The following is a 110,137-nucleotide window of genomic DNA, read 5'->3' on the forward strand; positions in this document are numbered from 1 at the left end:
TTACATAAATGGGATCACATGATATGCGACCTTTTGTGTCTGGTTTCATTTGGCATCATGCTTTCAAGTTTCCACCATGTGGCCACATATATCAATCCTTTTCATGGCTGAATAATAGTCCAGACCAAGTTTTCCACCATCTAGAATTGGTTGACTGCATCCCTGCGGTGTCTTTTAACATGCTCCACTATCCTCTATGTTTCTCATAAACTGGTAATTAGATGTAGATTCTAAAAACTGAAAGCTTGATTTTTTTTCATTAATTAATTTTTATTTATTTATTCATTTGTTTTTGGCCATATAGCATGTGGGATCTTAATTCCCCAACCAGGGATTGAACCCAGGCCCCCTGTATCAGAAGGCAGAGTCTTAACCACCGGACCACCAAGGAAGTCCCTTGAGGCTTGATTTGATTTGGATTCAATGATCCTCTCAAGAATGTTTCATGGATGGTGTTGTATCCCTCCAAGTGTATCAGAGAAGGAGCCACAGGCTGGGGTGTTCCACCATTTAGCAATGCTAAGGTTGATCAGTGGCTTTAGGAGTCATTAATCTCAGCCTTCTGTTTTAGAGTTCCCCATCAAACTTTTACCCAGTGATTTTAGCATCCATTGAAGACCATGAATTCAGTCTGCTAGTTCATGCTACAGTTTATAGATAAAGAAGAGAGGAGAAGTGGTATGCCCAGATCACAGGGTTAGTGATAACCAATAGCTCCCACATGTTAGACCCTTACTATATGCCTGGCGCTGTGCTGAGCACTTTACATGAACTGACCCATTGAATCCTCTCAGTAATCCTTTGTTGGCTTTATATTCTGATCTTCCTTTTCAAATCAGGAAACTAAGGCCCAAAACTGTGCCCTTGGTAAAATTTGGTACTTCATCTCAGGAGATACTAAAAGACAGAGAAATGGGAAAAAAACAGTGTTGCACTTCCCTGATGGTCCAGCGGTTAGGACTTCGTGCTTCCACCTCAGGGAACAAGGGTTTGATCCCTGCTCTGGGAACTAAGATCCCATATGCCATATGGCACATGCTCCCCCTCAAAAAAATTCAACATAAATAAATACATAAAAATTTTAAAAAGCACTGTTTTTTCTTGCTCTGGTAAATATAGGCATAGACAAAGTGATCAGAACTATAGAGAAAATTTTTTTTTTAATTTTAAAGATGGGACTTCTCTGGCGGTCCAGTGGTTAAGACTCAGTGCTTTCACTGCTGTGGGCCTGGGTTCGATTCTGGTTCAGGGACCTGAGATCCCACAGCTGTGCAGTCGCAGCACAACAAAGCAAAAAGACCCATAGAGTCATGGAGTCTCCCCAGAGGAAGCATCACTAAGCTGGGCCTTTAAGCATGTGTCGGAGTTTGTTGTGGGGAGTAAAGGCAGAGGAATGAGCCCACCATTATGAGTAAGGCCTGAGGTGTGATTTGGGCTGTGGCCTACGACTCCATTCCTCACTGTGGACGTGTGATCACAAACGTCTGCCCTGGGCAAGAGGGAATAGAGGGAGGGTGTGGCTTGGCCCGGCACGTCCTGAGAGTATGCAGACGTTATTACGCAGTGAACAGTGCAAAGAGCACTGGACCAGGAGTCTGATGATGAGTGTTCAGGGGACCATGAAGCCTGACTGCTGTCCCCAGGTAGCGTCCCCTGCCATCAAAGGCCTAAGGAAGCCTGCTGAAACTTGACCTGGGGGTCATTAGCTTCTATCCCAGAAAGGAGAAAGTCTAAGCTCATCCTCAGCTCCAGCTCCAAGGTTCTGACTGGAGGGATCCCACCCCCAGCTCAGACCCCTGGGCCACTGAGTGAAAAGAACCTCCAGCAAATTCTAGTTCAAAATGTTCATTGTAATATATATGTCTTTGCTTCTATGTGCATAGACTCTGGAAGTTTCCAGAAGAAAAATGTTTACGGATCACCCTTTCTTTAAAATATGAAGAACACGTAGAAATCAGTAAGGAAAAAACCCAAACAATAGAACATAAAAATGACTAAGAAAAAGGAAAGACTGTTCACAGAAAAGGAAATGCAAAGATTTCAGAAACTTAGAAAAGATGGCGGCCTCATTCAAACTAAGAAAAATGCAAATTAAAGCTACACAGAGATTCCACTCTCACCCATCAGGTTGGGAAAGATACAGAATTTTGTTAACACACTGCTGACCAGGCTCTGGGGTAACAAACCGCTTCATCCCTAGGAGAGTAGACAAGTACAGTCCCAGAGGAGAGCAATGATGACTCTCATCAAAATGATGACTGCGCATTTCCTTTGCCCTCAGAATTCCAAATCCAGGCATTTACCTTTCTATTGTCACACAGGAGGGAATTAGCTTATGTAAAGGGTTGTTTGGGGACTTTCCTGGTGGTCCAATGGTTAAAACTTCACCTTCCAGAGCAGGAGGTGTGGGTTCCATCCTTGATTGGTGAGCTACATGCTTGGAGGCCAAAAAAATCAAAACCTAAAACAGAAGCAATATTGTAACAAATTCAATTGTAATTGTTGTTGTTCAGTCCTTAAGTCAAACCTCACTCTTTGTGACCCCTTACACTGCAGTACACCAGGCTCCCCTGTCCTTCACTATCTCCCAGAGTTTACTCAGATTCATGTCCCTTGAGTCAGTGACGCCATCTAACCATCTGATCCTCTGCCACCTCCTTCTGCTTTTGCCTTCAGTCTTTCCCAGCATCAGGGTCTTTTCCAATGAGTCCGTTCTTTGCATCAAGGGGCCAAAGTATTGGAGCTTCAACTTTGCATCAGTCCTTCCAAAAAATTCAATAAAGACTTTTTAAAAAATGGTCTATGTGAAAAAAAAAAGAGGGGTTTGTTTATATCTGTGAATGTGTGTGTGTTGGAAATTTATGTCCATCAGTAAGGAGCTGAGCCTGGCAGGCTGCAGTCCATGGGGTCGAAAGAGAGTCGGTCATGACTTAGCAACTCTAACAACAAAATGGATCATAGAACATTCATCCAGTGGACCATAATGAGGTCATATAAATGAATGAGGAAGTATTTTTATGCACAAATGGGGAAAGATCTATTAATACATGAAGTATTGTTCAGCAGGGGAAAAAAAAACAAGTTTCCGAGAAGAGTATGTAGTTTGTTATTATGTAAAAAGACAGCGAGGAGAAAGAACGTGCATTTGTCTTTTTCTATCTATCTATCCATCATCCTTTTTTAACCATGATTTGAGATGTGTGGGGTCTTAGTTCCTTGACCAGGGATCGAACCCATGCCCCCGTGCAGTGGGAGCACAGGGTCTTAACCACTGGACCGTCAGGGAAGTCCCTTTTTGTATATTATATGAGTATCTCTGGCTGGCAATATTTGAGGCTGATGCTGTTGGGGGCTTCTCCAGGAGAAGAAATGGTGGCTGTAGGAAAAGGCATGGGAGGGAGGCTTTTACTGTATCCTCCTTGGTAACTTTGAAATTTTGATTCATGTGAAAATATTTTCCATTCCAAAAACTATATTAAATTAAAAATTTAAGAAGCCATTTCACAGTAAGGGAAACTCCATGGATCAACAGAGTTTGCAGGTTCCTCTCCTACAATGTCCCTGGTGAAGAAGGGAATGAGGGGAAAAGGGTGCTCTCGCCTTGGTTCCCTGTTTTAATCTTCACAGCTACCTCCCCATTTTTCAGATGTGAATACTGAGGTTTAGAGCTGGAGAAAGACTCCCTGAGGGCACAAGGCTGGCGTGCATGGGGCAGCCAACATCCTGCTCATATCTATGGCTCCTGCCCTCCCACTGACCGTCCCAACACCATGTCACCCCAGCTGGCCAGTAGGCGTGACGAATTTCTCATTTAACTGGTGCCGGCCATCTTCATCCTGAACTTTCTGGTGGTTTGACCAAAGTGGACTATTGTTTGCCTGAATTACACTTTATTTTAAAAAAAGAAAAGGATAAGCTGTTTGCATGAGCAGTCATAGGACTGGAATGACTCCGGGCTAGATTTATCAGGGATTTGACTGGACTGGCCTGTTTATTAAATTATCTTGGAGTTTACTTTAAATTTAGCAGCATTTGGATTCACTGACTTTTTGAATAGGCCTGCATTTGGAAAGAAATTCAATTAAGTGGTTCTCTGACTCAATTAATGGGATTCTTCTTCTGATTGAATTATGGCAGTTTCTTTCAAGACTTGATTTGCCTCCTCTCTGAGGCTTTTTGAGACCTTACCAGGGAGTTCTGGGGGAGATGGAGACTCTGACCACTTCAGGTTCACTCTGGGCAGCGCTGCGTACTCTGGGACCCCCTCTGGGACCCCCCTACATCCCCCTCCCACTTGACAGCATTCACGCCTCCTTGTTTGGCTCCCTGGTTCACACTGGTGATGGGGAAGGGTTTCCAGAACTGTTAGCCCCTCAGGCTCTCAGCTCTTTGGGGACAGAGCCTGTGGATTCACCTGGTCCCAGTACTTGGCACCAGTCTTGGCCCAAAGCAGGGCCTCAGGCCAATCAGGAATAGATGATTCAACAGAAGGGACCCCAGGTATTCTGACTCTAAGGCCACAGGACACAAGCCTCCCTCCCACTTAGGTCTTCTGAGAGAAGGCGGGGGCTTTCTAACCCAACCTACGATGGGGTTATATCCCAAAGCCGCCCACCGCTCCAATCCCATTCCAGCCAGCACCTAATGTCCACTAACACAGATCTCTAAAGTGCGCCACCCTTTCCAGTTTACAAAGAGCTCCCCATCCCCTCTTTTCAATCTCATAGGAATGCACTGAGATGAGGGTTCTTCTCCCTTTAGACCTGACATCCCTGGGGCTCAGTGAGGGGCAGGGCCTTGCCTAAGATCACACAGCCAGCAGGAAGGGGATGTCAGGACTCCAGGCTCCTGGAGGGCAGGGCTGAGGTCGGAAGGTGTGCAGGGCAGAGGAGAGACTGTAGGGACAGTTTGAAGGGTGGAGGGAGGAGGGCTGGGTAGGTCTGCAGAGCCCAAGGCCTGAGCTGTGAGATGAGGCAGCAGAAGGTCAGGGAAGATTCCACAAAGTCCTGGGAGGTGAGGAGGTGACTGGCAGTTGCGGGAGGAGGAAATGGATGTGGACTCACCCATTCTAATATCAGTAGACCTGCCAGGGCTAGCCCTGGGCTGGGCCTGGGAGGTGGGCAGGAGCCTGGCAGGACACTGCCACCTGCCAGTCTCAGGAGGGGCACGGGCTGCCATGAGGAGGCGCAGGGGGATAAGTGTCCCTCAGCTTGGAGGATGAAAAAAGCTCCCAAGGAGGGAGAGGGCAGCTTGGCCTGGGAGGGTAGTCGGCGAGGAAGAGGAAGAGGAGTTTGCCTGGCAGGGAAATGTTAATCCTGCTGGCCAAGGCTTATCGGTGCCTGGCCATGTGCCTGGCTCGGCTCTGATCTATGGGCTTTCCATAGGCTGACCCGGCCCTCATGCCAACCTGGAAGCAGGTGCTATTAGCATCCCCAGTTAATGGCTGGAGAACTCTGATGTTGAGGGCAGTGACTTGCTCAAGGGCACATGGTTGGAAAGAGCCAGAGCTGGCTTTGAACCTGGGCAGGAAGGCTCCTGAGCCTGGTTCCTAACACACTGCATGGCCTCACAGCACATGGGATCACCGGGCCGGGGGATGACCAGACTGAAGCTGAGAAGACTAGAGTTTGAGCACCCCCACCCCTGTGCACTCACATCTGTGCAACCTTGACCTCTCTGAGCCGCCACTTCAGATGGGGGAAGAATTCTGCCCTGAAGCTTAAGGAGCTAGAGCCCTGTCCGAGCACACACCAGATCCTCCGTAAAGTGGGGTCCCCTCCCTCCCTCTCACCCCTGAGGAGGTTGGGGACAAAGACTCACAGGGGCTTCCCTCCAGCCCCTCCCAGGGTCTAAAAAGGTCTTCTTGTCCAGCCCACTGTGTGTACAGAGAGCAGGCTTGTCTCCAGCCAGAGATGGGCCCTCCAGAGAAGGAAATTCTTTCAACTTCTTGATGATGACAGGGATGATGGTGGTGATGAAGATGATGGTAGTGATGAAGAGCATGATGGCGGCAGTGATGGAGCTCTGGCCCCTCCCTGGCATTCTAACAGCCCAGGGCGGGTTCAGCTAAGTGCTGGGCATAGCTTGGGGTGGTATGTGTGTGTGTGTGTGTGTGTGTGAGCACCTAGAAAACTCCACCATGGGGATGATGGCCTTGGCCCTGTCAATAAGGTCATGGCCCTTGATGATTCTGCCTGCCCCGCCCTTATGGCTCTCAGACAGAGCAAGCTCCATGGAACTGACTTCCCAGGAGGCCACATTTCCTAGAAGGCTGTAACCAATATCCAGAGAGGAGAGACACTTGCCTGGAGGTCACAAAGCAAATCTCAGGGCAGGAACCCAGGGCTCCTGACACTTAACTCTCCACCAGTCCCACTTGCTCCCACTGAGTTAAGAGGGTGGACAGGAGAGCTGCTTTAAACCAATCCTTCAGCACATTCCACCTGAGCCCCTTCTGTGCACTGGCTCCAGGAAGGGCCTGGAGTTGGTGGACACTCAGCCCTGCCCTGCGGGTCTCCAGGGAAGCTTCCCCAGTGAGCTAGACAGGAGGCACTCAGAAGAGGAAACCAGGTCATCCCTGGAGGATGGAGGAGGGTGCTCCCGGGGGAGGAGTGCGAGGGCACAGGATGAGGGAGGGAGCAGGACTTCCAGAAGCAGAGGCTCCTATGGGGCCACTCTGGGAGGTGTGCACTGGGTACAGGATCTGGTGCAGCCCCCAGAGGAGTGATGGCAGACGTCTCCTGGGGCCGGAAGCCTTGAGTGCCAGACCAAAGCTTCCGGATAGTATCTTCCAGACTGTGGGGGTCCCAGGAGGTTTTTAGAAGGGGACCAACCTGAGGGTCTTCTCAGAGGGCATAGCTGTGTGTGATAGCTGAGGCAGGAGGTCCATAAGATGCTAGGATTCCCTGAATTCAGTTACATTGTTTTTTTTTAATGAAAATTGAAAGAAAAAAAAAAAAACGCTGTTCCCCTTGGTGATTTCTCGGGTCACATGGGGAAGCAGCTTGCAGGGTCCCTGTAGGAGACAGGTCAGACCCTAGCCTCCGTGCTAGGGGTGGGAGCCAAGCTGACCTAGCTTCAAGCCCCAGCCTGTGCTCCCTCCTGGTGGCCAGGGCTCAGGGCTCATGTCTAAGCCCGGAGGTGCTATGGCGCCACTTCTCAGAGCAGCTGGAACATCCAGTGAGGCAAGGTCCGGGCCAGGCTCCCGGCAGAGTTGCAGCAGATATCCCCTCTGCCCTCCTTTCCTGTTCTGAGGTGGGCAGGGGACAGCTCAGAGGTATAACCAGCCTGGAGAGAGGGAGGTTCAAGTCCTGGCCCCACCTCTGACCCATGAACATAAGTATCTTCTTCAGCCTGTCCGGGCTGCTATCTGTGCTCATGAGAAGGGCCATGCTCAGGGGCTGCGGAGGCCACCCCTGGCTTCCTCCTCCCTCTTGAGGGAGATGGAAGGACCTGGGTGAGGTTGGCCCCGAGATGACATTTCGAAGAGGGTCAAGTGGAAACAAGTCCTGGCAGCCAGGTCAGGCTCCTGGTGCAGACCCTCAGGAGGCAGTGAATGGGGGCTGTTCTCTGAGTCCAGAAACTTCCACGGTGCCTGTGGAGCCTCCCCTTTCTCTGGCTATACACACAGAGTGAGCTGCCAATTCTTGTTCTGTTTAACTTTAATTTTTTTCAAGTCAAGGTGAGGGGTAGGAGTGGGGCCGCTAGGTTCTTAAACCTCCAGGGAGTCAGTGGAGGGAGCGCTGGGCAGAGAGGGAGGCTCAGCTGCCCTGTCCTGGCGACACAGCAGGCAGATCCCCTCCCCTTTGGGGACGAGTTGCATATGGGGATCTCCAAAGGCAGGGCACTGCGCTTGGAGTCAGGAGTGACCTCAGGGCCCTCGCCTCCCTCTCCTGGCTCCTTTTCCCCACCTGGGCCTGAGAGGTTTCAGTCAGGCCAAGACAAGACTCTGCTCTGTGAGCAGGGACACCAGGCACAAAAGGCACTCTCCATTTGTTACTGAATCTTGCTCAGGAATTGAAAGTTGCTCAATCGTGTCTGACTCTGCAACCCCACGGACTATACAGTCCATGGAATTCTCCAGGCCAGAATACTGGAGTGGGTAGCCTTTCCCTTGTCCAGGGGATCTTCCCAACCCAGGGATCCAACCCATGTCTACCACATTGATCCAACCCAGGTCTACCGCATCTCGGGCAGATTCTTTACCAGCTGAGCCACAAGGGAAGCCCAAGAATACTGGAGTGGGTAGCCTATCCCTTCTCCAACGGATCTTCCCGATCCAGGAGTCGAACAGGGTCTCCGGCATTGCAGGCGGATTATTTACCAACTGAGCTACCAGGGAAGCCCTGAGTCAGGGATTACCAGGGTCAAAAACACCCTTGCAGGGACTTCCTTGGTGGCACAATGGGTAAGATTCTGCTCCCAGTACAAGGGGTCTGGGTCCGATCCCTGTTCGGGGAACTAGATCCTGAATGAAAACCAAATAAGAAGACTTCATGCCACAACTAAGACCCAGGGCAGTCAAATAAGTAAATAAATAGACAATTTATATTCACTTTTTTTTTTAAGGCCCTTGCAGATGGCATAGTCCATTTGCTTGATGGGAAAAGTGAGGCTCCGTAGATCGCCTGGGTCCGCGGGGGGAGTCAGGGCCAAGCCAGACCCAGGTCCAAGTCCCCTCCACCCCGCGACCCGCCTTTCCCCTCGCCCACCCCCGGAAGCTTCCCCCCCCCCCCCACCCCGCCTCATTCCAGGCTGCCTCCCCGCGCTAGAACTCGGGCGGCGGGCAGGAGCGCGGCACAGAGGGCGCTCACCTGCTGCCCCCAAGTGGCCGCCGCGGGCGCTGCAGGCGGGTCGCGGTGGTGTTGCTCGGTCTGGGTCAGGCGGAGAGCAGGTGCTTGTTCGGGCCAAGCCTAGGGCAACGCGAGGGCCATGAGCAGAGAGAAAACAGGCCCTGACCGCCCCAAAACTCCCTGACTGAGACTGCGACCCCGAGAAGTGCCCTGAACGCGTTCACGTACAGCTGGGAAATTAGGGACACTTCTGGGAGGCGATGTCATTTGAACCGGTGGCCCTAAGGGCCGGTGACCCATCTCTCTGCCTTGGAGGGGTCCATCAAGAATCTGCCTGAATGGTGTGTTAGCCCGAAAATCATAAGGCTTTGCAACCAGGGGGTGTTCCCAGAACTCAGTGGCTCAAACTACGGCTCTGACTGGGGCTCACTCTTGAAGAGCTTGCAACTTTGTGAGAGTGGAAGCCACACGAGCTCTTTGCTGGGAGAAGCTATAAAACTTAGTGACTGTATTCGAGGGCAAGGAAGGGGCAACGTCCAGGGGCAGCTCAGGATTCTGGTCCAGGAGATGGGGGTTGTGGGGCTGGGTGCCTGAGAGAAGGCCAGATGGGGGCACTGAGCTGTTGGGGCCTTCTGAGCTGGAGGAGTTGGGGAAGCCAGGGGGAGGAGCCCAGGATGGACTGTAATCACAGACATCCTCCCTGTGACAGTTGAGGTAATCTACCCACTTGACAGATGAGATCACTGAGGCCTAGAGTGAGGAGAGAGGTCAGATCAGCCAGGATTGCTGGGTGCTGAGTGTCTGAGCTACAGGAACTCAGCTACCCCAGCCCCTGGATAGGCCCTGAATCTTTACTTTCGGAAGACTCAGGATCTTGGGGAAGAGTCCCAAGGAGAGGACAGGGGAGGCTCAGAGCCCCTATGGAGACAAATAGTCGGCCGCTGACTCCCTGTGTAGCCTTGAGTATATCTCTTCACCTCCCCAAGTCTCAGCTGTATGTGTACTCAGTCATTCAGTAATGTCCGACTCTGTGCAACCCCGTGGACTGTGGCCTGCCAGGCTTCTCTGTCCATGGGACTCTCCAGGTAAGAATACTGGAGTGGGTTGCCATGCCCTCCTCCAGGGAATCTTCCTTACCCAGGGATCAAACCTGTGTCTCATACTTCTCCTGCATTTGCAGATGGGCAGGGCTTCCCTCATAGCTCAGTTGGTAAAGAATCCGTCTGCAATGCAGGCGATCCCGGTTTGATACCTTGGTCGGGAAGATCCACTGGAGAAGGGATAGGCTACCCACTCCAGTATTCTTGGGCTTCCCTTGTGGCTCAGCTGGTAAAGAATCTGACTGTAATGCGGGAGACCTGCATTCGATCCCTGGGTTGGGAAGATCCCCTGGAGAAGGGAAGGGCTACCCACTCCAGTATTCTGGCCTGGAGAATTCCATGGACTGTATAGTCTGTGGGGTCGCAAAGAGTCGGACACGACTGAGCAACTTTCACTTTCACTTCTTTACCACTAGCACCACCTGGGAAGGCCATCTCAGCTGCTCACTTGTGAAATGATATGAAATAGCTTCCTCTAGGAGGTTGGGAAGATTTAGACTTTAAGAGGTATGAAGGTGCCAGACCAAGCGGCAGGTGGCTTGTAAGCCTGGCAGGAAATGAGCACCCCTCCCTTTCCCCTTCTGATTGGAACAGCCTGGAGGAGGCATGCCTTGAAGGTAAGGACGGATTCAGAGAGATCCAGAGTGAATTGCTTGGCTCCCCTACCACCAGGGGCCCCTGAGCACTAGACCAAAAGATGCTGTACTCACAGCTGCTCTCTCAGGCCCCAGAGCACCCCAAACCCTAGCCTGGCGAGATCTCTGCCTGAGACAGAAGAGAGATAACAAAGCCCCCTTCCCACCCTCAATTCCTTCCTGTCGGCCCGGAGCCCAGCCTGTCTATGCTGGAAAAGTCTCCCTGTTGCCGTTGTGTCTGCTTCCGGCAAGGACTTGTCTTCTGGAAGGAAATGAGCATTTATTAAAGAGGCTGCTCTGTCCCCATCATTACTCCTTTTTTTCCCCTTTTTAAATCTTTTGGCCACACCACATGGCACATGGAATCCTATTACCCCGACCAGGGATCGAACCCACACCCCCTGCATTGGAAGCGTGGGGTCTTAACGACTGGACCACCAGGCAAGTCCCTCCCATCATTACTCTTGACACACAGCATCACTGCCCTGAGTACCAGGTACCGTTACTGTCTGACACAGTTGGGGATGTGGAGGCTCAGGGAGGGAGGGTCTTGTTGAAACGAGCATCTTGACTACTGAGGGGGGGAGCTAACCATTGGACAATGCTGCCTTGGCAAATGGCTCCCCATCTTGTTTGAGCTCCTAGGGGCAGGGTGGTACCTGGCATGGGCCCTGCAGGCTCTTAGTGAAGTTTGAGTGGGTGAACAAAGACACAAGTGAGTGACAGTTTGGTCTGTGAATGACCCAGAGACATCACCTTACGACTCCCAAGATGCTGTGGATCTGAAAGGTCAGAGGGACTCACCTGAGCATGTGTGGGCTAGCTTCCGGAAGGACACGGAGGAACTGGTGCTGGTGCTTACCTCTGGGCATGGGGGTGGAGGATGAGGAGAGAAAGAGGTTTACTTTTCTGTTTGAATGTTTATCTTCTCTATTATAATGTGCATATATAATAATGTGTTATAATTATAATGCACTATGCACATGTTTAATACATGAGTTCAGAAGTAAATAATCACCAGGGGAGCCCCTTAAACATGTTAGACGCCTGGGCTGCAACTCCAAAGGATGGAAGTGGTGGGTCTAGGTGGCAGGGGACTAGGATAAGTTCCCCAGGTGATTCTGTTACAGGTGGCCCTGGGCCACACTATAGGAACAAAATCACCAGCTGGGTCGTCTTCCACTGGCCACCAGCCGGGCTAATTTGCATGGTCTTTTGCATATATTTGCATGATGTCTCTGGTTCCAAATGAAACCTGTGTTAGCTCTCATTCTGAGGGAAGCCTTTTCCCTCCCCACCTCGTTCCCTCTTCGCTGCCCCCATCCTCAGACCTGGCCAGCCTGGGCAGGCACCTTCCTCTTCATCCCCTATTCACCAAACATGTCATTCTTTTACCCCATCCCCACATTCTCCCCGTCCCCCAGGGCGTGGCACACACACATTCCCCAGAAGCCTTCCCTATCCCCAGCTGAGTCTGTTTCCAGTCCCACACTCTCTATCTCCCTCCTCTGAAATCCAAAATACTTGTTCCCTCTCTTATGTGTGTTTCTGCGTACCGAACATCCATGGTGGGCCCAGGCCTGAGTCACGCCCTTCACCCGTCTCATCCACACCCAGTCCTCCTGAGATCCTGCGAGACCAGACCCCATGAGGCCCTCTTACAGATGAGGAAACCAAGCCTTAGGGAAATCGAATGACTCACCAGAAAGTGACCGCTCCTCCCATTCCATGGACCTGCCTCCTGAAATGCCCTTGTGTGGTGGCATGGCAACCCACTCGAGTATTCTAGCCTGGAGAAACCCCATGGACAGAGGAGCTTGGGCGGCTACAATCCATGGGGTTGCCAAGAGGCGGACACAACTGAGCGACTAAGCACACGTGTTAACTGTATTTGGGTATTGTCTTGTTTCCGTTGCTTTTCATTGGGTCTTTGATATCAGCTAGGTCATACACACTGTAAAACCATGCAAACAACCAAGAAATATTTGAATAAAATATGAATCCGTCCCCACCCCCACCTCAGCATGACACTGAGTTGCTGTGAACAGTCTGGTATGTCCTTCCAACTTTCGTGTATTTACGTACAGATGTGATCTAGGCAAATATATAGGGATAGCATTTTTATTGTAACATATGCTTGTGAAAGATATACAATTAAAGAAAATGCAGGCACCCATTGTGAAAGTGAAAGTCGCTCAGTCGTGTCTGTCTCTTTGAGATCCCATGGACTGTACAGTCTATGGAATAAATCTTCCCAACCCAGGGATACAACCCAGGTCTCCCACATTGTAGGCGGATTCTTTACCAGCTGAGCCACAAGGGAAGCCCAAGAATACTGGAGTGGGTCGCCTATCCCTTCTCCAGAGGATCTTCCCAACCTGGGAATTGAACCGGGGTCTCCTGAATTGCAGGCAGATTCTTTACCAAGTGAGCTATGAAGGAAGCCCAGACACATATGTACTCACCACCCATAAAAATTGCCGGCACCTTGGAAACACACCTTTGTGCTCCTTGGAAGGTATACATGCCTTCCTCTTCTGAGTTTCCTTACAGGTTGGTCACATATATATGTTCTCTTATATAACAAAATTAGGATGAGAACTGTTCACCTATTGTGTGTGCAACATGTTCAACTTAATCAGGCAAGGCTAAACTATTTTCTGAGGAGACTAAACCAATTTTTACTCCCACCCAAAGGGAAAGAGAGTCCCCACTGAGCCATATCCTTGCCAAATGTGGAACTGTTCAACTTTGTAATTTTTGCCAAGCTAGTGGGAGTAAAATTCCAACTTGTATGGCTTTAATTTAATACCCCTGCTTGCTAATGATGTTTAATACCTTCTTAGATGTCTTCCATATCCTTAGTGTTTCTTTTATCTTCTTGATATATCAGCCATTGAAAGAGTTGTGATAAAAAGTCTCTAATTTTGATAATGGATTTGTTTAATTCTCTTTGCCTTGTTTTATACGTTTTGAGGTTGTGTTATGAGGTACATAAGAATTTAGAATCGTTACATCTTCTTGGAGTTAAATATTCCTTGTTTCTAATAATGCTTTCATCTTAACTGTCTAAATAATAATCAATCTTTTGATTTTGGTCTTTTTACAGGTAAAGAAGGACTATTAACTTCCCTTTTTCTTCTTATCTGGGCCAGATCACTTCCAAACTACCTCTCTCTTCTTAGTGAGAGGTGATTTGACTTCTTATTTTGAAAATATTTGTATTATGGAAACTTTTTGACATATATAAAAGTACAGAATTTATAAAATGATCTTTCATGTAACCATCAATCAATTTAGATATGTACCAAATCAACATAAATATTTATCCCCACCAGCTCTGCCATCCCATATTATTTTTAAGCAAGTCTCATATGTCATATAAATTAATGCTTAAATATTTGTATATATATCTTTAAAAGAAAAGGACTTTAAAAAACCCAAGTCTCATTATGATCCTGTAACAATAATTTCCTAACATCATCAAATATAATTTTTTAGTTTGTTTGAGTTAAGACCTAAATAAGGACCGTGAAAGCGTGTCATTGGTCAATGTCTCCTGACTCTCATTCAATTTATAGGTTCCCACTGTCTTTTATTTTTCTTGCAACTTGTTTGTTGAAGAAATCAGGCCACTTATCCTTTATATAAAAATATTTCATTTGATGGGGTTACATAGGTAATGTTCTTTAGCAATATATATATTGGACATATTTTTTCTCAGAACATGTAAGTCAATTTTGGGTTTTTAACTGATATTCAAAACTCCATAGTTACTGTTTTCTGAGAATGTCTGATCTCCTCTACTTACCTGCTGTATGTACTGGATGAGATAATGCACGGGACAGACACTTTATGAGCACCTGCTGCCTGGGAACACCAGACCCCCTGGCCTGCCTCCTGAGAAACCTGTGTGCAGGTCAGGAAGCAACAGTGAGAAGTGGACGCGGAACAGCAGACTGGTTCCAAGTCAGGAAAGGAGTATGTCAAGGCTGTATATTGTCACTCTGCTTATTTAACTTATATGCAGAGGACATTATGAGAAATACCGGGCTGAATGAAGCAGAAGCTGGAATCAAGATTGCCGGGAGAAATATCAATAGCCTCAGATACGCAGGTGACACCACCCTTATGGAAGAAAGTGAAGAAGTAAAGAGCCTCTTGATGAAAGTGAAAGAGGAGAGTGAAAAAGTTGGCTTAAAGCCCAATATTCAGAAAACTAAGATCATGGCATCTGGTCCCATCAACGCATGGCAAATAGATGGGGAAACAATGGAAACAGTGATAAACTTTATTTTTTGGTGCTCCAAAATCACTGCAGATGGTGACTACAGCCATGAAATTAAAAGACACTTGCTCCTTGGAAGAGAAGCTATGACCAACCTAGACAGCATATCAAAACGCAGAGACGTTACTTGCCAACAAAGGTCCATCTAATCAAAGCTATGGTTTTTCCAGTAGTCATGTATCGATGTGAGAGTTGGACTATAAAGAAAGCTGAGCACTGAAGAACTGATGCTTTGGAACTGTGGTGTTGGAGAAGACTCTTGAGAGTCCCTTGGACTGCAAGGAGATCAAATCAGTCCATCCTAAAGGAAATCAGTCCTGAATATTCATTGGAAGGACTGATGCTGAAGCTGAAACTCCAATACTTTTGGCCACCTGATGCAAATAACTGACTTATTGGAAAAGACCCTGATGCTGGGAAAGATTGAAGGCAGGAGGAGAAGGGGACGGCAGGATGAGATGGTTGGATGGCATCACTGACTCAATGGACATGAGTTTGAGCAAGCTCTGAGAGTTGGTGATGGACAGGGAGGCCTGGTGTGCTGCAGTCCACGGGGTCACAAAGAGTGGGACACGACTGAGCAACTAAACTGAACTGAACTCTGTGTCATGCCCTATGCCAGATTCTGAGAAATATAACCACGAACAAGCCAGAAGCTAAGCCTGGAGCTTAAACTAAAACTTTGGTGGTCTGCAGAACCCCTGAAGAGACTTTGTTAACATGCAGGTCCCCGGGTCCCATCCCAGACAGGGTGTCAGGGGTCTAATGTGGGCACTTTTCATCAAGTACTGTCCGATGGAAATAAGTGAAAGTATTCGTTGCTCAGTCCTGTCCAACTCTTTGTGACCCCATGGACTGCAGCACGCCAGGCTTCCCTGTCCATGGAACTCTCCAGGCAAGAATACTGGAGTGGGTATATGGGAGCCACAAATACAAGCCAATTTGTCAATTTAAATTTTCTAGTACTAATCATATAATAAGGTGAAAAGAAACAGGTGAACTGTTCTTTACAGAAAATTTTAATTATTTTAATACATAAAATATATTTAATATAGAAATAAAATACTTTAATTACATATTTTATCTAACCCAATATACCTCAAGTATAATTCTTAACATGTAACCAATCATAAAAAATTACAAATCAGATATTTTGTTTTCTTTTTTTAGGTACTAAGTCCTCGAAATCGGGTGTGTGTTTCACATTCACTGCGCTTCTCAACTCCAAGTGTCAAGGACACTGTGGGTCGTGGCTATTACACGGGACAGCGCAGTCGTGACCTAGGCTGGATGCCCGGGGCCACAGGGGGTGCAGCGCTGGACTGGATAATGACTGCGAAGAGCACTTAGCAGGTCTGGTGCCCCAAACAAAATATGCGCACGAAGACACCTGAGCTCAGATCTCGCCTCCAGCCTTCCGCCCCTTCCTCGCTGCTTGACCTTGACACTGGAAGCTTCACCTCCAGGGCGTAGACCTCTGAGCCTAGAATGCGCGAATAGTGGTGGTGGGGGAGGGTGTACTGAGCCGGTGTGCGGCGCCCTCTCAGTGTTGGTGAAAGCGAGGCGTCAAGGATGTGGACAGGTTTGGAGATGGCGACAGGGCGGAGCAGGACTCCAGGGAGAGACCCGGGGAGCGATGGACGGGGACTCCCCCACCGTGGCGACTGGAGTGAGGGTTCAAGTTCGCCGGGTGCACTCAGACTGCAGTCCCTGAGGCCACCACGGGGCGGCGCTGTGGGACAGGGACCCTGGGGATGGTGCAGGGACCCCTGGGGCTGGCATGGGGCCCGCCAAAGAGGAGGCGAGAACTGCGTATGAGTAATCACTTCCCCGGGGAGGGGAGGATGGGATCGTTCTGGTTCCCTCTGCAGCAGGAGGGGAAACTGAGGCGAGGACCAGTTCCTTCCCTCACATTTTGAAAGTCAACCAGCAGCTGCTGTGATGGAAGGAACTCGGGCTTAAGAGTATCGGTGACGTCCCGGCTCTTACCCAACGAGGAACCTTGAATCGCAGGCTGTTCAAGCTGCCAGGGCTGTTTTAACACCTGTAAGACAGTATAGGTGTGATGCCAGTACCTCCCAGCGGAGGAGCAGGACCATTGCCAGTGATGGCTAGAAAGGGGCTTTGCCAACTATCTGATAGGGATCCAGGGTCAACACCTGCACAGGGATTAAAAGATGAACTTCAAAGGATGAGGGTAAAAAGAATTGCCATGAGCTAAGTACTTAATCTCCTTCCTTTCCAAAACAGCCCATGAGGTCGGTACCACTATAGCACCCATGTTACAGATGAGAAAGCTGAGTCTCAGAGACGTGGTGTGGTTTGTCTGGGGTTACACAGCCAGCAGAGCCTGTCCCCTGACTCCCGGGTTCTGTGCTCACATCTGACCAGACATTAGCTGAGGCTGGAGAGGGGGGCCCTCTTCCTGCCCAGCTGTTGTCCTTCATCTCTGGTTCCTGGCTTCCTTCCTCTCTTCTCAGCCTCTCTGGCCTCGCCTTCCCCCTCCCCCGCCCCAGGTTGCCAGTCCCGTGACTAAAACAAGGAGCCTCTCTGTGTCCACAACTCATGTCCACCAGTCAGAGGGGTCCATGCCCCTGGCCGCAGTGGTGGGCTCAGAGGTGGGCATGTGTCTCAAGCCTGGCCAGTGAGGCTGGATTCTGGGAGGACTGGAACTATTGGAAGAGGGACTCTGCTTTGCCTGCTGGGCAGTTGTGAGCCTGGGCTTCTGGAAAGGTTGCTTGAGCCTCTGATGTTACTTTTAACCCAGAGGAGCTGACTGACCCGTGGCCTTGTGTACTGGGATGCAGCTGAACCATCTCTAGCCTTCTGCCTGCCCCACCCTGCCCCCACGTCCCACCTATCTCCACCACCTCCCCACCATCCACTCACCAGACCTGGGATCTGAGATGTGGGTCCCCCAAGCCCCTACCTCCACAGGGAAAGTTCTCAGCGCCACACTGACAGGCGAGGCAGGTGAGCTGAGCAAGACATGTGAAGATGCACAGCTGGTGAGCAGTGAGAGGGGCCACTGGCCGGAATCGCATCAAGGCTTTCATCCTCTTCCCATCTAGCAAACCTCTTGAGCCTCTGCCCAGAGGCTAGTTAAGAGGGTTCAGGGTGTGACACTGGAGACAGACCCCCACACACCCCTGCACCCCAGGCTCAGATTCCAGCTTCCTCACTCAAAAGTGATCTTGAGCAAATTATTTCACTTCTTTGTGCCTGTTGTCTGCAAAACAAGGGAAACAGTGAAGTTCCCTCGTGTCTCCAGAAACCCTAAACATCCTGCCCATTGGCCACAGTCCCCTCTTTCATGAGACCATGCTTTGCTCCTGCCATCCCTCTGCTTAGATCTCCTTCCAGAGTGACCATGGTGGGGCTAAAAGCGTGGCCTCTGAGCACAGGCCATCTGTCACCCAGTCGCACCTGCTGATGAAGGAGAAGGGCACTCTGGTCAGGGGAACTGCAGATGCAAAGGCCCTGAGGCAGGAAGCTGCATAGCCCCACGGGGTCTGTGGGGCTGATTGAGTAAGCTGTGCGTCTGCACTGCTCACTCAGCATCCCATCTCCCTCGTTTGCCCCCCATGAGAACTTCTGCTCCCCCTAAGATAGGACTGTGGACACAGGGACCAGACTGAAGGCCCCGGGGGGGCCTCATTTGAAAAATACAACGAAGAACAGGGAGGTCCTGATTCTCATGATGCACCTCTGGAAGAAATGGCATCCACGCAGCACCGAGACCCTCAATTAAAGCTGGAATAATTGGAACCGAGCCAGAAGGAGCAGGCAGCCCAGCCACAGTGGAGGGCCTTGGGTGCCCGGGACAGGGGGAGGTTAGTAGGAGGCAGGAGGGGCCCAAGGGCACAGCTTGGCCGTGCCTGGCAGGATGGGGGGCGGGGAGGGAGGTTGGTGCATGCCCTCGGCAGCCAAACACCCTCGCATGGCGCTCTGGGCCTCTCCACGGAGGAGCTGGAAGCTAAAATAGGACTCTATTTTGGGGGCCCGAGGCGAGCTGGAATCACTTCCCTGCCAGACAGGAGAGGTTGCCGCAGTCTCTCCGAGGCCAGGCTCTCTGCCCAGCAGGAGTGGGTAGGTGTGGGCCTTGGCAGTGGGGTGTGAGGTGGTGGGGGGCTCAGGCTGAGAAGAGGGGAAGACAGTGCTGCTCTGGGGCCTGAGGCATTCGTCTTCTCTCTGTCCTCCTGGTTGCCCTGGGAGAGGGAGCTGGGATGCTCCCCATTTCTCTGAAGAACAGACTGAGGTTCAGAGAGGCCACATAGCTTGTGCCATGCCACTCAGAGGCAGCGCCAGGGGCCCGGATGACGCCTGAGGCTGTGTGCTAACCTCAGTGGTGTACCCAAGCATGACCTCAACACGCAGAAGGCGAAGCCGTGTCCTGAGCACCGACTGCGAGTCCACTCCTCTCCCACACTAGCTCGGTGACCCCCTGAGCTGCCCCCGGGGACGGAAGCCCCTGTGACCCCCCATTTCACAGGTAGATCTGAGGAGCAGGCTCAGGCCTGGGCTGCCCTGAGTGACTGCGCGACACAGCACAACACGGGCAAGTCCCTTCTCTCCTGGCCTGTCTCCCCATCTGCTCATTTGAAGAGACGGGCTCAAGGTCCGTGTCTCCCAGGGAGGCTGACAGGGAGCCTGGCGGGGCGCTGGAGGGGCTTTTCCAAGCCTAGCCTCTGCTAGCCTCTGCCACTTCCTGTAAACCCATTTCTGGCCCTTCAGGTCAGGCCCACCTGTCTCCAAGGAGAGAGGAATGGGCAGAATGGTTATTATCAGGTCGCTTTTACAGATGAAGCCCAGGGAGGGCAAGCAGGTGGGCCAGGACAACCCAGAGAGGAAGGGGCGCCGCTGGCCCCTCGCCAAGCCTGCCGGATCCCATCCCTGCCCTCTCTGCTGCTCCTTCCTGATGCCACCGAGAGCCAGGGCCTTCCTGAGCCAAAGGCTGTGCCCCCGCTTGCCCCCAGCCAGGGTTCTTGGTTGCTGGGAAGAGGGGTGGCAGCAAGGCCATTGCGGGCCCTTTCTCACCCCCATCTCCCCTGCAGAGACCTGGCCAGAAATAGTCCTGTCCATCCTCACCGCGGGTTCCCACCTTGGCCGCTTGCCGTGCTCAGCTGTGCATGTCCTCTCCCGGCTCATCTGTCGGGGACAGGACTGGAGCCACGCATGCCATGCCTCCCATTTTCCCGTCAGTCACCTGTCCTGCCATCCCCCACCCCCATCCCTTGCTGAGGCTCCTCTGGCAGCGCCTGGGGTTCCTGCCCATCTCGTTGCTGAGCCCAGAAAGCTGCCCCATCGGGTCCCATTGTCCTGGCCAGCTTCCTTCGGAGGCCCCAGCAGCAGCTCACAGGCTGTACTGAGACCGGGTCCCCTCAGGGCTGCCGCCCTGCCCGCCCGGGTCTGCGGTGCCTTCTCCCTGCCCGCTTCCCACTCGGGCCCACTGGCGGCCATGTTCAGCCTCCAAAGGCCTCTCCCACCTCTCACTCCTCTGCTGCTAGACCACCCAGGTCTCCCCACGACCTGCAGGGAGAGACCCCTTCATCTGCTTATCTCTCCTCCTCTCCTGGCGCAGCCCCACCTACTCCTCAAAGTAGCTGACTCCCCCCACATCCACGCCCCCGCCCCATCTCGCTCTCCTCTAAGCCGGTGTCCACTGTGTTTGGCTCAGGGCCTGAAACACCATCCACCGCGAGGCCAGAAAGCCTGGGTGGAGCCCCGAGCTGCTGCGTGACCATGGGTAAGACACGGGGCCTCCCTGAGCCTCTTCATCTGTGGAATGGGGATAATAACAGCATTGCCTTTCCAGGGCTGATGGGGGGGGGGTGTGTCAGTCAAATGAGAAATCAGAGGTTAAGAGGCTCTGTAACCTGTAAAGCACGGGCATTTCATTGTGAGGGGTTGCTGAGATTAACTTCAAGTTGTAAAGGGGGTGTGTGCACTGGGTGTGAGGGGCAGATTCACGGCTGGGGCTGGAACAGAGTTGCCACGACCCCACCTACAGGCTTCAGGGACCAGCATCCATGTTCCCCGTCTTGATGGTCAGGGAAGAGGCTGGGGTCACACAGCTGCTAAGCGAGGGTTGACACCAGGCCTGTCCCCAGCACTGGTGTCCCGGAAGCAGCTGGGAGTGGGTTTCTTTGTCCCCTCTGGCCTTCTGGTCATTTCCAGCTTGGGTTTTAGTGGCCTCATAGTCCAGCCCCTGTAGGGCCTCAGCAGGGAGTCCAGCCATACAGGGGACCCCAAACTGCCCCCTCACTGGTACACAGGCTCTTCATCAGCTGCTTTGTTGGTCAGGCTGCTTCGGCCTTTTCCACGGAGCTGCCCCTCCGAGGCTTCTCCTTGAGAACGCCCCTCGGGGAGGGGCTCTCTGCTGGCCTCTCTGCCTCGCTGGATGCAGGCCTGGGGTTTGTCCATCTTGGGGCCCCAGAGCATCCAGCTCCTTCCCCATAGACCCACCAGGCCTCATGTGTGGGGCAGGCCACCATCTGCACCCCCAACACATCCCTGCCCTCCACTCTGACTGAGTGAGGGTCTCCCTGCCGAGCTGGCGCCTCCCTGCCTCCCTTGCTCTGGGCGGCTCTCCGCTTGGCTGTCTGAGTTGCCCTCTGCCTCCCTCTGGCTTGCTCAGAACCTCCGTTCTCCCGCTGGCCACCTCCCTCGCCCACCATCCCCATGTTTCTCCGTCTCTGCCTCTGTCACTGGCTCTCTGTCTGTGTCTCTCCACCTCCCCCACCGCTGTCACAGCTGCTCCTGCATGGCTGTAAAATATGCCCTCCAAACTGTCCACACTCCCTGAACCCTCTCCCACGTTCCTGGATCCCTCCTTCGGTCCCTTGGCCCAGGTATTGGCAGGGAGGTCCAGGAGGAGGAGAGGAAGGAGAGGCTTAGACAGCCTGGAAAGAGTTGAGGAAGGGAGATAGCCAGCTGAATCTCTGCTCTGCCAGGCAAGGAAGGTCCCGGAAGCACGAGACACAGGTGCTGGCCTCCAGACCCTCATTCCAGGGACGCCACATCCCAGGAGGAGGTAATCCTAGTGACAGGTGGGGGGTCAGGGGTCTGATTCTGGATTTGGGGCTCTGCACCTGCTTCTCTGTATGGCATCTCAACCCCCCTCCCTGGGCCTGTCTCCCCCCGTCCATGGGGACCAGGGGTCCCTCTTGGCTTCCTTCCCACAGCAGGCACTGTTAGAGCTGAAGCCAGTTCTCAGCCAGCAGGGGCTCTGGCCTACCTGCCCTGTTGCTATGGTACCTGCCGTGCAATGGACAGCTACGGCGACTGTAACCAAGGTTCCCTGGCTGGTGTCCCAAGCTTGAGCATGGAGTGTCGGGAATTGCCCAAGGTCCCGTTTGGCATTGGTGGCAGGGCCAAGGCCAGAGGCCTCAGGACTCCCAGCCCAGAACTCTCTTCCAGTGCCACAGCCCAAGACTGAAAGGGGCCAGGCCCCAGCTCCATCTTTCCTGTTTGGTTCAGTGCTAAATCCTTTCTCCGAGACCAGGCTCTTCCTTGCTCGCAGCAGGTGCTCAACAAATGTTTGTTCCACGAAGAAACGGATGAGTGACACAGAACCTCTGAAATCTGCAGCGGCTGGGGCTGATGGCCAGGACCTGGGCAAACGCCTCTGGCTGGGATCCCAAAGGGCTTATGTGGGGATCTTATAACAGATTTGAGGCAATGAGTGGAGTGAGTTTGGGGGCGGGGGTGCTGGAGGCTACCAGTAATTGGAGGAGGGGGCCAAACTAGACTTGGGTGTCCTCCCAGTTTTGCCAAGTGTCAGTTCTGCCCTTCCCCACCATGTCCCCAAGACCTCCAGCTGCCCTGAAGGATGTCGGAACAGAGCACTAGGTTGTCAGATGTGTCAGGGCCCTGGAGGTCATTAAGTCCAGCGTCTTAACTGTGAAGATGAGGGGAGTGAGCTTCAGAAAATGGAAGAGATTAGCCAGGATCATATGGTAAGTCAGAACCCAAGCTCCTTCTCTAGCCTCCCAGTCCTCACACACTGAGAGCTAAATGAGCTATCAGGCTTCCCTTTAGTCATGGCCGCCAGGAAGCTCAGAGGTCAGTTTTGCAAACTGTGTCTCGTGTGGTCAGCTCATCAAAATCCTGCCTGGAAAGCAGTTCACATGATTTGGATCCAATAATATGCCCAAGACCACTCGGGGCCTGGTCACATATGAAAGTGAAAAGAAAGTGAAAGTGAAGTCGCTCAGTCCTGTCCGACTCTTTGCGACCCCGTGGACTGTAGCCCACCAGGCTCCTCCGTCCATGGGATTCTCCAGGCAAGAATACTGGAGTGGGATGCCATTTCCTTCTCCAGGGGATCTTCCCAACCAAGGGAGCACACCCAGGTCTCCCGTGTTGCAGGCAGACACTAACCTCTGAGCCACCAGGTCACATATGAGATCTCATTTAATCCAAACAGCAAAGCATGTGACATAGATACGAATGGCCTTTTTTAACAGATGAGGAAACAGGTTCAGAGACATAAATCAACTTGCCCAAAGTCACACAGCTGGTAACTGGTAGAGACAGAATTCAAAGCTAGGACCCCCTAGTTCTCATACTCACGATCTTTATAAATATTGACATCAATGCCAGAGCTCTCGGCTCCATGCCCCAGTGCCAGCGCTGAGTGCATTGCCAGTCAGTCTTCCACATCTACTCTCACCCCGTCCACAGGGAGCTCCTTGAGGAGCTTGTGGAGGTGGGGCTTGGTTTTGAAACTCCTCCCCTTTCCAATCCTGGGAGCCCCAGCCCTACACTGTCCTTGTGGAAAGATTCAGGTGCTGGGGGTTTGCATTTTTAGAAAGTCTGGCAAACACAGTCCAGAATTCTGTTAGTGCTTAGCCTAAGCAAACAGCCACAAGAAGGAAAAAAAAGTTAAAAAACAAACGAAAAAAAGGCACAAAGATGTTGATCACAGCGTTGTGTATCTTGGAGAAATACTGGAATTCATCCACTTACAGGAGGGAAAGGGAGCCTTGGAAGAAAAGCTGTGACAACCTAGACAGAGTATTAAAAAGCAGAGACATCACTTTGCCAACAAAGGTCCATATAGTTAAAGCTGGTTTTTCCGGTAGTCCTGTATGAATGTGAGGGTTGGACCATAATGAAGGCTGAGCACCAAAGAATTGATGCTTTTGAACTGTAGTGTTGGAGAAGACTCTTGAGAGTCCCATGGACTGCAAGGAGATCAAACCAGTCAACCCTAAAGGAAATCAACCCTGTATATATACTGGAAGGACTGATGCTGAAACTGAAGCTCCAATACTTTGACCACCTGATGCGAAGAACTGACTCATTGGAAAAGACCCTGAGACTGGGAAAGATTGAGGACAGAAGATGGGGACAGAGGATGAGATGGTTGGATGGCATCACCGACTCGATGGCCACGAGTTTGAGCAAGCTCCAGGAGCTGGTGATGAACAGGGAGGCCTGGCGTGGTGCAGTCCATGGGGTCACCAAGAGTCAGACATGACTGAGCGACTGAACAACAACACCACCCTGTGGTTAGGATTCTGCACTTTCGCTGCTGAGGCCCAATGTTCAATCCCTGGTCAGGGAACCAAGATCCTGTAGACTGCGCATCGCAGTCAAAATAATAAATAAACAGATAAATAAAACCACCAGTATCATCAGCTACACCCTCACCCTGCTAGGGGTTTTCTCAGCAGTGCTGGGCCACAAGGACTCTGTATTAAAAAAAAAAAGAAGAAGGAAAATGTGTAGAATCCACCAATACCAATAAACACCAGAAAAAGCTACAGTGAGAAAAGCCAGATCCAGGAAGAAGCGGCCAGGGTCACAGCCACGGGAGCTAACTAAGGCCTGACACAGATAGGGCGAGGATTTGACGGGGTCAAACAGCTGAGTTGAATGCCTTCTAGATTCTTTTCTATTTCTCTTTAAGCAGTGTGAGTTCATAAGGAAAATGAGTTGTTTTTTTTTTTTTTTTTTGGAAGCTGGCAGGAAGGAAGCAAGCAAAGATGAACCTACAAGAATTAGGCCCCAGTGGTGGGGCTTTTATTTGGGATGCGGGCGGCTGTCAGCTGCGTGAGTGGCACCCTCTTACGCCTTGGCCCCCACCTTGGTTCCTCTTTCTCCCAGGGCTGTGACTGAAGGAGGGTAGACAGGGGAGAGGCAGGGTCCCCACTCTCTGGCTCCACAGGAGAGAGAGAGGGGCAGGAGCTAAGGAAGGGCTTGACGGCGCCTCCAAGGCCCCTTCTGTGACTACAAGCTTGTGATAGCTAATGTTCTTACACCCCCAGATTCAGCGATCTCCCCCCACCCCCATTTCAGGGCCGCCAGGAGCTGGGAGTGAAGGAGTGAAGCGAGAGATCAGAGGAGCTGCTTGCTGGGGAGCAGGGGAGGGGAAGGCAGGTGGGAGGGCTGTGAAGGGAGCAGGTGGGAGAGCCAAGGTGAGTCAGCACCGATGGAGCAGCAGGCTTGCAGCCTTGGAGCCTCCCTGCAGCTGTGTGCTCGCCTCTGAGCTCTGGGCTGGCTCCGCTGCGCGCCCCGCCCCCCCCCCCCCGAGTCCCTATGCTCCCCACCCCATGTCCTCCACTTTGATACCCCCGAAAGTCCTTGCTGCGGGCTCTCGTCAAAACTTGCCTACCCTGTATCACATGCACATCTCAACAGCTACAGGGGCCTTTCTTAAGGAGCCGCTGTCACGAGCGTCTGAGCGAAGTGGCCAACCAGTGACGAGGAGGGTGTTTAGGAGGGATCTTGAAGTGCCCCCTATCGCTCTGGATGGGAGGCCCGCTTAGGGTGGACTGCACACTCTGTCCCCCTGGTCCTTATGGGAGCAGGGCCGGACGACCTCTACCCTGTGTTCCAGGTGGAAGGTACCCGAGTCTGAGGTCCTCTTTAGCTACTGCTGGCTGCCCTGGGTGCCAGAGCATCATTGAAATGAAGCAGGCAGGAGGGGATGAGGTCAGTGAGTCCTCCCCCGGGCCTGCAGGGCTGGATGGAGGGATGTCGCTGGGGTCAGGGAGCGAGACCCTGGGGTGCGCCCACCTAAGGGCCCTTCTGAGAACATGGGCAGGCGAGCAGCCGCACTTGTGTCTGGCTGAGTGGTCCCTGTAGGCCCCTTCAAGGCCCCCAAAGGTCATGGGTGCACTCTGGGAAATCTGGATAGGGACAAAGGAGAAAGAGAGGAAGCCCCTTCCACCCTCTCTTAGCCCGGACCTCAGGAAGAATGGGAGTGAAGGGGAAGCTGGCCCCTGGGCCTCTGACAGGTCTCACCTTGGTTCAGAGCAGCCCCTTAGTTCTCTGGGCCTCCATTTCCTCTCTGAGACCAAATCCTTGCCCCACCTACCTCGAAAGGTGTTATGCAGGTAATAAGAGACATTGTGACGAGCTCTGGGCGCTTGGCCCCCTTTTCTAGGAAAGAGGCCCCAGGGTGTTTTCTTAAACTGTTAAAGCACGTGGAATGCACCACGATTTACCCAAACGGCCAACATGAAATGTGGCCCTTCACAAAGCAGCCAACCGCCCTTGACAGCAGCTGAGCCTGCCTCCGGTTCCCTGTGTTTCCTGAGAGGATGGGCATCTGTGTAGCAGATTCCTGGGAACAAGGAGGGTGCCCTCTGCTTCCTTGTACCCCGAATGTTGGGCACACAGTTGGCACATACAACTCAAAGATTCTGGGATAGACTAGCAGGGATGGTCACAGGTCCACCTGGTGTGTATGCCTTTTGCCAAGGGACTTGACCGTGCTCCCAGAGGACGGAGTCAACTTCCTACCCTTTGAATCGTGACCTGGATTAGCGAATAAAATGCCATGGAAGTGACGTTATACAAGTTCAAGATTAGACTCAAGAGACCTTGCAGCTGCTGCCTTCACCCTCTTCGACTGCTGCCCCAAGACTCCGTGAAGTGATCTGGTGTAGCCTGTTGAAGGAGGAGAGGCCAATGGAGGAGAACCGAGGCCCCCAGGCCGGCAGTGAGACCTACTGCCCGACATGCGAGTGAGTGAGGACCTTGTGGCCTGGCTGACCTCCATGCTAAGCAAGGCTGCTGGAGTGAGCCCACAGAAACAGGAGAGGAGCTCCCACCAGCCCACCCACACAACCTTAGAAAGAATAAACCAGTGTTGTTTATGTTTAGGGTGGCCTGTTACACAGCACAAGCTAACCGAAGCCTGAAGAAGGGAAGAGGCCCATCCAAGGCCCCACAGTGAGGAGAGACCAAGCCCAACTATGACCACGCTTCCCAGCTGCCCCCAGCGCCCTTCTGGCCACAGTGTCCCGCAGTCAAGCTCGTCAGCCCGGCACCATGTGTGTGTGTATTTCGAGGGTGTAAACCAAGTAGGTCCTTGCCAATTTCCCCTGAGTTACAAAGGGCTGGCTGGCATCCACACAGGATGCCCATCGTCCCTTGAAAGGACGGCTCATTCCATTCTACGGAGAGTGAAACTGAGGCCAGGAGTTGGTGGGCAACTTGCTGACAGCCACACAGCTTGTTAATAGCAAAGGTCTGACTCAAGCCCACTCAGGCCTTCTATGCCCATTTAGGATCCTTTCCACCGGCTCCCAGAAAGGAGACCAGCAGGTGACAAAGTTCTCTCCAAGGGTCAGTCTCTCAGAAAAGGGCACACACATATACAACTATACAATACACACATACATACCACACACACACACACATACACACCATACACACATACACAACACACATACCACACACATACATATAACACACGCAGACATACACACCATACACACATATACAACACACATACATATAACACACACATACATACATACCATACACACATACATATAACACACACACACACACACCATACACACATACATACCACACATATATAATACACACATACATACCACACATGCATACATACCACACATATATAATACAATACCACACACACATACATACACACCATACACACATACATACGACACATATACAACACATACAACACACACATACATATAACACACACATACATACACACCGTACACACATACATACCACACATATATAATACACAGATACATACACACCATACACAAATACATATCACACATACACACCACACACACATACATACCACACATATACAATACAATACCACACACACATACATATACACACACACCATACACACACACATGCATACCACACTTACATATACTTCATACACAGAGACATGACACACACACACACCCCATACGCACACACATACCACACAGAGACACACATCATGCTGATCTCTCTCTGCCCCTCTTTCTCTCTGTCTCTTCTTCCCAACCCTCCGTTTTCAACCAGCCCACCCCTAATGGACCATATACTTTATTAAAAATATATAGTTACAAACTCCATTGTCGATCTGGGCTGGGCCTATGGGCCCAGAGGGACCGCAGGGAGGGACGGCCCTTATCCTGCTCCTTGGGGTCCCACTTCTGCACCCAAACCCAACACTATCCAGGGGCCAAGGCAGCTGGCTCTAAGGGCCTCGAGGGACCAGCCAGCTGGGCGGGGAGGGGGCAGGGTGCCCAGAGAGGGCCTGCACCGCCTAGTCCTGCGGGTACACATGGCAGAAGGTGGATTCGGTGCCTCCATCTTTCCATTTATAGATATTTACAAAAGAAAGTCATGAGCAACAGACCACAGTCATGCAGAAGAAACGCACCCCCCTCCCACCCTCCCAAACTAGCCAGTGGCCCACCCCAGAACCCCAAGATGCCCACCCCCCAACAGTCCAGACGCCTTCCCCAAGGTTCTGAGAGCAAAGGGGGAATGTCCTTGAAGGGTCGGTGGGGAAAGGGTCAGGGGTCTGGGGTTCCTGAGCTCGCCAGTGGGTAGGTGCTGGGGAATCGGGCCGACCAGACCAAGGGTGTCCTGGCCCTTTCCCAGGCCTGGGTTCTGGAGTTAGTAGGAAGGGCTCTCCCAGTCTTTGAAGCCCCCAGGTCCCTCCAGAAGGTCCGGAGCCAGGGTGAGTTCTGTCCTGAGTGTGGAGAGGGTGTCCTGGCAGCCCACCCCCCAGCGAGGCTCCTGCGGGAAGCAAGAGGGCGGGCTCAGAGGTCAGATGGCGGACTCCCTGCGGTAGGAGATGTTGTCCAGCGGGAGGGTGGCTTGCATGCGCTCCAGATCCAGGTGGCTGCCAAACTCCAGCATCCGGATGATGCCCGCCTCCTCCTTGGAGCCCGCCTCCAGGCCCAGGCCCGCAGCCACGGCGGCAGCGGCCGCAGCCTCCTCCTCCATCTCCTCTTCCTCCTGGCTCATGAGGGCCAGCTCGTTCTCGTAGCAGAAGGCACTGGGCGGGGGCGGCGGGGCGGGCAGCACGGTGATCTTGCTCTCCTGCAGCTCCCGGGCTGAGCAGCAGGGCGTGCCAGCCACCTCGTAGGTCTTGTGGAAGCGCGAGTAGTCCACTTTGTAGTGGCTCTTCTCCTCGAAGACCACTGGCTCGAAGCGGTGGCCCCACAGGATCTCGCTGGCCAGGTAGGAGCTGCGGGCCTGGGTGGTCATGGCCGTGGCCTCCACCATACCCTCCAGGATGACCACAATCTCGAAGTCCTCTGACTCCAGCTCCTCCTTGCCCATGCCATACAGCGGGCTGTCCTCGTCGATCTCGTGGACAATGATGATGGGCGAGACCAGGAAGATACGGTCCAGGCCGATGTCGTAGCCCACGTTGAGGTCCCGCTGATCCAGCGGCAGGTACTCGCCCTCCTGGGTCATGTAGGGCTTGATGAGCTGGGCCCTCACGTGGGCCTCCACGATGTGGCTCTTTCGTAGGTTGCCCACGCGCCACATGAGGCAGAGCTTGCCATCGCGCACCGAGATGACGGCGTGGTGGCTGAACAGCAACGTCTGCGCCCGCTTCTTGGGCCGGGCCATCTTGGCCATGATGGTGCCAATCATGAAGGAGTCGATGACACAGCCCACGATGGACTGGACCACCACGGCGATGACCGCCAGCGGGCACTCCTCTGTCACACACCGGAACCCGTAGCCAATGGTCGTCTGCGTCTCCACCGAGAAGAGAAAGGCGCCCAGGAAGCCATTCACATGCATGATGCAGGGCTTAGGGGCCACGGGTGCGGCTCCACTGCCTCCCGCTGGGGCCCCCGCCGCGGCCCCTGCCGGGCCGGCCTCCAGGTCACCGTGGAAGAAGGCGATGCACCAGAAGAGGAGGCCGAAAAAGAGCCAGGAGACGAGGAAGGCCGCGGAGAAGATCATGAGCATGTAGCGCCAGCGCGTGTCCACGCACGTGGTGAAGATGTCCGCCATGTAGCGCTGCGACTTGTTGCTCAGGTTGGCGAAGTAGACGTTGCATTGGCCGTTCTTTTTGACGAAGCGGTTCCGGCGTTTCCGCCGGGGCACGTGGGCCTGCCCGTTGCGGCTGTGCCCGTGCATGTCCTGAAGCCGGCGTGGTCACCTGGGAAGACGCGGGGCCTGCAGGGGAGAAGCCAGACACGTGAGGTGCCAGGGAGCGAGTGGGTACTGTGGGGGACGGCTCTCCAAATGCCCCCAGGGACCCAGGTTCCAGGGTGGCAAGGAACCTGCCCAAAGATGCCCAGGAGGGGAAAAGCCTGGACTAGGACCCAAAGTTTCCTTTACCACTCGGGCAGAATGTTAAGATGGTTCTGACGACAGCGAGAAAGTGCCTCTGTGGCCAGCCCAGCTCCAGGGTTGGGGCCTGCTGGACCAGTAGCTGAGGCCACTGGGATTCTGGTCCGAGTCCCAGCCCTTCCTGCTGCACCCTCTGCCCGTCATCCCCCTGCCAGAACCTCCTTTGATTGCTCTTCCTTTTCTTTCCAGGAGCTTCTGGATGCCCATCTCAGCACCACCCCCCACCGATCATCCCACTGGCCCTGAACAGAGGCTGTTGTGAATGCTCTGGGTCCCGCTCCCCTCCCTGTGTTCAGCCTCTGCCTTTGGGTCTCTCAAGGGCTGGACATTCCCTTGTCCTGTCCAGTTCAGCAGCCATTGGCCACCTGTGCCTCTTACATTCAGTTAAAATTAAATAAAATGTCAGCATCAGTTGCCCAGTTGCACTAGCCACATTTCAAGGGCTCAGTAGCCATGTGTGGCTACTGGCTACCATGCCGGACAGAGCAGGTTCAGGACAGTCCCTTCAATGCAGAAGTTTCTTCTGGGTAGCACTGGGACCCACAGCCCCACCTCAGTTCCTATCCTGTCCCCAGACTTGTCGGGAGCTGCGGTGGATGAAGACTCCAAAGTGGTGGTCAAGATGGAAGGAAGGGGAGCTCTGAGTTTTGACCCCCGGGTAGGCATCCCTATTTCATATCACAGGTGAGGGAATGGGGGCTTAGAGAGGAAAAGTGATCTATCCAAGGCCACACAGCAGGTAAGTGGGTCCAGATCCAGGAGGGTCTAACTCTTCAGCCCCCAGGTGCTGTCATTATCACTGAGTTTACTGTGTGGAGACCTGGGGTAGGGTGCGGGGGAGGAGGGAGGCATCAAACTACTACCACCTAGCTATGTATATAACTGCAGACAACTCATTTCTACTCTCTGAGCCTCAGTTTCCTCATCTGTAAAATGGGGATGAAAACTCTGCCTCACAGGAACCCAAGGAGACTAGGTGCTCTGTGAAAGCCAGTGCCTCCTGCCTTCCTTCCCGCTTCCCAGGGAGCAGGAGGAAGCTGGTGAGAGGTAGGATTTGCCTGTCAGCATCCCCAGCTGTTTCAGTGGAGGCGGCCTCTCACCCTGCTGGGTGGTGGGTGTACCAGCTGGCCCATGGAGGGCAGACCCCCACCCCCCGCCATCACCTCTGCCTTCCATGGGGCCCCAAGAGAGAGATGGTGTTGTCCAGGGCCCCAGCTGGCTGGCAGGGCTGGGGCTGGGCCCAGGCCCGGGTTCCTAGTAACGTTTTGGCCCAGAATTATATAAGGCTGGAAGTTTCTATTTTCTGTTCTATTCTTCTTCCTGATCTAATTGTGCATCTGTGGCAATGTTTATACACTTCCCCGGTTCAGGACAACTCGGTTGCCGCAGCAACCGGTGCGCGCCAACGCTGTAATTTAGAGATCAACGGCTTCAGCGCCTGCCTCTTCCCAGGAGAAACTCCCTCTCTCAGCCCAGGGAGAGCGAGCCCTGCCCCCCCCCCCATCCCCACGGTCACCCCACCATGACTCTGGGTTCATCTCTCTTCCCCCCCTTAAAATGAGCTCCCTGGACCCCCCCAGTCCTGGAAGTCCCAGATCCACCATGTAACTTGGGCAAGTTACTTGACAGCTCTGAACCTCAGTTTCTTCATCTGGAAAATGGGACCAGTGAGACCCATGGGTCTGAAGATCTCACAGGTAATGAATGGGGGTGGGCAATGCCAGTCCTTAAGAGGTCCTGGTTTTAGTTGAGAGTCAGCCCCTCTCTGCTACCCCCCTAGCATCCCAATGGCCAGGGCTCCAGGTGGTAGTTCTAAAGGGATTGGGGGCCAGATGTACCTCCTAGGCTATAAATGGCTTTCAGGGAAGTCTTCCTTCACTAAATATGTCCCTTTTCACTTTCTCTCATTGTTGCCAATGCCTCCATGAGCACCACAGAAAGAACCAGAGCCCAAAGTAAGGGTTTCCAGATGAGTGATTTCAAGACCCTCATTTTGGGGTTTCCCTGGTGGCTCAGTGGTAAAGAATCCACCTACCAGTGTAGGAAACTCAGGTTCGATCCTTGGTCCAGGAAGATCCCACATGCCTCGGAGCAACTAAGCTCCTGCACCACAACTACTGAGCCTGTGCTCTAGAGCCCAGAAACCGCAACTACTGAGCCCTCCGCCACAACTACTGAAGCCCATGCACCCTGGAGCCCATGCTCTGCAACAAGAGAAGCCACTGCAATGAGAAGCTGAGCCCTGCAACTAGAAGTAGCCCCTGCTCATCACAACTAGAGAAAAGCTGGGCAGCGGGCAGCAATGAAGACTTAGCACAGCAACCCCCCCCGCCAAAAAAAAACCAACAAAACCCTCATTTTACATCTGAGGCAAGGAAGCTCAGAGCTGGGATGAACTTGCTAAGGGTCCCAGAGCAGCTGGGCCAGCTGTGGGCGATCACCTCAATCCCACTCCTGGAAGGTCAAGGTGCTCCTGGAAAGAGGAGCTTCCTCCCTGGAGGGGGTTGGGGTAGGGTGTGGGGTGTGGGAAGAGAGGGCCCCAGTCCAGCCAGGCAGGCCCTGGACCCAGTGGCCGCGGCCTTGCAGAATAGAGCTAGAGGGAACAGAGAGCAGTGATCTGAGCTTTGTTGGCTGAGGATGGTGGGGCCCAGAGACAGTGAGAGTCCTGCCCGAGGCCACAACAGGGCCCGCGGAGCTGCGGGCCTTGTCTGCTGCCCAAAGGGACTGGCCCTGACCTTGGGGATTCCTCTGGTCCTGCAGGAGAGGGCGCTCCCCGCTCCAGCTCCAGCGATGCCCGCTGTTTCCCATCCCTGAGTGGAAGTGACAGGAGTCTCAGTCAAGCCCCAGGAAGAGGCTCCGCATGTCCGTGCCCCCATGCTCCCCACCCTCTACACTCACATCCTCCACTTCAACGCAGCCCCAGCCCCGCCCTCTAATCAGCCCCGCTTCGTCGGCCCCCACCCTCTTATCAGCCCCTCCCTCCCATCAGCCCCGCCCTCTCATAGGCCCCGCCCTCTTATCAGCCCCGCCCTCCCATCAGCTCCACTCTCCCATCAGCCTGGTCCTCCAGCCCCAGCCCCACACGGTAGCCCGGTGGGGACTCTCATCTCCAGGCCCCGCGCCTCCTCTCTCGGTCACAGCACCCCATTTCCCGAGCCCCTGCCCTAGGCTAGACCCTGGGCCACCCCCGCCGGGTGCATCAGCTCGGGATCAGAAACGTCCACTCCTGGGGGGCTGGGAAAGCAGACACCGAGAGCAGGTGCTGCCCCCAGGCCCATCACCCTCCACCTCCGGGAGCCGGTGTGTGGCGTGTGCCCCTGAAGACCCTGGGCTGGTGAGAGGCCCAGCCCCTCGTCTGCAGTGACCCGTCCAGATACACCGCTGCCCCGTCACCGCAGCCCCTGCAGGAGCCCGGGTGGGAGCTGGGGGCGGGTTGCGCTGTGTTGCCGGCACCAGGATCACCGCAAAGCGACGAGTCCGACACTTGGAGAGTGCCCGCGGATCACTGAGGCCAGAAGATGGCCAGCTTTTCTGTCCCTCACTTGTCACACGGGTCTTCCTAGCGAAGGCACAAGGGCCAGAGGGAAAAAGTATGAAAGAGAAAGGGCCACAGATCATGGGAGAGAGGCGACGGTCATTGACAATTGGGTACCACCCCCCTCCGAATATAGATACTTGATTAAAAGAGAGAGAAAGAGAACCCTGGCTGTTCAGGTGCCTGCACCATGGCTACAGTTAAGTGTACTTTTCTGGAAGGCAGGGAGCTGGTCTTACCCACTTGCACCGAATGTAGCTCATGAGCACGCTCTGGAGAACAGAATTTCCAGAATGGGGGCCCTAAGGGCTGGCCCCCTGGCTGCCTCCCTGGGTGATCTGGGACAAGCCCATCCCCTCCCCACTGGGTGCTTCCTGCCTTTCCTGTCCTTTATTCTAAGAGTGCAGCCTGCAACATCTTTCGTGGTGAATGTTCTTGCTTTTGGGGAAATGATGGAGATGGGAAATGCTGGTTGCTTTTTTTTTTAATGTAATGTCCTTTCTTGGCAAAGTGGAGCATCGACAATGCTGTGCAAGTTACTTTTTTGGTGGGTCGGTTAAGTTCGCTATGGGGTGAACATCTGGATCCTAGACAACTAGGGAAACTGAGGCTGAGAGCAGGGCTGCAGCACGCGAGTTGGCAGCTGGCAGACACTTGAGCCTCTGGGAGGGAGTGAAGGTGACCAGCAGGGTTGTCAGCTTGCTCTCCTGCCCCTTCCTAGGGAGTTAAGGAGGGCTGGACCCTGCCTGCCAGGGGGTCCGGAGAGGCAGGAGGACCACCCGGCCCCTGTGTCCTCTTAGGCTTTCCTTATGATTTTACGACACTGAATGCTCCCTCCTTGCCCACAACTCCTTTTGCAAAAAAAAGAGAAGCTGCTAAAGTGGCAGCAGCTCCTGCAGGCTCCAGCAGCCCAGGCAGGCTGTGGGGTGAGTCTCCCCACGAGCACCCTGCCCCTCGTGGGAGTCACAGTGGTGTCTGCAGGCAGATCATGCAGGCCCTCCGGCCCCAGACAGCAGCAGCAGTGGGTCCTGAGACCCAGGGCAGGCGGGTGCACTCAGCCCCAAGATGTGGGAGGGAGGTGGGGGGGCAGAAGCCTGGATATAGGGAGCCCTTAGCCCAACGGCCCTGGAGAAGAAAATGGCAACCCACTCCAGTATTCTTGCTTGGAGAATTTCATGGACAGAGGAGACTGGTGGACTACAGTCCATGGGGTCACAAAGAGTCAAACATGACTGAGCGACTCACACTAGCCCAACGGCAGGACTTTGGGCATCCCTTTGGTGTCAGTGGGACAACAGGGAGGTGAAGGCACCGGCCCGCGGTCACACAGCTCAGCATGGGCCCTGCTGAACCTGCCATCCTTCTTGGTGGCCACCCTCAGAGAAGGAACACTCTGGAAGTGCCAGCTCTATGCCAGGCGCTGCCTGGTCTCTCTCACTGAAGCATCACTGCAACTCTTTGTTAATTTAACAAGTATTTATTAAGCACCTACCACAGCAACAAGCAGGGCAATTATTTCTCTTCCCAGCTGAAGAATCACAGGCTGGGGGTGGGGTGGGGATGGGGGAGTAGAGATGGGGGTCACACAGCAGATGAGGCAAAACCAGGATTCTGACTCAAGCCCGCTGGCTCCAGGCCCTGGCTCACCCTGATTCCCAGCCTCTGGCCTTCCAATCACCTCTCACGATGCCCTATGCAACCCAGACCCCCTCGTGCCTCTCCCCAGCCCTCCAGGCTCAGCCCGAGCCCCCCTGTTCTCTGAAGTCTTCTGAGGCTGCACTGCCAGCTGCCAGCCCTGCTTCCTTGCAGCCCCTTGGCCGTCACTCAACTTCTCTTCAACTGTATGAAAACATGGGCTGGTTAAAGCCTCACATTTGGGGCTTTAACCAGCATGTTAGGCTCTTGGACTCAGTTCTGTCAGCCTTCTAGCATGTCCTCTGTGAACCTCAGTTTGCTTATATGCAAAATGAACAAGATGCTAACAATGCCTACCTCACGTATATAATAAAAACATTGGCTGAGGGGTCAACAGGGCATTCCGGGTAAAACGCAAAGAATGAGATGAGATGAAAATGATGATGACGAGGATGAGGTAAGAACTCTGGCCTGGAAGACCAGAAACCCAGCTTCAAGACCCGGCTCCACCACTAACTATTCCAGCCAGGGGCTCCTTCTCTCCATTCGTAAGATGGGGGACCGTAATAGCTCTGCGGCCGGGGAGTGGGGAAGAAGGAAGCGGAATGAGAGAAGGACCCAGCACAGTGTCTGTAATTAGGCAGGCGATGGGGCGGGTGCTTCTGAGTCGAAGCAGCCTCCCCCTGCCACGAGCCCTTCTTGGACCTGGAGGGGAGACTGACTCTTCTCCAGAGGGCGAACCCACAGGGCAATGCGGGTGGTGCAGGGCTGGGGTGGGAGGTATAATTTCCCTGGGCGAGGTGGGAGGAATTAACACCACTGTCCCATTTCCCAGCCCTCTGAGGGGCACAGGGCCTCCCTCTACCCCAGCTCTGACTGAGGCCTCTCAGGCCTGGACTATCTGGTTGAGGGATTGGGGGATTGTCCTTTAATCATATACACCCAGAGATTTGGAGGAGGGAAAAGACTTAATGCAGGCAGCTGAGCTCAGTGCCTCCAAGAGTAAGAGGCACTGAGGGCGTAGGAGAGTGTCCCGTCCTGCCCACGGCCCTCTGCAGGCCCCTGTCCTGCTCTGCAGGCCCCCAAGAGGTTGAACTATCTTCTCTTGACGAGTCTTGAGATCCCACACCTTCCCCTTCCCAGGGCAGTGACTCTGACTCTGGAGTCTCTGTGCCATTTTCCGACGGTGTGACCTTGGGAAAGTTACTTAACCTCTCTGGTCCCTGCGAGCCACATCCTTAATGGGACGAATAGTATGCCTCACTGAGGAGTAAATGGGATCATGCACAGGTGCCCAGCACAGAGTAAGAGGTTGATAAGTGATACAAACAGTCCTTTTCTGAAACTCCATCCCTGGATTTCAGACATCCTGCCCTGCAGCCCACCCGGCACCATCACGTGGCCCCATCCAACTTTTCTTCCACCAGCTCGAGGGAGCAGGTGAATAAGAGCAGTGGCCTCAGACTCTCACAGAGCTGGGCGGGAAGCAGGCTCAGTCCTGTCTGGCACCAGCAGGATCCTTGACCTCTAAGCTTCAGTGTCTTCATTTGCAAAGGAACGTAGGAACGCCTACCTTGCAGGGTGGTGTCCTGAGGGCCAGAAGCAGATTGTCAACTGTCATAAAAGTGCAGGCCACACTGTGGGGACTCAAGAAATGCTCTTCCTCCCCCACACCTTCTTTGGTACCCCGAAATCCCACTGCACGCGCAGTCCCTCCCCCACTGGGCACGGTGTGACGGAGCAAAATCCACACAGAGCAGTTAGTACGCACTTGCTCTGGGCGGGCACTGTTCTGAGTGCTTTACGCTGATCAATTCCTGCCGTCCTCACCGTGACCTCAGAGGAAGTTTCCATTTTCAGCCCTACTTTATTTATTTTTTTAATTTTTTTTTGGCCACACCTCGTGGCTTGCGGGCTCTTAGTTCCCCAAGTAGGAATCAAATCTGTGTCCCCTGCAGTGAAAGCGTGAGTCCTAACCACTGGGCCGCCGGGAAATTCCCTGTCCCTGCTTTAGAAGTAAGAAAACCAAGGCACAGAAAGGTTCCACAAATTGCCGAAAGTCACACAGCTCACAAGTGGTAGAGCCAGGATTTGGACCCGAGAAGTCGATGCCAGTGCACATCCGTTAGACAGTCTGTTCTCCTGGCCTTGGAATAACGCTGTCACATCAAAAGTCTCTTCCACTTAGTAAGCATTTATCCCTCCTGCCCTTCTTCGTGCCGAGTTCTGTCCAGTTCAGTCTTGTCGGGAAAGGGGAAACTGGGTCAGAGGGCAAGCTGGAGCCAAGATCTGGGTCCCTGACTTCAAGCCTGGCCAGGTCTGAGCAGTGTGGGGCGAACTGGCTCATTCCTCCAGCTCTGCACCCCGCCTCTCCCTCCAACCATTCAGCCATCCGGTGAGCAAGTTTGGAAAGCGAATTCCCCAGAATGTCCAGATGGGCCTTCCAGTCATGGCCAAGTGGCAGGAGGATCCAAGGGCCCAGCTCTAACATGCAGGGATGCCCTCTGCTGAACTGCCGAGGCCTGGCCCCTTCCATGACTGATGGGCGGCTCCCTACCCCCAAAGGAACCCCTTCTGTTGGCCAGACAGTCCCACCAAAGAGGCCCCTTAAACACTTTTGTCCTCTTCCTTATAGGAATTTGAAGGCGGATCCCCAAAGGCTTCTCTTTCCCAGAACAACCTCAGCTCCCTCACTAGTGGGGGAGCCAAGGCCTTGCTGTGGCTTCTAGGGACTCTCTCTGCTGCCTGCTCATCCCTCAAGGGCACTCACTCCTACTGCACACTTGCCTCGGGTCAGGCACCGCGTGGACTCATCCAGCTTCTGCGTAACCCATAACAAGCATTTGCCTAGGCGGCAGCCATGGATTATAGCGAGATGATTGAAGGAAAAGTATGGGGCGATGTGAGAAAGAAGACAACGGGGCCCTGCTTTGATGGGGGTCCCTGAAGGCCTCGTTGAGAAAATGACATTTAAAACTGAGACCTGAGGAGTAGGTGGGAGCCAAGACAATCCAGAGAGTTGTGTGTCTGTGTGAAAGGTAGGTGTAGAACATTCCAGAAAGAGAATCTGCAGCAAGACCAGAGAGCAGGAGTGAAGTGAGCCAGAGGAAGGAGAGCTGCCCCAGAGGAGGCCCCGGGGAGAGGGGTGCAGGGCTGTGGAACTCACCCTCATGGTTATGGGAAACAGCAGGCGGTCAGGTTCTGCCTGGTTTGATCCTTTAAACTTTCACATGACATCTTTAAGACAACTAGGGATAAGCAGTCATTATAATAGACCCTTGTGTACCCACCACTGGGCTTCAGAAAAAAAAACCCTCAATATGGCCCCAGTGGCACCCTGCCCTTATCTGGCCTCAGAGGCCACCGCTGCCCCAGTGTGCCCACATACTGGGGGATGAGATGTGCCAGGATGCTGTGGGGGGCACAGTGGAAGCTGGAGGTCGGCAACAGGGCTACTGCTGCTGCCCAGGTGGGCGATGATGGGCGGCTTGGAGCTGCGAGGGTGGTGGCAGTATTGCTCGAGAGAAGTAAACAGACCAGGTCACATTCTGGACAAAGAGCCCCCAGGCTGTGGGGGTGGGCTACGTGGAGGGTAGGGAAGAGGGGTGTCAGGAATAGGTGATGGTGAGATGCTGAAAGAGGACCAGGTCTAAGGAGCAACAGTTCCCAGTGTGCAGTGGCCTTGGAATGGCCACATGGGGAAGTCCAGGAGACTCATCTGACGGGCACACCTCGGGGAGGTTGTAAGGTGTGAGAGTGGATGAGATCTCCTGGGCAGGAATGCTGGATGAGAAGAGAGGGGGGCTTGAGACCCAGCCCCAAGCATCTCCTGCACGTCAACGAGAACCTGGCTAAGCAGATGGAGGCCAAGAGGCAGAGGGAGGGGAATGTGAGGATAGTGGGGCCCTTGAAGCCGGGAGAAGGAGGGAGGTGAACAGAGTTGACCAGTTGACCAGACCAGCCCAGCCCACCAAAGCCAGTGGCCCCACTTGCCTTCCCCATTGGGACACATTCTCTCTTCCCAGCCAAAAACAGGTGAAGACTCCTCACTGGCAGAGGAGAAGGCAAGGTGCTGGGCAGAGCTGAGGGAGGAGGGGAAGGCAGGGGGCAGGAGCAGAGGTGACTTTAGGACAGCCCACGACTGCCCTCCCCACCCCAGCTCCCCAGCCAGGGTAGGGGTGGAGATCCTGGCCAGCCCCTCCCCCATTGTCCCCATGACCAGCCCCTTCTGCATTGTCCCATCCTTGGCTGCTCAGCAAACACATCTCCAGGAGCTGGGGCTGGGCAGGTAGGTCTCTCAGACTTGTGGGAGTCAGGGCTGATGCCCTTGGCTCACACAGGATTCTCTGGATTCTCCACGGGGCTCACAGGCCAAACCTGAGAAGAGGTGTGTGTAGCGGGGGTGGGTAAGGGGATCAGAGTTGAGTGCCAGGGGTAATTCGGCAGAGGCCACCCCGGGTGGCTTCGGAGAGCCACAGGACTGCCGGTGACACTTGTGTGGGCTCCTGGGACCAGGGCCTGCAGTCAGTCAGGCACTCGAGGAGCCAGGTGCCGGGTGTGCCCGGCCCAGACTGGAAGCTGCCCAAACAGGATGGCGTGCCACGTAGCCAGGAAAAAAGGAGGGGGAGGCCGGTCAGGAGCCGTGTGGGTCTCTAAGATGTGTTTTTAAGTGAAAAAAAAGGCGACCATGGGGAACACTGAGTATAGTATCTACCATTTGTACAAAAAAGGAGAGGGAAGAAATTTATAGATACACATATTTACTCGTCTGGGCTTGTCTGTGGATGGAGACCCAGGTGACACGGGCTGCCTCCAGGGAGGGGAAGCAGGTAGCTGGGGAAGGGGTGGGAGGGAGAACTCTCACTGTATTCCTGTTTGTGTCTTTTTAATTTTAGAACCGTTTGAATGTATCACCTACAACAACAAAAAAAAAGACACATAGAAAACTTTCAAATTGGTATGTACATATGTGTAGAAGGGTCATAGCATTCATAAGGTCCTCGAAAGGGACTGTGATCCCGGAAGGGGAGAGAACAAACGCTTCACTTAGGTGCTGACTGGCCGTGGAAAAACGTCTTAACTTCTCTGAATTGCTTCCATAAAAAGGGGAGGGATAACGCCCACTTCATGGGCATGTTGCAAAGGTGAAAAATGACCTTGGAGGGTAAAGGGTTATCAGCTGTGCATAGACCCGTCTTGAAGGGGATGACTTGTCATCCAGCTCTCTCCACAGCCCCTCACAGCCCCTCCTGAGAGCCCATGGTCTTCCCAGTGGTTCTCACGGAGGCCACTGGCTCGCCCCTGCCGCCCTCCTCAAGTCTTCCAGGTCTGAGGGCCTCTCTCCGGGTCACCCCCTCCCAGCCTCTCTGTTCAGAACCCACTCAGTGTCCAGGCTCAGCCTCCACTTAAGATACCACCTGGCCCTGATCGCCCTCCCAAAACAAGCAGATTCCGCTCCTGCTCCAGGGTCAGGAGGCATCGCGAACCCAGCACAGCCAAGATGGGAGGATCGCCCCTCCCCTGCCTTCCCCATCTCAGTCTGTGACCTCCTGGGGGCCGCTCAGGCATCACACCTTCAACCCTCCCCAAACCCAAGCATCAGGATAACAGCACAATAACCAACATTTAGTGTTTACTCTCCCTGGAGAAGGAAACCACGGACAGAGGAGCCTGTGGCCTGCAGTCCCTGGAGTCGCAAAGAGTTGGACACGACTGAGCAATTAAAACAGTGTTTACTCTGGGCCAAGCCCTGGAGGCTCCTTTGACCCTCATGACATCCCAGAGTTGGGTGCTGCTATTTTCATTCCCCACCGTACCCGCGGGAGTTCAGGAGCTGCCCCAGCGGGTGAAGGGAGGGACTGAGGCCCAGACTCGGGCCCCACGCTGAGTCCATCCAGCCTGCAGCGCCCTCCCTGCAGCCAGCCACACCCCCGCGGGCAACCCCGTGGGGTCCTCTCTGAGCCTCCTGCCTCCACTCCCCATGCAATCCTGTCTCCGCACGGGCTGAGGACCCACGTCACTCCTCAGCGTGAAGCTCTGCTTCTTACCGAGCCCTCCTGCCCTCTGATCTCCCCTCTCCACTCCCACCCTGACCTCATGCCCGCGCGGGTCTTCCTTCTTGTCCCTTTGGGTCCGTACATTGGCTGCCCCTTCTGGATAAGATCCTCCGAGACTCCCCGCTCGTACCTTCCTACCATTCCAGTCTTGACTCAAAGGCTGCCTCCTCTGAGAGGTCCCCCAGGTGCTCTCCGTCTGCGTCCTGATCTTCCGCACAGCGTTTGTCTGATCCAAACCTATTTCACCCGCAGTCTCTGCAAGTGCTGAGGGACCTCCACCCTCCGCTTCACCCCGAACCCCAGTGCCTGGCACACGGGGACAATTTATAAACATCCGACGACTGCCAAAACCAAGATAATTTCAGCTTGTCATAATTCCCGTAAAGGACCTAAGGAGGGTGATGTGACAGAACGTGACCAGGAGGAGCTATTTTTGTCACCAGAGTCAGGGAGAACCTCTCAGTGGAGGTGGCCTCTGAGCGGGGACCAGAAGGAGACCTTCCGCGGTGCTGGAGCAGGGCAGGACGTCTGGGGCCTTGGCCTGCGCCTCATGCTCTCATGGAGCACTGGCTTCTTCGCAGGTGTCCCCAGGTGTCCTCCCAGCGGGGTGCCCAAGGTACTAGGCCCAGAAGAGAAGCTCCAAGAACAGGAGGGGGCAGTGGTGGTATGGGCCACAGGCAGGGCCAGCAGGAGAAAGTGGCAGACAGGTCTCGGAAGGGCCAGAGACAGCGGTAGGAACAGTCCTGCTCATCCACAGCCACGAGGGACTGTCGCTCTCAGAATGCCTACTATGTGCAGGCAAAGAGCTACAAGCTCACCCGTCAGACCGTCTGAGCTGGCTCCTGAGGCCAGACTTCAGACTCCATTTATTCATTCCTTCATCACCCTAAAAACATGCTGAGCTGGAATGGCAACCGCCCTCCTGCCTGATGCTAAAGCTGAAACTCCAATACTTTGGCCACCAGATATAAGAGCCAGCTCATTGGAAAAGACCTTGATGCTGGGAAAGATTTAAGGCAGGAGAAGGGGACAGCAGAGGATGAGATGGTTAGATGGCATCACCGACTCAATGTTCCTGAGTTTGAGCAAATTCTGGGAGATGGTGAAGGATGGGAAAGCCTGGCGTGCTGCAGTCCATGGGGTCAAAAAGAGTTGGACACGACTTAGTGACTCTACAACAACTCCTGCCTGGTGTGTGTCCAACACAGTCCAGTGCCTTCCCTCGGAGGGCACTCTGTAAATTATTGTGGAATGAATAAACATTTATTGAGCAACCTACTGTGTGCGGAGAGAAAAAAATGAATACAACAGCACTCTGCTTTGCTGAGTTCTGTGTACAAGTATCTGCAGACAGGAGGAGAGGGTCCTCACGGCCAGAGGGCTTAGAGAGAAGGTCCCCGGAAAGACATGGAGCAAAAGACATTCCCCAAAGGGGAACCAGGGCTGGGCTGGGCAGCAAGTGGGACATAGGCCTCAGGGTGGGATGATTAACCAGGAGGCTCAGGGGCCTGGAGCTAAGTGGGCTACTGGAAAAAGAGAGGTCTGAGGAGAGAAAAGCAGCAATTTTTGGCAAGTACATTCTCAGAAACCAAACATCCCAGAAAAAAAGAATCTGGACACTCAAGCCTTTCTCAGTGGCAATTCCAAGATTTCTACACAGAGGAGAAGCTTTCCAACTTTCTGATCAAGACCCAGAGTAAAAGCAAACATACTGTACTTGTTACACAATACGGTCCATATATTTTAAAAGCTGAAATAGGAGCCTCACCCTATTCGCTCAGTCGGTAGAGTCTGGCTGCAATGCAGGAGACCTAGGTTCAATCCCTGGGTCAGGATGATCCCCTGGAGAAGGATATGGCAACCCACTCTGGTATTCTTGCCTGGAGAATCCCATGGACCGAGAAGCCTGGCGGGCTACAGTCTATGGGGTCCCAAGAGTTGGACAAGACTGAGTGACTTGCACGCACAGGAGCATCACAAAGTAATATTTGCCCTCACTGCATATAAGTATTTGAAATCTTTTTATTTCATTAACAAAAAAATAAATAGTGGACCCACAAACTCAATTTCACAACCATTAACGGGTCAGGACCTGGACACAGGTTGAAAAGCACAGACCTTCGTGGTGCTTAGGAGCTGTGAATGGTTTGAGACGGGATCTAGAGCTTATCTTGAAGCTGTGAGTGACTTCTTGGATTGTGGGCTTTTTTGGGGGTGGGGGTGCACAACTGTGGGGTGAGTTGTTGGAGGCCAAGGGGGAATATTTGGACAAGACTGTCAGATCCTTACGGTCATAGGACCACTGTGCTGTGGCCCAGACAGGAGTGACTTCAGTTCTGGGTCCAATCCTTCAGTTCTGGGTCCAATCCCTTCCCCGGTTCTGGGTTAGAACCCACTGCTGTCCCCTACAACAGATGTCAGAGCAGTTGCTTGCCCACCTCCCATTATAGGGATCTCAGCCCCTTCTCAGCGGCTCCCTCGAGTGTGGGGAGTGAGGCTGTGCCAAGCTATTAAGGCAGCTGATGACTAGAAGTCCTTCCCAGGGCTGGCTGTCTGTTCTCGCTGTCCCCTGGCCTGTTATCTCAGGGATTTGGGCCAGCTTGAGCACGAGGCTATGGCCTGCTCTCTGCTCCACTCGGGTCCCTCTCCTCCCTGTGGCCCGGCTCCTGCCCTGTGTCTAGGGGGTGGCCCTGGGGCCCAGCCAGACAGAGGCTCTTTCCAAGGTCAGCTGGCCTCAGGATCTGCAGCTGCACAGCCCGGCGCTGGTGCTCAGCCAGCCCTGCACCCCCACCACCCAGCAGGTCTGGAGGGCTTAGCGGAGAGATCAGGTGCCGACACTCAACATGGCCAGAGCAGCAGAGCCTGAAGGTGATGGCTGAGGACCTGGAAGTCTGCCAAGAGTGGCCACTGAGTGGGCAGGACACACAGAAGCCCATGTCCACAACAGGCCAGGTTATACTCCCAGGCTCACGAGATCTCCCTGGTGACCCGCAGGTGCAGGGGCGCCAGCCCACCCAATGAGTCAGGGGATGGAGGCTCGGAGGGGTGGAAAGGCTGCTTAAGGCCACACAGCTGCTCAGGGGTGCGGTTGGACTTAAACCCAGATTTTCTGTCCCTCACCCACAAGGACCACGGAGGCCAAAGGAGTGCAGCCTCAGGGGGAGCAGGGGAGAGCTAGTCTGCCTCTGGGAGGGAAATAGGCTGGAGTCCTCGGGCCCCAGGGTCAGAGCCAAGGCGACAGGGCCAGGCAGGTAGCAATTAGCTGAACCTTCCAGACACAAGTGGGCTGCCCCAGAAGGTGGGGAGCTCCCCTTGAAAAGGGTGTGGGGGGCTCTGATGCCCATGCGTGAGTGACTGCAGCCGTGTCTGCCCCCTCCATGTCGCCCACAGCAGGGCCCCTGTAGCTCTGGGCCTGCCACCTCCCTTGCGTGGCCTCATGGAGTTCCCAAATTTCTGACCCCCATCCCATCTGTGCCCCAGGCTGAGTGACACCTTAGCTCTTCCAGGCTGGGGATGGAGGGCTAAACTTCTCAGGGCTGCAGTGGGAGAAGGGAGGCTCCAACAGGAATGTGGGGTGGGAGTTGGGGAGAAGTTGCCGGGTGGGGTGGGAAAGAGACTTCACTGGGGCATCCCAGACACCAGACGGTAAAACTTGGTGCCGATTCTGCTTCTGAGACAAGGTTGGGTGAACACCCCTCGGAAGGCCTCAATCTCCCCATCAGTAAAATGGAATCAGCCCCTTCTGGTGGACACAGCCCCTCCTCCTTGGCCTCGCTAAGGTCCTCTCCGATTCTAGTAGTCCAGGTGGGGCTGGGTGGGCACGAGAACAGATGGGCTAGCAAAAGGAAAAAGCCAGGGTCTCCCCCCACTCCACTCCATCACCAGAGGTTGTCCCTTTACACAGAAGAGCAAAGAGAGGTTCCCAGGGGACGTTGACCTGGTGAATGTCACTGGGAACAAGTAAGTGATCCAGTCCCAGGCCTACCTGACTTGGGCAAACTTCTTTGCTCAGCTGCACCCACTGTGACAAGGGGGGCTACTGCCCCTGCCCTTCTCTCCCACCTAGGGGTTTTCCCCAGGAGATCAGCTCATCCCCCGCGTAGATACAGGGAGCATCTCACGAGACAGGGGGTGTCGGCAGCCCTAGAAGGGGAGAGGCAAAGGAATCAGAAGGAGTCCTGGGCTCTGGTCCAGCCCCAACTCTTTCACCCTCGCTGTGTGACCTTGGGCAAATCACTGTGGTCTCTGGGCTCCCAGCAGAGTGCTAGAGAAAAAACAGACACAGGAGCAGGCCAAGGCTGCAGGGTAAAGGTGAAGAGTGGCCTCCATTGTCCAGGGGCTATTTCTGCCCAGCTGCACCCATACTCCACCACACCTTGCCCCTGCCCTTCTGAAGTCCCTCGGACCCCACACCAAGGCCCACCCAAGCAGGCCTAGACCCAAGCTGCTGGGTGATGGGTCACCATGGCAACACCGACTCCCCACACAGCTCCAGCTGGGGTCTGAACCACCAGGGCCCACCTTTCTTGATAGCCCTGCTCCTTGACCTGCCAGTGCCCCTCATGGGTGCCTCCCCCTGCTCATGGGCCAGATGTCCCAGCATCTGGAGTAGGGCTGGTCAATGACTGGCCAAGTAGCCACAGGCTCAGGGTGGGGAGGGGATGGGTGCAAGGAGAGGAAGGAGAGCCGTGGCCGGACAGGGTGCACTGTCCTTCCCTCGGGGGCCAAATGGAGGGGTGAAGGGTGCCTAGAACGGGCTGGGTGCATTCCCAGCAGGACAAACAACACACGGCTCTTTCCACCTGTTGGACCTGGAGCAGACTCTGCCTTCACCGAGCCTCAGTTTTCTCATCTGGGAAGTGGGAGTGATGGCCTTCACAGGGTGCTGCAGAGGATTAAGTGAGATCACAAACATAAAGTCCAGTGTAGAGCCTGGCACATCAGACCGTGTCCCGCTCCTGCAACTGGACCTCTGGGAAAACCTCTGTCACCCCAGCTGCCATCCATCAGAGCCGTTCACATGTATGAGTGTGTGAGTGAACGGATGTGAGTGTGTGCAAGCATGTGAGAGAAAGTGTGTGTGATAGTGGGCCAGAGAGCGCAGGAGTTAGAGGGGGTGTGTGTGTGTTGGGAGGGGATGAGACGGGGAAGCATTGGTGGGGGCCCTGGGGGCCGCACCCCAGCGCTCCTCCCACCGGTTTGCCTGGCCTGTGAGTCCTGAACAGAAGCAGTGGTCTGGGAGCCTGGCAAACCCCTTCGGTTTCAAACCGGAGTCTGGTCGCTTTCCGATTGTGTCCAGTCGGCCCCTCCCCCTCGCGGAGCCTTAGTTTCCCGGTCTGTGAACAGTCAGAATCATCGACGCCCAAGTCAGGTTCAACATGGGGACCAGACGGCGGGCTGCGGGGGCAGAACTGGCCCAGGCCCTTGGGAATGGGGCGGGGGCGGAGGGGCGAGACCCAGAGCTAGCTGGAGCGTGAGCTCTCCCGCCCCCTGGCTGCACCCCACCCACCACCCCGGCAGTCCCTTGTGTGCGCGCCTGCAGGAGCGCGCGCGTGTGCGCGCGCGCGTGTGTGACTCAAGGTCTATTCATAGCTGAGCTCCACCAGCTGCAGCGTCACAAGCAGAGGGGCCTCAGCCCATATTATTATTTCAATTACCATCTGAATTAAAAGTTTGAGCAGCGATCAGCCCACGTAGCGAGAAGAAGAGGGAGCAGGAGAAAAATAAAGATGAAAAAGAGAAGAAGGGCTGCGCTCCGAGATCCCCCCCACACTCCAAGGAGGACTGAGTCGCTGAGGAGGCTTAAAGGTTATGCCAATCCCCAGGATTCCTGCCTGCCCCTCGCCGGGGGGCCCAGGGTCCTCGTGGGAATGGGAGGAGCATTTCTAGAGGACAGCCCAATCACAGCTACTTTGTGGACACAGATCACCCAGTCCAGATTCTTGACCACCAAGCTCAGAGAGGGTGAGGAACTGATCTAAGGTCACACAGGGAGCCACACCCATGGCTCCTGGCTCCAAGACCCTCTCTCTCACCAGACAGGTCCCACCCACGGTTTCTCCAGACCTTGCATGTTGTATGACACTGACAGCTGTGGGCAGTCCCAGGTCAGGACCAGGGAGGACAGAGGTGGACCTGACGTCCCCATTGGTTTCTCTCCCTGCTCCCTTCTCCCTGTTCCCAAGGCTGGCTCCCCTAGCCCAGAACCACGCACGCAGCTCTCTGCCAAACCACCCACAGTCTGCACCCCCAGCCCCAGACCTCACTCCACCATCAGCCCAAAGACCCCCCCTTGCCACCAGTGCAGGGGATGGAGCCCTGGCCCAAATCTAACTGTTCAGTCACCTTTGGGCAGGCCATTTGCTGTCTCTGAGCCTCCGTCTTCCCCTTTGTAAAATGAGTTTTCTTCCTAGGCGCATGTCTATTTCTATGTCTTCAGAATGGAGCCCTCAGAGGATCTCTGAGGGGGTGTCATGTTGTGGAGGCGACACGCCATCTCTTGCCAAGCCCCAGCCCAGGGGAGGGACATTTTCCACTCTTCCTCAAGGAAGTCCCAGGGACAGCCCCAGAGAATCGGACTGGCCCGCACTCAAATCCAGGCTCCTCCACTTCCCTGCTGTGTGACCTTGGACAAATCACAGAGACTCTCTGAGCCGTGGCTCCCCCATCTGTAACACGGGGACCTCGGTTCGACATTGTGGGGTTGCTGGGAGGGTTAAATGAGAAGGCTTTTTATAAAGGCTCCTAGCTTGATGTCTGGTGCGACGCTGTTTCTTTCTGGAAGCCGGTAAGTGACGGGGCTGCTTCCCAGCCCCTCCTGGGGACAGCAGAGACCCTGGAGATCTTGGAAATGAGGATGTTATCAACCTTACCCAAAAAGCAGGAGTCACCAGCTCAGGCCCCTGGCAGGTACTCATCTGGTTCTGCCTGAATAGCTCCCGGAATGAAGAGCTCACTACTTCACAAAACATCCACAGAAGCACCTCCAGCTCTGGGAATCTTCTAGAAGGGGCCAGAATCTTCCATCTTAACCCCCAATCCAGCCTGTCTCTGACGGGAACTGCCTGAAACTGGCTTGAAAATTAGTCTGAAAGACAGCTTTTCAAATAGACTAAGCAAGGGATGGGATTAATGGTCAGAGAAGGTGGGGGTGGGACAGCCAAGAAGCAGGCAGGGAGGAGGGAGGGACCAAGGGTCTCTTGGAGCTCCTTAGAGCTCCTGGGTCCTGTCTGGGCTGGACTCAGCCTTCCACAGGAGGCGTGTGTGTGCCTGTCTGTCTCTCTGCTTGCAGCTGGGGCTGGAAGCCAGCAGCTCTGGGTTCAGGCCCCAGCTCTGCTTCTTCCAACCCCAAACCATCACTGTGACCTTGGTGGGGTTTACTTCCCTCTCTGGGCTTAAGTTTTCATTTTTGCAAAATAAATAAATAAGACTATCAGATCAATGATGTAAGTGCCAACCCTTCTGTCTGAATTGAAACCCTGTCTTGTCAGTGGCTGCTCAGCTTGCACCCTACCTCCAGGCTGGCGTACCAGGAGCCATGGGGTCTCCAAGTGTCTGGTTTCAAGCCAGAGACCTTGTCTCTTCCCTCATGTTCCTCTTTTGTGTCTATTACCTTTTTCACATCCAGTGCTTTTGAGGGCTCTACCCCAGCCAGCCCTATTTTACAGGTGAGGAGATGGAGGCCTAGGGAAGTGAAGTCACTTGCTCAAGGTCACAGAGAGCCAAAGTTCAAAACTCCTACTCTGTGACCAAGAGAGCAGCAGGACTCAAGGGCATCTGTTTTCAGGAGAGTCACCAAGATCTCAAATGGCCAACTGTTTTCTATCCAGATGTAGACTCTGCCCAGGGTGGTTGTGTCAGGGGGCTGCCCAAGGTCACACAGGCCAAGCAATGACAGATTGAGGTCCAGAACCCAGGCTCCCTGCCTCCCGGGCCTCACCCTGCCAGAGGGACAGCAACACGGTCTGACCTCCTGCCCTGTTCAGGGATCGCCATGATTAGACCCTCATCCTGCCTCAAGGCCCGGCTTGGCGGCTTCCAGAAGCCCTCAACACCTGAGACTGAGGGGGAAGAGTGAGCAGGAAGACAGGAAAGAAAGTTGAGGGTTGGCCGCTTGCCCCCAGCCCTCTGTCCCTCCCTCTCCTTCTCTCCTCGTGCAGGGGGAGCGGCGCTGATGTAATGCACTCAGCTTTGGTCCCGGTGCCAATCTCAGAAGAGAGACGACAGATTGCGTGAGCCAAATTTGGCATCCTAGGGGGAGAGGCATGAAAAGTGGAGATGTGGAGGAGAGGAGCGAGGAGCCTGGGAGGTGCGGGAGAAGGCCCCCTGCCCAGCAGACCCCCAAATGCCTCCCTCCTTCGACTCCAGCCCCCACCTCCTCCCTGGCTCAACCTGGGCTCAGGGCCTCCCCTCCTCACTCTGAGGGGCCAGCCTGGCTGCTCCCCGGACCCTCCAGGCCCAGTGCTGCCGGTCCTGCCTGCCCCCCCACCCCCCCACAACACACTGCTCCAGCTCCATTTCCCACCGCCGCTAGTCTCCTGGTTACCATGTTGCTGGTTGTCATGTCGCTTACATGTCCTCGTGACTCAGTGGTCCCCGCAGAGGGGCCCCCTCCTCCTCACACCCCCCACAGCACACGCCCCCGCCTCCCCCAGATCCACATTAAGAACCAGCCCGCCCTGTAAGCCTACACGGTTCCTCCTCCCCTTCCCTCTTAGATCCTAAGCTGAGAAATTTTTTCACAGCATCTCCTGAAGCGACTTCATTCTCAGCTCTGCAAATGTCTGTTAAGAACCTACTATGCTCTGGGCTTGTGTCCGCTGCTTCCCAACACCTGACATAGTCTATAAATCACTCAGCAACCCAGTGAAGGCAGTACCATCAGTACCACTCTCCAGTTGGAGAAACTGAGGCTCAGAGAGGTCAAGCAAGAGGCCCAAGGTCACCCAGCAGAAATTCAAGGCCAGCTCTGTCTGTTCCGAGTCACCCCCAAAACTTTTTATGGGAGAGAAGCTTCTCATTCAAGGGTAACCCAAAGGTTCCTGAGGACTAGCTCCCAAGCCCCAAGTCCCTCCTCTAATTCTGAACACTCCTCTTCTTGGTCAGCTCTATTTCAGGCCATATTCCCCTCTCCCCATTAGCTCTTCATCTTCCCGAAGGTAAAAGGAATCCTCACTCCCAACTGCTCAGTGCGTTCCCCAGCCTGTGAACAGCTCTCAGCTCATGTGAGCCAAGGCCCCCCCACCCCGACTTGGAGGTCAGTGGGACATGCAGTGGTGTCCTCATTCCACAGATATGGAGGCTGAGGGTCAGAGAGAAGAGGGACTTGTCCACCGTGCTGGCTCCTCAGCTAGCTGAGCTGATTTCTAGGAGCCTGAATGGAGGATATACAAGGCCCACTGCCCGGCATGGAAAACCCCAGAGAAAGCCCATCCTCTCAGTGGAGAACAGAGTAGAATGTTCTAGGTTCAGCCTTCTGATTTGGCTATGGGTCAGCTCAACAGCCAATAGCCTTGGCTCCTGCCATGTTGCACCTCAGCCCTTACCCCACTGCTCTCTTCTAAATTTTGTTCCCTCCATCTTTGTCCAAGCTGGGGCCACAGTTTGGCTCTCAGGCCCCCAAATACTGCTAAGGGCTCCCCCAAATCCCAAAGCCCTGGAGGTCACAAGACTGGATGTGGGGGAGAAGCAGAATAGACATTTTACACACACACATGCACACACTCAGCAGCCCAGCTCCTCTCTGAACCTTGCATGGATGGCTCTTGGGCCTCCCTCTCTTAGTTCCCCAATACCTCAACCTGCTTCTTGACACCCTACTGCTCTTGAGGCCCTCACCTGCCAACTTAGCCAGGCTACCCTCCACCTGTCTCTCCCCCACCCCCAACCCCTCCCCATGGTAGAGCCTGGGCTCTGGAGGCAGAAGTGTGATGGAGATGCTGGTGGGGGGAATGCTGGACACTGTCGCAGTTGCAGGGAAGTTTCCCTACTCCAGGGCTCATTCAAACCTCTCTTTCCTGGGGGTTCTCCGTCTGGGCAGGGAAAAGCAGTCTAGCCTCTCTCCACAGCCTGCCTCCCACACTGTGAAAGATGAACTGCCTTCTTCCCTGGATACCCGTCCACCCACCCTAGGGTCTTGGGGTCCAAAGTAGGTACTCGAAACACAAGTGGGATTTTGTTCAGGCAGGGCCCTTTGCCAACAGGCTGCAGCTGGGGAGATGGAAAGGAGACGGACCCTTCCCCCCTCCCCCCTTGCCACAAGTCACCTGCCTCGAAACTCCTCCAACCCAGTGTGACAACTGGAGGTGGGTGGAGGCAGGGAAAGGTCATGGCCGGGACAGGAGGTCAAGCGCCTTTCCCTCACCTCTACCCCCGTTTTCTGGCAGACGCCCAGACCTCGATGCTTCCGACGACGACGGATAGAGGACAAAACTCACCAGATCCCGGGGAATCGCCTGACCGCGCTGAACGCGCGCCTGGCAGCGGAAACCCGGGTTAGAGATCAGGTTCAGAGCGAGCGGGGCCCGAGCCGCCAGGTCCCGGGACACACAGACACGCACGAGGCCGGACAGACGGACGGACAACGCCAGCGGCGAGCGCGGGCCCGGCTTACCGCGGGGCGCAGGGTCCGACGAGTCTCCGGCAGGCAGCGAGCAGGCTCTACATCCCAGGCGCGATCGGGCGGGCGGCGTCCCGGGCGGGGAGAGGGGAGTCCCGGCGCCCCCTCCCCGCGAACTCGGCGGGCCGGCCCCGCCCCCCCCTCCCCGGCTGTCTGTGGGTCTGTCCGTCGGTCCCCGGGTCTCCCGGTCTCCCGGCTGTCCCGCGCCGCTCCCCGCGGGCTGCCCAACTTTTCAGCGCTGCCCTGTGCCGCGCCCTCGGCGCCGCCTCGGCTTCAGCATCGTCGGGCCCCGGGGCCGGGGCTCAGAGCGCAAGGGTCCGGGGACCCATGGCGCTGGCGTCCCCCGCGCCCCCGCCTCGGGCGCCTTCCCTTCGCCGCCCCCACCGTTCTCTCGCTGTCCCCTCCGCGCAGTCGCCCGCTTTGCGCTCCGATCCCTGCCCCGCGGCGCTGGCCTCCAGCCCCTAGACCCCCGCGGCCGGCCGACCCGGGCTCCGCCGCCACCTCCCCGCCGCGCGCTGGTCTCTGTCCCTCCCGATCTCTGCCGCCCCCTGGGTCTCTCTCCCCGCGGGTCCCGGTCTCCGTCTCCGTCGCCCTCCCAGTCTGCTCCCTGCCGTCCTCCACCCCTGCCCGGTCCCTCCCTTGCGTGTCTCTCTCTCTCTGTCTCGCTCGGGGTCTCTGTCTGTGTGTCTCTCTCCCTCCCACTCTTGCTGCGGCCCCCCGCGCTCTCGGACCCAGGCCCCCGTCACCTGCGCCCCGTCCCCGGCCCGCCCGCCCGGGAGCCCGAGCTCCCGCCGCCCGCGGCGCGCCGAGAACTCCCAACTCGCGGCACCCGCTCCGCTTTGCGAGACTTTCGCCCCTCCTCACACGTGACCCGCGCCCCACTGCGGAGGCCGCGCCCCCCACCCTCCCAGCCCCGGAGCCCAGGGCGGCCCGCGGGGCCCGGCCCTGCCCCTTTCCCCTCCGCCTAACCGGGCATCACACCCCGGTCCCAACCGCCCGCCGGCCGGGGCCGAGCCCGGGCTGGGGGCCGCGCGGTCCGCTCCTGCCCGAAATCCTGCCCGGGTTTTCCTCCTCGCTCCAGGAGCGCTCCTCCCGGAGCCCATTCCGAGAATCCGCTTCCGGGTTTTTTCGTCCCCCTCACCCCTCTATGGGCAGGTGGAGAGGGTTCCTCCGTGCAGTGAAGGGACTGTGGGTGGGAGAGGGTCGGTACCCGGCTCGGTGGCCCCGGGCCGCCCCTCTCTGCGGTCCCCTTACGCTCCTGAAGGACGGGCAGTTAAGGACCCTACACACCCCGCTCCCGTCGACAGAGGTGTGGCTCTGCTGGAACGACCCTCACAATCAGCTAGGTAGTACCGCCCCGTTTTACAGACAGGGAGACTGAGGACCAGAGAGGGTCACAAGCTTGCCCAAGGTCACCCAGAGGTGGACCAAACCCCAGGCTCTCTTTCTCTGCATCCCCATTACCCCAGAGTGTCTCTAGAAGGGAAGATCGCGCGTTCTCGCCCTGAGTAGCGCCAAGGTTTGGGCCCCACACTCGACGTGGGGCGAAGACCACAGCGCTTCGTAGTCTCTGGCTAGTCAGCCACTTCCATGGCCTTTCTGTCACCTCACTCCAACACTCTCAGGATGCAGGAGGTTGGAAGAGGCAGGGTAGGAGGATGAGAGAATGCCTGCAGTTAGACAGCCAGAAGGACTTCCCTGGGAGCCTGGACATCTCTGACTGGCCCCAGTTAAGAGAGAGAGACTGAGGCACCCCAAAGCCAGACTGAGAACTTATTGAATACGAAATCTCTGGCTCCTCCTTCAAGCCGATTCTCTGAAGTTGCGCCAGCCACGGGAACCAGAACACGTGGACCACCATGACGGTTTCCAATCCCCGCAGACCCTCCCCACCTGAAAGCATCCAGTCCCGACTCCTCCATGTGGTATACAGACAGGTCCCACCTTATCCCACACCCCAGATACCCACACATACACCCTGGTTCCTATGGATTCCAGAACACACCAGATGCCTCCACACCTCTCTGCCTTTGCACATGCTGTTCTTCCTGCCTGAAATGCCCTGAGAATTCCTGTAGTTGCCCAGTGCAGCCTCCACGCAGCCTCCCCTAGGAAGGCCTCCTGCTGCCCTCAGCAGAAGTCACCCATCACCTCTTCATTCTCTCATCCAGCACCGGGCACAGGTTTGGTTCTTGTTAAGTGGGCTTGGGAGTCAGGCCAACCTGGGCTTGAGCCCAGGTTGCAGCACCTAGGAGCTGCATGAGCTTGAGCAAATTTTTGTATTTAACCTGTCTGTAAACTGAGCACCGTCACCATTGTGAGGACCTCACAGGCACAGATCAAGTGAGGTGGATGCACTAGAAATGCACAGCTCATAGTAGGTGCTCAATAAACAGGACCATCCCTTCTCGGTCCTCCCTTCAGCCCCATGCAGAGCTCTGTAGCGCATGGCCCATCCCATGCCCCACATCCTCATTACCCTGCTGTGCCCTCCCAGGCAGGCAACTAGGACCCATGTCCCATGGGAATGAGTCTTTGATGTATGAATGGCTGGGGAACTCAGGCAGCCTGAATGCTGGGTCAGCAGCCATGTGTGCCTGGTAGCTATCATACCTTTTCATGAATTGAAAGTGGGAGATGGCGCAGGTGAGACAAATGGCCTGTGGTCTCTTCACCTGGCCAGAGGCTTAGCCTGGTGGCTGCCTTGGGAGTGAAGGGTTCAGGGGAAGGAAGAGGAGTGGGAAGGAGGGGGAGATGGGGACAAGGGTATCTTTAGACCTAGAGCGTCTGTTTTCCTGGGATCGAACCCAGTGCTAGGCCTCTGGGTGGCAGCTTAAGGAGAGAGTGGGGACTCAGGGGTAGTGACTTCAGCGAGAGGGGAGGAGGAGGCCTGGTGGCTGTGAGTCACGGGGGTTGAGAGGAAACCTCTGGTGATGGTCCACTTGCTAGGCCTGGGGCTGCAGTCTGTGGCCTCCACTGCTCATCTCCTGTAAGGAGCAGAGTCCTGTGGAGGCTTAGGGTGGGCTGAGGGGAAGTGCGGAGAGGCCGGAAGGGGACCTCCGGGCAGGGAGAGCTTTACAGACCCCATCGAAGAGTCTCTTCAGCATCACCCACTTCCGTGTGACTCTAAACAACTCACCTCACCTCTTTGGGCCTCAATGTCCTCACATGTAAAGCAGGGAGGATAATATCCACTTGAAGGGGCTATTCTGAGGATGATTAAAGACTAAAGAAGAATTTGCCCTTTTTGCATAGAGGGCCGGGGCAGGGGTGGGGAATTGGGGGGAGGCTTGAGAGACAGAGGCTGCAGGGGGTAGGCTTGGGTGTCAGAAGCTGGGTGACCCTGGGCAAGTTGCTTGTCCTCACTGGACCTCAGAGGCCTCAATCTGTCATGGAGCAATCCGGCCTGGGGTCCCAAAGGGTAAATAGGCTTTGTCATGATGCTGGGAAAGATTGAAGACAGGAGGAGAAGGGGACGACAGAGGATGAGATGGTTGGATGGCATCACTGACTTAGTGGACATGAGTTTGAACAAGCTCCGGCAGTTGGTGATGGACAGGGAACCCTGGCATGCTGCAGTCCATGGGGTCGCAAAGAGTCTGACACGACTGAGTGAACTGAACGCAGAAGCAAGCCTCCTTTGAGTGCCCGTCATCAGCCAGCACTGCTCTGGGCCTTCACGAGTGTTGTCTCATTTAACCTTTACAGGAGCTCTACAACACAGCACTTGTTACCACTGGGGAAACTGAGGCATGTGGCCTGGCCCTGGGTGGCCAGGAACTGCTCTCTGCAAGGGTGAGACTTGCTCTGAAGTCTGATGGGAATGATAGTAAAAACCTTCATTCACCTGTACATTTTGCCAAAGCTTCCTGCCCATTCTCTGTTCTCCCATTTGACCCTGATAACAACTTGCTGAGGTGGAGACTCTGACTACCCCGAGTTCACAGGTGAGAAACCTGGAGAGAGGAAGTGGCTTGCCTGGGGTTGCTCAGGGTGTTAGCAACTGTCTGAGCCACGATTGGAACCTTCTCCTATTTTCTGGGGAAAGGTCATCCCAGGCCAGCAGAGCACCCACTAACCGACTCACTCTGGGAGCCCAACCAGGCCTCCCTGGTTCAACAGGAGCCCTGAGAGCTTGTGCAGAGAGCTAGGTGGACTGGAGGGGAAGGGAACTTGGGCCAAGCAGCTGGGACAGCTGGGGAGGGGAGGGAAAAGTCTACCTCGAAATAGCAGAGTCATATTGTCCAGAAATTTTCACCTAGAGAGTTTCTTAAAGTCAGACAAGCCCATTCTACAGATGGGGTAAACTGAGGAAGCCCAGCTGCTTAGATTAAAAAATCACCTCAGGACACAGCTGGCCTGTCTTAGGGCTCTAAAGCCCCAGCAGTCCTGAGTGGTGAGGACCAGAGGTGGGGAAAGGGACATTGGGGGTTCATCCTAGCAAGCTGTGCCCTGGGAACAGAGGACTGCAGGGGTCTCTGCCACCCTCCACTCCCACCCTCACCCACCCCCCAGCACTCACTAGTCACCAGGGTGGAATATTTTAGCACCTATAGAAAAACCGCCACAGACGGCCGTGGCAGCTGTTGCTAAGGAGACGCTCCCAAAATAGCCCCCCTCCGCCAACCTTTCCCGCTGCTGCTCCTGCTGTGGGGAGGGGAGGAGGCCAGGCAGAGAGGGGGTGGCACATGAGTCCTGGCCCTAGGTTCACTCACCTACCCTTTGCCCCCGGTGCCCGTACTGGTCAAAGCCCCAGGCAAGCTCAAGACCTGGACAGCCACAGGTCTGCAGCAAGGACAAGAGCAAGCAGAAGCATGCCTGTGGTCGCAGCCACAGTGCTTAGCTAGGAGAAGGTCACCCAGATGAAGGGAGATGGGACAGAGAGTCCCTGCACCCAGGACCCCCGGCACACTTGCACAATCACAGACCTCACAGTTTCACACACCCACTTGTGCACACCACAAGTACAAAACCCACAAATGTCCACCTAAATGTGCATACATAGCATCAAAGACACAAATAGATGCATGGGTAAACACATATGCCACAAATACACAACACACACCTGCAAGCACATACCACACAGCCCTAAATACAACATTTACATATACACACTCAAATACACATCCCAAGTACACACACACACACACACACACACACTCACACCCCAACATATGCATGCTGGGCACATGTGTACACATACACACATATACACCAAAATATACATTTATAGCCTCACAGCACATGAATACACAACTGTCCAAACACGCCCGGCGTGAGGCGTTCAAGGGCACTAAGGATTGTAGTCCCGGGTTCTGCTCTGGGACCTCAAACGTTCTGGAACCTCCAGATGTCCTCCTGTAGTGGAGAACCCCTGTGATCCAGCCGCAAGGTGGAAGATTAGGAGGGTGGGTGGAGGGTGATATCTCTGTGAACCCCTTTAAATGGACAGTCTGGGGACCAAAGGATCCCTGGTATCTGGGAGAGATCTCAGAGCCCATTTCTTAGGAAGCAGAAAATGGGGGCAGGGAACTCTCACCTGCAGACTGGAAATCTCCGGGCATGGAGAGTTCCGGGCCCCAACTCCACGTGCAGCTGGCTGTCACCCAGGCTGTGGTTGGGGCTGGGGTGATGATAAGCAGAAGGCAGTAGGTTAGCGATGGTCATGGTCCTTGATACACGCAAAGCACTTCAGAGTTTATAACACCTTTACACCCCTTATTTCACATACTTGGTAGCAGCTATGCTGAGATGGTGATATTGTCCCTGTCTCCGAGACCCAGACAAGAGAGGGGACCACAGAACACGTCACTAGCAGAGTCGAACCAGACCCCAAGGAGATGCTGGCACACAGCCCTATGTGCCACCCATTTGGCTGCCAGACACGAGCTGGAAAGCAGGCCACCAGGGTGCCGCGCTTGGCTTTGCCCCTAATTTGCTCTATGATATAGGGGAGTAGTCAAGCCCTCCATCTCCCCACCTGGAAAGCCGAGAAGGAATCCCTAGGGATGGATGAGTTCAAGCAGCAGTTTATGGCCACGGCCAGGGCTGGGGAGTGGAGCTTGCCGGATGCCCTCGGAATACCAGCGCAAGGACAAAGGGCGCGGAGTCTCTCCCCTCCGCCCTTGGCCAGCCGCCCTCTCCCTCCAGCCTCGCTCCGTGCCTCCCGTTCCGTGATCCGGGCTCCGGGCCTTCGGTGGCGCCTCGTCACTCGGGAGACGCGGCGAGAGCGGCTTGCGGTTGCCTTGGGAACCTCGCCCGGGCCCTGGTGCGCGGTGCACGACTCCCGGCTCAGAGCTCTTTGCCTGAGCGGCGCGCGGAGATTGGCCTTGGGACTCTCCGAAAGACACCTGTCGCCAGCGGCGAAGGAAGGGGGCATCGCGGCCAGGGTTGGTTTCTTTTACTTTTACTTTAGGTGTAATTAACAAACGGTAATACATGCATCTCAAGTGTACAGCTCAAAACCCATGTAACCACCACTCGGATCTAGATACAGAACACTTCCAGCGTCCTAGAAGGCATCCTCGGGCGAGAGGTTACTAATAATACTCTTTTTTGCACTTCTCAGGGAATAAACCAGAGAGGGAGTGATCGCTTCCCGAGGACATGACATTTCCGTGTTTTTTCCTAGCTCTGCTTTGCCTCGTTGGGCTTCGGTGTCCTGTAAACGGGACTCCGGGCTGGCGTTTGTTGCGTGGTTTATTTCTTGCAAAGCGCTTTAGAAACCTAGCTGACTTTGACCCTGATATTTACCCTCTGAAGTCAGTACTTGGTTTACACTCAAATGACCGATGAGAACACTACGGCTTGGAGAAATGAAACAAATTGCCCAAATTCAGACAGCTCATAAATAGTGGAGCTTGAAAAAATCTTGGTTCCCCCACCGGGAATTGAACCCCGTGCCCCTTGCAATGAAAGCATGGAATCTTAACCACTTGACCTCCGGGGAAGTCCCATCCCCTCTCTTCCCACGCCCTGCCCCAACCCATTCATTGACCTTTTAAAGAGTGCTACAAATAAAATATGCTGGGAGAGTCAGTGGTATCAGACACATGTCTGCACCTTTGCACCTGTAGTTCTTTCTACTTGGGACTGTACTCTCTTCCCCCTGGCTTTGTCCTGAAGGCAAGCTCCTACTCATCCTTCAGAGCCCACTTTGGCATTCTCTGAAAGCCTTCCTAACTGCAGTTCTGCCTCCTGACTCCCCCCAGCCCAGGGTAATTACTCTCTCCTCTGCGCCATATCCAGCCCTTGCACAGGCGCCTGTCCCCCACGGCGCCCCAGGGGCTCCTTAGGTCTACACCTACAACAGCCGGCAAGGCACCTGGCACACAGCTGGTCTTCAATAAATGTGCTTGGGACTGAAAGTGGAGGAGAGGTTTTGGAAACTTGGTTTCCCGCCCTGTAAAAATGGGGCGCACACTAGTTCCTACAGAACATCACTCAAAATATATTGAGCAGAGTGGGAAAGGGGGGAACTTCTGAAACACCTGCTTGGGAAAAGCTCATTCTTTCCACTGGGGGCGGAGGAGCGCCCACTCATTGCCAAGAACAGGAAAAGCCATAGTGGCCCCCAGGAACTCAAAGAGAGTCCCAGGAGCCCAGACCCATAGCTTCCTCTTCTTTCCAGGGTCCTACCCAGCCAGAGGCAGCTGATTAGGTGGCCAGGCATCCTCATGATCATGATTTTCACCTTACATCCACACAGAATTTGAGGCAGCTGGCAGGATATTCAATACAGTGGTGCAATGTACCAAAAGGCTAGGACCAGGAAGGAAAAAAAATCTGTATATACATTTTTCCCTCTATCATTGAACAACTCCCCCATTCTCTCTCCCATAAATCTGACTTTGAAAGCATACAATCTGCTTTCTTCATGAGGAAAAAAGAATCATTATCCTTTGAACTGAAGGAAATTTCCCTCTTGGCTTCCCCTCCATTTCATTCCTAGAGCAGACAAACTTCAGGTGTCAGGAAAAGTGAGGCTTAGAGGGTGAGGGACTTGTCAGGAACCCCCCAGCATCCGGGAAAGATAGGTCTGATGGTGCAGGTGGTCGGAGTGCCGGCATGGGCTAGAGACAGAGGGGGTAAAATGAGGAGGGGGTTTTCCCTGTGCTTCATGGGGAGCTTTGAAAAATGCTCCACCTTGAAGATGGGGTAGGTATGAAAAAGGTGGGGCCGATTACTAAAGCCAGAGTGATAGAACTTGGGGGAGAAGAGGTCTATGTGACCTGCGGGAGCAAGAGACAAGTTTGAGCCTCAGTTTTCTCATCTGTAAAATAGGAGTGATGAGCTCCCTGTCCTGAGACATAGGGAGTATCAGTTTCATAGGGAAACTGGGAAGACTAGCTGTAAGGAGGACCAAGTAACCAGTTAGCAATACTTCTTCCTCTTCTTCTTTTTAGTATTTTATTTATTTGGTTGTGCTGAGTTTTAATTGCGGCATGTGGGATCTAGACCCCAGACCAGGGATGGAACCTAGGCTCCCTGCACTGGGAGTGTGGAGCCTTAGCTACCAGACCACCAGGGAATCCCCAGTCAGCAATACTTCTACCTTCATTATTCCCATTAACAGATGGGAAAGTGAAGGCCCAAGGAGGAGACATGGCAGGCTCAAGGCCACTGTGGCAGGCCCAGGACAAACCCTTGGCCCTGGGACCACCCAACCTGAGTTCTTCTCCTTCCACCACCATGATGGTCCCTCCTCAGACTTCCTCTGGCTGGGGCCAGTTCCCCTGTGGTCCCCCTGGAGAAAGAGAGGAGGATTCGAGCCCGTTCCAGCCCCCGCTGGCAGTTGGGGCTGCTTCTCAGGAGGACAGATGTTTCACCAAATGGCAAATGCACGTGCTTTTCCCTGGCTTGGGGAGGAGGTGGGCGCCTAGAAGGAGATGCCAGCTGGTTGGGCAGAGAGAACCGTAGCCACACCTGAGGTATTTAAATAGCCACCGCCTTCTCTGGGGTGGGGAGGCATCTGGGCAGGGTTTGGGGGGAGCAGGGAACACAGCAGCCCATTCAGAACCCGTCAGAGCCCTGGGATGAGTGCCTGGTTCTTCCTCCCACAGGAACTTGGACCACACAGCTCACTTTGCTGGGTCTCGATAGCCTTTACCTGCAAAGCGAGGCTTTAAAACCTGTTTCAGGTGACTGTTGAGGCCAAACTGAGAGAACCTAATATGCCTGACCCATGCCTGGTACCCAGTACCCAGTAAGTGCTCAATACTTGATGGTTATTCTCACCAGGGCAGGAGTCCCCACAGAGCATCCTTGACAAATGGGCACCCCCGCCCCACCCTGCTTGCTTACCTCTGGTGACAGGGGGCTCATCCCCTTCAATGACAACCCATAGTGTAATGTAAGGATTTAATTGCATGAACACTGGAATCAGACTGTGTGTGGGAATCCAGGCGCCACTATGTAGTGTCTGTGTGATATTAAGCAAATTGCTTAACCTCTCTGTGCCTCAGTGTTCCCAGTGTAGAATGGGAATTATAGTACCTCCTTCTTAGTTTTGCTTAGATCGGTGCTTCTCGAACTTTCGTGTGCACACACATCACCCAGGGTTGCTGTTTAACAGCAGATTCTGATTCAGTGGGTCTGAGGTGTGGCCGGAGATTCCACAGTCCCAACAGGCAATACAGATGCTGCTGGTCCTTGGACCACATTTTGAGTCTTGAAGGACTGCTGTGGCCTGGAGGCATGGTGAAGGGGCCGTGGGAGTGTCACAAGTAGGGGAGTGACACATTTAATCAGGGCAGAGCCCCTCTGGCTGTCTGTGATGGGGGAGGGGGCAGAGAGGAAGTCAGTAATTTAGGGAGAGGTCGAGGTTCTGAGCAGGCTACAGGGGTCAAAAGCGGGGAACACATGTGATCCACTACTACAGATGCAGAGACCAAGGCCCAGAGAGGCTGGCCGGTCTGCTCAGGCCACACAGCACTGACAGGGCTCCTCCCCTCCAATGGCCCTTCACCCTTCCCTCTCCCAACTTGCTGGCCCGCCGCCCTCTGGAGTCTCTCCTGGCCTGTGCTCCTGTTTGACATCTTGTCACACCAAGAAGAGGGAGACGCTAGTCAGGATCCTGCATCTCCCTGACAGACCAGACCTCTTCCATGCTCACCATCATCCCATTTTACAGATGAAACAACTGAGGCCAAGAGAAGGAAAGTCTCTCAGCATCCTGGCTGGAACCGAAGCCCACCTGACTCCCAACCAGAGGGTCTGGTTACCGTTGTCCAACAGGTCAGGTCAGGACAAGGTGGCTCCTGAAAGGAACAGGTGAGAGGAAGGGGAAACTGGCTCCAGCTCTTCTCCCCACCGGAGGGGGAAGGAGTTCAAACTGCAGGCTGATGATGACCATAGCAGTGGGTCACCCGTTTCTGGGGGGCTTCCAACCTGCTAAGCCCATGCCAAGCAGTGGCACGCGGGAGCCCACTTCACTCCAGAACGGGTCTTCTGAGCTCTGTGTACAGATGAGGGAACCAAGGCAGAAAGAGGGGCCCAGTGGCTCGCCCACGGTCACCCTCCGTTCCAAGCAGGGGAGGCAGGGGCCCGGACTCCGGGGGGACCCCTCTCAGGGGTGTCGGCGGGGTGGGACGTGGCAGGCACCCCGTGGACACAGAGCGGCCCGGGGCGGCAGTCGGCGAGCCCAGGCCGGAAGCCCCCCGGCCCGCGGGACGGCCCGCCCCAGGAGCCGAGGCGCTGGGCTGGGCCGGGAGGCGGGATCTTGGGCGGCGGCGCTTCCTGGATCCCTGGTACGGCCGCCGGCCCGGCCACGTCACCGCCCGGCCAAGAGCGCGCTGGCGGAGCGGCCGCGCCCGGACGGGAGCGCGGAGCTCGGGGGCGCAGGACCCACAGGCCGGGGCCGGGGCCGGGGCCGGGGACGTGGCAGCCGCCTCGCCCGCCAGAAAAGTTTCCCAGGAGTTGGCTGCGCGCGGGCCGGACCATGAACGTGTTTCGGATCCTCGGCGACCTGAGCCATCTCCTGGCCATGATCCTGCTTCTGGGGAAGATTTGGAGGTCCAAGTGCTGCGCGGGTGAGGGCGCGCGTCCCGGGCGGGAGGTGGGGGCGTCTCGGACGGGAGGTGGGGACCGGGGGCGGAGGAGGGGGCAGCCCCACGCCCCTGCTGCGAGGCTGGAGGGGAAGAGTCTCCTGAATGTCTCTGCAGGGTGGGGACTTCGGCTTGGGGGTGCTTGAAACTGTCTTCGCACAGCTTAGCTTCCAAAGAAAATGTACAATTGTACCGTATCAGAGGAAACGGACCCGTGGAGGTAACGGAGGGTTGCCTCCCTCCCTCCCCCACCACTTGGCATGGCCACTGGTGGTTGGAAGGGGGGGATAGAGAGGAGGTGACACCCCCTTTGCTGCCCAGGAGCAGCACCGCTTGGGGCCCCTTCTGCCCTCTACCCTCACTCATGCCCCAGGTGGGGAATGGGAGGTCGGGGCGAAGGAGGTGAACACACAGGAAGGGGCTCCAGACTCTCAGGGTCTTCTCTTGCCCTCCCCCTCCCCCTCTCCCCTCTCCCCTGCCCCCTGCCCCCTGCCAGACATCCTCCCATCCCACCCCCACCCCCCAGCTGGGCGCTTTCCTTGTGATGTGGCAGGAGAGGCATCAGCTAGGCCCACGTGGGCACAGAGTTGCCCATGAGCAGAAGCCCAGAGAGGGTGGAAGGGGGTCCCCCTTTTGCCCAGCAGTCTGGCGGCCCCGCTGGGGGGTCAGAGACGTTTCAGTTTCAGGGCTGGACCGGTGGTGGCCAAACAGACCCAGTGCATTAAGGGGCTGTCTGAGCGGCCTGCAGCCATCTTTGTCCACTGGTGTCCTGGAGGCGCCTGCCCTGTGCTTGGCGCTGGAGTGAGGGCCTACAGAGAAGGGCATGGACTCCTCGTGGGGGCCAGTGAGGCAGGGAGTGGACCCCTGAAGGCTTCATGGAGGGAGCAGCTCTGTGCTGCTGTCCTGGAAGACAGGCAGCTTGTCACATAGGATAGGCTTGTGGTGTCACAGATGGCAGGGCATGTCCTGGAAACGGGGAGCAGCCTGTCTTCAGGGTGGTCCTGAGGGGAGACCAGTCCACCGGCGGAGGACATTGGTCGGATGTGAAAGGGCCTTGTCTGCTAAAGGCTAGGGAGTTGGGACTGGGAGTCAAGGAAAGTTTGGAGCAGGGGAGGGGGCTTGTAAGGGGACTCTGGAAGCTGTGGGAGAGGCTGAAAGAGCAGCATCGAAGCAGGAGGGAAGGGGTTGGGGGTAAGAGGTGGGTGCTGTGAGTGTCATTGCAGAGGGAGTGATTCCAGACCTGGAGGCCTTTTGGGTTTGGGGTCTCCAGGGAGATAGGCACTCACAGGTTGGTTCTCAGGTTCCCACTTAGGGGAAGTGGGCCAGGAATGCTGAGAGAGGCTCCAGTGAGGGGCAGAATCTAGCCTGGACCTGTCCCTGCGGGGAAGGGTCTTGGACAGGGTGAGCCACCATGACCAGGAGAGGGCGCTGTTCCCCACCTGCTCTGCCAGGCATCTGGGATAGAAGCCGGCCACCCAGGCAGAGATCCTGGCCTGGTGGGGCTGAATTTAGAGGTGGGAGGCCGTCAGCCAGCAACGGTGGTAGCAACCAACTAAATTATATGGTTTGTCAGAGATGCTGAGTGGCTCAATGGTAAAGAATCTGCCTGCAATGCAGGAGATCTCTGAGTCAGGAAGATCCCCTGGAGAAGGAAATGGCAACCCACTCCAGTATTCTTGCCTGGAGAATCCCGTGGACAGATGAGCCTGGCAGGCTACAGTTCATGGGGTCACAAAGAGTCAGACACGACTGAGCGACTAAACAACAGCAATGGGAAAAGCAAAGGGCAGATGAGCGGGAGGGCCCTTGTGTGTGTGGAGAGGGATCAGCACAGGTCTGGTTGGGAACAGAGGAGGTGAGCGCCTCCCCCAGGAGCAGGCCTGGGTGACACCCCAGCGACCCAGCCCCAAAGGCAGGAGACTGGCACTCCATTCGCACTCTGCCACTGACTCCTTGTGTGACCTGGGGCCTCAGTTGTCTTTATCTGCCAAAGGGTAGGAGGTCTGCACCTGGTCAGTGGGTCCCCCAGGGGACTCTGGCCAGGTCCAGGCTCCTGTTCTCCTCTCCGTCCTGAGGTCTCCGTGTGTGGTTTGCTTTGGTGGAAATTATTCACTGGTTTTTAAAGAGTGTGGAAAACCAATGCACTGAAGACCGCCAGGGTTCCCAAAATGCTAGGGAAAATGTGAGTGAAGCCCAGGGGCCTGGCAGGCTGGGGATGGAAAGAGGGGAGGAGTGGAAAGAAGCTATGTGGGGGGATAGCCTTGTGTCACCCAGTAGAGCCTCCTACTGGACCCTCCTGAATGCGGTTGAGGCCCCCTGCACCGGCCAGACCTAAGTGCGGGCTCTGGGAGGTGGTGTAGACAGTCTCAGCCCGACCTGGCCCGGTAACTGCCTCCTGGACTCCACCCTCTCCCCCAGAGGGCTCCTTCCCCTGCAGCCAGGCCCCCTGCCAACCCCCCAAGAAGACACTTGTATTCCACATTGAATCCTATTTAGGCCTCATGTCAGTCCATTTTACAGATGCCAAGTGTGAGACTCAGGCTTGCCATGCTGGTAGGAAAGCTGGCACATGGACCCAGAGCCCTCCAAAATGCGAGGGGCTTCAGCAGTGTTCATCCTCAGGCATTAAAATTGTCCCCCCACCTTCCCCAGAATGAATGTCTCCCACCAGAGGGATCATTAGAAAAGGTACCAATCAGGTGTACAAAGGAGTCAAACCCTGAATCAGGTAATGTCACTTCTGGGTGTCCAGCTACCCAATCAACCCATCACCTTTAGAGTGAAGTCCAGAGATGAGGGGACAAAGGTGAAAGAGATTCAAGGATGGCTCTTGGTTTTCTGGCTTGAACATGGAGGGAATGGTGGTGGCATTTATGAAGGACGGAAGATAGGACAAGGAGGGGATTCAGGGGGAGATGGTGGGCTCCGCCAGGCAGAAATATGTAGGTCAGAGAACCAAGGAGAGTCTGGAGCTGGAGGGTCCCTCATGTGTGGGATGGGATAAAGGGATAGAGGGAGAAGAGAGCTCACCCTCTGAGGATTAGGGTTTGAGGAGCAGCCAGGGGAGGTGAGAAGCTGGCAGTGTGGGCAGTGGCAGAAACCTGGAGAAGGGTGTGGTTGGAATAGATGGAGTGCCCCACTGACTCTTGAAGAGCTGGGTAAGTGAGGACAGAGTTGATGTTTGGCTGCAGAAACGTGGGCATCATGGACCATAGGAGTGGGTTGGTGATGGACCCAGACCGCTGTGGGTTTAACGGGGTGAGAGAAACGGGAGGCAGGGCTGCTCGCTTCACCCTGGAACCACCGCCATGACCATGTATCAAAAGTGGCCAAAAGTTGACCAAGGAGCATGATGGCTAAATGCAGCCTCAAATCCTGGATCGGCATATGGAACAGGAAAAGGGCATGAATGGGCAAACGTGAAATCTGAATAAAGTCTGGAGTTTAGTCAACGGTGCTCTGTGCTGTGCTTAGTCACGCAGTCATGTCTGACTCTTTGTGACCCTATGGACTGTAGCCCGCCAGGCTCCTCTGTCCATGGGGATTCTCCATGCAGGAATACTGGAGTGGGTTGCCATGCCCTCCCCCAGGGGATCTTCCCAACCCAGGGATTGAACCCAGGTTTCCCACATTGCAGGCAGATTCTTTACCATCTGAGCCACCAGAGAAGCCCAAGAATACGGGAGTGGGTAGTCTGTCCCTTCTCCAGGGAATCTTTCTGACCCAGGAATCGAAAGGGTCTCCTGCATTGAAGGTGGATTCTTTACCAGCTGAGCTACCCAGCTCACTATTGGGAGCTATCCACTATTGGGATACCCCAATAGTGCTCTACTGATATCAGTTTCTTAGTTTTGGCAAATGTTCAGTTAGAATAGGAAACAGGAGTCCAGAATGGCAGTGGCTACAAGATAAGGAAGGGAAAAGTCCGTGAAAATAGAACAAAGGAAGGTCCGAGGATCGGAGTGAGGACCTCAGGTACAACAAACAACACTCCTGGCTAGCCCAATTTACAGAGGGCAGGCCCACGGGGAGAAAAAACATATAAAAAGAGGAGCCAAAGGGCCGGGGGTCTCTCTGTCTCTCCTGCGTGCTGGGGCGCTCTTCTCTTGGCGTCTTTGGGTCTACATGCCCTCACACCTCGAGGATGGTTTTTCCTGCTATTTTCTAAATAAAATAGAGCTGTAACACAGAGCTTTAACACTGATTTGTCTAAGAGCTATAACACGGTCTGTTCGAGACCCGAGAGCTGTGACATGCCGAGGGCTTTAATGTCCGTCACTCCAATCACTCTGTGACATCATTCCGTGACAAGACAGAACCGAGGAGCATACGCTCGCCTGACATCATGCAAGGTGTTAACATTAGGGGAAGCCGGGTGAAGGGTGTATGGGGCCTCTCTGTACTGTCTACAACTCTTCTGTAAATCTGAAATTATTTCAAAATAAAAAGTTCAAAAAGGAAAGAGACCAAAGCAGATGAGAAAATAGCATGGTAAGTAGGAACCCAGTTTTGTGGGTTTGAGCGTCCATTACATGTTGTATATGTTGTGGGTGTGTTGTGTATGTGTATGTGTGTATGTGTGTGCCAACAAAGATCAGGAAGGTTACACACGCAGGCTTTGTGACTCAGAAGACTGCTGTTTTAAAATTTACATTTCTGTTTATGGTTCCCCAGGTGGCTCACTGGTAAAGAATCTGCCTGCCAACTTGGCTCGGGTTCAGTCCCAGGGTCAGGAATATCCCCTGGAGAAGGTGACTGTAGCCTACTCCAGTATTCTTGCCTGGGAGATCCTATGGACGGAGGAGATGGGCAGGCTACAGCCCATAGAGTCACAAAGAGTCAGACACAACTTAGCGACTGACCGGGTATTACCTGGTTTTTGTTCTACAAAGAGTAAAAATAGTTGTAACTTTTATAACTAGAAAAAAAACCTTTTTTTACTCAAAATTTGGAAACATGAAATAGAATGCTCCCTGGCCCTGTGCCTTCCTCCACCTGCTGTGGTCTCCCTGATGAGTCAGCCCCTTGTAGAGCCAGTCAGCTGTTCCAAAAAAAATGGAGCTTGGAGGCCCGTCAGTGGAACGATGGAGGTGGAATGAAGAGAAGCCTTGACACCTCTCCTCTCAAGCCCGACTCCAGCCACCCCTACACCCTCCCCAGAGCAGGAACTGAGGCAGGCACGTGCGGGGGCCATGTGAACTCGGCGTCCATGTCTCTATTTGGAGACTGGGTGACAGATTACAGTCTGGTGAGAGGATAGATTCAAGTGATCAATGGGAAGGAGTGTTTCCTGACCCTCGGGGGTGCCAGTGCCCTGGACAGGGTGTCACCACTAAGCGGGCACTCTGGAGGCCTTTCCAGTTCAGGCTCTGGGCTTCTGGAGTGTGTGTGAGCCTGGGAGCCTGGATTCTTATTGTCTCTTGTCCCTATCCAACCGCAGGCATCTCTGGGAAGAGCCAGATCCTTTTCGCTCTCGTCTTTACCACCAGGTACCTGGACCTGTTCACCAACTTCATCTCCATCTACAACACAGTAATGAAGGTGAGGGGATGGGCAGCCATGGTGGGGGGCCTGCTGAGCACCCCCAGATGGTGAGACAGTTTATGCTTGGGGACTCAGGCTGGGGAACCAGCCAGACCTAGGTTTGATTCCTGGCTTTGCTGTTAGTAGCTATGGGGCCTGGGCTTGGGCAAGGCTTCTGGCCTCTGTGTACCTTGGTTTCCTCCTCTGCAAAATGAAGATCGTTATACTTGCCTCAGAGGGTTTTGTTGTGAAAATTAAACAAGGTAATGCCTGTAAATATACAATAGTTATCGTATATTAAAAACTCAATAAAAACTATTACAATGGTTAAAAAATAAGCAAAAAAGGAAACACGATGCTGTGAGCTTTCAGAGAGCTTATTGGTCCATTTATCTGACAAATATTTATTGAGCACCTACTGTGAGCTAAGAGGGCTTCCCAGGTGGCCCAGTGGTGAAAAATCCTCCTGTTAGTGCAGGAGACACAAGAAACACAGGTTCAATCTCTGATCTCCAGGAAGATCCCCTGGAGTTGGAAATGGCAACCTACTCCAGTAGGTTGCCTGGAGAATCCCATGAACAGAGGAGCCTGGTGGGCTACAATCCATAGGGTAAAAGAGCACACAACTGAGCAACTGAGCATGCATGTGAGCTAGGAACCTGAAGGAGAAATACAAGACACCCGTACTCATGGAACCTACAATATAACTGGGGAGACAGATAATGAAACAAGTAAGAAAAACTGGCTAGGGAGAAGGCTATGCAAATAATTAAAATGGGATGCTGTTTCCTTTTAATTATAAAGACAAAAAGTTTTAAAAGCAGAGTTACATGATAGAGAATGACTAGGAAGCTATTTGGAAAAGACCCTGATGCTGGGAAAGATTGAGGGCAGGAGAAGAAGAGGCTGACAGAGGATGGGATGGTTGGATGGCATCACCGACTCGATGGACATGAGTTCGAGCAAGCTCTGGGAGTTGGTGATGGACAGGGAAGCCTGGCGTGCTGCAGTCCATGGGGTCACAGAGTCGGACACGACTGAGTGACTCCACTGAGGGAGCTATTTAGAGAGTGTGGTCAAGAAGGGCCTCTCCAAAGAGGGAATGTGTAAACTGAGATTTGAATGACACAGGAAACAAAGCTCAGAGGAAGACATTTCCAACCAGAAGGAATAGCTGGTGCAAAGACCCCCCCCAAGACAGGAACAAGCTTGATGTATTCAAAGGGCAGACAGAAGGCAGACTCAGTGGGAGAACAGCAGGCGAGGGCTGCCCGCTGGTGGTGGGGATGCCGACAGAGGCCTGGGTGAGGGCAGATGGTGCAGGTGAACCATTTGGATTCCGTTTTGCAGTGGGAAGCTGTTGCTTTGAAGTTTGGTCCTATTTTACAGAAGGAGAAACTGAACATCTTTCAGCCCTGGGTCATAGCTGTGAGGTTGTGTTGGAGTGAGACATTTTCTGAGGCTTTAACCAATCATCCAACACAATTTAGTGGAAAGAGCCCAGATTTCAGAGTCAGTAAATTGAGATGTAACTGGATGCTGGTAGCAGAGATGTGGGTTATTTTAATAAGGTTAGGATTTATTTTTACCTCACTCATAAAACAAAATCTCGAAGTGGGTAGTCTAAGCCTGGAATGGCAGCTCCTTTTAACTTTTTCTGCTCTGCCAGCTTTAGTGTGACCAGTACTTGAGTTTGTTACCCATGCAGTTGCTCAGAAGGGCCCTTTGCTTGGTTTAACACTTTGCTTTTGCCATTTTGAAATTCTTATTTTTTAACAAGAAGCCTTGAAAATTATATACCTAGCCTGAATGTGATATCTATCCTTAAGGTTGCCTCAGGGTCACAAAATAGGTACTAGAGCTCCTACCATCACATCACATTCGGGATAGGAAGGAGGAGGAAGGGGAAAAAGAGCAATAGGGTGCCTGCCAGCTGGGTAAGCCCTTTTCATAGAGCTTTCCAGTGACTTCCATCTACATGTCACTGACCATCCTTATCTGCAAAGGAGGCTGGAATATGTGGTTTTTAGTTGGGCACATTGTCTAATAGGAGTCCTGTTTTTAAGGTAAAAAAGCTACATGGGCGGAATCCTAACTATCTTTCCGGGCTATTGTGAAAATAAGATGGGAATCTATGTAATATACCTAGCTCCCAGAAGATATTTAACTAAAAAGTGAGTTCTCTTTCTCCATATCAGAGATGTCCTTTTGGGATTCTGGGCATCTTGTTCCTAGAATTGGTAGAATGGAGGATGCTCTTACTTGTGGTGTGTTGAACTCAGTGTGAACGTCAATCCGAGATCCTGAAATTGCTGTTTACTTAAATCCAACACGGAAGTAAGCAAACACTGCCTGTGTAGTTAATTTCTCTTCCCAAGGGTTTGACTTGGGCAGTCCTGGCGGGAACTGTAGACCCAGCCCTTGCCATGGTTGAATGAGGTCTAGTCTTCAAAGAGGCCAGTTTCCAAATGTGTGAAACGAAGAAGTGATCTCTTTCATTGATTCGTTCACTCATTCCAACATTTGTTTGGGGCCCTGAGTTAGATTCAGAGGCAGACAGGGCATGGACCTTCTTAGGGAATCTTCTCTCCAAGGGGAGACAGGCTGGTCCATAGACATTTACAGAACATATGATCACAAGCAGCGATGAGTCTTGTTACATGGGGGTATGGTAACACAGAGCACGTGTGCCTCGTTCTGTAAGAAAAAGGCTTTGAGGAAATAACCTGAGTTTTGAAGTGCAAACACTTTTCTAGGCCAGTGTGGTCCAGGACCACCAGCAGCAGTATCACATAGGAACGTGCTAGAAATGCAAAATTCTCAGGCCTACTCAGACCCACTAAGTGAAACCCCCCTGCCCCTGAGGGTAGGGGCAGGGGCAGCCCTCTATATTTTGATGCACATTCAGGTTTGAGAGCCTCTGGCCTAGGTTAGAGGCCAATTATAAAACCATTATATGCTGGAGGACAGCTACTCTAGTTAGGAAAAGAGCACTTTTCTGAAGCATTGATTATCACCTGATTCAAGGAATTTTAGTCTTTGTAGAAGTACGCTCTCAATTCACTGATGCAGACCTAAGAACTTGAGGCTTTAAAAGAGCCCTGGAACGCTACTGCTAAATCACTCGACAAAGACCAGTTCTTTTATTTTTGCCTAATGCTCCACAGTGAGAGGACACCTGGGCACCTTGGGGTCATCATGGTAGCAACTATCAGTCCCAGTTAGAAGCATGGAGTCACTTAACAGAAAGCTTCAGATTCAATTCAGAAATTGCAAACACACTTCACCTTTTCCAACTGAAGGCAGAATATGCGTGCTCAGGTTTGGTAGGTCCCAACTCAGGCAGCAGTATGTGAACCGTGAACTTCCAGATGTTCAAACTGGATTAAGAAAAGGCAGAGGAACCAGAGATCAAATTGCTAACATCTGTAGGATCATTGAAAAAGCAAGAGAGTTCCAGAAAAACACCTACTTCTGCTTTATTGACTATGCCAAAGTCTTTGACTGTGTGATCACAACAAACTGTGGAAAATTCTTCAAGAGATGGGAATACCAGACCACCTGACCTGTCTCCTGAGAAATCTGTATGCAGGTCAAGAAACAACAGTTAGAACTGGATATGAAACACCAGACTGGTTCCAAATTGGGAAAGGAGTATGTCAAGGCTATATATTGTCACCCTGCTTATTTAACTTATATGCAGAGTACATCATGCAAAATGCTGGGCTGGATGAAGCACAAGCTGGAATCAAGATTGCCGGGAGAACTATCAATAACCTCAGATATGCAGATGACACCACCCTTATGGCAGAACTAAAGAAGAACTAAAGAGCCTCTTGATGAAAGTGAAAAAGGAGAGTGAAAAAGTTGGCTTAAAACTCAGCATTCAGAAAACTAAGATCATGGCATCCAGTCCCATCACTTCATGGCAAATAGATGGGGAAACAATGGAAACAATGAGACTTTATCTTTTTGGGCTCCAAAATCACTGCAGATGGTGACTGCAACCATGAAATTAAAAGACGCTTGCTTGCTCCTTGGAAGAAAAGCTATGACCAACCTAGACAGCATATTAAAAAGCAGAGACATTACTTTGCCAACAAAGGTCCATGTAGTCAAAGTTATGTTTTTTCCAGTAGTCATATATGGATGTGAGAGTTGGACTGTAAAGAAAGCTGAGTGCCCAAGAATTGATGCTTTTGAACTATGGTGTTGAAGAAGACTCTTGAGAGTCCCCAGCAAGGCGATCCAACCAGTCCACCCTAAAGGAAATCAGTCCTGAATATTCATTGGAAGGACTGATGCTGAAGCTGAAACTCCAATACTTTGGCCACCTGATGAAAAGAACTGACTCACTGGAAAAGACCCTGATGCTGGGAAAGATTGGAGGCGGGAGAAGAAGGGGACAACAGAGGATGAGATGGTTAGATGGCATCACTGACTCAATGGACATGAGTTTGAGTAAACTCCGGGAGCTGGTGATGGACAGGGAGGCCTGGCTTGCTGCAGTCCATGGGGTCGCAAAGTTAGACACAACTTAGCGACTGAATTTAGGATAACTTTGAAGCCCCAAAAGTAGGTTGGGAAAATGACTTCATTGATTCCCATGTGTCTGTCTCCCTTTTCAGATGGTTTTTCTCCTCTGTGCCTATGTCACAGTGTACATGATCTATGGGAAATTTCGGAAAACGTTTGACAGTGAGAATGATACATTCCGCCTGGAGTTTCTTCTGGTCCCTGTCATTGGCCTTTCCTTCCTTGAGAACTACAGTTTCACTCCTCTGGAGGTAAGGGAAGGGACCCAGAGTACTCATTTCCAAACGTAAACACATTCCCTAAAACCCTCACCTTGGTAATACCAGAGCTGGCCTTCTACAACTGTGGCCGTTACTTGTTATGAGTTTAGAAATTACCAATAAGCTATCCACAGTGCTCTTCTTAAAAATAGGCATGTCTAAGTAGTCGTGTTCATAAACAAAGCAGGCATCACAGTACCACGTAAGGCTGAAACCCTCTGTTCAACAGGTGATTAATGGATACTGAAGCACAGTCCAGACCGTTTTCAACTCAGTAGGTCTGGCCTGACTCAAGAATCTGTGGGGCAATGAGCATCTGAGGAGATTCTGATACTGATGTTCATGGATTGTATTTTGAGAAACCATAGGCTCAATTAAGGCGAGTTTATATGATAGAATTTATATATGATAAATTCACATTTGTACATATATATATGTATATATAACATATATACATTTATATATGATAGAATTCTGCAACAATTAAAAAATTGTTCCATAGCAACATTCATACTGTTCTGGAAAAAGCAGTACACTTGAGTCTTTTATTTTTTACTTTCAAAGAAAGGGGTTGAATGACGACACACTGATGAAAACATTTAAAAATGTCAAGAACATGATTCTGGGAGTTCCCTGACCATCTGATGGTTGGGGTTCCAATCTTTCACTGCCTGTGGCCTTGGTTCAATCTCTGGTCCTGCAAGCTGTGTGGAGTGACTATTAAGTAAACAAAACCTGAAAAAATGGTGAAATAGTTATCTTTAAACTGGTTTTGCATCACTGTATTCTCACCAATAAACATTGTTCTGGTAACTAAAGGTGGCCCCTTCTTGATCAGCCTCCTCTGGATTCTTCTCTTTGGCTCAGATCCTCTGGACTTTCTCCATCTACCTGGAATCAGTGGCCATTCTGCCCCAGCTCTTCATGATCAGCAAGACTGGAGAGGCCGAGACCATTACTACTCACTATCTGTTCTTTCTTGGCCTATACCGGGCCCTCTACCTGGCTAACTGGATCAGGCGATACCAGACTGAGAATTTCTATGACCAAATTGCAGTGGTGTCTGGGGTAGTACAAACCATCTTCTACTGTGACTTCTTCTACTTGTATGTGACCAAAGGTAGGTGCTGGGAAAACAGTGTCACTGGCACCAGCTCAGGATTAACAATCCACTCAGTGTTCGAGGGGATATGGAAGTGAACACAGGAAAGTCTGTGTGCTTCATGGTGCTTACATTCTAACGCAAAAGACAAATGTTTTCAGGAAACTAAGCGCTATGAAAAAGTATAGACCAATAATCCTACTTTTATATACAGTGTGCAGGGAAGACAGCTGTGAGACGACATTTGACACTTGGGTTAGGGCAATAAAGGACAAACAATTATCCATTTCTAAGTTTGTAAGCCCCAAGGCAGAAACCAGCCTGGCATGATACAAGACTAAAAGGCTAGTATGGTGAGAGATATCAATCCAGAGTAGGGTCTCTGTTTGTTAAGTCAGGGTAAGACATTCACAATGCATTCTAATCACAAATAGCAGCAACTGGGTCATATGAAAACCAATTGCTGTGTAGGATAAAAGGCAGCCAAAGCAGGGAGATATGGGGCAGTTGCAGTTGCCCAGGAGGTGGTCATCAGTGGAGATGGGGACATTTCTCAAGAGTGTAGCTGATGAAAACCGTTGATGTGCTGTGAGATGTGAAACAGAATTAAGGACAAGTGCTGGATTCATGGCCTACCAAAAGAGGGGGTGGTGGTATGTGTCCAAGGGGGAGTCAGTCTATCTGTAGTTAACCTGCAGTGGCATCTTCCCTGCGAAAAGGGCATTAGATACAAGATCATACAAAGTTGTAAAGGAGTCCTTTCATGAAAAATTCTAATTTCAGCTTAATTTTCTTTTAGTCCTTAAAGGAAAGAAGTTAAGTCTTCCAATGCCAATTTGAAGGCCATCAGAGATGTTCTACACCCTAACAAGGACACAAAGCAAACCATCTGACGTGCTCTCCTGGGCCATTTAGACACAACTGACGTCAGAGAAATACTTCATGTGGAATTTAGCAAAGCACTGATCCTTCTATTTCCTCATCACTATCTCCCTTAAATTATAGAGGTAATTAAAATGGGCCAATCATGCAAGTATGGTACATCCTCACAATGTCAACTGAACCATCAAGCAAACCTTAGAATGGATGGAGTCAACTACTGTTCCCTGGAGTGAGACTCATGCTAACGAACAGCCAATCCCCATATGGAAATACACCCTACTGTGTATGAGTCAAAAGCCCCAAATGAGTATACTGTTGTGGTGAACTTTTACTTTCCAGGTAGGAGACCATCATGCTTAGGGCGTCAAGATACAAAGGTGTCACCACCAGGTGGGAAATGTTGTGAGCAAACACCCCAGGCTTTTTACCTACTAGGTATCGTCTTGATGGTTTTGTGACTCAAGTTTTTTTCACATTAAGACCAATTAATCCCACCTCCCTTTCACAGTTTTAGGTGCTAAGGTGTCAAGTCAATCGAACATGGTCTTGAAGCAAATAAAAATAAAAGACTATCATTAGGTTACACCTTTTTTTAAGCAATAAAAATCTCACACCTTATCGTCAACAGTGTTTTATTTATACCTACAAAAGAAACAAGATGGTATCAAAAGGACAATTTACAAACTAAGAATAGTAACATAAGCTCTTAGCATCCTGTGCCTGAACATCACACATCTACAAATCTTTCAAGTCTTAACGCAACAGGAATGTGTTCAGAGACCAGCAAGGACATAAATAGAGAGCACTGATCCCAAGCAAAAGCCACCAACCTTTTAGATGAGAGAAGTCCACACAATGAATTGTTAGGGAGCAATGGGGAGAAGCAGCCCCACAGCTTAATGCAGAACTAACTCCTTCCCCTAGGTGAGTTTGTCATGACTGCAATTATTAGCATCAAACGAGAATTCTTCTGCTCATGTTCTGAAGCAAAGGCAGAACCTGAATCATGAGTGGCAGACACAAAGGCAGAAGACTTCACTCTGGAGCTATATAGGAAAAGCTCAGTAATACTAAGATCTTAGCTGTGCTCAGGCCACAACAGCTTTTGAGTTTCAGGATATGCTGTTATTTTGTCTTTATCATAACAATCCCTGGTGGAAAAAGGGAAGCAAGCAGACCAAATACTTACTGCTTGTTTGCCCCAAGACCTTTCTCACAAAGGGATGCTTTCAGACTTATGAGAGAGGACACCCCCGTGGTGGCACCTTTGTGTTTAAATCAGATTTTGGTGTATTAAAAAAACGTCTACAGTGGACTCGTCAGTGCTGAGACATACTTCTCTCGCAGGGAGACACTTTGGTGTGAAGCACAGAGAAGAGCTGCCGTTGCTTCTCCTGTGCCTACCACCCTCCCTCAGCCTCAACTTCCATGAGGAGGAGAAAGAGAAGTTAGGAAAGAGGAAAGTAGGGGAAAAAAAGATGTCAAGTTCTCACATGCATGTATTTCAGCTTACGCTGACAACCTACCTGTATGTTGCACATTCAACCACACTTTCCAGTACCCCTCAGAAACAATCCCTTCTCTCTCCCTGAAGAGTTTTAAGAGGAAAACAAAGACCTCAAACATTTAGATATTTTGATCTTACAAACCAGTAAGCACTCTCAGGCCTAAGCCAAAGAATGCAATGAAGCCTTCCCCTTTTAACTACACCATCAACAATACTGATAACACCAATAAAAAATTAACACTCCCACACTGGATATAAAGAGATTTCTGAAGCTGTCTGATCTCCTTGTCCTCTTTACAGTGAACACAAGAGCAGAAATTTCTTTCCAGGCCCATCTGCTATAGGAAGTCTCAGTAAAACAGTTGGTATTACTACAAAAGGGACAATCTCACCTACCTTTCAGGTGGAGGAAAAGTAAAAGGACTTGGGCTTTAGTCCTCTAACTTTTCTTAAGCACTACCTACCTGTAAAAAGCTGAGTGCGAAAGGATGCTGAGGAAAATTTGCATCCAAAAGCTGTTACAAAGCACTGAAGAGAACACAGTATGAAGACAGTAAGAGTTCTTTCTCAATAAACCCTTTAGACCCTTCAAGATAACTTGGCCAAAAGGGATGAGTAGCCAATAAAGAGTTGCTGTTACTCTAGCTCTACAAATACTGGGTTTAAAAAGAAAATTTCCCCACTGACTATATTGTTCATAATTAAACGTAGTTCTTACACTGCAGGTGAATGCATATTTAACCGGTTAATAAATTTCCAATGAGCATTTATGTTCATTCTGCTCACAGCAGCTGTCTGGTTAGGAAGATGTATTTCAGATGGTCCCTGGTCATGGGGGAAAAAAAACAGGCAGCTTCCACCCAGATGCTGAGACACTACATTTAACCACTGCAATAAACATTTGGGTTTTTAAAGATACACTTAAAAAAACTCTTTATCTCAGCAATTTAATTTCTAACCTGACAATTAGAAAGTTGTTTCAGTACTTGGGAAGGGAGAAAGCAGAATGTAAAGGAGACAAAGCCAATTAGGATTTTTCTTTAAACTATCAAATGCACTTAAAGAAGCAATCAGCCAAAATGACAATGGCAAAGCACTGTCTTAACAACTCATCAGGCCTAAGGAACCTTGTTCCAGCTTGAAAAAGACCAAAGGAAAAAAAAAAATATACAGAAAATGTGTAGGGAACTCCCTCTTGGTTTTCTATCCCAGTACGAGAGCAATTTAAAGCACAGGCGCCATCTTCTGCAGAGTTCAACCCTCCACCCCCCACCCCAAACTCAGGACAAAAAAAAAAAAAAAAAAAAGGGGGCTCCCACAAAAGGGCCTAATACCTTACTTTTTCTTTTAAGATGAAAAATAGTTCAAATATCCTCAACATGCAAGAAGTTGGGGGGAAAACCTCTTCCAGTCGGCTATACATACATATATATACTTTTACAAAATCTGTTATTACAGACTGGATCATTTTGGCAGGCAGAAGAAACCTGGCAGTGAATCCTAACTAATTTGCATGAAAGACAAATCACAATGGTTGGGGAAAAATTATAAAAGAGAAAGAAAAAGGGAAGAGAAAAACAGGAAAAGATAGCGTTCCTTTAAATGTAGTTAAGTCTGCACAAGTCACTACCACTTGAGTGGCTTCATTTACGTGAAGGAGGGGGAGGAGGAGGAGGAGGGGGGTATTGGTAGGCAGTCTGCCCCATGTAACCTATCATATTAGTAGCTCCTGGAGGTTGTGCAAACTGCTGTGACATCAGTGGCTGTGGCTGCTGCCCAGACCGGCCTATCCCACTAAACTGCTGGCTAGAGCTCTGTGAACTTCTCCCAGTTGAGGTGGTGCTACTGGCCCCGTAAGTGCCAGCGCCATATTCTTGGGCTGTGTAACCACTGGTGCCATAAGCAGCTGCCCCATAGGTGCCTTGACCATAGGTGTATTGGCCTGCTTGTGCTCCAAAGGCAGAATTTGGACTTCCATAGCCACTGCCGTTAGCATAACCAGCTCTATCGGTTTCACCACGATCCCGATAGCTTGCAGAGTCTCTCCGGCCACCATCTTTGACCCCTCGAAGCCTCCGGTCACACTCATCCTGATACATCAAATTGGGATTGTTGGCTGAAGAAGTGGTCCGGTATCGAGAACGGCCGCCTAATGAAGACACAAGAATTTTGAACGCCAGATATATGATCCAAACATAACCACATGTAAAAATGTTACTAGACACGAAAGTATTCAATATTCTTTCTTGATCTTTAGCTAAGTCAGCTTCCAAGTAACTACTTTAAAAATATAATTTGATTCTTTAAGAAGACACCTTCAAAGAATGGTAAACATTAAAGGATATTCAACTTTTCATCTTTTGCCTTTTTTTTGAGGATTACCAAGAAACACACACTTAAAAATGTAGGGAAAATGGTAAGGATGATTTAAAAACAAAAAACCCCCAAGCAGCTAGGTTCATATGACTAAAAAGGAATCCTCTACTAGTGCACACTGGTTCTCAAATGTTACTTTCCAGACCTTAATTGCATCAGAGTAATCTCTCAAGCTTTAGGGTTTTGAAAAGTTCAGGTTCCTCGTTCAATTCCAAGCCCACTTAAAAAAAAAGTCTGTACTTTTAAAAACTTCTAAGGGAATCTTGATGTAGAGCTTCAACATATAGTAAGCTGAGGGAAAGGGCATGAAACACAGGTCCTAGCTAGTATATTTCACAACTGTTCAATTCAGATCCAGTAACTATGCCTATATAACATTACTCATTTCTCCATATGGAAAACTCAAAACATACTACCTAAGGCTATGACAGTCACTCAGACCTCTTACTGTCTTACTCAAGAGATTATGAACAATTATTAAGCAACGTAACATTAATCTCCACTGCATTAACAACAAGGCACAATGAACACAAAAAAGATACCTTGGCAGTACCTGGAAAACTCCAGGACTTACCCTTACCCCCTCCTCCGCCGCCTCCTCTGTGGTCCACCAGCTGCATCAATTTTGGATTGATAGCCTGATTAGCCTCTTCTAGCACTTTGATCAACTCTCGGGCCTGCTTTAGGTTCCCTGGGGTAAAGAAGGTGTAGGCAGTGCCCTTGTTGGTGCTACGGGCTGTTCGGCCAATACGGTGCACATAATCCTCTGAGCTGTTTGGATAGTCATAGTTGATCACAAACTTGACATCTTCCACATCTTCAAAGCCAACGATGAGTCAGTGTGTAGGTTGATGTGGCAGGGAAAGAGAAGGTAAAGGACATGCCAACAACAGGTGGGAAGCACGAATGCAGATGACAGCAAGAGGAGAGAAGACTAAGTTAGTGACCACTCTGAACAGGAACAAAAAAGACTCATCCCAACAGAGTAAAAGAGGATTAATGATGCTTGGACATGCAGAGAAAGCATCAGCTGTAAAATCCTAAGGGAATCCCATTCAACTATTCAAACTCCTGCCTCTTTCATATTTTAACCAGCATTACTGACAGGAGTTGTACCAAATTCCAGTTCCATCTTTTTCAAAACTGGAATGTTTAAGGTGATACCACCATTAAGCTACAAGGCCAAATCACTTCTACTCTGTTGGGAGAGCCTGGCAAAATCTACCAGTAATATAACAAACTTACCTTTAAACCAGTCACAGAGCAAAATGAAAACAAAAAACAAAAAAAACAAAAACTTCATATACTTTATTACTACATTTACATGGAGACTTAAGATTTTTAGATTAAGAAATTTTTGCTTATATTAAAAAAGACAAAACTGATCAGAGCCAAAGTTAAATACACTTATTTTCCTTTGCAGAAACATCCAAATTATCTTTCTTCTTTCAATTACCACAAGAGCACATTACACTAAAATTTCACTGTACTACCAAGCCCAGCTCTTGCCAAATGAGTTTTTTTTCTCAACTCAAGGTTACTTCAACTCAGTCCTTACTTCAATTATCAAAGATTATCTACATAACCTGGAAAATTAAATAGCCAAAGAGTGTGGGAAAACATCATGAAACCTTGAGACACAAGTTTAATGTTCTGTCCACTGCTGGGAATTGAATTGAACAACCTCCTAAAGTTTTAAGTATGTAAATGTTAGTGTAATGCTTCCAACTAAATGTATATTTTTACCTACTTAAACAAACAAATTTAAGAATATAACAAAGAATCCTAATGTTTTGTGGAAAAAAATCTGCATTTTACAAAGAATATTCAGAAAATATCCTAGATAAAACACAGATTTTTGTGATATAAATAATTAAAAAACATTCTCTGTTTGTTACCAGACCGATGCACACTCCCTCCTCCTTTGGGAAACCGCTGCAGCCGATCCCGTCTCTTTGCCTTTTATTTTTGGCGGCCTCCTTTCGAAAACTCCGCCTTCTGACACGGGACCACTGGAGCGCGGGGAGCATGCATCAAGGGTCCGTGGCAGTGAGAAGTCCCCACACACGCTCGCTCTGTGAACTGGCTTAGATGCTTCTCTGTAGCCCCATTTGGTTGCCAAGCGCCGGAGAACCTGGGTTCGGGTAAAAATTTCAGGTCCTCCAACGCCTCCCCCAAGGATAATTGGGGTGATTGTAGAAAAAAATAATTAATAAAAAAATGTAAGTTACATCCAAAGGGTCAGACTGCATCTATTGCCCAGACTGGATTAATTTCAGGGGAAAGGGGAGATGATTAAAAAAAAAAAAAAAAAAATTCAGCTGCTGTTAAAAGGCCTGTGAAGAAAGGGGCATTAGGTCTGTTTCTTATTACAATAAAGGCTCCTCAGTCTTTACTGACCCCTAAAGTCCTGAAATCACACCAGAAAGACGAGAAGGCAGTTATCACAGGGGGCAGCGTGAGTCTCCGGCTAGGGATGATGATGTAACAAAAGGGAAACAAAAATTTACAGGGCTAGGATGGATGTGAGATGGGGGAAGTGGGGAATTATGCTCCATGATCGCATCTTCAGAGCTAGAATGCTCCTTAGTCAGTCTCATTGTGTATGACCACAGGCAGCAGAGCAGGCTGAATTACTGCACTGACACAGATTTGTGCTTTCCTACTAGAAAGCACTGGGGACTGGAGTCAACAGCTCAGGTACTAACACTTGGGAGCATTTGTGGAGAGGTTCAATGGGGGGCAGATATGGTGCAAGTTCTTCACACTAGAAAGGTGTCTTGTACGTGCACACATATAGCAGGCTAAGGGCATGTAAGAGCAAGTGCAGAATTTGGTTTTCTCCAGTCTAGCCTGCCCTGATGTTATTTGTGCACTGTCACAATATTACCTTCGTGGCTTTAAAGATGCTGTTGCAGAGTAAGAAATCAAAAAGTTAATGTTTTAGCCAGCTGCCTAGGGTAAGAACTTTTTGGGTGACAAGCCCTATGACATGGCCTGAATCTCCAATCACTAATTGGGAGGGACTGAGACTAGCCAATAGGCTCATCTAGAGCTGCTTCCGGCCAATGTAGATTTGCCTCGGCCATGTACTGAGTGATCTGCAGCTGCTATCAAAGCTTCTGTTAAAAAACAAAACAAAATAAATTCAACACTTTTAGCTTAACAGTGTGCAGTTTAAACAAAAAAAAAAAAGGAAAAATTAAAAATATCCCATTGGAAGGGGAATAAATAGGATGACTATTATAAAGATGACTAGGATGACTATTATTTCCTGAGGACGACTATTATAAAGTTATGGGAATCAGAGAACTTACCTGAAGGGAATATTTAAGAGGCCATCGCTCGACAGGAAGTGAAAAAAGGCCTGGTGACTCAGCTGAAAATTGCACCCCTGTCTATGAGGTAGAAGCCTTCACTTTCCAGGATCTTGTAGGACCTTGGTCAGCATTCTGCCATTTTGGTGGGTTTCCCCTTTCGATTTTTACAAGGCAGCAAACAAAGGGGCCCAAAACAAGCACTGATGTTGAGTAACAAGAAACAGACTCAGATACGTTCCCTCTCCCCTCTCTTGGATGAGTGGGGGTGGGATGAAGAGTCTAAGTTATTCTAATGGCAGCCAATTGATTTGGTTTAGAAATGCAGGGGGACATGGAACAAATATTTTAAATTGTCTAGGCAAGATGCACAAAGAAGCTACCAGCACATAGCAAGCCTGTTTAAAAACCACCATCACTGAAAGCTTTTATGTAAACTGCTTTCAGGCTTCAGCCTCTTCTCCCAACAGGCCCAAGTTCTAACCGCACAGATCCAGACATGACCTCAGAGGGTAGAGACAATTTTTCAGTCATGGCTGCAAGTCACCACCTCTGAAGGAGGGAATACGTTGAGTGCAATGTATAAAAAGCCTTCATTACTTTGTAATCTAGTTCAAATACTTGCTTTATGTTGAGTATCATAGGGAATATGGTTGCTTCTCGCCTTACTCAGCAAGAAATATGTCAATAATTTAAAAATATCTTTGTAATAGAAATACTCTTATTTTTTAAAATTAAGTTTTGAATTACACCTATTTTTCTCAGAAAGGGCTAAAGTACCACAAAATATCTCTGCATAAAACCATAATGGGTTTAAACTCCAGAACATCAGCTTCAGATTAAGATCTTAAATTGGAAGACAGCAAGCACATCAATGATATAAGTATGGGTGGGAAGAGGGGATAACTGAGTGCTCATGTTAATTTTACTTCAGTAAATTAAATTGGGCAAAGCAGATTTAATTGCTGAAAGGTATCATATTTATAGACTTACTAAATCCCAAGAATATATTAGCATTCATGGAATTGTACCTCCACAGATATATTCGTAGAGGGGAAAAAAATAACTGAAGAAACTAGCTTCTAGTAGCTAGGTTCAATCAGGCTCATTCTATTCACCCAGAAAATAGAATAAAACCAGGAAGAAGTTGAGCTGTTCAACTGAATGTCTCCTCTCCCTCCAACTGTTTAAATAGTCATGCCTAGGCCTTGCTGCAGACCAAAGCCTGTTTGTTAGGAGCAGGAAGAGACTGTGAAAATAAAAAGAAAATAAAAAACAAAACAAAAAAACCCACCAAGGTTTAAAAAAAAAAAAATGTGGGGGGTGGGGGGAAATCACGTACTTTGTATGTAATTCTTCTCTTTTAAATATTTATCTAAACACATGTATATGCAACTCTAATGTGAAATGACAAGCAAATCTTTAAACCAAAAGATATATATACCATTGACAGAGACACCTATCTATACAAACCTAGCCCACGGGAGGCTACATCTGTGGCAATGAGAATGGGAGCCTTTCCAGAACGGAACTCTGCAAAACAAGGATGATATTATGAAAACCAAGTTATAAAATCAGAGATATGTGATATATCTTAAAGTGACCAAATAAACATTCCCAGCTCTCTGGCCTTTTCTACTATGTTAAAATTTCAAGTAATGGTGTCAGAACATACCAAGCTTTTTTAAAGTTAATAGTAATTCTTTTGAAAATATTTATTATATTCACCATTAGCCAAGAAGCAATAGATGAAAAAGTTACGTAACAATGAAGTAACATTAAAATGGTGGGGCAGTTTGCAACAAAATTAACATGAATTGGAATTTTTCTTCTCTTAAATTGTGACAGCAAAGTAATCTCCCAAATAAAACCAGAAGTCGGGGTAGGGGAAGGGATAGAGAAAGGGAGAGGAAGTTTAAAAGACATGAAATCAAAGGGGAAACCATAGCTTTGGCCTGTGAAATAATAGAATATATATATAGAAATAAAATATACAGTTCATGTATATATATATTCATACATACATGTAGGTGTATCTATAGGTCTCTACCCTCAGTTCCTGGCACTGAGCTCCTAAAACCCTCATGAAACAGAGATGCTAAGAGAATCTTTTATTCTAATACTTAAAAGCCTTTGACCCTGATACCTGAACAAAGAGTTCCTAAATCCCTCAATTTCCTGGGTGATAAGAGATCTCTTCTAACAAAATGACACTTAATGGGCTCCAGAATAGCTCCTGGACAGAAGCTGGTCACCAGAAAGACCAAGCCGTGATTGGAGAAGTTTGGAACTTTGAGCCCCACTCTCAACCCTCAGAGGACATGAGAGGAGGTGGAGACTGAGTTAACATGATGAAGCCTCCATTAAAATTTCCAGGAGCTTCCAGGCCACTGTATGTATCTATAAAGGCAAGAACTTATGTTTAAGTGGTGAAAAAGTAGTATAAAGACTCAGCATTACTGACATTAAAAGTACAGTGGAGATGACAAAAATGCTCCCAATATTCAAAAAACCAGGGCAGAGCTAGGCAAACTCTGGTCTAAGGATCAAATGTGGCACAAAGCCCATTTCTGCAATAAAGTTTTGCTGGAACACAGCCAGGCTCTCTTTACATAATGTCTATGGCTATATTTGTGCTGCAATAGCAGCTAACAGTTGTGACACAAACCACTATAAAATCTGCAAAGCCAAAAATATTTACTACCTGGCTCTTTGCAGAATGTTTGTCAATCCCTGAAATACACTGTAAGGACAATGCTTAGTTTTGAACTCACCATTAAGTACCCAATCTCTTTCTGGTTGACTCTTGTCTCCATGTATACACATAGCTGGCCAACTGTCAGAAGAAAAAAGCCAAGTACATATTAGGAATTATTGAAATACTATACAACATTAACAGTACCAATTTACAAATTCCTACTGAATTATAAAATCCGAGGCAAATTAATTACATCAGTGCTGCACTTACCCATCTCTGCGCATCCTTCGAGTAAGGTCATCACAGCGTCTCTTCGTCTCTACAAATATTATGGTTTTATTTTCCTTTTCAGCCATTATTTCCTCCATAAGTTGGATTAACCTGAAAACAACACGAAACAATGAAGTCATCTAGAGAAGACTTCCTTATACATTACGCAGAAGCTATGTTTCCAGATTCAACCCTTCAAAGTTTTAGTATCTTCTTTTCAAATTACTTTCAATATAGCTGGGAATTATCAGAGCTGGTCAAATTTAAGAATCCAGAATTCCTGCCTTTAACCTCAATGCTCTGAAAACATACATAATGGATTGTTGGAAAACAATGCTTTTAATGTGTTCAAGGCTAGGCAATACTGGCTTCTATGAATAACACTTTAATTTTAGAAGATTATTAGAGGAAAAGTTTTATCAGCATTATCAAAACAGTGAAATCTCTCATACTTGTGGTCTTTTTCACTTTCCATGCAGACATCCACAATCTGGAGGATGTTGTGGTTGGCACTCAACTCCAGATTGCCTACGTTGATCTGGGTGTAATCACGAAGGAAATCCTCTGCCAGCTGTCTTACTTCTTTCGGCCAGGTGGCACTCCACATTAATGTCTGCCTATCAGGCTATCAGGAAAAGAAAGAGTTTCTTTTAGATTAAGGAACCACTATAGGCAAAGGATATTAAAAAAACGTAAGCTTTACACACCCTGATTTGGTCAACAATTTTACGAATCTGGGGCTCAAAGCCCATATCAAGCATTCTGTCAGCTTCATCCAGTACAAGGTAAGTACATCGGCGAAGATTTGTCTTTCCTGACTCCAGGAAATCTATCAGGCGTCCAGGAGTAGCTATACAGATCTCAACACCTGTAAAACAAAACCAAAGATCTATTCAACTAAGAATTCTTTAAATGCTGTTCAAACTTCAGCAAGTACCTAGAAAAAAACATGATGTAACAAGAATTTATGTATAAAAACCCCATTAAATCTCTAGCCACACTGGACTTTCCTAAAATAGCATTTTAACCGTATTTGAGAATTTCTAAGCTACTAAAATACTGATCCCCCCCACCCCGCCAGAATCCACTATTTTCCTCTTCAATTTCATTTACAAAACCTGGTAAAATAAAACTAAAAATTCTTAAATGCTCTTTTTTCCCTACCTCTCTCCAAATCTCGAATCTGGGGACCCTTAGGAGCACCTCCATAGATGCAAGTGCTCTTCAATCTGGAACATTTGCCATAGTCATCAGCCACTTGCTGTACTTGCTGGGCAAGCTCTCTGGTAGGAGCCAGAACTAGACACTTAAAGCAAACAAATCATTTGAGACATCACTCCAAGTTTAAGGGCAACAAAAAAAAGTGCAAAAAGGTTATTTCTCTATTGTCTAATCTGTGGTAGGGGCCTGGGAAGGCAGCAGGTGTTAAGATATTGCACTGTAATGTGGCTAAAAATCATATCCCTAACATCTTACAGAAAAACCTCAATGAATCTTTTGGTCAATCCAATTTGAGAACTAATATTTGCCATGTAGTATGATGGTTGACTTTTGACACAATTCATTAATGTGTGCTACGTAAGTAGATTTATAGACTGTATTACCTAGTTTTAACTAAACAACTCACAAAATGAGTAAGTAGCTACAATATTCCTGTAACAAAACCAGTCCCAAAAACAAGTCCCAAACTTTAAATACCAGAACAAGAAAAGAGCAGAGCTGACATTTTCCTGACATCTAGTTTAAGCTCTTGACCAGGCAAATCTGGCAAAAACAAGGTTGATTTATACACAATGTGACAAGAAGTTGTCAAATAAAATTAAGACACTTTGAAACAGGAATCATATATGCTGGTAACAATAACTCTCACTTGGTATATCAATCCATTAGACATTAGTTAATGATAATATTGCTAACTCCATTAGCCATATGAAATACATTACATATTATGTAATGAAAAGTTAATGTACTACTTCTTGTTGTGAATCATTAAGACATACTGTATAATGTACATACTTATAAACATATAGTGAGTGCAAGCTCTATTAAAAAAATGTTAAGAAAGTGCATTCAAAATGTTTGAAGACCACTACTGAAAGCTTACAGTAAATAGTATTAACTGAAAATGATCAAACCAGAAAATGGTGCTGCTCAAAAACATTTACAAAAGCATTACTTAAACACAAAAAATACACATCCCAAACCTGACTTATATCCACAGAGCAAGAATCTCATTTTACACCTTTGTATCCCTCATAGTATCAATGGGCAATTAAGCAGTGCATCTGCATTTAATGCACAGAAAATGCCTACATATGAAGGTAACAGGCACAGTAGTTAAAAGTAAGACTGATTCAAATTCAAGCTCAGCAATTTAATTACTGTCTGACCCGGGCCAGTCACTTAATTGCTTTGTGCCTAAGATTTACCAGTAAGACAATATTTCCTCCAGATATGGAAGGTGGGGTTGAGAATGAAATCTGAGAACACACGTAAAGTACAGTGCCTGAAACATAATAATAAACTAGTTATTTTTTGAAGTATAAACAAACTGAAACACACTTACAATTGGGCCATCTCCTCTTTCCAAGTAAGGCTGGTGGTTAATATGAACAATTGCAGGTAGCAAATACTGGAGGAGAAAAGAAGGACAGTCTTACGCCAAAACTAAGCCATTATAGTAACTGTTCTAAGTTATCACAGTAATTGATAATGTCTAAGTAAAACCAGGAAAGGGAAAACAGAATTCACATCTCTTACACATATATACAATGCAAATGTGAACATAAAATGCTTCCACATATTTCAGATAGCTAAAAAAGCTGAAATATTACTTCCACTATCTGAATTAGAATTTTAAACATTGAGAATATATGTAATATTTACAACAGTAAAATAAGTTACCACAATATGAAAAGTCTTCCCTTGCGGGTTACATACCGCCAACGTCTTCCCAGAGCCAGTCTGAGCAATGCCCACCATATCCCGGCCACTAAGAGCCAAGGGAAATCCCTGGCACTGAATTGGAGTTGGTTCTGTAAAGTGCTGATCCATCAACACATCCATTACGTATTCTGTACAAGAACAGATATTATTGCTTTTAGGTAAAACTAAGAAGTGAAACTACAGCCAAAAGAAATTATAAAAACTTGTTAAGCTCACCAAAGGCAAGAATTATCCAGCTTTACATCTCTCCAAGAGAAACAGTAGTTTTGTCTTCAGTTACTGAAATTCAGTTATTTGACCTGCTGACTACTTCTCAAGAAGGCTACTGCCACAGCCATCTACCCTTATTCTCAAAAACTTGAAAACCATTGGTCTAAAGTATCTAAGGTACCTAGTAGCCATTAGATACTGTTTATCTAATCCAAATTTTATCCAGGTAGAAAGCAATTTTATTTTGCTATTTTTCTAAAACGTAGAGGGCAAAACCCCAAGGAAAGATGAAAACCAAATTAAAAAAAAAACCTTGCAAAAGACCCAAAAAAAGTTCTAAATTGAGAACACATGAGCATTAAAAAGACAACCCCGCCCCCTTAAAAAAAAAACTTGAACTTTTGTGAAAGGTTTCTATTTGTCTTTTCAACAAAATCCTGAGCTGGGTCAAAACCTTTAAATAACTTATGACCACAGTGACCATTCAAGCTAAATTAACAATTAATATCCCAGAATGAAAAGCACTTACGTGGGAAGTTAGCATGATGGAAGGCAAACACAGGTTTAGGACAAACATCTCCCCCTCTCACTGTAATCTCTTTCTTTCGGCGTAATTCATCAACCTCATACTATTTAAGAAACAAAGTAAGACAAATCAGTAACCAATTTATTCTAAATGTGCAAAACTTTATGTTCTAATATAGCATAACAATTATCAAATTCACAATTACAATGGAAAATATGTTTAACATTTCTTACAGCGCTTTTCACGTATGTTCAACTTTCTAAGTCAACAAAGCAGGCAGTAAGTTTCATTTTCCACACAAGAACAGTTAACTCAGAAAGATGAAATATAACCAACAACATATGAGAATCAAGTGCTTTCTCTTATGAGTATCAGCTTTCCTAAGAACCAAAGGAAAAGTCCCACCACACCAGAATAAAAAACACAAGAGTAAACTTTGTATATAAATATATGAGTAAAGTTTGGCTATATATGAGTAAACTTTGGGTAATTTATCTACTTGGTTCATTATTGTATGTGAAGAAAAGGTAAATAAATACCGCCCCTCAAACTTACTGGAGTCAGTCTTGCCACTTCTGGATGTTCAACGTAAAAATTCTTCTCAAACTTGGGGAGCTCACTCAAATCCCACTTCTTTTTACGTAGACGCTCCCCAGGATTACCAAATTTCTTTGGGGGAAGGCCACCACCACCTCTTGCTCCAAATCTAGAAACATCAAAATTTTCAGTTTATTAGTATTTTTAAAGCAAAATATCTCAGGTGCCATAAAAACATGTAAAAAGATGCAACTCTTAAGATACTACCAACCCCCTCCAAAAAAAATATTTGTGTAAAGTACTTAAAACAGTATCTGGCATAGTAAACAGTACAAATTGGCATAATTGTATTCATTCAACAAATTGTTACTGGGTATCAACTATAAACCAGGTACTGTTTTAAGTGGTGCTAAAAATACTAAAGTGAACAGAAATCGCTACTCTTATGTAATATTCAGAAATGAAGCTAAGTGAGGATATTAAGTTTAAATTAGGGCAAAACTGTGGACAGGTAGAAAAAGTTATCTGAGGTCTTTAAAACAATTTAAAAACCATTCTTTCTGCTTTATCTTGCTTTCACAACAGACAAATTCAACTGGAATACAAATATGGCCATTAGCCAAACTTGAAATGTTCTGTTTCCTACAAAGAATCCTAAGATTAAGATGGTCTTCAATTCTGTATTTCAACCTACTAAGGCATAGGACATTGTTTTGGTGTACAAATATACAATGTTTCCATCCCATTTCCTTACTCCTGAAAACATTACACCAAATTTAATTCTCCTTTTCTACTCTAACTCATTCATAACATCATTTTGCAAGTGGTTCCACTAATCAACAGGCAGTAAATGTAGTAACCATTCTAAAGCATGTCAATTTCCTGGAACTCAAAATGCTCTTAAAATTTCTTGGCTTAAAGAGCCAACTAGATATTTCTCTAAATACAAATATACAAAGACTGATGGAAGGTAATTTTATTGGGACCATTAAGTATTTAATTCAAAAAGACAGAACTTGGCAGATTCCATTTGTATTACTGTTGATCAATACCAATCAACACCTTCATATTACTGTTGATCAATACCAATCAACACCTTCAATACATCCTCAGGCTTAAGACCAAATTGGAGGCTGACCCCTCCTCCTCTCTCCCTTTTAGGTGAGGCAACTAACACAATTCTATCAATAAATAAGGTTCTCTACAAATAAAAAAGCCAAGTCTTTAAACTGTCAGTCTTGCAAAGAAAAATGACCAAATACTAATTTTCAGAGATTGGCTGCCTAATTATGTGGTTCTTCAGAAAAGACCCTAATGCTGGGAAAGATCCAAGGCAGTCGAGAGGGGAGGGAGAGGATGAGATGGTTGGAGAGCACCACTGATTCAATGGACCTGAATCTGAGCAAACTCTGGGAGACAGTGAGGACAGGGAAGCCTGGTGTGCTGCAGTCCACAGTGCTGCGGGGTCAGACACAATTTAGTGACTGAACAACAACAAATGTGGTTCCCAAAAAATGCCAATTTCAATGCTGCTGCTGCACTCCAATATTACTCAGATCTTAAAATAACAACCTAGAAGAAAACAGAACTTTTGAAAAAAATGTCCAAGACTTATTCAAGATAGCCCTTATTTTTCAAAGTTTTTCCTTTTTCCCTATTGCCTTGGCTATTTAACCAAGACATATCATCCTTTTCTAAAGATACACTGTAATTTGAAACATGGGATTCTTAAAAAATACGCTTTCTACCCCCTTTATAAGGTTGACTACAATATCCAAGAGAGCCTTTCCTCTTGTAGAACCTGAGTGCATTTGTATAATCATTTAAATATCCACATATCCTAACCCCTTGCATACTATGCTGCTCCTTAATGTTTCGAGTATTAATTTTGATTTGCAATAAATGCCAGTTTCAAAGATTTACACATTAACATGCAGAATCATGTACAATGCATTTGGACTGTACATGTACATACACTACCTCACTCATTCCCCTTTCAAAATAATACATTTCAGCTCTGTACAGTTAAGAACAATAGCAATTCAAATAACAAAAGAAATTTCATAGTAAAGGGGGAGTTAGGGCACACTTATGAAAGTGCCATTTTGTTTGAAACATTATTTCTTGTCTTTTCTTAATATCTGATACTTTAAGAGTCAATATAGGATAAACAAAGTATGGATCAGCAATTCACTTTTTCTGCTTTTCGAGTAATAAACCTTTTATTAAAGCATATATATGGTAAATACAAAACATCCATGGTAAAGAAATAATATTATCAGTACTTTGATAGCTTCTATGTGCCTATCTCAAGTTTAGAATCCCCATACCAATGAGTACCTCGAATTTTAGCCATTCCCTTGTATTCTGGTTTTGTCATCTGTTGGTTTACTTACGTTATCCTTCTAGAACACCTTGTATTTTTACTTAATATTATGTTTGTGAATCATACATGCTGATATAAATTTTTCTTTTTTACTGCTTTATTGTATTTTATGGGACGAATTTATCCAGACATTTGAGCTGTTTCTAATATTGTCATAGATAACACTGTTATAAACATGGATACCGAAGAACATGTACAAGGGTTTTTCTAGGCCTATGAGTCTAGGGTATAAAGCTTGAGAGGAATTCTGGGTCATTTTCATTTTACTAGGAAACATTAAGTTCTTTTTCCTAAGTGGTTGTATTGAAATTCACTATAACTTTGGCTATACTGTGAAACACTAAGCAAACATTCCACTTATAGTCTTCTGAATTTAAAGCTAAAATCAAGTATTTCCTTTCCGAACAAAGTGTAAGTCAAAATAATCCTTTTTATTTAGTAAGTGAAAGTCGCTCAGTCGTGTCCGACTTTGCGATCCCATGGACTATACAGTCCACGGAATTCTCCAGGCCAGAATACTGGAGTGCTAGCCTCTCCCTTCTCCAGGGGACCTTCCCAAGCTAGGTCTCCCGCATTGCAGGCGGATTCTTTACCAGCTGAGCCACAGTAAATCAAATAATAATTGAGGAGCGTTTGACTATTAGGTCTGGTAGTTGTGTATTTGAACCACAAAAGACAAAAATGTTTGGCGAAAACAGCTTTAACAGGATGCCTACTACTATCTCAATTCTGGGGAACAATGCAATTACTATCCCCACCTTCGGAAGAGAAAATCTGCTCACAAAGGTTCAGGATCTTGCCCAAGGTCACACACACAAAATCTATATATATTAAGATGTGGCGTCCCCCAAACTTTTATCCATAGATAAAACTTTTTTTAAAGCGACTTCTTCGATTAAGAGGAACCTTAAGATTTGAATCTCAGTATCTGGGAGGACTTCACGTTTAATCCTGTTAACTTCCAGTAACCGTGGCATTACTAGATCAAAACATTTCAAGTTAGACCAAGACGTTGACGGTTCAGGCCAATTAGAGAAGAAAAAAGAAACGTTAAAACAAACAAAAAACTCCCTCCCGCCAAACGACAGTTTTAGACAGCAAATAATATCAGCAAATGTCGCTGGCATTCCAATGTGCTTCCTTCGAGTTAAAGTACAACTAAACGTAATTTTAAAATATTTTAAAATCTGCAAGTCCGCTTCTTAAAAGTCTCTAGTTTCGAACCAGGTTTCCAGTTCCATAAACAGGGAAGCCATTTGCCGTTAAAAGACTTTCCCAGGGTGAACTGGGAGACTTCATCCTTCTTTCTCAGCAAGAACATCCGCATTTCACGATGAACACTAGCCTTGGAGAGATCAAATGACTTGCTCAAATCCGCCGGGCTCGAAAGCCGGGAAACTGAGGAGGCCCGGGCTGGGTCGGCGGCGGCCAGAGCTCCCCTCCTGCTGCCTGCGGGACTGAGGCCCGGCCGCGCCGCGCCACGACGACCGTCCGCAAGCAGGGGCTGGGGCGTCGCCAAGCCGCCGCCCCCTCCCCCCACCGCCCTGCCAGCGACCCGGGGGCCCAAGCCCACCAGAAGCCCGCGCACTAAACTGCTATTAAGTCCCCGGTCGCCTCGCTTCCCAGTCGGGAGCTTCGCTCTTAGGCCTGCAGTCAGCTCCCCAGTCTTCCGCTTGACCGCAGGCTGCGGTCTCCCCAGGAAGCAACCTCCTCCCCGCCCCCCGCGCACACAAGGCCTTTCCTCTCCTCCTCCCCCCTTACCCTCCACGGTCACGATCCCGGTCCCGGTCCCCAAAGCCGCCTCCGCGCATGGTCCCAAACGGATAGAGATCTGGGAGCGGGGCACGGATGGCCGGGCTCGGGAGGGCCTGCGGCTCCGGTCTGGTGACGACCGATGGCGGCGGCGCCTCCGCTGTTGGGGCGGCGGCAGGCGCGGCGCTCTCTCGCTCCGACGCGCTGTCTCCCGTCGCAGACGCCACCGTCGCCGCCTCTCTCGTCGGAGACGGGAGCAAAACACAGAGAATCGGGGTTATAAAAGCAGTGGGTAGGTTTGGCTACGCTCAAACCCGGCAGTGCCGCGGCTTAGGCGTCTCCTTCCTTCCCAGCGACTGCACAAAATGGCGGCCGGCGCTGAGACTGCTCCAGCTTAACGCTACGTACGTCGGAGCCGATACGTAAATAGCGTCTCGGAATAGCCTGAGGGCTTCGCGGAGTACTACGGGTATTCTTGGAAGCGTTTTACGTCAATTTCGGAGACGGGCGCACTTCGCGGTCTGTAGCAGAAAAACAAAGTACGGATTGGGCGTAGAGTTCTCGCGCCTCCTGAACCAGGACTAGGGGTGGGGAGGGGATGGGGAGAGCGACGTAACATTCTTGGCGTCGTTAGCCGGCCCACTATTGCGAAGATGCGCAGTGTGCGTAACGCATTCTGTTTAGAGAATAGAGGATTTTGCCGGGTTCCGACGCGAGACGGAATCAGGGCCTGCTCGTACAAATCGGTCTGCAGAGACAATAACCGTCCTCCATATTGCAGGCGTCAACTTTCAGGGTTTCTAGGTGCTAAAATCCGAGGACCGTCTTCAGGGACCCTGGCCGACGCTCCTAGACGGTCTTGCCAGCCCTCTGGCCCCGTCGCCCTGGACCTGGCGAGACTGGCCGAGCGCCCCGGCGCCATTTCCTATCAGTTGCCTCTCAGCGCTGTAGTCGGCGGCCATGATGGAGGCGCCTGGTCGGTTCTTAGGGGGAGTTGGTCAGGCGCCGAGGTCCTAGCTGAATTAGACCGCTATCCTACGCTTCGTTCACAGTGAAGTGCATTTTGTGATCAGAATATTTACGTTGTTCCCGGCTGGGCACGGTTGACTAACAAAGAGCTGAAATGTGGGTGGAGCCCCTCTTATAAGGTAGACGCTGAGGCCCCTGGGCCGACTTTAAATGGCGCTGCCTCGGGAGATCTGTTACTGGCTCTTCGCGCTCTCCCCGGAGGAAGAGATTTAGTTTAAAAGCGGTGGTCTTCAGACACTGAAAAGGTGAAGGCATAAGTACATGTTTTTAAACAGGAAACAGGCTAGACTGCCTTCTCAATTCCATCTAAGCTGGCTGACTTCTCCCTGCTTCCTTTTCTAATTTCACTTTTAAAGTCTCACAAGCTTGGCCAGACGGCTTCACAGGATTGTCAGCTGCTACGGCCCTTGTGGAGTAACTTGTTGAAGGATTCTTATTTCTACAGGTGGTGAAGCCCCCATTTGGGGGGCTGAGTGGGGTCTCCTACTCTTATGAGTGATTTCCCAAATTGTTAGAGAGGTAGCATAAGAAAAGAGCTTCCCAGTGGCAGTGGTCAAGAACCCGCCTGCCAATGCAGACATAAGAAATGCGGGTTGGATCCCTGGGTTGGGAAGATTACCTGGAGAAGGCAACCCACTCCAGTATTCTTGCCTGGAGAACCCCATGGACAGAGGAGCCTGGTGGCTACAGTCCATGGGGCTGCAAAGAGTCGGACTCAACTTGAAGCGACTTAGCAGGCAGTAGCAACGAACATGAGGGAAGGAGTTTCCTGACCTGCGAGAAGATGTCACTTAGGCTGTAAGGAAAATGGACAGTCATGGATTTACTGGACCAAGTGTTGAAGGTCTAATGGTCCACACACTGTGCCAGCTACTGTGGCACAGCAGTGAACAAACGAGTTCCTGCACCTGTGCCGTTAACACTCCAGAGGGGAGATAGACAAATATCAGGCAATTGCTAACTAAAACAAAAATTTAAAGCATAGAAAAGGGATAGTGTTGGGGGGAGGGGGGCGGAGCAACGTATACTTGTAAGAGTGTTTACATGAGCTGTCTTGAGAAGGCCTTCGTGATCAAATGACATTTTAAAAGAATTTATTTTTATTTTTGGCTGCACTGGGTCTTCATTGTTGGCACATGGGCTTTCTCTACTTGACTCAAGTGGAGCTACTCTCTAGTTGCCCTGGGAGGGCTTACTTGCTCCATAAGCGTGTGGCATGTGGGATGTTACTGTCCCCTGCATTGCAAGGGGGATTCTTAACCACTGGGCCACCAGGGAAGTCCCATTATATATAGTCTTTTCTAAAATTGATAGACTGAGAAATTTTTTAAAAATTGCACCCTTCCACTTTACAAACAAAAATATTTCTCTTCTACTCACAGTCTCAGAGGTGACAAATAGAAGGACAATTAGAAACCCTAATATTGTGAAAAGAGTAATGACTTCGTAACATATCCTTTTGCAAATCAGAATTCTGGTTCTTAGTTTTCAACAATAGAGAAGGAGGACTACAGGGAATTTTCAGCTGATCCTTTAGTTTCTTAACATAGATTACTGGATTTCTGCCCTATAACTTGGAAGAAGATCAAATAATTGAGGGACATTACCATAACAAAACTCTTTTCAATCCCACCTACTAAATTGTGTGATCAAAGTTTCTCAGCTCTTAATGGCTATAGAAAGAAAAAAATTGTCAAGATAATATTTTTCCATGGATACAGGAGCTACTATTTTTAGTCTCTTATTAAAAGAGGCATTTCCATTAAAAAATTTACTTCCGTTTAATAGTTATTAAGGTTGTAATATATTGCTTTGCTTAATTGTGTTTCAATAATTGCAATAACAATCCAAAAGAAATTTTTATACACAGAGAAAATGAAATGATGAATAAGACATTTGATATGAAACTACAGTATAAAATTCTAGAAAGAAAATAGGATTTCAAAGAGAAAAAGGAACCATATATTAATAAAATGTTCAACTCTTAACTTTTTCTCACGTGGCATGCAGGATCCTAGTTTCCCAAACCAGGGATGGAAACTGTCCCCTGTGGTGGAAGGCTGGAATCAACCACTGGACCACCAGTTCAGTTCAGTTCAGTCATTCAGTTGGTTCCCACTCTTTTCGACCCTGTGGACCGCAGCACGCCAGGTCTCCCTGTTCATCACCAACTCCCAGAGTCCACTTAAACTCACGTCCATTGAGTCGGTGATGCCATCCAACCATCTCATCCTCTGTCATCCCCTTCTCCCAACCTTCAATCTTTCCCAGCATCAGGGTCTTTTCAAATGAGTCAGCTCTTCACATCAGGTGGCCCAAAGTATTGGGGTTTCAGCTTAAACATCAGTCCTTCCAATGAATATTCAGGACTGATTTCCTTTAGGATGGACTGGTTGGATCTCCTTGAACTCCAAGGGACTCTCAAGAGTCTTCTCCAACACCACAGTTCAAAAGCATCAATTCTTTGATGCTCAGCTTTCTTTATACTCCAACTCTCACATCCATACATGACTACTGGAAAAACCATAGCCTTGACTAGATGGACCTTTGCTGACAGAGTAATGTCTCTGCTTTTTAATATGCTATTTAGGTTGGTCATAACTTTCCTTCCAAGGAGTAAGCGTCTTTTAATTTCATGGCTGCAGTCACCATCTGCAGTGCCTTTGGAGCCCCAAAAATAAAGTCAGCCACTGTTTCCACTGTTTCCCCATCTATGTGCCACGAAGTGATGGGACCAGATGCCAAGATCTTAGTTTTCTGAATGTTGAGCTTTAAGCCAACTTTTTCACTCTCCTCTTTCACTTTCATCAAGAGGCTCTTTAGTTTTTCTTCACTTTCTGCCATAGGGTGGTGTCATCTGCATATCTGAGGTTATTGATATTTCTCCCAGTAATCTTGATTCCAGCTTGTGCTTCTTCCAGCCCAGCATTTCGCATGATGTACTCTGCATAGAAATTAAATAAGCAGGGTGACAATATACAGCCTTGGCGTACTCCTTTCCTGATTTGGAACTAGTCTGTTGTTCCATGTCCAGTTCTAACTGTTGTTTCCTGACCTGCATACAGATTTCTCAAGAAGCAGGTCAAGTGGTCTGGTATTCCCATCTCTTGAAGAATTTTCCACAGTTTTTTGTGATCCACACAGTCAAAGGCTTTGGCATAATCAGTAAAGCAGAAATAGATGTTTTTCTGGAACTCTCTTGTTTTTTCAATGATCCAACAGATGTTGGCAATTTGATCTCTGGTTCCTCTGCCTTTTCTAAAACCAGCTTGAACATCTGGAAGTTAATGGTTCATGTATTATTGAAGCCTGGCTTGGAGAATTTTGAGCATTACTTTACTAGCATGTGAGATGAGTGCAATTGTGCAGTAATTTGAACATTCTTTGGCATTGCCTTTCTTTAGGACTGGAATGAAAACTGAACTTTTCCAGTCCTGTGGCCACTGTTGAGTTTTCCAAATTTGCTGGTATATTGAATGCAGCACTTTCACAGCATCATCTTTTAGGATTTGAATTAGCTCAACTGGAATTCCATCACCTCCACTAGCTTTGTTCGTAGTGATGCTAAGGCCTACTTGACTTCACATTCCAAGATGTCTGACTCTAGGTGAGTGATCACACCATTGTGATTATTTGAGTTGTGAAGATCTTTTTTGTATACTTCTTCTGTGTATTCTTGCCACCTCTTCTTATATCTCCTGCTTGTTAGGTCCATACCATTTCTGTCCTTTATTGAGCCCATGTTTGCATGAAATGTTCTCTTGGTATCACTAATTTTCTTGAAGAGACCTCTAGTCTTTCCCATTCTATTGTCTTCCTCTATTTCTTTGCATTGATCACTGAGGAAGGCTTTCTTATCTCTCCTTGCTATTCTTTGGAACTCTGCATTTAAATGGACATATCTTTTCCTTTTCTCCTTTGCTTTTCACTTTGCTTCTTTTCACCGCCATTTTGCTTTTTTGCATTTCTTTTTCTTGGGGATGGTCTTGATCCCTGTCTCCTGTACAATGTCACGAACTTCTGTCCATGGTTCATAAGGCACCCTGTCTATCGCGACTGGAGGTCTCAGCGCCGCCTGAGTTTCTGTCTTTCTAGTCAGACCTCCATGTCACAGTCTCCTTTCCAGTGTATCCAGGATCTGAGGGTCAGCTGAAAGTGAAAGTGAAGTCGCTCAGTCGTGTCCGACTCTGTGACCCCATGGATGGTAGGCTACCAGGCTCCGCCGTCCATGGGATTTTCCAGGAAAGAAACTGGAGTGGGCTGCCATTTATTTCTCCAGGGGAGCTTCCCAAACCAGGGATTGAACCAGGGTCTCCTGCACTGCGGACAGACGCTTTACCGTCTGAGCCACCAGGGAAGCCGGAGGGTCAGCTGCTACTGCTAAGTCACTTCAGTTGTGTCCGACTCTGTGGGACCCCATAGACAGCAGCCCACCAGGCTCCCCCGTCCTTGGGATTCTCCAGGCAAGAACACTGGAGTGGGTTACCATTTCCTCCTCCAATGCATGAATGTGAAAAGTGAAAGTGAAGTTGCTCAGTCGTGTCCGACCCTCAGTGACCCCATGGACTGCAGCCCTCCAGGCTCCTCAATCCATGGGATTTTCCAGGCAAGAGTACTGGAGTGGGTTGCTGTTGCCTTACTGACTCTAAATAGCAGGGAGGGAACACAGCTCCACCCATCAACAGAATATTGGATTAAAGAGCATGGCCCCACCCATCAGAACAAGACCCAGTTTTCCCCTCAGTCAGTCTCTCCCATCAGGAAGCTTCCATAAGCCTCTTATCCTTCTTCATCAGCAGGCAGATAGACTGAAAACCACAATCACAGAACTAATCTAACTAATCACATGGACCACAGCCTTGGCTAACTCAATGAAACTATGAGCCATGCCATGTAGGGCCACCCAAGACAGATGGGTCATGGTGGAGAGTTCTGACAAAATGTGGCCCACTGGAGAAGGGAATGACAAACCACTTCAGTATTCTTGCCTTGAGAACCCAATGGACAGTATGAAAAGGACCACCAGGGAAGTTCCTTATTCATGTATTTTTAAAGCATGATGTTGGTATCAAACCGCGTGGTATTTAAATTCCATTGGCCACCTGATGCGAAGAACTGACACATTGGAAAATACCCTGAGGATGGGAAAGATTGAAGGCAGGAGGAGAAAGGGACAACAGAAGATGAGATGGTTGGATGGCATCACCAACTCGATGGACATGAGTTTGAGCAAGCTCCGGGAGATGATGATGGACAGGGAAGCCTTGGCATGATGCAGTCCATGGGGTTGCAAAGACTTGGACATGATTGAGTGACTGAACTGGGATGCATTTAAAAGAGTGATATGACAGCTTCATTTAAAAATGTTAATGTTTCAGCGTATCAAATTACATCCTTTAAAACAATTTAAACTGATAATTTTAAAAGTCTAGGCAGCAACCTATTTTTTCAGAATTTTTTTAGCAACTATGATTTGAAGGCCATTAATCTAAAAAAGCGAACCCAGACCAGGTAGGGCCTGAGGGAGCTGGAGAGCCATGCTCCATCTAAAGCAGCTGCTTTACTGTTCAGCCAATTATTGCCAAGCAGAAATTTAGGTACAGAGTTGTTGATTATTAACTAATTGAATGTGTCTGTAAGTGACTTCTGTATTAGAGAGGCATAGAAGAATGGAATCCCAGGTGTTTTTCAGTTTTGCTAGTCTGTAAGTGTCTTGTTTCCTATGACCTAAAGACCCAGCTTTAGCTCCACAGTCTGACATTCAGGGCTTCCAAATTCTGCCTCCAGCCTCTCATCACCTCCTTGCTTTAACAAATCTCTGTTCTCTACTCCCCACCCCACCCCCCGCATTTTCCCCCAATCTCTGTGATTATTTTTTTGTTAATCCCTCTAGAGGCATGCAAATAGGAAAACTCAAGGTTCACTTCTGCCCCTTCCCCCCACCTTGGAATCTTAGCTATGTGATCTCCTGTCCTGTGGCACTTAGACACATTAATCACCACCTGAAAATGGTATTTTTTTCTGTTCTCTTTATAGATAATGGGGGCAGCTGTTCAGTTCCTCCCCTCAACACACAGCACACATGCTAGCTGAAAAAGAGTGTACAGACTGTACAGTAGCCCACTAGGGGTGAAACAGAATTAGAGAGAATGACTCAGAATAACAGTATTAATACATCTTGAAAGCTTTAAATGAGAAAGGGGTATTATAATTAACAAGGTGTGACAAATACTACATTCACATACAAATATTTGGCACTTATCTTTGGGAAAGCACAGGATGCTACATCCACAGTGCCCTTTGCCTCAGCACATGGACCTTTCTAATTAGTGTGGGAGAAGAAAATATTATTTGATGACAAAAACTTGTTATAGTTCCCTAGCAGCCTTCTAAGTTAGGGAATCCTAATGGCTGAAGCCTCTTTGGTTTGTTGAATATAAATGAATTTAAAGATGGTATTGCCTTTTGCCTTCTGAAATGGCCCACACTCTGTCTGTGGGGCATGTTTCTCCCAAGGCCATTCTTGCCTTTTGACATAGATCCATTCTATCTATGGAATGTCTGTCTCCCTAAGTAAATACACAGATACACTTACCTCTCACTTTGTATCTCACTGATTCTTTATGAGATGAGACATATACCTACTGAGCTTCGGTCCTGAGACCAGATGGTTCTTATTTTAATTTCTTAAAGATGGGTTTTGATGAACTTCAGACTCCAGGTGGATGATTCTAATCTCTTGGTTCTGGAATCTGATCCTGGTTTGAAACTGAGCAGGACCCTGTAGGGCTCCCAGGAACTAAGGCCCCCACCTAGGTGGAGGATGGCAACTTCAAGCTTAGCCCAAAATTCCTGGAACATCATCCTGCTACCTCCTCACCAGTCAGAAGAAAGTCACCCACCCTGCAGTCCTCACCTCAAATTTCACCTAAAAACTTCTCCCCCAAAACCATCGGGGAATTTGGAGTTTTTCAACATGAGCCACCTGTTCTCCTTGCTTGGGCCTGAAATAAAGCTTTCTATGCTCCAAAAATAAAAAGCAAAATAAAAGACAGTGTTAAATGATGGGAATGGGAGAGTAAAATCTGAGAAGCCAGAAAAAGTAAAAAAGTTTTGTATGGGCAAAGTGGGGGAAGAAACAATAAGATAGTGACTTCACCTTCAATAATTGTTGTTTAGTCGCTCACTTGTGTCCGACTCTTTGCAATCCCATGGACTGCAATACACCAGGCTTCCCCGTCCTTCACTATCTCTTGGAGTTTGCTCAAAGTCATATCCATTGAGTCAGCAATGCCATCCAACCATCTCATCCTCTGTCGTCCCCTTCTCCTCCTGCCTTTAATCTTTCCCAGCATCAGGGTCTTTTCTAATGAGCCGGCTCTTCACATCAGGTTGCCAGCATATTGGAGCTTCAGCCTCAGTCCTTCCAATGAATATTCAGGATTGATTTTCTTCAGGATTGACAGATTTGATCTCCTTGCTGTCCAAGGGACTCTCAAAAGTCTTCTCCAGTACCAGTTTGAAAACATCAATTCTTTGGTGCTCCGCCTTCTTTATGGTCCAACTCCCACATCCATACATGACTACTGGAAAAACCAGAGCTTATACAGACCTTTGTCAGCAAAGTGATGTTGCTACTTTTACTGTCTAGATTTGTCATAGCTTTCCTTCCAAGGAGCAAGTGTCTTAATTTCATGGCTGACAACAACATCGACAGTGATTTTGGAACCCAAGAAAATAAAGCCTTTCACTGTTTCCATTGTTTCCCTATCTATTTGCCATGAAGTGATGGGACCGGATGCCATGATCTTAGTTTTTTTGAGTTCTAAGCCAGCTTCACTCTCCTGTTTCACCCTCCTCAGGAGGCTCTTTAGTTCTTCTTCACTTTCTGCCATTAAAGTGGTATCATATGCATATCTGAGGTTGTTGGTATTTCTCCTGGCAATCTTGATTCCAGCTTGTTATTCATCCAGCCTGGCATTTCGCATGAAATGGGCTCAGGAGGGCTCAAGAGTTAAAGATCAGACCTGCCAGTTAGACTATGCCTGCTGGTGCCTGGGAGGCCCTGGGAGTCTCTTGAACTATATAGAAGGGTCTTGTCTTTGCTGGGAAATACAGACAAGTCTTTCTTTTTCCTTGAAGAAAACCAAGGTGATTGAGATTTCCATAAAGAGGAAAGTCAGTCCTCAAAGGCTGGAGGGAAGGAGTGCATGCTAAGTTGCTTCAGTTGTGGCTGACTTTTTGTGACCCTGATTGTAGCTATCAGCGTCTTCTGTCCATAGGATTCTCCAGGCAAGAATACTGGAGTGGGTTGCCATGCCCTCCTCCAGAGGATCTTCCCCACTCAGGGATTGAACCTGCATCTCTTATATCTCCTTCATTGGCAGGCGGGTTCTTTACCACTAGTGCCACCTGGGAAACCTAGAGGGAGGGAGTAGGTAAATGCTAAAATACAGACCAAACTCAGTAGCTGAGCAAGAGTTAGAGATGTGGATTCATGTTTTTTAATAGATTACTCTGTGTTGCCCAGATAGATACAGCAGTGTTGAAAAGATATGGAGCTAAGTGGAGAGTCAGAGAGGAAAGTTGGCAACATTCTTCTAAGAAACAGAATGGAACGGAAGAGAATTGACCCCAAAGTATATAATTATGTTACAGTCAATTGTATTCTAGAAATAGACTTAATAATGTGAAGAAAAACAAACTGGCATCAACAATTAGAACATAAGGACAAAGACAGTGAAAACATCAATAGGTCAGTGAAACACCAACTGGTGTCTCTAAGATATTAATGAGAAGGAAAACTCTGGTATTTACATAATTTTGATCACAAAGGCAAAATATAATTTGCACACACTTAGAGGAAAACCAACTAGCATTAGGGTTATCTTTGATAAAAGACTGTACCAAACAAGGACATCAATCCCAAATAAACACACAGCCCTACCTGATCTGGCGGTGGTTCATATTGGTACTGGGTGGAAATCAGTTGGAGTTGAAAGAAGGGGCTTTTGCTTTTGTATACATATGTAATTCTAGACATGTTTGAGAATTTATGGAAGTGCTGCAGTCCTGTTGTTTCCCCTTAAAATGACTCCTGCTCAGAGTAATTAAGGGGACTTTCCTGGTAGCTCAGTGGTAAAGAACCCACCTGCCAATGCAGGAGACTCAAATTCGATCCCTGGGTCAGGAAGATGCCCTGGAGAAGGAAATGGCAATCCACTCCAGTACTCTTGCCTGGAGAATCCCATGAACAGAGAGGAGCCTGGTGGGCTACAGTCCATGGGGTCACAAAGAGTCAGACATCACCGAGTGAGCACACATGCACTTCATGCCCCTGCTAAGTCGCTTCAGTCATGTCTGACTCTGTGTGACCCCAGAGAATGCAGCCCACCAGGCTCCCCCATCCCTGGGATTCTCCAGGCAAGAACACTGGAGTGGGTTGCCATTTCCTTCTCCGATGCATGAAAGTGAAAAGTTAAAGTGAAGTTGCTCAGTTGTGTCCGACGCATAGCAACCCCATGGACTGCAGCCCACCAGGCTCCTCCATCCATGGGATTTTCCAGGCTAGAGTACTGGAGTGAGGTGTCATTGCCTTCTCCAGAAAATATACATATGAATGAATGAAGATCAATGTAATGGGCTACCAGAACCCATTAATAATTCAAATTTTATGTCCAAGCAGCCTTATTCTGAATCTGTGTCCATCAAGCATATTTAGCTTCAAATGAACTTGCTCATTGAGGCAATGGGCTGGCTGTTCAGGTCAATCTTCACATCTGGTCTGCTTGACATTATATTCTACTCTTCAGTGTCACTGGCATCCTGGTATACTCTCCCTGGCAGCTTGTGTGTTTAGTCAGGTTGAAGTTAATTTCTCTAGAAATTAACCAGTACCAGGGCACTAAATCGGAGAAGGCACTGGCGACCCACTCCAGTACTCTTGCCTGGAATATCCCATGGACAGAGGAGCCTGGTAGGCTGCAGTCCATGGGGTCGCTAAGAGTCAGACACAACTGAGCAACTTCACTTTCACTTTTCAGTTTCATGCATTGGAGAAGGAAATGGCAACCCACTCCAGTGTTCTTGCCTGGAGAATCCCAGGGACGAGGGAGCCTGGTGGGCTGCCGTCTATGGGGTCGTACAGAGTCGGACACAACTGACACGACTTAGCAGCAGCAGCAGCAGCAGGGCACTAAATGGGCTTCCCTGGTAGCTCAGCTGGTAAAGAATCTGCCTGCAGTGCAGGAGACCCCAGTTCAATTCCTGGGTCGGGAAGATTCCCTGGAGAAGGGATAGGCTACCCACTCCAGTATTCTTGGACTTCCCTGGTGGCTCAGACGGTAAAGAAACTGCCTGCAATGCTGGAGACCTTGGTTTGATCCCTGGGTTAGGAAGATCCCCTGGGGGAGGTCATGGCAACCCACTCCAGTATTCTTGCCTGGAGAATCCCCATGAACAGAGGAGCCTGGCAGGCTGCAGTCCATGGGGCTGCAAAGAGTTGGACACAACTGAAGCGACTCAGCATGCATGCACCCAGGGCACTAAACATACTGAAGATGAACACTGAAGGCCTGACCCTGAGGGCATGGAACATTCACCACCACATGAAATCTCCTGGGAAAAAAATCCAACTAGCTTTTCCAAGTTAAAATCCCTCTCTCTGGGCCTGCCTTCAGACTTCCATAGTCTTTAAAATGTTATTTAGATATTGAAGTCATGAGTTTCTATTTAACTTTCCAAGAGTTTGTCTCACATCCCTGACCATATTGTAAGTTCTTGAAGACAAATGCCCCATCCCAAAGGGCTCAAAACAGTACCCTGTAGAAGACTATTGTACTGATGACCTCCAAGAAAGCACATTTCCTGGTATTCAAGCCCTGGTGTAATCCCCTCCCACAATGACTCTGGACCTCTTGTGTGATTTGCTTTGGCCAATGAGATAGTAACAAGCATAAGGCAAGTAGAGGCTTGCTAAGCATTTGCCCTTTTGGAACCCAGTTGCCATGTAAAGCAGCTCAGGCTAGACTACTGAATGACAGAAGTCTCACTTTTTCAGCCACCCCCACAAAGATACCAGGTATACAGGCAAAGCCATCTTAGACCCTCTAGCCAAACCACAAGCTGAATGCAACTGTATGGCTGAGCTATTTCCTTGCTCCTGAAAGAATACCTTGTTTTTTTCTAGGTGTTTTCAAGTTAGGATGTGAAGGCAGAACTTCCATAGTCATATTCTGACCAAAGTGGGGCTTTTAGAGACCTATAACCATATGAGGGGAAGTGAAAAGAAAGAACATGAACCCTTGATGATATTATAGAGTTGCTGAATTAACATAGCAGTTGGTTGACTTCTGCACTTCTTATTATAAGAGATGGCATATCTCCTCATTGTTTAGGCTACTTTCAGTTGGGTTTTCTGTTACTTGCAGCTGAGGGCATTCTAACGGATATACTCCTCAACCAGCTTTACTGGCACAAGTATAAAACTCCTGAAGTGCTCTGCCTTGTATATAGTAATAGACATTTGAGAAATTTGTCATTGTTGAGAAAGTAAAAGAAGATTTTGTGGTAGAAACTGGTAGTTGCTTACCAGTAGCCATTCTTTCCTCCTTAATTACAGAACTATGATTTTCAGCTGGGGATACTGCTGCTTACAACAAAAGACAGTATTTCCCACGTCTTTGTGTATTGATAGAGCCATATGACTGAGTTCAGGCCAATGAGATGTAAGTAAAAGTGTTGTGTTGGGAGAGGGCTTCATAGGAGCTGACTCAGCTGGAAAGGACCCTTTTTGGCCTTTTTATCTTGCATTTTTATTTCCCCAACTTGATTTCTCTGACCCTAGTTCCAGTATTATCTTAAGCTGTGAGCTGACGCTGAAAATGGAAGCCAAGAGCAGGATGGAAGCAGAAAGCCTGGAGTCCTGATTACAAAGTAGAGCCACTGTAATAGTTCTGGACTTGCCTGGCTTCAGATTTCTGTCTACGAGAGAAAAATAAACCTTGATTTTGTTTAAGATACAATTATTTTGGGTTCAGTCAAGTAAAATTCTGACTAATAGTCTTTTCAACAATTTTCCTTTTAAAATATTGAAGACTGGTATAGAAGAGTATATGAATAATGAGGAATCATCCACCTGAGTGTTAAGTAAGCCCTTCCTGGCTTTCTTTTTTTCCAGTCCCATGAAGCAGTATTTGGGTGTCACCGTGGTTGGAGTTCTAGATTGCAAATGATAGAATCCAATTCTGACTAGTGAAGCAAAGATAAATTTATCAGAAGGACATTAGGAGTCATTGAATTGTCAGGAGGCTGGAGAACTACCACAGGAAAGGACAGGAGTCTAACTGTGCAGTTTAGGAGTCAGAAGCCTGCAGTCTAGTAGCAGGAACAGCTTGTTCAGGTCAGTGCCACTGCTGCCAGCCTTCCTGCCCTTTCTGTCACTGCATGTATTTGTGACCTCTAATCCATGCTCTCATCCTTGTGACTGTTGCTCAGTATCCAGTGTCTCAGGATAGACTACATGAATTGGGAAGAGGTGACTAAAAGAAAAGCAGAGTGTTATTATGATGGATAAATGAAAATTGTGCAACCAAACAGTGATAAACATTCACCATATCCAACAAGCCTGAGTCAGGTGAAGGAGACAGCTGGCTGAAACTTGGTGTCTAAGGTTCTGATCTCTCTCCTCTCCATGAAAGATATCCCTTTTCTGAGTCTGGTGTATTGTATTCCCTATTTTTGGCTTGACCACCCTATTCTGATCTCCTAGCTTTCTGTCCTTGTTTTCCTTTGTTCTTTATTTCAAACTCTTCATCTTCTAAATATAATACTAGGTTTCCCCAGATCTTGCCTTCCATGTTTCTGACCAGCAGGTATTGAGTTCAGGTTGTATCTAGTGCATCCTGTTTGACCATTAACTGTGTCTGATTCTTACCATTACTTCATTGTGTCCACCTTAGAATTTATATGTTGAAGTCCTAACCCCAATTCATCAGTGTGCGACCTTATTTAGAAATAGGGTCATTGTAGATGTAATTAGTTAAGCTGAGGTCTTACTGGAGTAGGGTGGGCCTCTAATCCATTATGACTGGTATACTTATAAAAAGAGGAAATCTGGACAAAAAGACAGGCACACAGGGGAAAAAACCATGTGACGATGAAGGCAGAAATCAGTGTGATTCTTCTACAAGCCAAAGAATACTGAAAATTACCAGAAGCTAGGGGAGAGGCATGGAACAGATTCTCCTCACAGCCCTGAGAAGGAACCAATCTTGACCTTGGCCTTCTGGCCTCTAGAACTGGGAGACAATAATTTCTGTTGTTTAGACTTATGGTTGCTGGGGGGAAGGGACAGTTAGGGAGTTTAGGATGGTCATGCACACATTGCTGTATTTCAAACAGATAACTTACAAGGCCCTATTGTATAGCGCATGGAACTGTGCTCAGTGTTATGTGGCAGCCTGGATGGCAGAGAGGTTTGGGGGAGAATGGATACATGTATATGTATGGCTGAGTCCTTTTGCTGTTCACTTGAAACTGTCACAGCATTGTTAATCAGCTATACTGCAATACAAAATAAAAAGTTCAAAAACAGTAATTTCTGTTAAGCCATCTAAGTTTGTGGTGCTTTATTATGGCAGCCTTAGCAAACTAATAGAAACCTACCCTCCCAGGTAAAGTCCCTAGTCTTTATTTGACACTTCTGCATTTGTATTCATGATACAAACATAATCTCCTCTCATAGGTTAAAGAAATTTGTCAAGTCACCTGTGACTCTGCCTTCTCTTCCTCTCTTTATATTCAGTCTCACACTAAATCTTAACTACCTTTTTTGAACTGTCTATCCATTTCATTGCTACGACCTCAGGCCCATTCTTTATCACCTAACAATTAATTTATCATAAGTGTTTCCTAAATTAGCTCCCTGATGCCAGTATTATTTCCCTTATCTGTTTTCCACATCTCTATCAAATTACTCTTCCAACTCTCCATGCCAACAGCCTCCAATCAGAGCATACCTGAAGCCTTTCCTTCTTTCCTCTATAAAGCCTTCCCATTCCTCTGCCTGCCTTTGAATCTCTACCAAAAGCAAATTAAGGTCACGGACTCTGGCTGTAGCAACTCTGAATAAATAGCCTCTGTTCTCATTTGGTGGTTTTTGCTTGTTTCCACAGAATGAATAATCTATGGAGGAAAAAGGCATGCCTTTTCTAGTGGGATGTAAGTCTAGAGCTACAAGCAGCATTTTGGCTACTTACTATGTGGGGAGAGCCTGAGAAAGAACAATAGCAGCATGAAAATGAGCAGAGGCAGAGAGAAATGTCCTGAGGATTCTGTTAGAAATCTTGGCTCCAGCCATGGATGGCTAAGGTCATCACCTCTACTTCTGGACCTTTCAGTCTCTTGAGCCAATGAATTCATGTCTTGCATTTGCTAGTTGGAGTTTCTGTGGCTTGCAATTAAAATAGTCCTGACCAACAGCATCTCTTTTTTGCCCCTTGGAATAAGAAGCCAAAGTTATTTCTATAGTCAGATGGAGGAGGAAGACTGGAAAGACTTAATACTTTGGTCACTGGTGACAAATAGAACCTGGCCTAGAAAAGTTCAGTGGGCACTGCACAATCTGCTATGCCTTCCCAAAGTTGGGCCCCAAGGTTATAGGCTTTTTCTTTTTAGTGCGCATTCACATGCTTAGCTACTGTTCTCTAAACCAGGACATATAAGAGTGGCTGGATCCAGAGAGGTTTCCAGCCTTAGCCATGTGCCACACTGAAACCAGCTTTTCCCACAGAACCATAGGTTTCCACCTCTATACCAATGGGTAAAGTCTTCTTTTCTGGGGGTACTCAGCTTAACCTAGAAAATTTTCCTGAATTTCAAATCTTAAGCGATTTATTTCCTGTCCTACTAAGAAAGCTCTGGGCTCCTAAACAGATTAGTCCATTTCCTCTCCAAGGATTGGCA

General features: G+C 49.9%; 3 protein-coding genes across 4 annotated transcripts; 1 reads left to right on the top strand and 2 right to left on the bottom strand.

Annotated features, from left to right (window-relative positions):
- Positions 1–28,520: 28,520 nt before the first annotated feature.
- On the bottom strand, positions 28,521–52,992 carry KCNJ4 (potassium inwardly rectifying channel subfamily J member 4). Its single transcript, XM_019959973.2, has 2 exons — positions 52,266–52,992; positions 28,521–30,250 (listed from the first exon to the last, which is right to left on the bottom strand). Exon 2 carries the CDS (start codon positions 30,209–30,211, stop codon positions 28,877–28,879), a length of 1,335 nt encoding a protein of 444 aa, XP_019815532.2. The 5' UTR covers positions 30,212–30,250; positions 52,266–52,992; the 3' UTR covers positions 28,521–28,876.
- Positions 52,993–63,040: 10,048 nt separating this feature from the next.
- KDELR3 (KDEL endoplasmic reticulum protein retention receptor 3) lies at positions 63,041–76,237 on the top strand. Its single transcript, XM_019961799.2, has 5 exons — positions 63,041–63,301; positions 68,757–68,857; positions 73,468–73,626; positions 74,503–74,755; positions 75,537–76,237. The coding sequence occupies exons 1-5, from the start codon at positions 63,211–63,213 to the stop codon at positions 75,575–75,577; spliced, it is 645 nt and encodes a 214-aa protein (XP_019817358.1). The 5' UTR covers positions 63,041–63,210; the 3' UTR covers positions 75,578–76,237.
- Positions 76,235–94,538, bottom strand: DDX17 (DEAD-box helicase 17). 2 transcript variants are annotated; one of them, XM_019961800.2, is made up of 13 exons: positions 94,154–94,538; positions 90,025–90,175; positions 89,473–89,572; positions 88,728–88,861; positions 88,354–88,419; positions 86,952–87,093; positions 86,495–86,655; positions 86,240–86,412; positions 85,788–85,898; positions 85,594–85,655; positions 84,293–84,352; positions 80,077–80,319; positions 76,235–79,275 (listed from the first exon to the last, which is right to left on the bottom strand). In XM_019961800.2, the coding sequence occupies exons 1-13, from the start codon at positions 94,201–94,203 to the stop codon at positions 78,770–78,772; spliced, it is 1,959 nt and encodes a 652-aa protein (XP_019817359.1). In that variant the 5' UTR covers positions 94,204–94,538; the 3' UTR covers positions 76,235–78,769. The 2 variants fall into 2 exon arrangements, with proteins under 2 accessions (XP_019817359.1, XP_019817360.1); XM_019961801.2 differs by having other exon boundaries at positions 80,083–80,319; positions 94,154–94,537.
- Positions 94,539–110,137: the final 15,599 nt, after the last annotated feature.

The sequence above is a fragment of the Bos indicus genome, chromosome 5, assembly GCF_029378745.1.
Source record: "Bos indicus isolate NIAB-ARS_2022 breed Sahiwal x Tharparkar chromosome 5, NIAB-ARS_B.indTharparkar_mat_pri_1.0, whole genome shotgun sequence".
In the NCBI taxonomy this organism is placed as follows: domain Eukaryota; kingdom Metazoa; phylum Chordata; class Mammalia; order Artiodactyla; family Bovidae; genus Bos; species Bos indicus.

What these genes read in the sequence shown, in the direction of transcription:
- KCNJ4 (XM_019959973.2), bottom strand. Translation starts at nt 30,211, where the DNA reads ATGCACGGGCACAGCCGCAACGGGCAGGCCCACGTGCCCCGGCGGAAA.
- KDELR3 (XM_019961799.2), top strand. Translation starts at nt 63,211, where the DNA reads ATGAACGTGTTTCGGATCCTCGGCGACCTGAGCCATCTCCTGGCCATG. An exon ending in GAGGTCCAAGTGCTGCGCGG is followed by an intron (nt 63,302 to 68,756) that starts GTGAGGGCGCGC and finishes ATCCAACCGCAG; the next exon opens with GCATCTCTGGGAAGAGCCAG. An exon ending in CTACTTGTATGTGACCAAAG is followed by an intron (nt 74,756 to 75,536) that starts GTAGGTGCTGGG and finishes ATTTTCTTTTAG; the next exon opens with TCCTTAAAGGAAAGAAGTTA.
- DDX17 (XM_019961800.2), bottom strand. Translation starts at nt 94,203, where the DNA reads ATGCGCGGAGGCGGCTTTGGGGACCGGGACCGGGATCGTGACCGTGGA. An exon ending in AAAGAGGAGATGGCCCAATT is followed by an intron (nt 87,094 to 88,353) that starts GTAAGTGTGTTT and finishes GTTTGCTTTAAG; the next exon opens with TGTCTAGTTCTGGCTCCTAC. An exon ending in TGTAGCCTCCCGTGGGCTAG is followed by an intron (nt 80,320 to 84,292) that starts GTTTGTATAGAT and finishes TTGGCTTTGAAG; the next exon opens with ATGTGGAAGATGTCAAGTTT.